This window comes from Galeopterus variegatus, unplaced genomic scaffold (genome assembly GCF_000696425.1).
Source record: "Galeopterus variegatus unplaced genomic scaffold, G_variegatus-3.0.2 Scaffold1341, whole genome shotgun sequence".
Classification (NCBI taxonomy): domain Eukaryota; kingdom Metazoa; phylum Chordata; class Mammalia; order Dermoptera; family Cynocephalidae; genus Galeopterus; species Galeopterus variegatus.
This window is the reverse complement of record NW_007727452.1, coordinates 17,737-141,406: the sequence shown is the minus strand read 5'-3', so window position 1 is coordinate 141,406 and position 123,670 is coordinate 17,737. Positions and strand designations below refer to the sequence as shown.

General features: G+C 36.3%; 1 pseudogene; it reads right to left on the bottom strand.

The window, feature by feature from the left end:
* Positions 1 to 2,172: 2,172 nt before the first annotated feature.
* Positions 2,173 to 109,467, bottom strand: LOC103593406 (annotated as a pseudogene).
* Between the last annotated feature and the right edge of the window lie 14,203 nt (positions 109,468 to 123,670).

Below are 123,670 nucleotides of genomic sequence, written 5' to 3'. Positions count from 1 at the left end.
CGGTGTTGCTCCCACGCCTCGCTCAGCCAGTGAGCGGGAACCGGTCTGTATGTGGGATCCGAACCCTCGGGCGGGAGCGCTGCCGCGCTTCCCAAGCGGCGCACTACCCAGTGCGCCACCGGGCCGGCCCGTTATAGACCTTTTTAAGGCTGTGAGAAAGGGTGTGTGAGTCTCATCTCAGCCTACTCTCACTAGGAGTAAATGCTTTTTTAAGAAATCTTGTGAATTTGACAAATTAAAATTTGTCTCAAATATTTTCCCCATTTGGTTATTTTTTTTAACATACAGAAGTTTTAAAAATTAGGTGGTCGACCTGTAGGTCATCTCTATTATGATTTCTTCTATTGCTTTTATGTTTCAAAAATTTTCTATTCTTAGATAAGTCAATATCAACCTATATTTTCTTTTAGTTAATCTAGGGTTTCAGGATATATGTGTAACTATTTTTTTAAAAAAATACAAAGAGTTTTTTAAAATTAAAAAATTAAAGCAGTTCACAGTGACAAATTCAGAAAATTCAGAAAACATGTAAGAGAGACTAAAAACGAAGCTCATTTCTACCATTACATTTGTTCAACAAATATTAACCATCTTCTATGTGGCAGGCACTAGGTGCTGGAGACACAATGGTGAGCAGGTCCCTGCTCTTGCTGAACATATAATCCAGCAGGCAAGCATGGGGTAAATACAGTGTTGTAGGGTGTGTCCATAGCAAGAACATACAATCTAGGCTTCCATGAGGAAGTTATAGTTAATCTGAGAAATGATGGGGGAGAATTAGTTAGCAATGTGGAGGTTAAGGGAAGAGAGAAGAGGATGCCTGGGGCAAGGGGAAGCTTAGAAATTTCAGAAAATGAAAAAAAAAAAAAAAATAGGAAGGGAAAAGTTTAACAACTGAAGGTGAAACCAGTGAGAGAGAAGAATAAAAATGTAAAAAATGTAGATAGGGCTTGGGTTAAGAAGTCATGTTAAAAATATTGGGCTTGACTTTGTGAGTTATTAAAAATCATTATTAAATTTTCGCATGCCACCTTTGAGACTTTTTATGTGCTTGCAAATTTAAAAACATAAAACAGGACAATGGGATTATGCTATGCATACAGTTTTTTTACTTATTTTTAAACTCATTCATTTATTCAAAACCAATCATTGAACATCTACTGTGTGCCAGGTATCATGGCTGGCACTGGGGATACAGAGGTAAATAAAACAGAACAATACCTACGCTCATGGATGTTATATTCTATAGGGGTGGAGAGAGAACGAACAAACAGATAAATATATAACTTGTCAGGTGGTGATAAATATTAAAAAGGGAAAGCAGGGTAAGTGGATAGAGTTGATGAACAATATAATTCTGATTAGGATGCTATCTTAGTTTGGATTTCCTAGAAAGAGACCCTGAGATGAAACAGACCCTGAGACGAGGATTCTTGGGCAAGTTGTTGTAAGGGGGCGAGAAGCAGGATAGGGCGGTGGAGGAAGCTAGGCAAAGATGCAGTTTCAACTGAAAGCTAGCCTTGGTCTGATCCCAGGGGAAGCTTTGGAGTATGAATGACACCATAGAGTTTTCCATCTCTTTCAAGGAACACGGGCAGCTACTCGATCACTTGTTCTCTCACAGTAGTTCCATTCTAGCATGCCAACTCCCTGAGCTTATGGAGTGCTTCCTCCACATTGTAATTTTTGGCACCTTTACTTTATTTAATGTGAGCCATCACTATTACCAAGTTTCCTAGAGGCACCCCAGCACTGTATAAGAACCACTAGGAAGGGCCCTTGCCATAGAAAAATGTCACATATCAACAAACTTTCCTTCATCCATTTTTGTTTTCTGTTCACTTTGAGACAACACCCTCAGAATCTGTGAAGTCTCATATTCCCAGGTTTGCTTTCCCAGTTTTTTACAGTCCATGTTAGCCAAACCCTTCAGCATTGTTGGCATATAATCCAGCTACACCCTTAGCTGACCCATCACTTCCCCAGGAGGATGAGGCTGAGCTCTGAATCTAGTTGTTGGTTTGGGGTCAAAGAGCAAAGTAGGGGCAGATCCTGAGGAGGGGCAATATTGTCTTGTAAGACACATCTCATTGGAGGCTTGTGCAAAGACTTCAAACAAGAGGTTTCTTTCTTCCAACAATGTAGAATGGAGGCATTTTCAGGTGCAAAGAGTTAAGGAAAATCTGGGGGTTCAAGTTCAAGTGAATCTACCCATATGTTCCCATTCAAAGTTTCAGGGCCCCATTCCTCTATCTGGGCCCCGATTTTGGCATAGGAGACTTGCCTAGGCTGAGAATTCAACTGCCTCTGATGTTCACTCAGTCTCTTATAATCAAGTTCTGTGTCAGTCTGCACTCCACGTTTGGAAGATGAAGGCCTTTTAAAAATGCTTTTAAGGATGCTTTGTGACCCTGACATATTGATTTACATTGGAAATTAAGTGATCTGAACCTATCTTTCTCTTTCCTTAAAGCATCAGTGGTGTTTAGCAATAGTCATCCAAAAAACACAGTCCAGGTGTTCACTAGGATCCCCATATTCTGCAAGCACCAGAGACTTTGCAAAAAGCTGGTGCATCCCTCATTCCAGGGACTGTCAATATTCCACCTACTGCTATTAATGGGGTACTACTGGCCATCCAGCCAATGAGACTCTTTCCTCTTTTATGATATCATCTGTATTTCATTTTTATTTTGTAGAAGCAAGTGTGAGATGGGACTTTTGAAAATTTGATTTATTGATGGAGCACCTTCAGGTGAATCCTTTAATGGAGTGAGAAAAGCAGGTTAAGGCAGAGGAAGACCCAAGGCAAAGATGTGGTTTTAACTGAATTCTGACCTGTTCCAAGTGGGAGGATCTGGTGCACGAATGACACCCACCCTGAGATATCCCACCCTGAGGCAAGGGTCTGGCATTTTGTACCTCTGTATTAGTTATTTGCAGGGTGATGATGTAAACTCCCAGACATTTCCAGGAAAGGTAACTCCTTGCTGCTGAGGCCAACTCCCAAGAGGATGGAACTTTGAGCTGTTGGCATCCAGTACTTACAATAGCTAGGAGAATAGTTGCACTGCCCAGTAAAGGGGATCTAAGCAGGGCACCAACAACTTCTACTATATGGGATCAGGGGCAAAATTTGAGCAGAAACCTGAAGAAAACCTATGTATAGTAGGGTACTTCAAAAAGTTCATGGAAAAAATAGAATTAAAAGGTAGTACAAATCTTTCCATGAACTTCTTGAAGACTCCTTGTATGACTGAGGGAAGAACATTTTAGACAAACTAAAGGGCCCTGAGGTGGAAATATCTAGTAATAATGAGGAGATCTGTGCTGTTGGTAGTGCTGTGAGTCAGGGGCAGAATAGTAGATTAAGTAGGAGCCGTAGCAGGGGCCAGACTGTGAACAGCCAATAAGGCCATGGAATGAACCTTGGATTCTGTTCTGAATGAGATGCGAAGACATGGGAGGGTTCTAAGTAGGGAAGTGACATGATCTGACTTAACATTTTAAAAGGCTCAATCTAACTGCTGTGCTGAGAATAGACTGTAAGGCAGTAAGGGTAGAAGCAGAGAGAAAGGAAGCTTTTGAACTAGTCTAGGCAACAGATATTTGTGGTTTGGATTAAAGTTGTAGTTAGCAGGGGTGATAGAAGTGGTTAGATTCTGGATGTATTTTGAAGGTAGAAAGATTTGTTGATGGATTTGATGCATGGTGTGAGAGAGAGAAAAGTAAGGAAGTTTGGGTCCTAAGCATATGGAAGAATAGGTGAGATAATTAAATTGTGGGAATAAAAGGTTTTTATTTTGAATGGAAGTCAAAAGTTGGTTTTGGCTGTAAATATTGTGCCTCTAGTTGCTAATATTGTATTGTGTACTTACAAATGTGTTCAGAGGGTATATCTCATGTTAACTGTTCTTAACACAACAATTTTTTTTAAATTTAAAATATTTTCTTAATTTTGTTTTTGGAATCTTAATTTAGAAATGCCACTTAGAATCAATTGGAAATTTAGGGTAGGCAGTTGTATATGCAAGTCTGGAATTCACAATTTATTAAAATAATTCCCTACTATTTAACATTTGATTGCTTCCATTTTTTGTTGCTGTTATGAACAACATGGCCATAACTATCTTTTAACATACATTATTGTACATATATTTAGTATTTCAATTTAATTTGCATTTCTCTGATTACTGGTAATACTGAGGATCTTTACCTGTTTCTCTCTCTCTCTTTTTTTTTTTTTGATGAATTGCTTGACTATTGTATTAGTTTGTGAGGGCTGCCATAACAAAGTACCACAGACTTGTTGGCATAAAAAACAGAAATTAATTTTCTTACAGTTCTGGAGGCTGGAAGTCCAAGATCAGGGCACCAGCATGGTTGGGTTCTGGTGATGGCTCTCTTCCTGGCTTGCAGACTGCTGCCTTCTCTCTGTGTTCTCACATGGTAGAGATAGAGGTCTCTCTTCCTCATCTTATAAAGCCACCAATCCTATCAGATAAGGATTCCACCTTATGACTTCGTGTAACTTTTAAAAGCCCTATCTCCAAACGCAGTCGCATTGGGGGTTAGAGCTTCAACATATGAATTTAGTGGTGGGGGGAGAGGGACACAATTCAGTCCATAGAACTAAGCATATTAACTTTTTTCTTAAATATATCAGTTGTATTTTTTCTAGTGTTTGAATTGTGTCTTGACTTTAGTTGAGGAACTTTCCACCATATACGAGTTTAAAATTAACTTCTTAATTCATCTGAATTCAAGTGTGTGATAAGGTACGAGGTAAAGTTCTAATTTGACTCTTTTCCCATGTAGCCTATTATCTTCATACTATTTATTGTAAATTTATCATTTCCACATTAATTTGTAATTACTTATGGTGCATTAAAATCTGTTCCATCAAGTATCTGTTAATGCTTGAGTCATTGCCATGTTGTTTTAACTGTTGTAACTATTTATTTTAATATTTGGTTAGATTTATTATACCTTCTCCCACTTGCTCTTAAGTTTTAGACTTACCTGTTTCATTTGTTCACTTTTATTGAAATGATCTTTAGAATCATTCTGCTAAGTTTTCCTTAAAAAAAAAATCCATTGAAATTTTTATTGTAAAATATTTTATATTTCTTATTAGGGTTGTTCCTAGATAGCTTATAGTTTTGGTTGCTTTAGAAATATCATCTTTTCCTAACCTTTTTTCTCATAAGTTATTTCTAATATCGAGGAAATACACTTATCTGGGTATATTTTTCTATTTTTCTGTTATTTATCATTTTATTAAACTCATGTTATTTCTAATGATTTATAAAATCATGCTTTTGCACTTTTAGGCATATGATAATTTACAAATAGTGATAATTCTGTCTCCTAATAGTTATATTTCTATTTCATATATTATTGAATTAGCCAGATTATCTGTAAAAATAGTCATTTTTAATGGTGGTAGCCAGCATCCACAACTTTAACCTTGCTGTAACATTACTGGCATTTCTGCATCTTTTATCAACATCTGAAACTGGCACTATTGAGGGAATCTGTTCAAATTCTCACATGAAAGTTACGTTTGTTTGTTTTTCATTGAAGTTCCCTGTACAAAGCCTGCATTTCATCAATCCCTTTACTATGTGAAATGTCATGAATAAGTGAAAGGGATCGGTGATACTTTCTATCCCACGCTTTCCAGATGTCTCCAAATGATATTTTTAATAGCATAACTCATTATTTTATTGAAAGTGTTTAATTTAAATCAATAGATATTATTGAGTACCTGTAATATGCCAGGCTCCGTGCCGGGAGCTGAGGATATAGACAAATTAGGCTTTGACCTTAACCTCAACATTTTCTTTCTACTAGGAGAGACAGATACAAACCAATAAACAATAAATTATGGCTTATTCAAGGTGGAGTGGGAACACAAAAGATGTTATAGTCAATTTTACCTTGGTTAGTGAGAGAGTTTTTTTTCTGAGAGGGTATGGAGGAGATAACACTTGAGATGAATCTGGAAAGCTGGGTGGGCGTTTGGCAGAAAAATAAGAAACAAAAGGCTATTGCAGGCAGAAAGAGCAGCATGAGTGTACCTGTAGGTGTGAAATATTCTAGCATATGCAGGACTTAATGGTGACTTAATATTGCTGATCTTGATTATTTAGACATCAAAGAAACAGAACATTGGAATCAAAATAAAATATTAATTATGCTTGTATTGTCTGTCACTTCTGATTATTTGAGATTGTCTTCTCCTCCCAGGTTTTAGTGTAGATCTTTAAGAATTGACTCAAGTGAAGATAAAGTAAGATAACTAAAAGCACTCAGAAAAGTGCTACATAAATGAAAGTAATTATTGACTTCCTATCAATTTTCATTTCCCTGGTTAGTACAGTGGTGGAGACTGCTAATTGTCCCCCAATATTCATTCTCCCTTTCTTATATAGGAATAGATTTTTTTGTTGGGCATATGGCTACCCAGCCAAACACTGCATTTCTCAGGTTCCCCTTGCAGGTATGTAAGGCTAGCCATGTGACTAAATTTTGGCTTATAGCATGTGAACAGAAATGATGTACCCAACCTTTGGCCCATTCATTTAAAAGAAAGAGGCATTTTCTCCCTTGTGTCTTTACATCCTTTCTTCAGATTAGAATGTAGACATGGTGGCAGGAACCGTACAGCTCTGTTGGACAAGGGGGTGGTAGGTAGTGTGTATTGATGACATCAGAGCAATATGTTGGAAGAACCAGGATCCCTACTAATTTTGAAGCTGACTATCCAGATTTTGAGGTGAAAGAAAAAAAAAATTCTCTTTGGTTTATAAGAGACTATTATTTAGGGTCTTTGAGTTACAGCAACCAAACCAGCGTGTAACATAACACAAGCATTATTTCTATTAAAAATTCTGTGAAAAAAAATTCTTAGTGATTAATTGTCAGGAAGTGAACCAACTGATCAAAGTGAATGGCTAATGTTGATGAAGCAGAGAACTCTGCTGTAGTATCTCTCTCCATTTTTAATGGAGACAGTACTTAAAGCAAATTTTACTTTCATAGTTTAGCTCAAAATACACAGAAATATTTTTCATATATTGACAAAATTAAACACTGAAAGAACTGTAATATTCATTATGGGAAAATTTTCTCCATGTGACATAAAAATAATTCCTACAATTAAAAATATATACCAATTAAGCTATTTCTGACCTATTGTTCTTAAGAAAAAGTTAAAAAAAGAAATCAGCTCAACGAATCCAGATGCTCAGGGCCATTCTAAGCCCTCAGAGGGAAGTCTTCTTACCTGCAAGGAGCTGAGTGACTTTCTGCTCAATAATTTTGCTCAGAATGATCAGTAGGAGAGGTTGGCGATTTAACAGATGGCTTGAAAATGCCTTTCCTTTTGACAAGAAAAGCAGAGCAAGCTGAAAATATACTTGGAAATGTTGACATGTAAAGGTAGTACAGCTGGTACACTACTATCCGATGAATCAATAATTAAAGGATGATCTCTATTTTTCTGTGGTACACAAAGCAGTAAATGGCTGCTGAGATTAATTAATAATTGAATTGAAGCTAAGGGCTTTAATCAATCTTAAAAGCTGCTTATTATAAGCATACCACAACCAAACCCACATATCAAAACAGAGAAAAGTCTTTCTATTCAATTAGCAGGTTTGGAAAACATCATACTTACTTTCTGGGAAGCATCCCAGGGAGATGCTGATTAGTCATAATGAAAGACTGATCAAAGGTATAGTTAAAAAAGGAATGTTTTTTAAAATGTCAGTTCAAAAGACTGAATTATGTTTGATAAAGGATTTGAAATGAGTGATTATTTTAGAAATGATGTCATTTAGGTCTTTTTGTCTAATTGGAGATTTAAAATATCTAATGCAGCCAATTGAATCAGATTAGGTTTCTTTGAGACTTTGATGCTGCAAATAAATCAGTAGGCATATGGAGAAGTAGTGTTAGGCAGTTGAGAAAACACCAAAATGGGAATCAAGACACCTGGAACTTGTCCTAGCTCAGTGTTGCCAAAGGTCTCTTCCAGTTCTGAAATTCTGTGATTTCCAAAAGAAATTTCAAACTTGCTAACTATGAAATTTCATTATGTATGCCCCTGAACCTGAAATTTGAAAGGAAAGGGTTTTAGAAAATTTAATTTGCAACCCGTTATGATTCAGATCTTAAAACTCAGACCTCAACCTAATGAATGAAAGAAGACATTTTCTGATTAGGATTGATAAAGAGCCAATTATCAATGTATCTACCTGATTGAGACCATTCATAACTGCAAAACAATGCTATTCTAGGAGTGCAAAAGAGGTTACATCTGCTTTTTATATGCACAAATGACTTGTGTTCTATTAAAAACCACAGCTTGCTCATAAGTGTTACGAATAGCATAAATAGATTTTCTTAGACATTTAAGAGGGAAATGGTACTTATAACACTGGAATGGTGAAAAAGCATTTGATTTAGCAGAAAGGAATTTTTATGTTTCAGGTTTTACAGGCTTTTGGTTTTTAGGAGAACTTCATTAAATGGATTGTAACCATATATTCTCAACTCACAGCCTACATAATAAGCAATTCTATAAAGTCACCTTTCTTTATATGATTGCAAGGCATTACACAGAGTGGTCTAGTGTCATTACTATTCTCTACTTGTGGTTGCAGAAGAATCTTGTGGAGATCTCAATTCTCTAGTTGACTACAGAACACTAAGTGAGGAAGATAGGAGACAGTCCATCATGCTTCTGTTCACATGACCTAATGGTTTATTAAAAATAAGAACTGAAAGATAATAACTCAGAATTTGTCCTGGAAGTAGAGTCACAACTCAGTATATTCCTTCCAGACTCCTTTTTATGATGATACTAACTTTATTTCATTAGTAGAGGAGAATACCCCGAAGATTGCCCTAGTACTTGGCAACATTCAAAATGGTGCCAATCAGAAGCAGCTACTTCTGTCAATCTTTAGAGGCAGTAATTTAATTAAAATGAATTTTCTCCCTCGAATCTCATATTCCATGTCAGTAGTACTATTTATTTGCCAAGATATTTTTTAAACTGAGTTAGACAGATGGTTGTCTCTCTTTGAAAGACAAGGCAAAAAGCCAAAATTTTAAAAATGCCAAAATAGCATGCTTCATTAGAAATAGGAATTTTGGGATTTCCTATATTTATTATATATTATCTGGAGGCTCAAAATACACTTTTTGCAGAAAAATAAGATTATAAGTCCAAGTTTATAACATTCAGACTCATTCCTTACCAAACCTGAAGCTCAAAGGAGTACATGGATAACATCAATGTGAATCACAAGTCACTGTAATGGATCTCAATCAAGGTGTTGTGGGTTCACTTGTGCTCCATCAAAAGAAATACTAAAGCCCTAAGCCCCAGTACCCTATAATGTGGTCTTATTTGGAAATAGGGTCTTTGCAGATGTAATGAGGTCATACTGGATTATAGTGCACCCTAAAGTCAGTGATTGACGTCCTTAGAAAGAGAAAGAAATTTGAAGATGGACATATACATGGGAGGAAGGCCATGTGAAGACAGAGGAAGATACTGGAGTGATACATCTATAAGTCAAGGAATGCCAAATATTGCCATCAACCACTAGATGCTAGGAGAGAAGGATGGGACAGATTCTCCCTCAGGGCTTCCACTGATGCTTTGATTTTGGACTTCTGGCCTCCTGAACTGTGAGAAAATAAATTTCTGTTGTTTTAAGCCACGTAGTTTGTGGTACTTTGTTAGAGCAGCCTTAGGAAACTAGTACACACAGTATTTATGAAAAGAGCACTCAGGGAGAGAATGAAGAAATTTACTTTGAAGATCATGTGCCTACGTAATTCAATTTGTGTAACAATCTTTGATCTGAGGACGTGTAAAGACAATTTTACCAGATTGTGGTGGTAAGAGGAGATGGCTTATTTTATATTTTATTTTATTTTACTTTACTTTGGGAAGGCTCTTTGCCCTATAAGCATCTACTTTACATGAATTAAGAACTTTGGCAAACTTAAATTCTTAGTCATCTACCAAGGATTTCGTACTTCCAAGAATATGAAATCACTTTGAAAGTAGAGGTTATCAGAATGGCGTGGGAAACTCAGGCCACAAAATGTTTTTTTCTGTGTGTACTTAAGTATCTATCTGTCTTTCTATCTGATTTTGGCTTTTTTGCAATGTAGACTGCTCTGTAATTGGAATAACGTTCTTAGTGAAGTTTCCTATTCCACTTGTAGTGACCTCACGTAACCACTCCCATATTCATTCTGTTTTTAATTCTCTAGCTGTAGATGTAAGAGTATCATAGTGGAGTCTGCTAACAAATATTTGTTGGATGCCTATTATGGCACAGATACTTCCTGGGTGCTAAGGATCCAAGAGGGACTTGGTCCCTGTTGTTAAGGAACTTACATTCCAATTGGGAAGACAGACATTAAAAAGCAAGTAAATGATATTATTTCTAGTACTGATAAGCTATAAGAACTATCTTACTCTAGTAGAATGTGAGCAGGCAACCAGGTTAGCTAGGGTGGTTGGGAAAAGGCTTTCTGGGGAAATGGAATTTGAATTGAGACTTGAAAAATGAGAAGGAGGCAGCCATGCAAAGATTTGGGAGAAAAGTCATCCAAGCAGAAGGACTTTATATCAAGTTACTGAAACAGAAGTAAGCTTGCTGTGTAAGGAGAACCAGTCTGACGAGAATATAATGAGGGAGAGGGTGGAAGGAGCTGAGAATAGAGAGAGAGGAAGAAGCTACACCATACAGGTCCTTGTAATCCTTGGTAAAGAGTTTAGATTTTAAGTTTCATGGGGAGTCACTGGAAGGCTTTAAGCTGGGAAGCACTATTAGCAGGCTGATGTTTTCAAAAGATCACCCTAGGTGCTGTGAAGAGGACAGGTCATAGGGGAAAATGAGTAGAAACAGGGACACAAATTAGGGGAATATTGCAGATGAGAGATGATAATGACTTGGATTAGGGTTTTAAAATCCAGTGAAGATGGATTTGAGACATTTTAACAGTGTAAGTAGTTTGGGAAATACAGTCTTGGAGGTAGGACGGGACTTAACTGATGATGAGATCTGAAATTTGAAGGAAAGAGAAGATTCAAGGATGACTTGTACAGTTTGGCCTCAAAGGGTGAGTGTTGATTCAAATGTAGAAGGCTTAGCAGAGAGCAGATTTAGAAGTGAAACTATAGTCTTATTTGGGCTCTAAGGTCAAGAGGTCTATCAGCTGTCCCAAGTGGCAATGTGGAGAGGTGAGTTGGATGCATTATACGATTTCTGAAGTTCGGAAAAGTAGTTCAAACTAGAGCTATAGATATGAGCGGCATCTGAAATAGAAGATATAGGTATAGATGGTATTTGAACACATGGTACTGGATGAAATAACTTAGGGAGAGGGCATACAGAGGAAAAAGGACTAAAGAAAGAGTGCTGGGGCAGTCCAACTTCAAAAATCTTATCTAGGAAAAACCAGCAAAGGAGACTGAGAAAAAGTGCCTAGTGAGATAGAAGGAAAACCAGACAATACCTCAAGGAGAGCATTGTCATCCATTGCAAGTACTGATGATGAGTCAACAAAATTAGATCAGAGATTTCACCATTGGCTTTGGTAAAATGTACCTCTTTGGAGTTTTTGGTAAGAGCTCTTTCAAGACAAAGAAGTTGAGTTAGTGAGTATAGGTAAGTATTTGGAGTAGTGTTTCAATACAGTGGATTAAAAAATAAAATGAAGATAAAGAAGTTGAATTAGTGAGCATAGACAAGTATTTGGAGGAGTGTTACCATTGAAAGAGAATAGATAAATGGAGGTTTTTTGATTTGTTTGTTTATTATGTTTTTAAAATGAGTGAAACTGAGGCATATTTGATTGGTAATTGGGTTGGTTAAGCAGAGAGAAAGAAAGTGATAACTCAGTAGAGAAAGGATGTAATTACAGGAGCAAAGTCCTTGTGAAAGTGAGAAGAGTGAGATTCAAGGCACAAGTGAATACACTTCTTTTCTAGTAGCAGCAATGCAGTAGAGTATGGGGTTTAGAGTCAGTCTCTAGAGACAGACTTCCTGGGTTCAGTCAGACCCTGCATTTGCTGCTTGTTGTTTTGTACCCTTGGACAAATGATTTCATTTCCTCATCTCTAAAATAAGGATGAAATAATAGCATATAGGGTTGTCATGCATATTAAATAAGGTGAAATGTGTGAAGTTTCATAAAGTAGTACCTGGCACACAGTAAGTCCTCAATAAATGCCAGCAGTTGCTATTGCTGCTGTTGTTATTTTATGGGAACATATGCAGATATGTTGGTAAAATTTTTGATGGATTGCTTTTTCTATTTATGTGAAGAATCTCATTGGTATTTTGGTGAAGGCTGTGTTGAATCTGTAGATTGCTTTGGATAGAATGAACATTTTCATGATGTTAATTCTTCCCATCCAAGAGCATGGTATGTTTTTCCACCTTTTTTTGTCCTGTGTAATTTCTTTCAATAGTGTTTTGTAGTTATCATTGTAGAGATCTTTCACCTCCTTGGTTAAACTGATACCTAGATATTTTATTTTTAGGGGGTGACTATTGTAAATGGGCTTGCTTTCTTGATTTGATTTTCTGCTAATTCATTATTGGAGTATAAAAATGCTGTTGATTTTTGGGTGTTGATTTTTTGTACTGCAACATTACTGAAATTGTTAATCAGCTATAAGAGTTTTTTGGTAGAGTCTATAGGTTTTTCTATATATAAGACCATGTTGTCAGCAAACAAGGACTGTTTGACCTCATCCTTTCCAATCTCGACACCCTTAATTTCTTTCTCTTGCCTGATTGTTCTGGCTAGTACTTCCAATACTATGTTAAATGGGAGCAGTGAGAATGGGCATCTTTGTCTTGTTCCTGTTCTTAAGGGAAAAGCTGATGATATTGGCACTTGGTTTGTCATAAATGGCTTTTGTTGTATTGAGATAATTTCCTTCTATATCTAATTTGCTGAGAGTCAAATGCCTTTTCTGCAAAAATAGAGATAATCATATGGTTTTTGTCCTTGGTTTTGTTGATGTGGTGTATCACATTTATTAACTTGCATATGTTGAACCAACCTTGCATCCCTGGGATGGATCTCACTTGCTCATTGTGTATAAGTTTTTTTTTGATGTGTTGCTGTAATCTGATTGTGAGTATTTTGTTAAGGGTTTTTGCTTCCAAGGTTGTTAAGGATATTGGCCTGTAGTTTTCCATAAAATTTCTAAAGGAAAATATAGGGAAAAAACTCCAGGTAATAGGACTGGGCAAAGATTTTATTAATAAGACCCCAAAAGTACAAGCAACAAAAGAAAAAATAAATAAATGGGATTATATCAAACTAAAAAGCTTCTGCAATACAAAGGAAGCAATCAACAGAGCGGAAAGACAACCTATGGAATGGGAGAAAATATTTGCAAACTATACATCCAACAAGGGATTAATATCCAGAATATACAAAGAACTCAAACAACTGTACAGTAAAAAACCAAATAATCCAATTAAAAAATGGGCAAAGAAGATGCATAGACATTTTCCAAAGGAAGACATACAAATGGCCAACAGGTACATGAGAAAGTGCTCACCATCACTAGTCATCAGAAAAACGTAAATCAAAACCACATTGAGATATCATCTTACCCCAGTTAGACTTGCCGTTATATTGAAAAGACCAAAAATAACAAATACTGGCGAGGATGCAGGGAAAGGGGAACTCTTCTATGCTGTTGGTGGGACTGTAAATTAGCACAGCCATTTTGGAAAACAGTGTGAAGGTTTCTCAAACAACTACAGATAGAGCTACCATATATCCAGCAATCCCACTACTGGGTATATGTCCAAGGAATGGAAATCATGTAGAAGGGACACCTGCACTCCCATGTTCATTGCAGCTCTGTTTATAATAGCCAAAATATGGAACCAACCTAAGCGTCCATTGATGGATGACTGGATAAAGAAACTGTGGTATATATACACAATGGAATACTACTCAACCATAAAAAAAGAATGAAATTCCGCCATTTGCAGCAGCATGGATGGGTCTGGAGAAAATTATGTTAAAGTGAAATAAGCCAAACAAAGAAACAGAAATACCACATGTTCTCACTCATAACTGGCTGCTAGAAGGAAGGAAGGGACTAGGGGAGGGAAGGAGGGAAGAAGGAAGGAATGAAGGAAAGAAAGAGAGGAAAGACCACAACAATGTGTTGAACTTTCAGAAGAAGAGAACAAACCTAAATATACTAGGGATGGGGGGAGGGAGGAAGGGTGTTTGGGAAGTGACAGGTCAGGTAAAGGGCATGAAGAAATATCACGATTTGTAAGAATGAACATGCTAATAATAAATTTAAAAATTAGTAAAAAAAATGAATATAAGGATATGATTGAATACAACAAAAAAATTTTGATGGGAAGATGAGGCAGTTAGTTGTCAGCTGATTGTACCTATTATGTCTAAGAAGAATGTAATGAGATTATCAGAGGGATCAGTGAAAACAGGGTAGAAAATTTGAGGAGAGAAGATATTAAGTGGTTATTTTTCTCCTAATCAAATGCATTCTGATATCAGTAGAAAGAATCCAGAGCTGGGGATCCTATATCACTGAATTGTTATGAGGAACAAATGAAATAATGTCTAAGAAGTACTTAGAATAAAAAGCACTGTATGAATCATATTATTATTTTGTTGTCACAGCTAGTTGTAAAGTGAAATGTTTCCTTAAATGATTGGGGGGCATCACGTAACAGGTTTGATATTGCTCCGTGGATCATTGGCTTATTTTTTAATGTTCCATAGACACTGACTATATTAGAGGGTGTCTTTTCTTGTTCGTATACATTATATTTTTAATAAGTTCGAGGCAAAAAATAAAGTCTAGAAATTCAACATGAATTTAGGTAGTGAAGGATTGCAGTCTCAAAATATGGAATATACCTCAGCCTTTGGGCTTCTTTCATACTCCAAACATGATTATTTAGCAGGCTAAGTTTATTTTAAAACAAAGTTTAGGTATTCTTGTTTGTAGCAAATAAATGGCATGCAAAAATCCTGGCAAACTTACCATTTTGACAACATGAAATTTTCTCATCCAGCTGGTCATTAGGCCTTTCCAACTGTCAATGTCTCTTGCAATCTGCTTTAATAGTAGCATATAATTAGCTTTATACAGATCAGAGACATTGGGGGGTAATATTCCAATGCAAATATCAAAATCCCAAGAAAGTTAACTCAAAGAGACATATGTCCCCACCATCCTTCATGACAGTCTTTAGCTCTGAAGGCTTTAGCAATTGATTGGTGTAAGGTACTTTGAATCATAATATCAAAATATTGTAATTAAATACCTACTGGAGTTCTGGTAAATATATTCAGGAGTATGATATAAATAGCAGTATGTCATTAATGTACATTGCTTGTCTTCACATATATAGCTAAGTAACCACCTCAGAGAAATGTGCCCAATAATTGTAGAAAAATAGTTTCTAATGGTATGGAAAATTTTTCAAGATTTGTGTATATGAGGAAGTTCAAATCAACACAATTTTATTTGTAAGGTAGTGCATCGCCTGATTAACCCATGATTAACCTCATTTTAACATATATTAAGTTATGTACACATTTCCTCACCTATATACATAGACACATGCAGATTCTCTAGGACAAAAATATGTCGCTTTTAAAGTGAAGAAGATTGTTATTTTCAAATAGAATTGGAGGCATCCTTATATCTCTTGAGTTAAGGAACTCCATTTGGAACTTTAGGATTTCAACACCTAATGTCTTTACTTTTCTTTTAACAAGAATCCCTTCATCCTTAGTAGTTCCACACCACCATAGCAACGTTTTTGCTTTCATGAAATGTAATCTTTGAGAGTGCCTAGCAAGTAGAAAGATAGTCGCCTATTCCCCAGATCATTTAGAAGTATTTGTAATAGTTCTATGTGAAAGTGCTGTCTAAGCACAGGCCTAATGGAAAAACTGTGAACAAGACAAGGCAGTATACAAGCTATGACTTTTCACTAACAGAAAAAAGAGAGAAAGAACCCTATCACGTGTGTCATTTGTAAGAGTTTCATAGTTTTTTGCACCAAATTAATTTGTGGGTTATCAATAATTAAATATTCCTGTTAAGTGAAAAATAAAATCTACCAGGCTTCATAATCTGCCCACAGGAGACTTGATGTACTTGATGTTTGGCAGAGCAAGTCCGAGATGCCAACTGTGCTTCTTAGATTATAGCTTTGCCAGGCCCATGACGCCAACTCACATGAGAGTGGTGAGTTTACCACCTCTGCTGAAGACTCTAGGCTTGGCTTTATTACAGCTGCTTATGATAAATTGGGCAATAACGAGAATCCATTGGCAGTAAGAAGGAAACTGCAGTCTGGAATTTACATGTGAATATCCTGAGTGAAAAATGTTCACTAATAAAGTCTGAAATGTCAGATGGGATTTTTTTATTCCTTTAGAGTTTTTCATAAGCCCATTGCTTGTGCCTCAGAGAGTTTGCAAGAAATTCCTAACCGGAGTTTCTCATTCTCCATCAGTTTATTTGTGTCCCTTGATGATTATGCTCTTGTCATAAAACCATACTCATTTTCTGGCTGAGGACCATTAAATATTTGTTTGCAAAGTCGTTTCTGTTCCTGTATACACCACATATTCTAGCTCCTGTTAAGTACTGTAGTGGACCAAATTAGAACCTGAAGGACAAGCATTCTCACTCATCTGTAATGCCCAAGTGATTGAGATTTTAGGCAAGTCAGGGCAGGAAAGGGCAGAGCAGGGATGTTATATTAATATCCCCATTTGATGGTTGAAAAATTGGGCACCCAGGAAAGATAAGTGGTTTGGCTGAGGTCATACAACTGGTTCCATTCAGGTAAGCATTATGAAAACACAGGTCCTATTTTCTAGTGTTTTCCATAACTCTTCTTCTTTTCAATATCAGATGGCGACACAAGTATATCTTAATTCCACCTCTGAGTTCAGGTATATATTCTGTGTAGAAAATGCATCTCTTTAGCTTCTGTGACTTATAGAATATGATGATTTTCTTGCTATAAATGAACAGTAACATATATTCCACAAATACCATGCAATGGACTGAATGTTTATGTCCCCTCAAAATTCATATGTTGAAATCCTAATCCTCAAGGTGATGGTATTAGGAGGTGTGGCCTTTCAGAGATGATAAGGTCATGGGAGCAGTACTGTCATGAATGGGATTAGTGCCTTTATAGAAGAGGCCCAAGAGAGACCCCTCATCCCTTTATGCCATGTGAGGTTACAGCAAAAAGATGGCTATCTAGGAAGCAGGCCCTCACCAGGCACCAAGTTTGCCAGCACCTTGATCTTGACTTCCCAGCCTCCACAACTATGAGAATTAAATTTCTGTTTAAAAAGCTACTCAGTCTATGGTATTTTGTTACAGCCTAGATGAAGACATGCCGCAACATGGGAATTTATTAATGAATGATTTAAAATCCTCTACTAAAAAAAGTGATTTTTATGAATATTTCAGTGATTTGGCCATAACATATGGCACTCAACTGATGATTCAGCTGTTATGGCTGATAAGCTGGGTGTCCCTTGCTTCCCTAAGAATTTTTACTAAAGCTGCATACAGTACTCAATGTTGTTTACTTTGGTTTCACATACCTCGAGCAAGTGATAAGCATGTATAAATATTGAGAAGATTACATATCTTCCAATCACATAACACGTATAATCTTCCAGAGATCAGCATAATTTCACTGACTTCACTTCTGTGGGACACTATTATGCAGTGGTTAAGTTCATAGCTTAGAGAATCAAATGGACTTGGATTTGAATCTAAGAGCAGCAACTTGTTAGCTTTGTGTGCTTGGGCAAGTTATTTAACCTCTCTCGATCTTCATTTTCCTCATCTGTAAAATGGGGGAAATACTGGCACCTGCTTCAGTGTTGAGGAGAGAGGTAGCAATTTAATTATTGTAAAGGGCTTGGCAAAATGCTAAGTGTATAGTATATAGTAAATATATAAACAGTAGCTGCTGTTGCTGCCGCCACCTCTGCAGCTGTTACTGTTGTTATTAAAGGATCATTAGAAATCCCAGAGAAGCAAACTGGGAAGGGGAAAGGACAGGCAAATAATAAGGGATATGTGATATATCTCCTCTGTGTGTAGTATAAGAGAATGATGACTTACTAGTCAATTTCTTCAACTTTCTCACATAATTCTGAAGAAACTAAAGTGCCCTTTATGGTTTCTCAACGACTTCTCCAACTCTTTGGGGCAATCAGGGTTATTATATAAAAGGCAAAGCATGGTTTTACAAGCATTTTTGTTTTTCTTGTAAAGTATCACGTGCTTAGGAGAAATTTTATCAAAAGGTGATGATTCACACATTTCTAAATCATCCCAACTGATTTTGGAGAAGCCTTTTGATATTCAAAATCTTTTTATTCTTCTTATAACCATATACTTTGCTATATGTAAAATTTGGTTATTATATTTTTTAAATGTATTTAACATCAAAGATTCGATTTGAAACTCTGAATTTGTGGATTTTTGGGGGTGGGGGGAAGAACGGGGAGAGAAGGGGATGTTTTGGATATTGTAAAATGAATTCCCAACCATAAGAAAGAATTCCAACAGACATGGAATGTCTACGAGTGAGGTGATTATACAATGGAAACTGGTTGCTTGTCTCTTTATTCTCTTGAACACCCACAGAACACTCAGAAACATCCATCTGAAAGGTATTTTAACTAACATATTGGCATGGGATGTCATGGAGTGTCTAAGTGACAAAGTAATTGTAAATTGATCAGACTGGTATAAACATGTAAAATATTATGAATACTGGTGTTTATGGCAAGCACCTGATACTCAGAATTATAGAGGAAATTGAAGCTCAAATATATATATATAATTTGAAGGTCAAAATATGTGGATAGATGTGAATCACCAAGAAACCCATGTCTTGTCATGGACATTATAATAGCTTAAAAATGAACTTTTGACTGCAGAAATACTCTTTGCTTGGTACAAGGAGACTCTTCTATTTATTATTTACCAGAACCTCAAATCCTATTTAGTGGCTAAAAAGTAATAGGTCTGGTCCTCTGATTTCGAGGGTAATCAGGTAGGTACTTTCTGACACACAATGAGAAATAGACTTCTGCAAAGCCTTTACCAAGATTCTGTTCTAAGGTCCTTCCAAGAAGAAGGTCTGGTTATTTCCCCTAGTCTAGCAGCCCATATTTTTCTAAGGGTTCCTAAACATGTTAGGTATTAGTTAAAATAATGAAAGCAAGTCACAGGCAAAAATGCAGATGGTCCAGGGTTTTGCCTTTAGAAGCCTGATGTTAGTAATAAACCTAAAGTAGACCAATCTCTCAAGAGAGCATTTGCTTTTAACTAAATCATAACAACAAAAACATAATGGCTGTTTATTAGGTCTCAGTGATTAAAAAAAAAAAATCACAGTTTTTGAAATACCTGAAGTCTGCATGACCAGCATATTCCCTCTCTGTAGGTACTTATATGGAACCTGAGTTAGAGTCTGAAAGTAGCTTGGTGAGAATGTAATCAAAACAAGGAGCATTAGATAGTTTGAATTTTTCATGTTGCCAGGCTAAGATAGATAAGCACAATAAAATTGACCTTACCAGTGGTAGTAAAATTCTTGACTCTGTTGGCAGCAATAACACTGCCTGCATTTCTGCACTAGACATAACTGTAAATACTAGGTTACTTCACAAAGTTTGTAGAAAAAATAAAATGAAAAGATAAAACGAACTTTTTGAAGTACCCTCTTATTAAAAGGTTGTCATTCAAGGCCATTTATCTCCTGGGCACTGCTTGTATGGACTCTGCCAACCTTTGCCTCTGTGATGCTCTTTTTCCTATTTCAATGTCTCGCCATTCCCCTTCTGATGTTCCTTAGATTTGATAATAAACTGAAATAAATTAGAGTCAAATTCTGTGGGCTCTAGAGTTGCATCAGTCAGGGTCCCAGGAGGAAATAGTACACCTAAGATTATTTAAATGAGAGACAGTAGTGGATTGATGTGAATCACCAAGAAGCTAGCAACAGTTAGAAGTTGTTAACCACCACTAATCCTGGAGGGAGTACAGCAGCTGAGTGAAAGCAAGAACCACGGGGGGGAGACTGGCTGGCAAGAACTGTAATCAACAGAGGGGATTATGTACCACTGGGGACAAAGTGCTGAAGTAAGGAGGGCTTGGTGAAGAAGGACTCTGACATTTTTCTTCTTCTAATCTAAAATTTCCTGCTTGTGCCTCCTGTTTATCTAACCTAATGGAAAGTCAGCTGACACAGGAAGATGGATAATTCAATCCACAGAAATCAGCCTCCCAGGGAACAGAGCAGGAAAGGGAAGGGGTGGAGTTGAGTATTGGTGGTGGTTGTGCAGGGGGGAAAAAGATAACAACCAGCATAGCAGCTATGGTGCATCTTTCCGGAGACGTTTAATATCTATACTCAGGCTCACTGTGTGCTGATCTTATGTACTCTAAAATGAAAGTGTAGTTTATCTCATATCCAATGAGTCTTTACTGTGGTCTTCCAAGCATAGAAATCATAGGCTAGAAAATTAAGGCTGGTTTGTTACTGGGACCGTGAAACTGGTGAACATTGGGAGCAGATGTAAAAGCCAAAGCTAAACTTGCTTATTCCACAATCTGGAGCAAAGTGTAGGTGTAGAAGAGGCAAAGATGATGAGGAGGAAGAAGATGGACATGGTGGTGAAAATATGTGTGTGATGGGGATGCAAGTAATCTGTGAGCCTGAATCATTATTGCATACCAAGACACAGTGTTTTCCTTTAATCTCGAGGGAACTAGTATTACTGCTGCCCTACACACCCAGGAAATTATGAACCAGGAGAGAGAAGAAAGAGAATTGATAGTACTTTATGGAAAGTCAAAGCCACTGCGTGATTTCTAGGGAGAAAAAAGAGAAATGTTGGCTTTGACATAGCTTTCAAATAATCAGTTATCAAAGGAAGTCCACCACTACCTATAGCTGCAACATGCAATGATCAAGGAAGGGAAGATTTACATAAATAAAGAAATTCATGTGGGCAGCCTAGCAGGAAAACAACAAAACAAAACTAGAAACAGAGGGCATGATTGAATTGTGTTGGTCCGATGAGGTTTTCCAAAGCACCTATATTTTTTCTTTTTTTTATCTTCTATCTTAAAATTGTAAAATCACACTTTGCTTTTTACCAAACAAACAAAACTGTAACTTATGTTTCACTATTTAAATAGCTTATCATATGTGCTTTTGACAGTTCTATTACATTTCTGAAAGGAGTTGAAATTCTTTTTGTCTTGTTTTGTTTTTGGACAATTGGGGAAAGGGAATGCATGCCTCCTCATGATTCTTTCCTTTGTATTTTGATAGGATGAAACAGCCAGTAAAATGACAGATGAATAATTATTTCATATCTACCATGTGCTTAGCACAGACCTGGGTTCCAGGTGTTACAAAAGCACTATTAAATGTGGTCTTGCCTGAAGTTGTTTATGATCTGACCTTCAAGAGAAGCATACACATATGACATTAGGGATTATGTAAGATAATGTAGAATTAAGTACCAAAATGTGTGATAAACACTGTGTCCACCTGGCAAAATTATCCTAAGGCACTGGTAAAGCTTGATCCAAATATGAGTGACTGCAGCCCAGGACGACATAGATTCAAGAGGCCTTGAATCATGTTTTCTGACTTGTAGGCCAGGTTTCAGTATTTTTATAATCACAGAGCAAGAGAGAACAAAGGGGAACAGAGTGGACAGCCCCTTAATTACCACATCAGTTTTTCTATTGGTTACAAAGCATTAAATAGGTTAGTGATTGGTCTTTGGTTACATCCTATGTACAGATATATGAGTAAGGGTCACAAGATACATTTCCTGCATTCCTAAGTTAATATATAGCTTTTAGGTATCAGTAAGCCTAGTTTTATATTAAAAATAGTCTTGTGGTAACAGTTCCAGGATGCGATGGTTACCCTATCTCAGACCCCTTGAGGCTTTTAGGAATTTAGCTGACCTCAGAGCAGATTTCTGGTTTATAAACTGTAAGTGCTGGAGCATTAGTAAGGGCTGGAATACTTAGGAAAGATGGCATGGATAAAGTGGAGCTTGGTTTAAACTCTGAAACAAGATTTGCATAGGTGAAGAGGATAGGAAGGAGATTACCAATATGAGGTCTATCTTAGTCATAAATGTTGTAAATCTTTTCCCAAGTCACCCCTTCTCATTTGATTTTGCTTAGGGTATTCCTAATATGCAGACATTTAAGCATTTGTAAATTTAAAGTTGTAAATCCTTTGTTTTGCAATTTATTTTACTGGTTTTATGCTTAGAAAATCCTGCCATATCTAGAGTGTTAGATATCAACTTTAATTTTCTTTTGAAATTTTTAAGTTTATGTTTTTTTTTTTGTTTTTTTTTTTCCTTTTTGTCTTTTTTCGTGTCCGGCAACGGATCGCAACCCTCAGTGTCGTGCCCATACCGGACCAGGACCGGCAACGGGATCGCAACCCTCGGTGCTGTGCCTGCACCTCGCTCAGCCAGTGAGCGGGAACCGGTCTGTATGTGGGATCCGAACCCTCGGCGGAAGCGCCACCACACTCCCAAGCGGCACACTGTAGCAGTGCGCCACCGGGCCGGCCCTAAGTTTATGTTTTAACAATTGACTTTTTAATGTGTCAATTTATTTTCATGTATTTTGTGAGATAAGACTGCAATTTTTTAAATATATTGATTTTCTAGAACATTTTATGCACTGATTCATCACATCTCAATTGTTTGTTACACATACTCTTTTGCATGTTAAATTTCAATGTCTGATATTTCCAAATAGCTAGAGGAGAGGATTTGGAATGTTACCAACACAAAGAAATTATAAATATATGAGGTGATAGATATCCCAATTACCTTGATTTTGATCATTACACATTGTATACGTGTACATATATCAAATTATCACAAGTAACCTGTAAATATGTACAATTATTATGTATCAATAAAAACACTTTTTAAAAAGCTCAGTTTATGTTAGGTTTGTTTCAGAGTTAGATTGCTCTTTATCATTAATCTGTTTTTAGGATCTTGTATGAGTACTACTTTTAGAAATTAGTTTATATTTGTAATATACTTTAGTATCTGATTTTTCAGACATTTATTTGCTATTTCTGTCTGATTATTTCCTAGGAACCCTTGAGATCATTTTGTCAATGAACAAAAAAATTCCCTTATGATCATTTTTTAATTTTTTCATTACTACATTTCACTACTATTTTTCACTTTTTTTCAAGTGTAATCATATCCTCCTACGTATAACCTGTACTCTAGCTAAACTCAATTTTTGTCATGTCCTTGCTTTTCCACTCTGATACATTTACTCACTCTATTTCTTTATCTTTACCTGTTGAAATTCTAGCCATCCCTCAAGGCTCATTTCAACATTATCTCCTGATCTTTGATGAAGACTTTTCCTGATCAGCCTGTATTGCTGTGTTTATTCCTCTCATGTAACAACAATTTTTGCATTGTTTTACATGCAAAACATGTTTTACATGTAAGGTATTTAAGAGCAGAGGCAGTGTCAAGTTAATCTTTGTTTCCCCAGTAACAACTAACATAGTACCTAGGATGCCCGCCTTTGGTGTAAAGAGCCTTGAGACTCCTTAAATACTAGCATAGTGAGTGCAGAATTTTTACTAGTATGATTGACAACTGAGGCATCATTATAATAACTGCTAATAGAAACCACGGAAGCAAGTGCTCCTAGGAATAAGGATTTAAAACATCAGTGGATGTTTGAAACAACATAGATATTGTAGATATAGAAAAATCTAACATCATAGGACTCTGACTTTCCCTTACAGGATGCTAATGATTTTACTACCCTTATGAGTACCTTTTTTTTTTTTGATGAATCACCCATCTTATAAAACTTTTTAAAAAGTTATCCTCAAGTTCTATAAAAAATGAAAAGTGAAGATTCTGTTCTCTTCTAATTTGGTACTATTCACAGCATGACTCCTGGCTCGTTACTTATACCCTAGTAGGTATTCTCTATCACAGGATCTATTTCCAAATTACAAGAGGTAATATACATTTTAATTGGATCCCTGTTATCTATCTAAAAACTGCAAATGAAATAATTACTTAACATTCTGCCTTCAAGATTTTATCCATTTTTAATGACTAAATTCTACTTTCACGTTAAAAAAGTTCAGCACTTATCAGCAATTATGAATATAAAAATAAAGTCTAATTATGTAATGAAATACAGTACATAAAAATGGTGCAGAAATATAACTGGTGGTTAATTAAGAGATAATGCCCACAGTACTGAATAGTGTTATAGTATAATCATCCTTTGGCACACATATTTAGGTGAAGGAAAGTCATTATTTTACTTTAAGAAAGCAATTTATAAACATTATATTTATTTATACTGCAGTTTGATTTACAGGAATGCCACCAGGTGACAAAAAGAAGGAGGGTTTTGTAGAACAATGATGTTCTAGCTCCCATACTTCCCTCAACTGATGCCTTCCTGTCCTTAAGCAAAACACTTTACCTTGTCTTTAGTTTTCTTATTTGTGAAATGGAGAAAACATCTCTGCTTTAATTACTTAATATGGTTTTGATGATTGCAAAATAAATTAAAAGATAAGAAAGAATATTGGTAAGTTAAGCAATGTTATATAAATGTAGGGGAAGGTTTAAATAGCTCGTGTGCACACACACACAAAGAATAGGCATAAGCTGCACTGGCATTGGTCTGAAGAAGTATAATTTTAGTCAATTATCAGACAGTATATGCTCCACCATAATTTTCCCAACTATTCCTCAGGATACCTTCATAGACACATATATGATTAGGAAATAGTGTAAAACAGAGAGCCCTGAAAGTTATCCAGTGCTGAACATAATATGAATTTCTGATGACTTGTACGATACTTTTTTTAGATCACTTGTAAGATGGATTCCCTAGATCATTTCAAAGATTTAAAAATTGTAATTTTAGTAAAAAGAATATTTTTTACTTTCTAACAAAGGATTATAAAGAATATAAAATTGCATGCTATAGAAATATAAAATCAGTCTAATAAGGTGACCAAATCTAGCACAATTAAAACTGTCACTGAATTGAAGTGACTTTCAAAATGTACTTTGTAATGAATCAAAGGCTAGCTCAGAAGGCCTTTCTATGTGTGTGCTAATATTTTGTTTACATATTCATTACTAGTTATTTAAAACAACTAAATATCTGGTATTTATAATAACTCTAGTTTTGATAGATTGGTCAATGATTAATATGTTGTTTGGCAATCAGTTATAACAACAGCAACTGTAAAGAATCAACAGTCATAATGATCAATGAATGAGTATACATATGGTACTAGGAATCTGTAGTGTGTTACAGACCAGATACCACATAATGAGGGTTTAATAGAAGTTTTTTAGGGCAGGCCTGGTGGCGCACTGGAGAGTGCGCCGCTTGGGAGCGTGGCAGCACTCCCGCTGAGGGTTCGGATCCCATGTGGAGACCAGTTCCCGCTCACTGGCTGAGCACGGTGCGGGCGCAACACCGAGGGTTGCGATCCTGTTGCCGGTCAGTAAAAAAGACAAAAAGGAAAAAAAAGTTTTTTAGATGAATAAGTAAATGAATAAATAAATGCTAAAGATTCTTATCATCTCCTTCAGAAGTTTTGTTTCTGTTTTTCATGTATTGTATTTATCCTATCTTGCAAAAAATAGTACACACTTATACTTTCAAATACATATGTATACAGACACACAATCTCATGGAGCCAGATATATTTTGTAATTCAGAAATTTTTTGAATTTCAGAAAAGTAATATGGAGCGTGTACTAATATTGGGTAGCAACTCAAATGGGTCTGAAGCAACACCTGAAAATAATAATAATGATAAATTAATATGTCCTTAGTTAAACATTTAAATATTGGCAGTAAATGAGAAACAGAAAGACAATAAAAAACTTTAGTCAGTTAAGTTCATGTTTTGCTGACTGGATAAATTGGGTACGAAATTTGGAGAAAGTTTTTTTTGCTTTCAGAGTACTCTGAATTTTCCAGTTAGGGATGAAAGTTAGTGGACCTGTAGTAGTTCCTAAGGAGGGTAACTGAAATGACAAGTATGACTATGCTGGCCTCCTTTCAGTCTCTGAGATTTTGTTTTTGTTTTGTTAACCCTTTTTTTGCTAGGGGAAAAAGGAGTTGAGTTAACATGAGGGTCCTTTGGAATATGGAGAGGATGGTTTGGAGTCCTATTGATGAAGAGCATGCAGGCAGAATTAGAAGAAATTCTTTTTTTTTTTTTTGGTGACCAGTAAGGGGATCGGAACTGGCCATCCCTATATAGGATCCGAACCCGCAGCCTCAGCGCTCCCAACACCACACTTTCCCGAGTGAGGCACGGGGTCGGCCCAGAAGAAACTCTTAATGGGTGAATCTCCGACAACTGTGTTAACACCAGCCTGAGAATGCCAGAGAGCTGGAGAAGGGTATTTTCTTCATTTTTGCTTGGAACACACCATGGTTCTATTTGACACCAGAATCATGAGATCTGAATGCAGGACAGTGGTATTTTGGTATCTCAAGATGTTTTATAGCTTTGAAGAACATAGGGAGGCAGCATTGCCAAAGGGAAGATACCATCCTGGAGTGGTTTTAGCCAGTAAAGCACATGAACAAAAGGACCTAAATTAACATGAGAAAAAGATTTGTGAAGTGGATGGAAGGTGAGGGAGATCCTCCCAGGAATCCTCAGATATCACCTACAGGGTGATGGGGCCTGGAGAACTAACATGGGAGGGTGAGTGAAAAACAGGTGAGATTCAAGCATTAATATTGCTATGACTTTTTATACAATGCAAGTTGGAAAGTCCCATGGAAATTCTGGTGACAACTAAACTACAGAGGATTGCATATTTGTACTTAAAATACAACTTTTCTACCATCATAAATTAAAGCCATTATTTATTTAGCTGGTATGTTGGGAGCAGCAGGGGTGGGGGTGTGGGCACCTTGTGGAAACTGTAGTGCTGTCTGAATGAGATTATTCATTTGATTGACAATCATTTTGGGGAAAAAATCTAGGTGACTAAAGAAAATTTTACACTGGGTACACACACACACACACACACACACACACACACACACACACACACGCAACTAAACAAACAGACCAAAAACACTGTCATCCTGAGCTTGGCATGGGGATCAGGAAGGAGGGGTGGACGTATCCTTGTGCAAGGACTAACTGAATGATAGGTGGGTCTTTGAAACTATCATTTGATTTGTTACTTCATCGATAGTCCCCCCACAAAAAATTGAATCATCAGTGACCCATTTTTTGTGTGTCTTTTTACCCTATATTTAAGTATGAGGGTGCTTCAAAAAGTTCACAGAAAAATAGAATTAAAAGATAATGGAATCTTTCCATGAACTTTTTGAAAAGCACTCATACATTTAAGAGAAATGTTTTTCAAAGGAAAGATGGGGGTCATTTCCATGGTATTCTATATAATACAAATGAATGATGAAATACATTGATTAAAGTCTTTTAAGGTAAAAGAATGGAATACTTTGGAATTTTAAATTTAATATTCAAAGAGCTATTGAAGCAGTATAAGATCACTATTTATGTTCATTTGTACTTATCAGTGGAATGTGAATTAATAATGTATATTTTTCTTATTCCCTGTAAAAGGTTTTAATATCAGCAATTATAATATAACAGATATTAAATTCAGTTAGAGAACCAAATGTGCTCATTTTTCTTTTAAGCATTGAAGTCATTGTCAAGTTTTAGGTGTATAAGAAATGTTTTAAACTTAGGTGCAACTTTTTATATTAAGAGAACAAGTTAAACCCAAAAAGTATACAAAGGCATTTATATTTTAATTTGAAAAAAAATGTCAATGGAAACAAGTTTACAAAGATATATCAATTTGCAGCCACAAAAGCCAATTGTAATGTCAAGAAAATAAATGACCACAGTAGGAATTTATTTAGGAAACTGTGGCATCACCTTTAAAAGTTCAATCACATATTCATTGCATGCAATCATTTGTTAAAACTCTAGTCTGTCTCTTCTAATTTGTTTTCGATAAGCTACTAATATTGTCCCTCTCATTCCTCTTCAAAGCTCCTTATATTGGTTTTTCTCTTTGTCCTACAGCATTGCCATTAGTAAGAGATTTCAATTGTGTAAGAGAAAGAATGGCTAAAAATTCTGTTGATTCATTGCGAAGCAGAGAGCACTGTAGAGTCATTTGAAAGGTACGTAGTATGGTAACAGATTGGAGTCGGGAAAGAAAGAAAGGAAGAAAATAAATGTAAATATTAGTGAACTCATTTTCCCTGTAGGAGTATTGATTTCATTCATCTTACTTGATAGATAGGATGACTAAGCAAAACATCCAAATTCAAAGGCATCAATTGAACAGGAAACAGGAGTGTAGTAGGGGAAAGGGGAAATGATGAATGTTACTTTGTTAAAAGAAGAAAAAATTCAATCCTTCTTCATGAGGGATTCATCATTTTTCTTTTTGTTCTTAAGCCATCTTAATAAGCATTTGATAAATGTCCATTTAGCTATAAGAGAAAAATCATGTTTAAAATCTTGGATCAGGGGCCATCTTTCAAATATTTCATCTTAATAGAAAAAAACTTTATCAGATTCCCTGTACAATTCTTTAATGTCTTGGGTTTAACTTTCTAATAGTTGTAGAGAAACACTAAAAAATTTCATCATGAGCGATAGCAAATTTACGACAAAATAGTGTATCATATATATTTCCCCAGCAACATTGAAAACAGTTTATATGAAAATTTTAGTACAGATATTGGTCTCAGTAGATAGCACATTATTCCAACTGCATATATGCAGACTTAAGATGAAGCTATTCTCAGAGGGATTCCATGATATTAAAATGTGGGGGTTTGTGAAAATTGTAAAAACAGTGGAATGAAGGTTGAGAATACAAATATTTACAACTGTTAGTGTGCATGCCAGCTGCCATACATATAAATATGGAAGTTTCAAAACGAATTGGAAGGGATAAAGAACAAGCACTTTTTTCTGTCATATTATGTAGAAGGCTAGTCTTTGCATTTATCTCCATTGAGAAGATTGTCTATTCCAGATAGTTGAGTTAGAAGGCATTTGTCTAGCAAAATCGTGTTATATTCAGAATGAAAATAAGAGGAAAAACAAAGATTTATTGAATTTTTTATTGGCCAGTTTGGGAAGATAGGATCTATTTGAAAAAAAATACATGTAAAAGTATATCATATTATGTGCAGAAACTAATAGTCTTCAACGATATCTTAACATCTGTTGTGGTAATGACTGTGATAGTATACATTTGATGTCTTGGCAAATAAGCAATATTTTGTGTGGCATTATTGAGAAAAAAAATAGTATTTGATCGGACCACATCTCTGCTAGGTAAGAAATATGAGGGGGAGAAAATGAATAATCTACTTGTAAATGCATCTTTATTAGTAGGAAAAGATACGTAATTTGGATGACATTTCAGACTTACTATGAGCAGCTACTCTGTTTTTAGTTCATATTCTGTGACAAGAAGTTTACAATATTAGCTTATATAATGTTAAAGAAAAAATTATTCAGTGGTACTGATTAAAGCACGGTAGGGAAGAGCTTATTTAGGACCATCGTGATAGCTATAGGGACCACTGCAATGGGGTCTTGCAGTGGGGGAGAGAGATTGGGCTCAACTCACAATACAGCTTGGGCAAATGGGAATTTATAGCCAAGAAACTGGCTGGGTGTCAGTGGATGGAAAATTAAGAGGAAACATCAGGGGTAAGGGGGATTCTGGCTAAACCGATCTGACAGGATTCTTGCTAAAGATAGGCCAGGGTAATCAGACATCACTTGGGGGGATAGTGGAGGATGAGGAACCTGATCAGATATTAAGGGCGATTGGATATTCAGGGTTGGGGATTCTTGCTAAACTTACTCAACAGGGTTCTTTGCTAAAACTGGGTTTTATAAGAAAGTACACAGATGGGCCTAGGAGAAAGTTCAGAAGCCTGATTAAAGTTTGTGGCCAAGCAAAGAATCATTGTCTATGACTATCACAATATGCCAGTGAAGTTTTGTTATTATTGTTGCCGTTGTCTCCAATCTACGAATTCTGCTACAGAAGTTCATAGAGGTTAGGTGACATGCCAACTTAGCTTAAAAGAAAGTACTTAAGCTCTTTCCTTAACGATGAAATAGAAATCCTGGAGAGTGGATATAATGCAGGGTTATTTCACTAATAGAACAGGGAGAGAGCAGGAGGACTGCAGTATTTTTAATTTTTCCGCTGTTTAAGGGAAAGAACAAAAGTGTCATTCTTCTCCTCTGGAAATGTTTATCTGAAATGAAGCAAAACCAGCAAAAATTCCTGGATTGGTCTTTGCCATATGAGCAAACACAGATAATAAGGAAAAAACCATCCTGGGATTGCTGATCATCATAAAGTATTTTTAAAGGGTTGACAATAGCAAAAACAATCCATTTTCCAAGACAATTTGAGGTGGTCAGAGATGATTTGTTCATTAAGGTACAGAGCCACCAATTATCTCCAGTGGTTTTTAGCAGCTGGAGATATTTAGTTTGTGCACTAAACATGGCTATTTGTCAATATACTCACAAAGAAATAGGACTATTCTTTACTGCTGTGCATGATCACTAATTATAAAAGGCAATCAGTTAAAGTTCAAAGGGTGTTATATGTATTCCATCGCATTTAATGGAAACACAGTATTGTTTCCTTTGTGTTTCTCATTCAAAATTGCAAATACCAGCTCTGGATATGCATCTGCAGTGTGGCACAGAGAATAATTTGCACCAAATAATGTGGATGTTTGACTACTTTATTTAGTCAAATTGGATCTAGTAAATAGTAGTGTTGTTAAACTCTATTACATGTGTAAAACAATCCATTGGGGGGTAGGGGGTGGGGTAAAACCTGGGGCTGTCCCTTACAGTTGGATCTCTTGCTAATGTTTTTGTTTGAAGAGAGATTTCACTATTTTGGAAAATTCCTTACATGTTTGTTTTAATATAATAAGCACTTTTAAGATTGTAGTGAGAGAATCTTACAAAAGCAGAATTGACCACATGTGGCTATCTCCTTACCAACACATTTTAGATGAATAGGATGTGCTAATTGGTAAATTAGGATGCCCTAGAGTTCCTAGTTTTCACCCAAATAAGTCCATGAGGAAACCTTCACCAAATGGAATAATCCAACTTTAATCATGTGCTTATGCCCAAATCTATCTGTAAAATTTGTAAATGTGCTTATTATCTTATAGCATATTTGAGCTGAGAAGAACCCTTAAGGTGATCTACTTACAGAGGAGGAATCCGAGGTTCAGAGAAAAAGTGATTTAACCATGATAACAGCTAGTTTGGGACAGAACTGGAACTAGAACCATAAATTCTTTTCTGATCCAGAATTTCTTCCACTACATTGAACCTCTTCAAATTCATCTGCAGATATGGGAAGCACATTGTTTTCTCTTTTCTTTGTACTACTTATACATTTAAGAAATACACTCATGAAAAGTATTTTCTGAAAAATAAGATTTAAGAGAGAACTTCTATACAGTTAAATATATAAACTCATTGCTTGTGCTGAGGAAAAGAGTGTGTGATGACAATTTATCATTCAAATTTTATTATGAGCATTTTTTTCTCCAATTGTAATACCCTTTTGTGATCTAGGGGACACTTCTATATGTCTGTGCAATTCAATTTTGTTAATTTATTATTATTATTCATTTTTTTAAAAAGATGACCGGTAAGGGGATCTTAACTCTTGGCTTGGTGTTGTCAGCACCACGCTCAGCCAGTGAGCCAACCGGCCATCCCTATATAGGATCCGAACCCGTGGCCTTGGTGTTATCAGCACCGCACTCTCCTGAGTGAGCCACGGGCCAGCCCCAATTTTGTTAATTTAGTTAAAATTCAAGTAGTGAATTCATAATTTAGAAAGACTAATTAAAAAAGAAATTTTTAAAAAATCTATGGAACAAAGAAAATGATCATCAACAAAAAACCTAAATTATTTACAGAGCATGATGTCCCTTTTTGGAAGGGATTAAGGACTATCAAAAATGGAGAAGAAAACCTTTTGTTTTCTGTTATTCAAGGATAATATTAAATGATAACATCTGTTTTGCTTCACCTTGTGTCATTTTGTGCATATTTCATAATATAACTATACACTGTCATAATAAAATATGCTTCAGGACGCCATTCACATTCAGGTATTTCCTATATAAGTAAAAGCAAATGATAGCTTTATGAATATGGGTCATTGATGTAACAAATGGGTAGCTTAGAATTTGGCTTTTGGGGTTTCATAGCATTCTAAATATACACATTTAAGGCTTTTCTCTTGTTAAAATTTGTCATGCTTAGCTCCATCAACACCTTTCCTTTAAATACTCTTTTCTACCACAAGAATATGTTGATCTTTCAGAAGAAAAGAACAAATCTATGTTTACTAGAGGTGAGAGGTGGGGAGAGAGAGGGTGGTGGGGAGCGATTGGGTATGAGGCATAAAGAAGAATTACAATATGTAGTAATGAACATGCCAATAATACTGATTTGATCAACACATGTTGTACACAGCTGATGGTAGTCAATGTTGTACCCCCAAATTATGTATAATCAATCACGCTTCAATTTAAAAAAAAAAAAACAAAAAAACTCTTTTCTGTCTTCTCTTCCCCTTCTTTCATTTTCCTTTCTTTAGTCTTCTTTGGTATATGCCAGTATTTGTGTTTCCCTCAGTCAGTCCTGTTTCATTCCCTTTACTTCCTGTCTTTGACATTTCCTTATTGAAGATCCTAGATGCTGTGGTGATTAAAGGCTCTGAAGTCACAAGATGGCTAAGATAGATAGGCTTATCACAGATTAGCAGTGAATCCAGCTACACATTCTTAGTGCCTCTGAAGTAGAAATGGCTTCATAGTTTGGTAACCCAGTCTTCCTTTGAAACAGGTGCCCTTAATTTTTCTTCAACTAAATGCAGTATGGTTTTATTGATAGGGCTTAAATTTCTTTGATTCCGGTTTTTGACAGGGAAACCCAGGGGTTTCTGGATTCAAATGGGAAGGGAATAGGGAGATAGAAATGATTGATATCTTTAAAGAAAAATCGACAGATACACAAAAAAGAGCCTCCCTGTCAACCAAAAATAGTCCGTGAATCAGCTGATAGACCAGCAAATAGAGGTGAGAGAAATTTCAGTTAAGACAGGTATCTTTGATGGCCCAAGGAAAAGTAGGCTTAATAACATTACCACTTACTTAGGATCTCTTGGTTTGCTATATAAAGAAACCCAAAATTAAAGATTGATTGACTTCATCATTAATAAAAGGAATGGGCTTAAATAATCCTTCAGTAGACATCTTAATCTGCATCCTCAGTATCTAGAAAAGACTGCAGCACTTTACCAACCCACCACTGGGCATTCTCAGATAGGGAGGGCTCTTCTCTCTTAAAGACAGAGCATTGTACCTTTGTTTCAACCTTCACATAAAGATGAAATTTATTAACATAGGAAATAGCCTAGAAAGGTTTGTGGGTAGCCTTACAAAGCATTCATTTCCTTGCTCCTAGTAAATAAAGTTCATGTTCACAGAAGTCCTTTCTTTTAGACTTGTGTTCTTCAGAAAATTGTACCCCGATCTATTAAGGTAAATCACAGATAAACTTTAGGGTAAAGATTAGCATTTGAAATACTCGTAAATATTGTACTGCATTGTTCTGTTAGAAATGAACCAATAATGGGCTTGTGGAAAATAATAAGACAATGTTTGATTTATCACACATTAATACTCAGATGCAAACATACAGAGAACATAGAGGCTGTGATGTCCTTGTTCCTATATATATAGTATTGACTTGCTATATATTGACCATGCTTTGTGTATCATTTGCTAGGCAATTATATTTCTAATCATATTGTGTTTTATATAGTAGAACTGACCTATTCATAAGCACATTTTCAGGAAAATAAAGACAACTTCCATGATATTTCAGTCTACATAAACTTAATTGAAACTATTCAGACCTAATTTGTCTTCAAATTGTCATAAATTGTATACATCTTTTCACTGTATTGTTATTGACTGGAAATGTAACTCATAAATAGCATTCACATCCCTAAATTGTCATAATCAGCTCTGCTCTTTAACTGCTCATGATAGTTTGTAATTTCTCTTTGATACTGCTTGCCTTCATTACAAAAGGGAAACTGAATGGAAACCATGTAAGTAAATAAATTGAGTGAAATATATCTCTCTAATATTATGTTGTCTATAAGTTCCTAGTACAGATTGCTCATTTAAACATTTTTATTTTTATTTTTTTGTCCTTCAAATAAAGGTCTCTTTTGAACCAACCTTTCTTCTCTCTTTGTGAACGTGTTTTTTTCTCCCTGGTAAAGAGATTGCATTTATCACACAGCATTAGGAATTTTTGCATGCCTGCCTTTCCAAGTGCATTCTGGCATCTAGTTTATTCTTACATCCTGTTCTGTTTATTTATTGCTGCATAAAACATATTCCAAAACTTAGTAGTTTACAGTGGTTTAAAACAACAACAGTGTAATTATTATTAGTAGTAGCAGTAGTCAGGAACTTGCCAAGTACCGGGATGCGTAGTTCAACTCTGACCTACATGGCATAAGCATGGATAGCTGGTGCTGGAGGATCTACTTACAAGGTGGCTTCTTCATACAAATACCAAGTGTCTGGTTGCTTCTTAGCTTCTCTCTCTTTCTTCAAATGGTGTCTCATTTTTCAGGATTTTTCCATGTGTCTTGGGCTTCTCATAGCCTGATAGTAAGCAGACTTCTTATATGGCACCTGGCTTTCTCCAGAGGAAGGGTTCCCAGAGGCTCACACAAAACTACAAGACTTTCTATGACCTAGCCTCTGAACTCCTAGAACATCACTTTCCCCATTTTCAGTTGGCAAAGCGAGTTAAGCCAGACTCCATTCAAGACGAGGGGAGGAATAGACTTCACCTCTCAATGAGAGCATGGTTTATACAAGCAGGGAGGGAAGGAATGAATGATGGCCATCTTGTAGACAAGCTACCACACATCTCCAAGCTTCTGAGGGCAGAATTTTGTGTCATATTCATTTTTCTTTCTTCAGTGCTTTGTAGAATGCTTGGCATACCATCGGGTTCAGTAAATGAATAAGTAACTATAGTTCTCACTTCTAAACAAAAGATTCAATATTCTTCCTAAATAGTTACTAAATTTATAATTGCCTGCTAATCACCTCTATTGGGTATCTCTTCCTGGTATTTCAGGTTCTATATGTTCAAAGTGAAGCTCATAAGCATAGCTTCTCGTAAGCTTCCTTAATCTCACCATTCTCCCAGGCACAATGGCTCAACAGGTAAGAATCCTTGAACCCACTGTCTTTATAGCCTTCTACTTTCATTAACTTCTGTTAATTCTACTCTTCTCTCATCTGTCTCCTCCTTTCCATTCCCAGGTCTACCACAGTAGTAGTTCAGGACCTTCTAGCTTCTCTTTTTAACTGTTCTGGCAGCCTTTCTGTTTCCTTTGTTCCCAGCCCCTTGCTCATCTAATTTATCCTATGAATACTGTCCATTAAATTTTCCTAATGAACAGCTCTGATCACCTTCTATTCAGAAAGGATGCCAAGGCAACATAAAATTCTAAAAATTCACTATGCCCTTCTACAGGACTCACCATGTTGTATAATGCCAGTTTGCTTCTCTCTGTCCCTCTGTCTCTGTCTCTCTCTATTTCTCTATATCTATTTATCTATGTATCTGTAATTTATTCACTGACTGTTAAGGGCAGGGACTGTGTCATGTGTCTTTACATCCTGTGTATCCCTAGAGCTCAATATGGTTCTCACACATATAGGTGTCTAAAAATATGTGATAGAAAGATAAGAAAAATGAATGAGTGACCTGTTATCACTTTTGCCCAGATAAATCTTTTATAAAGGATAGTCATTAGGGAAAATTGTGAATTATGAGAGATATGCTTTTGACAACTTCCATTCTCATTTTTCAGTGCTATACTTTTATGGGCCTTTGGCCCTCGCTTCTCAGGTTCCTCATTAGTCTGTACCAGTCACATTTGCCTTTCTTGGGGATTCTTTACACTCTGGGACAGTAGGCCCATTGATGGGCTTCTGGGAGTAGCCATGAGTTACATTAAACTGTATTTAAAATTGTGCACATGTGTATGTGACCCTGATCAAATTGGTTTAAAGCCACTGCTCTGAGTTTAGGTTTCCTCTCATTAAAATTAACCATAACTATGTTTTATTGCCTAAGTGATTTGCGAGGTCACCAGCTTGCTTATCTCTGACAACTAGTGCCCATTATTGTATTAATATAATAATATATCATCCTTATTATATGGGAAGGGCATAATCTAAAAGGGTACCTCTTTATTGGTGGTGATTTCTAGTATCTGTTAGCGTGTGGTATATGGGTTTTGTATATAGGAATTGAATCCCAGCCCTATAATATATTAGTTATCACTTTTTATCTCTGAATCTCAGTTTCCTCATCTTTAAAAAAAAATGGGTGCAATAATGCCAATCTTAGAATGTTGTTATGAAGAGTACAGTAGATAATGCATATAAACCATTTAGCAGAGTTATGGAACAAGCACATGTCTAGTAAATGTTCGCTCTCTCTCAGACTAGTTGGAGATGTATTTGGAGGTCTGCTTCACCAATTACTAGCTATGCTCTTGGTAAAGTTATTTAACTGTTATGTGCCTCAGGTCTTCATGTGTAAAATGTGAGGATTAAGAAAATAGACACAAAGACCTTGAAACAGTGCCTTACACATAGCAAACACTCAACCAATGTTAGCTACTAAGATAAGTGTTGCAGAAGTTAAGATTAGACTTTGCACATTTTGTCTGCATTCTGTTTTATGTACGCAATCTTTTTAATTTACTGTAAAGATCAAAATCCCTTATATTTGCACCAGTGTTTTATAAAGATTTTATCACTGTGAGGAATGACTACAGATAATAAAGAATGCCACTTCTACAGGCGTATGTTTTTACCTTTTAGCATAAATAGCAAATATAATGTTTTATTTGCCTTTCTCTTTGGTACTTAGATCTGAAATCTTGTAAGCTGCTGTTTAATGTTGACTTCTATTTATTCCTGCTTTTGTGCGAACAGACAGTTAAGAAGAAATGACTGAAAGAAACAGGAAAGGAGAGGTAGAGAAAAGTCAAAGAATTTTCAAGCCTTGTTATAATCCTAGGAAAGACTCTTGAACTTTGAGTTCATTGGTGTCACTTTTAAAATTAGCTATCTTCAGTATCCAGGCTGCTTTGCTAAATCTCAGAGAGAGACATTTTGTTCTTCTTGGTTTTGTTTCAGGTTTTCCATGATGAGAGCAAGGTTTCATTGTGATGGTTACCATCCTTGTTACTATCTATTTCCATTCTCTTAGAAGGTTCATAAAATAATGCTCACTGGTACCAACAAAGTATACCTCTCACTGATTTGCTACAATGAGCTGCATGCATTACCATGGTAATGATACAGAATTCCTTTTTTATGTTTTAAGAAGATGTACTGAAATATCTTTGTTTTTAATTATGAAAATATAAAAATAGAATTTCCTTCCAAACTAAACCAGGTTATAAATTTCTTTCTGATTCCTCTTGCTCACCTACAAGGTCCTGTACGTCTGGCCCATGCCACTCTCTCCACACATACCTTCTTACTCCTTCGTTAGAGCCTCTCTGGCCATCCTTCCGTTCCTTCAGTGCACTGAGCTCCTTCCATCCTCAGGACCTTTGTGAATGCTGTTCCTTCTACCTGCAACATTCTGTTCCTCTTTATCTAGCTAACATCTTGTCTTACTTTTTATTTCAACTTAAATGTCACTTTCTTAGGGAGGCCTTCCTTGACTCCTCAGAATAAAGAAAAATTCCCAGTTATGTGCTCTCCCAGGTGTTTTATTTTCCCTCGTAGACCTACTAACTATTTTGCTCTTTGTGTGAATCATGGTTTAATGTCTTTCTCCCCCATTAGACTCTAAATTTCAGGAAGGGAGAGACTCTCACTGCCTTATTGATGGCTCTATCCTAGGCACCTACCACAGGGCCGGACACTGTGTAGGTTTTCAATAAGTATTCATTAAACGAATGAATGAGGTCTTGGAAGAATTGCAGTTTACTCTGCTGTCCTTGGGTTTATAGTCAGGGCATCTGCTGTTTTCAAAGGCACCAATATAATTTACATTAAGGCTACTGCCTTAATGGGAGATTTTCTGTCATCCTCTGTGCTCATGTGGAATAGTCCTAATTTCACATTCAATGTGATATGGGCATATGTAAGTAAGTAGAAGGGATGAATAATATATTTAATTTATAACAGAACCAATTTTATGAAAGTGTTTAAAACATTTAAGACCTTTGGTTTACATTTAGCTCAAGCTCACTTTTCATCGAATACAATTTATTTCTTCAGTCTGTTAATTTGCAGCAACAGGAAGTGGGAGGACACTTGATATTAAAAAAACAGAAAACAAAAAAACACAGACGACACTAGCCTCATTACCACTTGTCTTCCCAGCATGGCTATGCAGTGCGTAGTAAGACATTAAAAAAACCCTACCAGTCTAAGGTATTAGCAGGTAGAAGGAAAAAAATTAACAAGTGGTAGGGTACAAGAAATAAAAATATAGATTTTGAGTCAGATCTGAGTTCAAACTACAGATCCTCCACTCACTTGTTGTGTGACTTGGGAAAAGGTACTTCTCTAAACCGTAGTTGCTACATTTATAAAATAGGGTTATTAATATTTGCCTTTCCTGTTCATTGTGAAAAGTACAAGAGATTATATGAAAAATTAAAGAGTCTGGAATGTTATATTGTAGCTTGTAGCTCTTATTATTACAAATGAAGGAAGTGAGGAAAAAAGGGAAAAAAATAGGACAGACATTAAACAAAAGGAAAAAATGAAAGAAAGAGGTGGATTGGATGGAAGCAGGGCTTGATGAGTTTAGTAAGTGCTTACTGAAGTGGAAGGGGTCACAACAGATCGAACTATAACAGTAAGTTAAACTATAACAGGTTAAAGTATAGTAAGTTTATAAAAACCAGTGTTATGGGCTGATTTGTTTCCTCTCACCTCAAATTCGTATGTTGAAGCCTTAACACCTAATACCTCAGAACGTGACTATATTTGGAGATAGGTTTTTAAAGAGGTAACAAAGTTAAAATGGGGTTGGGGTCATTAGGGTGGGCCCTAATCCAATCTGACTAGTGACCTTATATGAAGAGGAGATTGGGACACAGACAACATACACAGAGAGACCACCATGTGAGAACACAGTGAGAAGTGGCCGTCTGTAAGCCACAGAGGGGCCTCAGAATGAAACCAATCCTTCTGACATCTTAATTTTGAACTTCCAGACTCCAGAACTGTAAGGAAATAAATTTCTGTTGTTTAAGCCACTGACTCTGTGATATTTATTATGGAAACCTTAGAAAACTAATACAACCAAATGATTGCTTGATTTTTAACAAGAACCCATGAGAGATAACATACGTGAAAATATCTACTATACTGTTTCATAGGAGATGTTCATTACAGAGCCATTGAATCTGTTGACAAACAGTTCTAAAGAAGAGCTCAAAAGGCTGAGCATCAGGAGAGCTGCTCTTATTCCCTGTTGTGTTGCTATCTAGCCTTAGGAACTTCATTTCCCTGCATCACAGAACTTTCACATATGCAAGAAGAGTTTAAAATAAATCAATTTTACTTTTCCACAGAGTCGATAATTGTTGGAAAAGCTCAGTGTCCTAAATGTGTTACCAGCAGAGATGGAACTTGAATTCTGATCTTCAGATTCCCAGAGCAGTGTTTTGCTTTCTTGCTATAAATTTTCTGCAACCGTGAAATGTATTTTTAAGACTTTCTGAATAAGAAATTTATCTTCTGTAATCGCATAGCCAAAAGAAAGAAAAAAGAAGCCACTGCTTTGACCTACTTCTGGTGTAGTCAGAACAAGCTGTTTGTATTTCAAATTGATGTTTTCTTGGTGATAAGGCCTCAAGGGCCAACCCATGTGCTGCTGCAAGATAAATTGGTAGCCATGTGAGTTTATATAATGAAAGGTAATATTTACTTTGGTTCTTCAGTTTCATCATATAAAAATAGCTTGGGCTATACAGTAATGGCAATGATTTTATTTAATACAATTTAGATAGGAATAGTTGTTAACCTCTGATTTGAAACTAACAAAAGAGAAACACTACACATACAACACTGAATTTTGCCAATTAGATCATAAACTGGAAATATAGAATAATCTTGTGTGCTTTATAACTTTTACTCTGCATTGTGTGAGCTTGATTAAATCTGAGCTGGGTTTCTTCAGAATGGCACAAGCCATTGGACTTCTTGCTTTGATCATAATGCTTCTAAAAAGTATAATAATAACTTCTAACATTTGTATAGAGCTGGTTATCATCCAAACACCTCTCTAAATACTTTAGCTATATTAACTCATTAAATCTTCACAACAAATCATTTAATCCTCATATCAACCTGATGGAGTAAAAGCCATTATCATTTCTATTTTGCAGATGAGAAAACTGGAGCACATAGAGGTATGTAACTAGCTCAAAGTCACAAAGCATGTCTGTCAGTGACAGAATTGAGATTTAAATCCAGGCAATCTGATTCCAGAGTCCATACCTCTAATTAGTCTGTGAAGTGTCTCCCCAAGTGCAACACCCCTAAAGTACCAATATCCCATATGCGGTAGCTCAGCCTTTTACTTGCCTCTTTGATTTTATTTCCCCAAGGCTTGATAATCCTCAGATAAGGCATATATTCACATTTATTTTTGAAGAATAAGGTATGAGATAAGAAAGAATGCTTATTACTTACTAATAACTTAAAAGCAATTCTGCAAAGCTGATATTTGGACATGCAAATATGGATTGCCAATACTTCCAATCAGCCTCAGCACCAGCTGGTCTGTTGTAATGCGCAAATGAAGATCTGAGCCCAGATTCCGTGTAAGAGAAAGCAGGAGATTTTAGATGATGTACATTTTTTTTTTCCTTTTTGTCTTTTTTCGTGACCGGCAACGGATCGCAACCCTCAGTGTCGCGCCTGTACTGGACCGTTACCGGCAACGGGATCGCAACCCTCGGTGTTGCGCCCGCACCTCGCTCAGCCAGTGAGCGGGAACCGGTCTGTATGTGGGATCCGAACCCTTGGCGGGAGCGCCGCTGCACTCCCAAGTGGTGCACTGTAGCAGTGCGCCACCGGGCCGGCCCCAGGATGATGTACATTTTAATTGCTATACAGACTGTACATCTGATTAGCAGAGTATGACTATCTTATTACATTTGTTTTTCCTGTTAGAAATGACCTTAACACCCATCTTTGAAAGTCTGAAGGTGAAAAAGTCACACATATCAAAACTTAGATTTCTGGTTTATTAATAGTCCTTTTCTGTTCAATCTCAGAGTTTATTAAATGTTTCAATTTCTTTTTCCCCAAAAGATTTCCATCAGCAGAATGTTATGAAAACTTGCATTAAATATTTTATGAAGCAAATGTATGCTTTTATTAATTTTATTACATACTTGTCATTATTTTCTTACTTTAAATTGTCTCAAAAATAGAAAAATGCAATGAATCTATAAAATATCTCTATATTTTTAAAAAGCTAGATGATTTTTTATATATGTGTGTATATATATACACATGTATGTAGGTGTGCATATATATATATACACATGTATGTGTGCATATATATAAAATCATAGATGTATACACACACATATAATTTGTAAAGGTGATAAATAAATAAATAATTTTCTCCTTTAGGTATCTGAGAAATCACCAAATTTCAGCAGAGGGTATGCTAGTCAATTAGATAACTTTGTGCTTGCTCGGCCCCATCAGGGCAAACATCTGGATTTCTGGAGCAAACAAATGAAGAAACCTGTTATTCCCGATCACTTTCTGGGTAGCTAACTAGCCTCTATGAGCTGTGCCATTGGCATATTCTTCTAACTGGTAGATTCCTGGTGAAAAGCATCCTGTCCAGTCAGTATTTCAATCCCATCTTATTACCATATTCTTGGGAGCCCCAGCCACTTACGTGCTGATACCAGGCCAGCTGTATATATTGATGTTAGGCCATACATCCTAGGACAACTCCAGACCTGGACCTAAACTTGATCAAGACAAAAAATATAGCAACAGCCTTAGCTTGGGGCTTAAAATCTTGTAATCCTAAATCAAATAACAGCGGTGATCTGGGACCCAATGTAGCCTCTTTTCTTTCTGATCTCAAACACTAGCACCAGTCCCATCTTCTCAACTGGTCCAACATATATAGGTGCGATTCAATCTCAATTTTTCTGCCTAGCACTCAAGTTGTCTGTTAGAATTTGAACCTACCCAAAATACGATCCATCTGTCTGGTATCTTAATACTCTGGTGAAATTTTGCTGACCCCTACCATGGAAAATAGTTGTAATTGCCCATATCCTGAACTTTTGGATAGAGTCTTGCTTTGACTTAACCCACCATCCAAAACTATAATGCTTGTTACCTTAAGAGTCCACCGTATATCGCATTAATAATTACTTGAACCGTAATTGATATTCTCCACCCATTGGCCCAAGAAGCTAAACTTTTAGGGTAAGACTTTTCAGCCAGGTTAATTTTGCCTGTCCCCAAACTAACTAGCTTTATGCCATCACCAGATCCAGTATGTCTAAACCTAGAGCCTATCTCTATTATGACAAAGAAGTCTTTTTTTTTTCTAATTCTGGTAAAGTATACATAACATAAAACTTACCGTTTTAACTGTTTCTTGGTGTGCAATTCATTGACATTAAGTACATTTATATTATTGTGCAACCATTACCAGTGTCCATCTCCAAAAATTTTTCATCATCCCAAATCGAAACTGTGTTTCCATTAAACAATCACTTCCCATTCTTCCCTCTTCCCAACCCCTGGTAACCACTATCTTTAGAGCAATAAGAATAAATTATTTACAACTATACTCAACAATGTGGATGCACCTCAGAACTGTGAATGAATCCAGACACAAAGAAGTAAATACTCTGTGATTTTATTTATATTGAATTCAAGAACAAGCAAAACTAACCTCTACTTTAGAGTCAATATAGTGGTTATGCTTAGGGGAGGAAGTGATTGGACAGAGCAGAAAGAGGGGTTTTGGGTTGTTGATAGTGTTTCTTGATTAGATTTGTGAAAAGGCATCAATTTGTACACTTTTGATTTTTCACATTTCTGTAAGTGTATTATATTTCAATACATAGCAATAAAGAATTAAAAAGAATTATTCGGAATGGCCTAAATTTAAATCCCAACTCTACCTCTTGCTAGTTCTATGACTCTGGCCAAATTTCTTAACTCTTATAAAAGTCACAATATTTTTACCTGTAATGTCCTGGGCAGTGGTGGTAGTGGTGATGATGATGATGATGATGATAAGAAGAAGAAAAAACATTGACGTGACACCTTTGCGCCCAGAACATCTAATCATTTTGTTACAATTTCATTCTCAGAATATTTTAGGTAGATTATTAGGTAGATAATAGGTGATATTATCTTCACATAACGGATGAGGAAAGCTGGGCACAGAAATGTTAAATAACTAGCCTAAGTTCATCCAGATCCATAATTCACATCTAAGCAGTGTTTCTTAAGAGTTCATATTCTTACCCACCACATCCCTCTATAAAGAGGGTTAATCCAAAAAAAAAAAAGGTGTATGTAAAAGAGTTTAGAAAAACTGTAATCCATTAAACATGTTAGGTCTCCTTAATTCCCATTAATGATGAAATAGTGCCTCTAGCTCTCCATGCCAACTTCTCAACATCACACTGACTATATCCCACAGATAGCCAGCCAAGCGTTCCTTTGCCCACAGTTCTAGAGTTCTCTATCTTTCTGGTTAGGTATTGTTCTTATATTGCCCTCAAACTCTGGGGAAGCATAATGAAAAGTTACATATTTCTTTCTTGTGCCAGTTACTTTCCACAATTACATATGGGCATTTCTTATCTATTCCATAATCATATATATATGGGAAGGAGACTTAAAATCTCTACTTTTAGTGCCCAGCAGAAGGCTTAGAACATCTTAGGTGCTCAATACATGTTTGTTGAATTAAACATTCAAGTAAAAGACCTTTCACATCCTGGAGACTCATGGTTATTATACCTGTATTTTCTTGATTAAACACCTTTTCTACTGTTATTGAAGCCCAAGAAAAAGATGGTTACTAGAATGCAATGGGGTAGATTCTTTGGAGCACACAGATTTTTTTGAGGTTTTTCAAGACATACTGTTCTGGTAACAACTTATTTGGTCTGTAAGTATGGCAGCAACTTGGCTAGTCACCAAAGCATTTCAATTCAGTCTATTGGAATATCTCTTTCTGGGGACTCATCTCAAATTTTATCATGGAAACCAATAGAAAAATAAGATTTGTTTAACATAAATTAGTTTTACAGCCACATTTTTAGAAACACATCTGTTCCATAAAGAGAAAAATGCCTTTCTTATAATGATAGCTTGCTCTATGCAATATGAATAACATTGTTTCCCTTGTGTTTAATGAACTTTCCGATTATCTGCTTGCCAGTTGGACGTAAACATCAGCAATTTAGAATCATGGCTTCAATTCTGGTCTCATTCCTCTACTGTGATATCCTTGGCCGCATCATATTGCAGTGCAATCCATTGCACTTTCCACAGAGCCATTCCAATCTCTGCTATTGCTAAGTTTTGGTAGGCTGGCTGGGAGCCATCTATAGTGTGTTTTCCTGGCTACCATCAAGTTTTCCATCTTCCAGTACTTAACACTGCCTGGGTATGAACTCATTAGCTAAATAGCTCTCTCAAATCTATGATTATATTTTATTTATAGGGGCAAAAAGATGAAATGACCCAGGTTTTAATTAAATCAAGAAAGAAAATGAATGAAGAAAATAGAAGAATCTCACTATATGCAAGTAAGTAAAGTTGATAGAAATTATTTGCCTGCCTCATCTGAGATTTAGTAGCACTTCAGTAATAACTTGAGGTGTGAGGGAAAGTATCTTTTTCTGGCCTCAGAAATCAAGCTACTTGAGAAATCAGAAATTAGCAAGATAGCTACCATAGCTTAACACATGAATACTCAGCTGTAGTGATTGTTATGTGTGTGTGTGTTGTTTGTTTTGTTTTTTGAGTAGGGTTGTAGTCTTTCCTGGGGAAAAGATAAGAAATCATGGATTATACAATTGGGTGCCCATGGCAGCTATGGCTTTTAGAAACTTCACAACCACTATGATCTTGAGCAGTGATTTTCAAGCTGCAAGTTGCGGACTATTAGTAGGTTTTTAAAAAAATCAATTTAGTAGGTCACAACTACATATTTAAAAAGTAGAATGAGATAGAAAAGAATAAAAAATATCAGTATGCATCACATGTAGTTACTACACTTATGTGTACTAGGTCACAACATGAAACTTGTATCTCCCTATGTGTTACAGTAAAACAGAAAAATTTGAAGTTCTCTGATTTGGAGATAAAGAGCCATTGTCCACTTTTTACAATCTTGTTAGAATCAATATGATGCAGTTTCTCCTCAATTGAGAGGTCCCCCAAACCAGTAGTATTTAGCATGCTAAAATAAATTGTAAATTTTATTTTATGAGTGCTGAAAATATCAAGATGATTTAATATTAAGATTGCTTTAAATTAATTATCTTTAAATTAATTCATACAGAACAGTTATGTATCTGAATATATTGATAAGTCTCAAATTATCTTTCTAGGAAATCTCTCCATTGTGAAAACATATAAATAAAAAAGGATCTAATTAAACCTGAATCTCCGGGAATACTTCAGAACACTTGGGATTTTCCAACTTTAGGAGCCTGCCTGAAGCAGAAACAGAGTCATCCTTCCTCTCCAACACACACACACACACACACACACACACACACACACACACACACACACACACACGCACAATTTGGTGGTTAGGGTCATGCAGTCCAAACCCACAGTTCCAGTAGAGTTTGGGCCCTTCTTAGGATCCCTCAGTATTCCTTTGAAGTCTCTTGAACATAATGCTAGTGCAGCTACTCGTAGCATACTTCAAGCTATTTTGATCTTCAGTTATTTTCATTTCAATGAGAAAATTGAGTAGGCTATTTGATGATTCATTCGTTTTCAACATCCATGGCCTGATACCAATCAGGTTTGTCTCGTCTGCAGAGCCTGTGTTAGTGTCCATCTATCTATGAGCTGTCTTTTCTAAACCTCCATTCGAGTATTTATATTGCCTGGCTTCCAGATACAGACAACTTCTAAACCAACCACTGGTTTTGTCCGAATTAAGAAAAGAGCTTTGATTTTATCTACATGATATCAGATTAGAATCGTGAGTAAAATTTCCATTTTTTTTTTCAGCTAGGCTTTCTGTGTTGTAGAAATAGTCGGAGATATTTGAGTCTGGTTATACTTATGTAGCAACTGATGTCTGGCTTTGACAAAGTAAAATGGCATTTTGAATGGCAAAACCATTTGCTTGCTAGCCTTGCTTATCCAGGGGATCAGAGGGAGTAGGGTGTTGTCAATATGTACAAAATAGATGGTCTATGGAAATAACAATTCATTCATTTTATATTGCTTCAGTGATCAATGACGATGACCACTTGATTGATCCAGCTGTGGTGATCAGAATTAATCAGGAAAATGGCTGAAATTAATGGATTGACAGTGCTAGGTTATGAGTTTGCCGCTACCTAAATGCTTGTCATAATCATTGAAAGAATACCCCATCTATTGTTTGTTTTGCCTTATTGTTATTTTTGGCCAATTTTACTGTTAAAATGGGCATGTATTTAATAAATGACAACAAGCCCATTAGTGTGGTAAATATAATAATGTAAATGTCTCTGATTGCATTTGTAATGACAATCAATTTTCCTCTCTAATTACATTAATTAGAGCATTACATACCTTTGCAATTTGCACAGGATTGTACTCAATTATGTTCATGCTGTATTTCAATAAAGCATTTTTTCCACTGTCATAAATCTTTGGAACACTAAGTCGTGGAGATAGTGGCAACTGAAGATTGATCTGCAGTGTTGGAATTCAGTGGGAAATCATGTCTTGTTATTGATTACTGAAAGAGTCATTAATTTATGGAAGCTGGTTGGAGATTTTGGCAAGTTGAGAACTTATTTCAAAATCATTCTCAATCCTAGCCACAGCTTTTCTCAGAGGGAGAGAGAGAGAGGATGGGAGGGAGGGGGAAGGCACGGGAAATGTGGAAGGACAGAGAGAGAATATAAATTAGATTTTTAAAATTACAAAACGATCCTGTGTTGCATTTTGTTAAACTGAGTAGGGCGAAGAGTGTGTATATGTGGTTATATCCAGGTCAGTAGCAACCTGGCTATTACCAGGCTACAATCAGGTTTCTGACAGTAATCTTTATTCTCTGAGAAATTTAACTGACAGAAAAACCTAGCTATTCAGTCTAAAAGCAGATAGCTCACCATAAGAATTCAAATAGCAGGTGAAAAACAGCCCAGAGTAAGCTCCTTCCTTGCTTTCAAAATGGAAATATCTAAAGGTACAGTCCCGTTTCAGACACTAATTAAAATGATATAAAAAGGAATCTAGAACGAGTTTGTAAAAGGAAGAACGGCGTCATGCCTAGGAATCTCATAATTTCTCATTTAGTTTATGATACAGTATTTGATTTTGGTCATTTATACCATGTAATAGATATTTTATTTATCTCTAGGTTTCAAGTGTATGTTTCGTTTACCTTATCTTTGTTTAGAGCTTTGAAGTACCTGTGACTAATTATGTAAGTTGACAGATTGGATATAAATAACCACATCTTCTGATGTTATTCCCTTCTCTTTAAATTCTGAGAATGTTTGGAATTGTATAGGTTACGTAATGACAGGGAGCTTCTGAGCTGTTACCCGCGGGTGGAAGATTTGAACACCAGCAATGCAGTACGGCTGATAAAGAAAGAAACCTAGCATTATTGTTGCTAGATTTTTATTTCTATGGTAACCATGATGTCACTGGTGTCTGCAATGCTTAAACCTTCCATCTCTAACAACTTGAGCTGATCTGGCAGGACAGAAATGTAAAATGAAAAAAATCTAATTAATAGAATGTAATCACCAGATGCAATGATATAGATAATGTTTGGGAGTGTAAAAGGCTGAATCTTGGCTGGGACTGAAAGAAAAATGTAACACAGTGTTTATTTTATTAAAAGGAAAAGCATGTTTTTTTTTTAATATAATGACTATGACATGAGTGTAAAGGAGATTAAAAAATACAGTAGAAAAGGAGCTATCCATGTGCTGTAGCCTTTATGATTTGTAGCTAGAGAAGAAGAGAGATGGGGGGAAAAATCATGCTTTGGGGATTAACATTTAATTCCTGCTAAGAAATGCAGAGAATGTGACATGGACATAACCTAACAGTAACATTGCCAAAAAGCATATTAATTCGTTTATTATATTACAGGTGCTTGTTTGCTCTTTATGCTCCTTTTTCTAAACTACCTTCATTCTCTTCCCAGTGCTACAGGAAGCTTTCTCTTTGCTATTACTATCTTTGGCAAAGAATAAATGGCTATTTGCCTGCTGAGTTCCAATCTATCCTCTCAGGGAGGAGAGAACTTCTTACCCACATAGAGTCAGAAAGAAGAAAAGCTGTATTATGCCCATATTCTAGGGAAGAAGAAAAATATTGGAGGCACTAATAACAATCAGAAAACTCCCAGAGCATTTACAAAGGGGATTGTTGGATGACTAGGAGTGGGGCTTGAACTCCGTTCTCTTCAGTGACCTTTATTATTACTCAGCAAAGGAGCTTCTTATATTCGAGACAAGGGGTTGGAGAGAAAAAACAGAGGTCTGCTGTGTCTCCACTCTGATCCCTGCCCTGCTTCACCTTCATGGCCAAGAAGCTGAGTTCTCAAGTCCAGAAGGACAGGGATATCACACAGTATTGTTTTACCTATTCATGGTAACTGCGGTTGAGGTGGAGCCCAGCAGGAGTGGTATGTTCACATCATGCCAGGGGACTGTCCCCCGCCTCCCTGACATCACTCTAGCTAGCCTCATAATGGCAGAGGGACAGGAGGGGGTGGTTCTAGTTGGATCAAAGGTTTGCCACTCTGTTTCCTGGGTTGTTTTTGTGAAGCCACTCGGTTGCAGTGCTGGCTCCGTTTCTAAACTAATGAAACTGATTGTTTGGGGTCTAATGTTTTGAATATTTCACAGGGGACAATTCTTCCCCATTAAATAGATATAACTTGCCTAGCTTCATCATATGCCTGCCAGCACTATTACTTTTCTATTGTTATCTGACTACAGCTATCAACTATATAGACACTAGAGTGATAAAAATATGTCTGGTTGACATATAAGCTGAAATCCAGCTGACTATGAGCTCTGTAAATCTCTGCCTTATAAACACTTCTATCCTTGATAACATATTGAGAAAAAAGACAAAATAAGAATAACTCTTTGTACTGCACTGACAGCACAGAGTCATTCAGCTTTCAATGGGCAAAACGCAACATTTCTCTGAAGAAAATATGGACTTACATTTCCAGGATTGATGTAGTATGACTTAAAATGACCTCTTTCTTATCATTTACATATTTATGTATCCTAACAGTAGAGACATCAAGAAACTATTCTACGTATAAAGAGATTGCTAATTGTATAATGAAAAATAACCTAGATTAGTAAAATTGATTATAGCTAACATCCATTTATCATTATAAAATTGTACTTTTCAAATACCAGGTGCCTGAGATTACATGCTTGGCAAAGTACAGAGAAATGATATGGACATAATCCATGTTCACACTGAGAAAGGATATAAAGAATTTCTGGCATTATTTGCATAAAATGTCATTCTAGAAAGGAGAATTAAAGAATCTCTTTCTTTCATCGTGTCCTCTAACGATGTTAACACTAGCCTAAGTACTTTATATGATACAGTATAGGGTAAAGACAAAGAGGATGCCCTTTAGAGACAGACTCTCTGGGCTCCAATCCCATCTCCACCAAGTACCAAGGGCAGTTTGACCTTGGCAACATTCTCAACCTCTTTGTGACCCAGTTCCCTCATCTGTAAAATAAGGACAATAGCAGTACCTACATCAGAGCATAGTTATGGGGGTTAAATAAAATACATGTAAAGTCCTTTAGGGGAGTGCCTGGCCCACAGTTAGTGCTCAATAAATGTTCACTACTTTTATTTCATTTGGTCAAAATTGTCCAAGGTCAAAAACTTGATGGGAGGAGGTGAAGCACTAGTTTATATTTCAAAAGTATAGTACTGCCACATAACTATTTAGTCTATTAGTAGGATTTTAGAGAAGTTTCTGGTCTTTGCCCTGTATGTCTTTACTACTGCCTGTAGTTTCCCAAATTACTATTTTATTTCCCACCCCCCCACCTTAAAATGTCAGCTTGTTTCCATATGTGGCCATTTGTTTCCCACTGCATAGCTCAGGATGGCCCATTCTACACTGTTCCCTTTGCCCAGGGATGGAAATAATGAAAGCCCTTTTTCAAGCATTTCATACTTTGACCCATAATCTGCTCCAAGCAACTTTGTTCATGCCCGACAGATACCTTAACCATGTAACTCTGCTAATTCTTGAGTGATCCTCCAAGAGCGATATTTGCTGTTCATGTTGGTGTTTTATTACTGCCATTTTTTGCTAACTGTGGCTTTCATATAGTATCATACATTTCTAGCTATCTGTCTTATTAGATTACTAACTACTTGATGGAAAAGACCTTTTTCTGTATGTCAAACCCATTTCAGTGTGTCAATAAATGTTTCAAGAGTAAAAGTAAGGGAGCTTTATAGAAGTGACCACCAAATATGACACCATCTGGTCCTAGGGAAGGAAATAAAACCTTAGGGGAATCCTATGCATTGTTATACAAAATAAAGATTAATGCTTAGAGTCCAAATTTGACTCTATCACTTATTAGTTGAGTGACTTTGTATGAATTAGCTAACTTCTCTGAACTTGGATTTTCCATTTCTTTAAAAGGGGTTAGTGATCATATGTGTTTTTTAGAGTTGTTATAGGCATCAAGTGAGATGGTTAAGAAACTACTTTGTAAAATCTACATTTCTGGACAAATATTTGCTGTGGTGGTGACAGTGATATATAGCATAGCTTACAAAGGAAATGATGTGTCTGTCAGATTTTGGCAAATAGTCCCCATGTTGTTTAGATGATGTTCCACTTATCTTTTCGTATATGACAGACCACCCCCAAACTTAGTGACTTAAAACAACAGCAACAACAAAATTTATTTTGCTCTTTAATCTGCGATTTGGACAGGGCTTGGTGAGTACAACTTATTTCTGTTCCACATAGTGTCAATTTGAGAAGTTTGAAGGCTGAAGGCTGGAATCTTCTGAAGCCTCATTTACATGTCTGGCAGTTGGTGTTGGCTGAAGGTTGGGGCCTTAGATGAGGTTGTCTGCTGGAATACTTATATTATGTGGTGACTGCAGGAAAATGACATGCATAACCTCAGAAGTCACACAGTGTCATTGCTCCCATATTCTATTCCATAAAAGCAAGTCACTAAGTATTTTCTGTTGCTTATAATAGAATACCTGAAATTGGGTAATTTGTTACAAAATAAAATGTATTTCTTACGATTTTGGAGGCTGGGTCATCCAAGGTTGAGGGCTGCATCTGGTGAGGGCCTCCTTCTCGGTGGGGTCTCTCAGCAGAGTGGTGCAAAGTATCACATGGCAAGAGCTGAGAAAGAGTGCTCCAACATGCTCACGTGCTGCCTTTACAAAGCCCCCAGTCTACTCCCTGATAACTTATTAAACCATTAATGCATTAATCCATGAATTCTTTCATCCATTCGTGAGGGTATAGTCCTCATGATTCAATCACCTCTTAAAAACCCCACCTTTCAAATACCATATTGGGGATTATGTTCCAACATGAGCTTTGGAGGGGACAAATGTTCAACCCGTAGCACTAAGGCTGACTCATATTCAAGGGAAGGAAGATTAATTTCCACATTGAATGGGAAGAGTATCAGCAAGTAAGTGGACCACCAGAGATATTACTACCACCACCACTACTAGCTGGCAATTTTTGAGTATTTAGTACATGCTGGGTGCTACACTGCATTGTATCATTTAATCCCCACCAAGTGTCTATGAAGTAAACACCATTGTACCCATTTTAAGACATATAGAAGATGACACTCAGAGATGTTAAATAGCTTGCCCAAAGTTACATATGGGAGGAGCTAGAACTAAATTCAAAGTCATGTTGTTAACTACTACAAAATACATTCTTTCTCTTTGTGCCTTTACATTTGTGTGATGATAGGAATAGTTTTTTGCTTTTTGGTTTTTTGTGGAATGGAGTGTGACTGCTAAGTGATGAGTCAATGAGTGAAATTCATTTGGCTTAACTGTTCTGATAGAGGAACAAATTTGGCACGTCTAAATAGGCGTTGCATTAAAATGATAAGAACCTGCCTGTAGTTCTCTCTGAAGTGAGTGCTAACTCTGGTCAATGGATAGCAGTTTAAAACTCTTACCATCAGTACCTTGTGAATAATCAGCTCTCAAGAACTTATAGGATACTTAGTATCAGAGTAGATGCCCTACAACTATGTGTGTGTCACAGTCAGGAACCCTTGGGAGCATGTGGTTCAAAGAAACAGAGAAAATTGAAGTTAGTGGCCCAGCTTCCTGGTCACTCATTTGATGGGTTCTGTGCTTCTGAAACTGTGGCAAGTGGAACCCTTCACTAGATGACGGCTAGAGACACTGGATGCAGTGACTGTGATGGTTTATTTTTATCACCAGTGCTGAGGAATACCTTGGGATTACAGTAATCATTGCCATCACCCTTCAACTTTTGAACTCTGCCCAGCTTTGTTTATATAGCTAACAGGCTGCACACTTATTTGTTGGTTTTGGAAAATGTGGACACTTTGCTGTTGCCCGACTTGCCTTGATTGACAGTGTGATGTCATTAATTTAACTCAATAAATGCACAGCCCTCTGTTTGTCTTGGCTCTGTCAGTGTAGCCTCATGGAGGGTGGTAATTTATGTGGGAGGCAAACAGCTGTATATCATTGTCCTTGAGTGAGAAATGAATTTGGAAAGAAAAAGAGACCCACAAAGGAGAGAAATATGAATTGTTAAAGATATTGTCTGTAATACATAGTATCAAATGAAATGGGTGAAATTAGATTGATAGCATCATTAGTTAGCCATGCCTTTTGGGACATTCAAGTTCAAAAATGCAAAAAATGATGGTTGTACATACTGCATGCAGCCAGGCATCTATATTCATATGCTTGCTTCACTCAGTTAAATTCAACTATATTGCTGCTGCAAGGAATGTTACCTTTTTAAAAATTCATGTATTAAAATAAGTGAAATATGTAAGCTGCAGTGCGGGTTTCAATCTTTTTGGTTTTGTTTTATTTTATATTTTTTGTGAAGTTCAAGCGAAGCAATGTAAAACACTTTCATACATGAGCTAAACATTTTTGGTCCATCAGGTCAACTAGTAAAGATGATTTCTATAAAAGTGTGGTTTGTCTAAGTGGAACGTTTGCCTCAACTTGGGCAGAAAAATTCCCAGAATTAAATCATTGAGGAGAAGAAAGTCAATTTATGCAAAATGAACTTAAGATGCTGTGGTATCTGTCTGTTTGGCACTGTTTCCTCTTGCTCAATCCTTTGTTTTGTGGAAGAGGAAATTTTAAAGTCATTTAAACTGAAAGGTTAAATCCATTGTTTGGAGGCCTATGTAACTTACTGTCCTTTTTTGCCTGCTAAGCATGAAACACTTTGTTTGTATTCTGTTTGTCAAGTGAAGGCTAAAATGGGCAGTTATCCATGAGAATGACACATGTTTTTACTCCACAGAGGCAGATATTTGATGAGCATATGGGCATTTGGTGAACACATAATTATCTTATAAACATTTGTTTTGTGATGTTTTCAATAGAATAGTACTTTTATAAAGAGAGTAAGAAAAGTGCATTTTGTGGTTCATCACTTTAAGTGTGTTATTTCATGCCAAGATTAAAGAGGCAAAAGTTGTTTTTGTACCTATCTCCTGTACCATAACTATTTATTTCAAGATGACTCCTGTTTTGATAGATCTTTCAAAAAACTGCATTCAGTTTTTCACTGTGTCCATATAACTCCAGATATCTAAGTACTTAAGTTTCAGAAGTCAGGGCCGGAGAATCCAGATTATAGGTTTAATATCATGGAAAATTTTAGGTGTTATTAAATAGCAAGCAGATCTTAAATTTTCTCAAGGTTTATGAGGATAATAAATGAAAGATGAGGCACAGATGAGATGTTTACTAGTATAAACTTGCTACGCCAAATCAGCCAAGGTGTGGATGATCATTAAAGGTTTAATCCCACAAAATGGCTATACTCAAAAACCCATATTATTTTGATTGACACTGAACTGTCTGAAGAACTCATGATATTGAGATTGTACTTCTCTCAAATCTGGATAAGATATCTATACAAATATTTTATTAATGACTATATCTGTGTATACTGTAGGTAGAAGAGAAGATCTGCTTTTAGATGCCAGGTCAGTAAATTTGGATGTAGGACTGGGGCAGAGGATGGGTATACGGAATATTCTAAATTATGCATTTATGGCCCAAGTCTAAGCTTTCCATTGGGTGTCTTTACCTGCCCCTAAAGAGTTTTAAAGTAATTTTTGTGTAAAATTTGATGAAAAATAGTCTACTCATAGTCTTTCAGAGCCCCCCTAAATGGTAAGAATTCATATGGTTGTCTGAGTACCTGAGCCCCAAATATATGCTCACCCCCAGTTCTTTTGAAAGTAAAATAATATATACAGCCCACAGATATTTTTGAATGTCTAACATGTGCCACTTTTATATAGCTCATCACATTGAATTGTAATTATTGTTCACCAGTATTTTTCCCTGACTAGACTATGTTCTCTACAAGATAAGAGATGATGCCTTCATCATTTCCATATTTTCCTTACTTAGCACAATGAATGACACATACGTACCCAGTAAACGAATACAGAATACGTGAGTATGTGAATGAATGCATAAGCGCACGAGTGAAAGATCTGGTCAACAGTATATCAATGGGCACGGGAAAGTAGATGAAGGAAAGATTATTTCTGACTGGAGGATGGAGTGGTAGAATTACGGGGAAAGACATTGGGGAGGAGATGACACTTAGTCGGACCTTAAAAGACAGATGAGAGGCTATTAGATCTGGTTACCACTTCATGGTTACTTTACACCGCAGTTTCAATGAAATGTTATGGACAAACAGCAGATTGCAAGAGGCCGATATTAGGATGGGTATGAAGAAATAGGGATAAAATTTTTCCTTTTAAATAACTTTACGGTGAGTATCAGGTGTCTGGAGCCATCCAGACCTAGGTTTCAATCCTGATTTTGCTCCTTACAATCTGTGTGAATGTAAGCAAGCTATTTAATCTCTTTGTGTTCCAATTTTCTTACCTATGAAACAAGGATAATGATAGTAACTATCTCTTGCGAGTGTTAAATGAGAAACTGTATGGAGGCAAGTACCATAGCGTTTGGTGTAAGTGCTCAATAAATGATAGATTAAAATATGAAAAAAAAAAAAAAGACGGAGAGGAGGAGAGGACAGTAGCAGGAGAAAATAGCACGGTAGAATAAGGAGATCTCAATGAGTGACAGCAATTTTCCCAAAGTAAAATCTTATATAATATTTCATAATATTTCCTCAATCGAGAGTTTTAGCAACCAAGCAAATGATTTTATTTGAATTTGGTGTCCTCTACTGTTCTTATCTGTTTACCCTTTTCCAGTGCTTTTATACTGCTGAGCAATCCCTCCTATGAATCTTGTACTTCCAGACTTATGAATATCTGCTTGGCCTGCTTCTAAAATGTACCTGTGATGCAAACTTAGGATCATTTGACAAGAATTAAAAGGTAAAGAAATCGTATTACTGTCACTTTTTCAAGTAATATATTTGAACTTCATAAGGGGACTTCCAAAGGCACAATGACTTAAGTCATCTGCCTATTGATAATTTATGTTCTGCCTACTTCCACAAGAGATTTGTCATGGCACAATATGCCAAGACAGTGACTCTGATTACTGGTGAGAATTTTATGTTCGACTTTACTCATTAACTTTTTTGAAGCTCTTTGGAAAGATTTGCCAGGAAACTGACACAGGCCTGCAAGAGAGCTATTTGTTGGGAAGTAGGTATTTCAGTGCCCCTTAAAGCAGATTCTACTCGGGTCTTCCCAGTAGATTGGCTTCGACTCACCAATCAAAGGTATACATTCCTTGTGGAAAATATGCTGCTTCTAATTTTCATTAGTTTTGTTTGTATCAACATTATTGAGGTGATTTTTATGTATGATGAAATGGATTTATTTAACCTGTGCAATTTGATGGATTATCACAGATGTTTGCATCTGTGAAACCATCACCACAATCAAGACAGGGAACATTTCTAATACCCAAAAGTTTTCTCCTGCCACTTGGCATTCCACGCCTCCCTCTATCGTTGGCTTCGGACAACCAGTGATCTGCTTTCTGTCATTATAGATTAGGTTTCATCTTCTAGAGTTTTATTTTAATGGAATCATACAATATATATTCTTTTGTGTCTGGCTTCTTTCAATCAGCATAATTATTTTTAGATTTATGCATGTTGTTGCATGTTCCAGTAATTCATTATTTACACTGATGAGTAATTACTACTGTGGCTCATCTATTCACTTGTTGATGGGTATTTGGGTTGTTTCCAGTTTTAGGCATTATGAACAAAGCTGCTATGAACGTTTATGTTTAAGTATTTTTGTGAACATATGTTTTGATTTCTCTTGGATAAATATTAAATAACAGAATGGCTAGGTTATATGGTAGATCTATGTTCATTTTTTTCAGCAATTTCCAACCAGTTTTCCACAGTGGTTGTACCATTTTATGTTCCAACCGGAATGTACAATATTTGAGTCACTCCATGTCCTTGTCCATACTTAGTATTTTCTTTTCTTTTTTTAAAATTTAGTCTTCTAAACGGCTTATAGTGGTATCTCATTGTCATTTTAATGTATACTTCCTTCATGTCAAACATCTTTCCATGTGCTTAATGATCACTTATATATTTTCTTTTGTGAAGTGCCTGTGTAGATTTTTTGCTCATGTTTTTATTGTTTTTGTTTTGTAATTGTTTAATCGCAAGAGCTATTTTAATATTTTGTATATAAGTCTTTTGTCAGAAATATTTCATGTAAATATTTTCTCCCATTTTGCATCTAGCATTCCAGCCTTCTTAATGGAGTCTTTTGAAGACCAAATGTTTTAAATTTTGAAAAAGTGGAATATATCATTTCCTTATTTTAGCATTTGTGCTTTTTCTTTCCTATCTAAGAAATCTTTATCTACCCTAATGTCAAAAAGATTTTCCTATGTTTTCTTCTTGAGCAAAACAATTCAACAGAACTTTGTGAATGATGGAAATGTTCTATATCTGCATTGTCCAATATAGGAGTCACCTGTCAATTTTTGGCTGAGAGTTTGAGATATGGCTAGTGAGGCTGAAGAACTGAATTTTTAATTGTATTTCATGTTCACTAATTTAAGTTTAAATATAAATTGCCATATATGATAGTGGCTACTGTATTGGACAGTGTTGTTTTGGAGGTTTTGAGTTTTAGCTTTCATATTTAGATCTATGATCTAGACCAAATTAATTGTTATGTGTGGTATAAGCCAAGGATCTATATTCATTATTTATCATATGAATATCCAGTCTCTCAGCATCATTGCTTTTGTAACAAACTACTACAAAGTTAGCAGTTTAAACAACACAAATTTATTATCTACAGTTCTGTAGATCACAAGTTTGACACAGGTCTCACTTGGCTAAAATCAAGGTGTTGACAAAGATACATTCCTGTCTGGGGTCTCTAGGAGAGAATCTGTTTCCTTACTTGGGTCGTTGGCTGATTATAATTTCTTGCAGTTGTAGGACTGAGTTTCCCCGCTCAAGGTTTTCTTGCTGACTGTCTGCTAAGGGATATTTAGTTTCTAGAGGCCACCCACATTCCTTGGCTTATGGCTCCTTCCAGCATTTTCAAAGCCAGGAAAGATGGGGCAAGTCTCCTACAATTAGAATAGGCCCTCTTTATTCTTCTATTGCTTATCTCTGACTGAACCTTTTGCCTTCCAATTCCACTTTAAAAAACCCATTCGATGACATCAGGCCTACCCAGATACTCCAGGATAATCCCCCCATATCAAAGTCCCTAACCTTAATCACATCCGCAAAGTTCCTTTTGCCATATACGGTAACATATTTACAGGTGCTGAGGATTAGGGTCTGGACACTGTATAGGGTCCATTATTCTGCCTACCATACTGGTCTTTAAAACTTATTTTATTTTGAAATATTTAAGACATACCAAAAATCCTAAAGAAAAATTTCATAAGCAACCATGTTCTCATGAAGAATTCCCAGTGCATCCCCCTCGTATTTGCTCCTTAGATAACTACTACTGTGAATGCAGGGATCAAATTCCCATGCATTTCTCTGTATGCCTAGCAATATATATTTGAGTATTGGGCTTTCCTTTTTTCCTTGTTGAAATCCCAATTAGTGGATCCATTTGGTATTTTGGCCTATTCAGACTTTATCATTCTTACAAGTATTTGTGTTTGTTTTGTCTCTGATAAATATGCAAGAAGCATCCTAAATCCAAGTCAACAAAAATGTTGACATAGGTAGGACTGAGGACTCGGCAGTGGGGAATATCATCAGGGTTCCCCTTTTATATTGACATTCATTCGTTATTAGACAAAAACTAGGTACCATGACTCAACCAGTGATCAATACATCCAATATTATGTGCTCAGTGGTTTGTACAGGTGGCTTCTTTCCATTCTTGTTGTATGACATTATTTAAAATTAACAGATTTTTTTAAAAAAAACAATTTTAGGTTTAGAGAAAATTGAGCAGACAGTGCAGAGAGTTCCCATATACCACTTCTCTCCGCCACTCATAGTTTTCCTCATTATTAGTGTCTTGCATTAGTTATTGTCATGGGCTGAGTTGTATCCCACTGAACTGCATATGTTGAAGTCCTAAACCCCAGTACCTCAGAATAGGGTAGTATTTTTAAATAGGGTCTTTAAAGAGGTAATTAAATTAAATTAGGTCATTAGGGTGGGCCCTAATCCATTATGATTGGTGTCCTTATAAGAAGAGGAAATTTGGACGTAGACAGGTGCAGAGGGAGGATGTAAATACACAGGGAGAAGAGGGCCATCTACAAGGCAAGAAGTAAAGCCTCATAAGAAAACAACTGCTGTGGACTGAACTATGTCTCCCACAAAATTCATATGTTGAAGTCCTAGCCCTCAGTGTAATGGTTTGGAGGTGGAACTTTTGTGAGGTGATAGATTTAGATGAGGTAATGAGAGTGGAGCCTTCATAATGGTATTAGTGCTCTTATAAGAAAAGTCTCCAGAACTCTCTCTCCCCCATGTGAGGACACAGCAGGAAGATGGCAGTCCACGAACCAGGAACAGAGTCCTCAACAGAAGCCAACCCTGCTGGTACGCTGATCTTGGACATCCCAGCCTCCAGAACTATAGGAAATAAATCTCTGTTGTTTAAGCTAACCAGTTTATGGTATTTTGTTATAGCAGCTCTAGCCTACAAACATCTTGATCTCAGACTTTTAGCCTCCAGAACTATGAGAAAATAAATTTCTGTTGTTTATGCTAGCCAGTGTATGATAGAATTTGTTGTGGCAGCCCTAGCAACTAATGCAATTATATTTTTTATAATTGATGAATCAATATTAATATATCATTATTAACTAAAGTCCATAGTTTACATTAGGGTTCTCTCCTTGTGTTGCATATTCTATGGGTTCTGACAAATGTATGTCATGTGTTCACCATTAGGGTATTATGCAGAATATTTTCACTGCCCTAAAAATCCTCTGTGCTCCACCTATTAAACTCTCTCTCCACTCCCACCCCCAAACCCTTGGCAATCACTCATCTTTTTGCTGTCTCTATAGTTTTGCCTATTCTGGAATGTTACATAGTTGGAATAACACAGTAGGTAGGCTTTACAGATTGGCTTCTTTCCATTAACAATATGCATTTAGTGCTTTTCGATGTCTTTTTATGGATTAATGGTTCGTTTCTTTTTATCACTGTACCACAGTTTGTCTGTATATTCACTTTGTAAAGCACATCTTGATTGCTTCTAGTTTTTGGCAAATATGAATAAAGGTTCTATAAACATTTGTGTGTGGGTTTTCATGTGGCCATAAATTTTCAACTCATTTGTCTAAATACCTAAGAGTATGATTACTGGATCATTAGGTAACACTATGTTTAACCTTTTAAGACACCGCAAAACTATTTTCCAAAGAGGTTATATCATTTGTACATTCCCACCAGGAATGATCTGTGTTGCTCCAAAAGCCAGTCAGCATTTGGTATTGTCAGCTTTTCGGATTTTAGTTGTTCTAATAGGTGTATATTTCATTCTTTTAATTTGTAATTCCATAATGTTATAAGATGTTGAGCATTTTTTCATGTTTACTTGCTATCTTATTTGGAAAACTATCTGTTCAAGTTTTTTGCCCACTTTTTGACTGGGTTGTTTGTTTTCTTACTGTTGAGTTTTAAATGTTCTTTCTATATTTAGGATGCAAGTCCTTTATCAGATGTGTTTTGTAATTATTTTCTCCTGTCTGTGGCTTGTTCTTTTATTCTCTTAACATTGTCCTTGCAGAGCCCATGTTCTTAATTTTAATGAGGTTCACTTGTCAATTTTTTTCATGACTTATATTTTTTGGTGTTTTGCCTAAAAAGTGAATGCCAAACACAAAGTCACCTAGATTTTCTCCTATATAGTATTCTAGGAATTTTATAGTTTTATATTTTACATAAGGCTTATGATCCACTGTGAGTTAATTTTCATGAAAGGTTTAAGGTTTGCATCTAGATTCTTTTTTTTTTTTTGCATGCAGATGTCCAAGTGGTTCCAGGACCATTTCTTGAAAAGACTGTTCTTTCTCCAATGAATTGCCTTTTCTCCTTAGTTAAAGATCAGTTGTCTATAGTTATTTGTGTCTATTTCTGGGTTTTCTGTTTTGTTCTCTTGATCTATTTGTCTATTTCTTCACCAATACCACATTCTCTTGATTATTATAAGTCTTGAATTTGCATAGTCTCAATCCTCTGACTTTTTCTTCAGTATCATGTTGGCTATCTGTGTTTTGTGCCTTTCTATATAAACTTTAGAATCACTTGTCGATATTGACAAAATAAACAACTGAGTTTTTGTTTAAGATCACATTGAATCTATAGAACATGTTGGGAAGAATTCACACATTAATGGTATTGAGTCTTCCCATTCATGAACATGAAATTATTGAATTTCTTCAATTATTTGAATCTTCTTTGATTACTTTCAATGGAATTTTTTGTTTTCCTCAGATAGATCTCATACATATTTGATTGGATTTATTCCTAAGTACTTCATTTTTTGGGTGCTAATGTAAATGGCAGCATGTTTTTAATCTCAAATTCCCATTACTCATTACTAGTGTATAGGAAAGCAATTGACTTTTGTATATTAGCCAAGTATCCAGAAACATTGCTATAATCACTTATTAGTTTTGTGGATTTTTAAATTGATTCTTTGGGATTTTCCACACAGACAATCAGGTATTCTGTGAAAAAACACACTTTTATTTCTTCCTTCTTGCTCTATATATCTCTTATTTACTTTTCTTGTCTTATTGCATTAGCTTGGACTTCCAGAGCAATGTTAAATAGGAGTGATGAGAGGGCAATTCCATGCCTTATTCCTGACCTTAATGAGAAACCATGTAGTTTTTCACCATTAAGTACAATGTTAGTTGTAGGTTTTTGGTAGATTTTTTTTTTTTAAATCAAGTTGAGGAAATAATCTCTATTTATACCTTGCTGAAAGTTTTTAATCATAGTGTGTGTTGGGCTTGGTCAAATGCTTTTTTCATCTCTTGATAAAATCATGTGATTTTTCTTTCATGTAGCATGTTGATGTGATGGATTATATTATTTGGAATTTGAGTGTTGAACCAGCCTTGTACATGTGGACTTAACCCGATTTGGTCATAGCATATAATTCTGTTTACATGTTTTTCGATATTATTTGCTAAACTTTGTCAAGAATTTTTACATCTACATGTTTATGAGAGATATTGGTCTGTAACTTTCCTTTCCTGTGATGTTATTATCAGTATGAGCCAGGGTAGTACTGTCCTCATAGAATGATTTAGGAAGTGTTCACTGTGCTTTTATTTTCTGGAAGAGATTTTACAGAATTGGTATCATTTTTTCCCTTACATGTTTGGCAGAATTCACTAGTGAATCTATCTGTGTTGTGTGCTTTCTGTTTGAAGAAATTTTCATTACTGATTCATTTTTTAATAGATATGGGCAAACCAGGTTATCTGTTTTTACTTATGTGTGTTTTGGTAGATTGTATCTTTGAAGGGATTGGACCATTTTATCTAAGATGTCAAATTCATGTGCATAATGTTCCTTAATGACTGTGGGATCAGTAGTGATAATCTCTCTTCATTTCTGACATTAGTAACTGATGAATTCTTTTTTTCTTGGTTAGTCTGGCTAGAGATTCATCAATATTACTGATCTTGTCAAAGAACCACATTTTAGTTTCATTGATTTTCTCTATTCTCCTGTTTTCAACTTTATTTCTTTTTCTTTTATTGAAACATAAACGATTATACATATTCGTGGGGTAAAGAGTTGAATATCAATACCTATGTACAGTGTATGATGATCAAGTCAGGAAATTAGCATATTTATCACTACAAAACATAATCATTTCTTTGTGTTAGGGACATTGATCTCCTCTCTTCTAGTCATTTGATAACATGCAGTAAATTAATGTTAATTACAGATGCCTAGCTCAACTGCATGTTAATAGCACTTATTTTTCCTGACTAGCTGCTTTGTGTCCATTAACCCATTTCTTTTTTTTTTTTTCCTTTTTGTCTTTTTTCGTGTCCGGCAACAGATCGCAACCCTCAGTGTCATGCCCGTACCGGACCAGGACCGGCAACGGGATCGCAACCCTCAGTGTCGCACCCGCACCTCGCTCAGCCAGTGAGCGGGAACCGGTCTGTATGTGGGATCTGAACCCTCGGCAGGAGCGCCGCCACGCTCCCAAGCGGCGCACTGTAGCAGTGCGCCACCGGGCCGGCCCCATTAACCCATTTCTTGCTATCCCTCTTCCCCCTCCTCCTTTTTCTCCTCTGGCAAACACAGTTCTTTTCTCTCCTTCTGGAAATTCAACATATTATTATGGTGTTGTTTGTTTGTTTGTTTGTTTGTTTTCTAACTCCCATCTGTAAGTGAGTACATGTGTTATTTATCTTTCTGTGCCTGGCTTATTTCACTTAACAAAATTATCTCTATGTTCATTTATGTTCCTGCGAGTGGCAGAATTTCATTCATTTCTATGGCAAAGTAGTATTCCGTTGTGTATATATACCAAATTTTCTTTATTCAGTCATCTGACAATGGACATTTAGGTTGGTTCCAATTCTTACCTGTTGTAAATAGAGCTGCGATAAATGTGGGAGTACAGGTATCCCTTCAACATGGTTTCCATTACTTTGGAATATATCCACTAGTAGAATTGCTGGGTCGTATGGTAGTTCTATCTATAGTTGTTTGAGGAAATTCCATACCATTTTCCACAGTGGTTGTAATAATTTACAGTCCCACTAACAGTGTGTAAGGAGTCTCCTTTCTCTGCATCCTTGGCAGCATTTGTTTTTCTCTGTCTTTTGGATAATAGCCAGTCTAACTGGGGTGAGATGATATCTCAATGCATTTTTGATTTGCATTTCCCTGATGATTAGTGATGTTGAGCATTTTTTCATGTACCTGGTGGCCATTTTTTTAAAATCAATTTTATTTATATTTATTTTTGTGGGGTACAGATTGTTATTTCAATACATGCATATCCAGCACAATGATTCACTCAGGGTAGATAGCATAGTTTTGTTCCCATTAGCTCATCCCTAATCTTCCTCTCCACCCCACCCCTTCCAACCTCTGGTAACTATTATTCTACTCTCTACTTTTTTTTTTTAACACCCAATTATTAACACCCTTATAGCAAAAAGAACTCTGAAAAATGTATTAGAAAAATCTAAGCAGAAAATTTGGTGAAAGACATGAGCAGATAAGTCGCACACCCCAAAGAAACACACATGGTTAATAAGTACATTCTAGGATCTGGTTGCAGGTGGGGGCAAAGCTGGCCTGGCCCCTGTCTCAAGATCCCTGGCATCGGCTGGTTCTATTGCTGGCCTAGATGTGCAGCAGGGGTGGGGCTAAGGCCCACAGCCCCCATTTCAGTACCCTCAGGCATTGGGCTGGCTCTATTGCTGGCCTGGATGTGCAGTGACAAGGGCAGGACAGAGTTTCCCAGCCCCCATCTCTCAAGACCCCCTATGGGCATCAGGCTGGCTCCATTGCTGGCTTAGATGTGGTGGCAGAGGACCAGGGCTAAGGCTCTCAGGACCCCCTGGGCAGGTGTCAGGTGTCCGGCTGGCTCCGTTGCTGGCTGGCAGTGGGGGTGGGGCTGAGGTCCACTGCCTGGTGGCCATTTATAAGTCTTCTTTTGAAAATGTCTATTCAGTTAATTTGCCCATTTTTTGATCAGATTATTTGTTTTTTTACTATTAAGTTTTTTGAGTTCCTTGTATATTCTGGATATTAATCCCTTGTTGGATGCATTGTTTGCACATATTTTCTCCCATTCTGTGGGTTGTCTTTTTGCTCTGTTAATTGTTTTGTTTTGTTTTGTTTTTTGCTGTACAGAAGCTTTTTAGTTTGATATAATCCCATTTGTTTTTTTCTTTTGTTTTCTGTGCTATTGAGGTTTTATTCATAAAGCCTTTGTCTAGTCCTACATCCTGAAGTGATTCTCCTGTGGTTTCTACTAAGAGTTTTATAGATTCAGGTCTTATATTTAAATCTTTAAGCCATTTTGAGTTGATTGTGGTGTATGGCAAGAGGCACAATTTAACTATGTCTTTACTGACTTTCTGCCTGCTGAATCTGTCTGTTACTTGTACAAGTGTGTTAATAGTGGATTGTCTATTTTTCCTTACAGTTGTATCAGTTTTTGCCTTGCATATTTTGATGCTCTGTAGTTAGATACATACACATTCATGATTGTTATGTCTTCTTGTTGAATTGACTCCTTTATCATTATGTCATGTCCCCATTTATTTCTTATTATTTTCCTTGCTCTTGAGTCTGCTTTGTCTGAAATTAATACAGCTACTTCATCTTTCTTTTGGTTAGTATTAGCATAGTATATCTTTCTCTATCCCTTTACTTTTAATCTATCTGATTAAAATGCAACATTACAAAACTGGTAAAAAAATGGATGTCAACTATTTTGGCCAGAAAGTAGACTATGATAGGTTGTTTGCAGAATTGACTGCTATAATTTATCCATCACTGTATGCATGTACTTTTGCGGTGTGACTTTGCCATTGATCCCATGGAGAAATAAAATCTATTCCTGTTCCTCTTTGAATCTGGGCTGAACTTTTGACTTGCTTTGATTCATAAAATGTGGTGGAAGTGATTATTTGGAGTTCTAAGTTTAAGCCTCATGAATTTGTGCTCTAACTATAGTGCTGCCCTGAGACTTCCATGTTAATAAATCCTGAGATGGTCTCTTTGAGGATGAGAGGCCATGTGGAAAAAGTGGTCCATTTGACAGCTCATATCAACTACCATATTGAATGATTCATCCCCAGTTGAGCTAAGAGGCAACTGCAGCGAAATGAATGACTGCAGCTGAGATCAGCAGAAGAATTGCCTAACCGAGCCCATCCTAGAGAATCATAAATATATAAAGTAGTTACTTTTAGCTGCTAAACTTTAGGATGCTCTGTTATGTAGCAATGAAAACTGATGCTTTCTATGAGCAGCAAATTCCCTTCTCAGAAAGTTTCTTTCATTTTCTTGTCTTAACTGAAATCCAGATCTTCCCTGCAGTTTTCTCAAATGGAAAGAAATTTCTAATGCTGCATAGACCAAGGACAGAACATAGAGTAAGTATACTCCTTGATGCCCATTGCTGTTTCTAGTCCATTACTTCCCTTTCCTCCTGCTTAATACCTTCTGTATCTTTGACTTTCATCCTATCAGACTGTCACCCAGTGATCCTTTTTGTCATTATCATCTACTGACATCCTTGTCATTCTCCCTAATTCGTGGATACTTGTAGAAACTTGGTCATTTTCTAACTCTCTATACCATAAGTCTTTTTCCATTACTAGTGATTTAAACATTTTTGTGAATAAATGAATAATTCAGTGGCTCAATAACTCAGTTCCTCAATCCCTACTCACCCTCAGTAAGCTTTTGCTACTCAAAATCACAGTCACCCTTTGCAATGACCATATCTTAAATCTTATATTCAGTCTTTTTATGCTGGATTGTACACCTCTATCCAACCTCTAAGTGTTGGAATAACTTAGGGCACTGTCCTGGGTACTTTTTCTATCCATATTCTCCTATAAGTTCATCTTATTAATTCTGATTTATTATTAAATACTGCCTTGGATGTATATACTCTACCCAGACCTCTTCTCTAAGCTCCAGGCATATATTCAACTGCCAACTTGACATTTCCACTTTCATGTTTTGCAGACATCTCAAGTTTACCATGTACAAAATAGAACTCTTATTTTCCCTTTTAAGCTTATCTCCCCACTCAATAAATCTGTCTGCTCAGTTGTACAGGCAGACACAAGACTGTTCTTGATAGCTCCATTCCCGTCACACTTATATTTAATCCTTCCCTAAGTACAATTTAGTCTTTTTTCAGAATATATTTTAAATTCATCTTCATTCAATTATCTGCATTTGCACTTCACCACACCAGTTTAGAATAAGAACATCGCTTACCTGGACTATTCCAAAAGCCATGTAACTGGTCTTTCTGCTTCAACTTTTATACACCTATAGTTAATTATATGCAGAGAAGCCAGAAAATTCTTCTTAAAATTTTTAATGAAATCACACCATGCCTCTGCTTTAAAACCCTCCAGAGTCTTCACATTGAACTTATAATAGATGCTGTGGTCTTTAATGTGGCTTAAAAGATCTTCCATAATCTAGCCCCTGGCTACCACTCTGACCTTACTCACCATGATCCCCCTCACTAAACTGTGTTCTGGTCACAGCAGCCTTCTTTCTGTTCCTGAAACATGTCAAGCTTTTTGCCTATATTAGAACATTTGTACTAATAACTCTTGCTGCATGCCATGATCTGCCTGAATCCTCTACCCAAATCTTCACGTGGCTTCCTAAACCACCCAATTTTAAGTAGCTTTTCCTCCTTCTCCATTTTAGCCCCCTTTTTGAATTTGCTTTGCAACTTTACAACAATTTTAATTATATACTTCAACAATGTTTTCTTGTTTTTGTGTGTTTCCTTCTCTATAATATTAACTCCATAAGGGCAAGCACCATGCCTCTCTTGTTTGATGCTATATCCTTGGCACTTAGCACAGTCATTTACATATAAAAGGTGCTCAATCAGATATTGAATAAATAAATGGAGTGAGTGCATTATCGACTGTATCAGGTGCTTCAGCATTACTTCTTAGCTAAATCTCAGAATTAGGATGTCAGAAAATAATCTAATATTTGTTATCATTAATAATTATCAAATAGCAGCTGTAGGAAGAGTGAAATGATTTAAATCTAAAAAATATTGAATAAGTAATATGTAGTATGTACGAGGGATGCTAAATGTTGTGCATTCAGTTATAAAAGAAGAAACAAGATTTCTGACCTTATGGAAACTATAGTCTAGGAAGCTTTTCAGTGAGCATTTAGCGATCTCTTTTTGTGCAGAGCAGTGCTCAGTACAGGGACATGAGAAGGAGAGTTGATTTATGGGCTACAGGAAATAGAGTTGGTATATAACTTGAGAAACTGAGAGAAAGTAACTAGTAAAAGAGAAGTAGAAGGACAAAACATCATTTATTCATTCCTTGAATACCTCAGGACCTGTTCTCCCAGCCCCCAACCCCTCCTCACACACAGAGTTTGCCTTTCCCTGTACATTCTAGGATGTACAGTGTGAAGAGAGGGAATTTTTATAGCTAAATTAGTTCAGTGAATGCCCTACAGATTTCTAAAGCCCAGATACTGAGAATTATAATTAGAAAGGTAACTGAATTATGTGCTCAGAATATACGATTAGAGGACCATGAAAAGCTGGGAAAATATGAATGATATATGTTGGTAAAGTTTTATTTTGAAGAAAAAAGCAGAACTAAGTCTTTGGGTGGGGAAGTTAAAGGGTCAGGGGAAGTATATGCTCATGGAACTAAAAACGGGTTTTGTGATGAGTGTCTTTCATTTGCTTAAAAAGAGAATCATATCAAGGATTAGAAATATAACTGGTTGCAAGAAGAAAAAGTACCATTATTTTTGGAAAATATAATTATACATCTACAAACCCACTAAAATAAACAGTAAAATTGAGAATAAAAGATTGCAGTAAAATGGCCCATTAAAAGATATATATACAGAAATCAATATCTTTCGTATGTGCTGACAGTAAATATTAATTCTAGTGGGAATAATTTCACATTGACAAAAATATAAAAAATATGTCTGTGAATTGCTCATATATAGCAAATAAATGCAACATATGACAGCAGTCAACTAAGATACATTAAAAAAAATTGAGAGAAAGAAATGTGCCATGTTCTTTGGTAGGAAGATTCACTATAATAAACAAATCACTTTATAAGATTTACAGAATTAGCACAATGCCTAAGAGTTTTCTAAAGTTAATCATGAAGAAGAGACAGGGAAGAATACCTAAAATAATTTTGAAAAATACGTGTATAGGGAGACACTTATCTTACCACATAATACAACCCATTATTAAAATACAATAATTCAAATGGTGGCATGATAGTGCTACAATCTATAGGCAGATAAATGGAATACAATAAATGGACCTCTAACAGACTCCAGAATAGACAAGAATTTAACATAGGGTAAAAGAAACATCATAAATCACTTGGAACGTAAGTCAAGAGTGAAAATTTGAAAATGTATTTGGCCAAAAATGCCTGGTTAGATCTTGGTCTTTACCATAAATTACATTAAAAGAAAGTCCAAAAGAGATAACATTTAAAAAATTAGTTAAATGTAGGTCAGTTTAGAATGGATAAAAACTTTTTAGCATGAAAGCCATGAGAAAAAATCCAAAAAGAAGGATTGATAGAGTGAATTATGTAAAATATTACAAATATCTGAACATCAAAAAACAGCACAAATCAACTCAAGAGGCAGAGGACAAATTAGGATCATAAATGAGGCAGATGAAGGGTTTATATCTATAACACAGACAAACATTATACCATTTAAGGGGGAAAAAATGTAACACTCCCATAGAAAAGTAGCTAAGGAATACAAGTAGATAATTTACAGAAGATAAAATAAAAATGGCCAATAAACATGGGCCACATTGCATCTCACTAGTAGTAGCTGAAAAAATACAAATTGAAACAGTAAGGTATCTTTCTTTTTTTGACCTATCAAATTATATATTTTTTGTTTCAAATCAATGCTCACTGGTGCTGAGGACGGTAGTGGGAGGGCAAATTGATAAGGTTTCTGAAGGACCAATTTGAAAATACGTATCAAGATTTTCAAAAGGGTTTATACTGCTTAATCAATGATTTCACTTCTAAGAATATACTCTAAAGAAATAATAAGAGCTGGGGACGATGATTTATATACAGGGTTGTCCATAACATTATTCAAATTGCAAAAAGAATTAAACGATTTAAATACTTGATAATAAGGATTTGATCCAATAAATTATGGTAGACCATATTTTTCAGTTATGAAAATCATATTTTTGGAGTTTTTAAGGGTCAGGAAAAATGCTCTTAACAAGATATATTCATATATTTTCTAAAAATTTTAAATGGGTCATAAAGCCATAAATAAAAAATGTAAAAAAAAAATACTGTAAAGAGGTGCACAGAAATGTTAACATTAATTGTTTCTTGAAGTTGGGATTTATATTATTTTATTGATTGATTGATCTCTTGACTGAAAACTAAGCAGAAAGCAAAGAATTATTTACTCTTCACGTACATTGCTTCATGTGATTTTCCCAATAACACAGTGAGGTGGGCTGTGTTCAAATTATTGTAGCTATGTTAGATACAGTGAAACAGGGATTGAGAAATCAAATGACTTATGCAAGGTCTCATGGTTGCTAAGTGGAGATCTTTAATCCCTTGTGTAGTACCTGGTACCTAGTAAGCACTCACTATTATATATCAGTTGGGTGAATGACTAAGTGTGCCTTTACTCTAGGTTCTCTGACTCTTAGCTCAAAACTATTTCTTTTGTCCTTTTTTTTGTCTTTTTTCGTGACCAGCAACGGATCGCAACCCTCACTGTCGCGCCCGTACCGGACCGGGACCGGCAACGGGATCGCAACCCTCGGTGTTGCACCCGCACCTCGCTCAGCCAGTGAGCGGCCGGTCTGTATGTGGGATCCGAACCCTTGGCGGGAGCGCCGCTGCGCTCTCAAGCAGCGCACTGTAGCAGTGCGCCACCGGGCCGGCCCTCAAAACTATTTCTACAAGCATGTCTGTAAGGTTTTCTATTGTAGCTCAAACTTCTGAAGCAACTCACTGTGCTTTGGGCCTTCAACACTCGGCCACTTCTGGCCACTCTTTATGAAATAATGAGATACTACAGTACTGTACTTGCATTCACAGAGCATTTAACTAGAGCCAGAAATATTGAGTGCCATTATGCTTCATCAATTTGATTTGGTATTATAACAATGATGTTTTAGTGATTTAGAGAGTAATTGCTTCAAGATCAGAGGCTGTGCCTTCTCTAGGTCCAGGTCTGTACAGAGTTACTCAATTGGCCGTGGCACAGTCAATTTGGTAGTTTAGACTGTCTTAATGATTGCTTGTGTGACAATCCATCAGCCTGAATGTGCTTTGATCCAATTTGATTGTTAAAATGGACAAAAATCCTGGATTGACTGCGCCATGGTACATTATTTTTGAGTCATAGGCAGTGTCCTGTAAAGCACCTAACAGTGCCTTGAACATTAGGACACTTAATAAATAAATGTGATAATAATGACAAAAGCAAACTTAACCACAATTACAACATTTGTTTCTAAATGATCAGGAATTCTACTTTGAAAATACAAGAGCATATATGACTTCTAAAGCGCTCTAATTTACATCTTCAGAAACCTCAGCTGAAAGCGTAATTAAGTTCAATACTTAGTATTTTATTGTTTTGGGTTTTGTTTATTTGTTTGTTTTATTCATTATCATAGAGACGTGCTATATTGGCACACTTTAATTTTATAACCTGGTCCCTATGGAGTTTTATTAAAGTTCTCTTCATAATCTCATATCATGGTAACTTTTATAACATAGTCTCTACAGATTTCTATTCAAATTATAATGACACTTACGTATTATTTATGTCAAAATGTCTACTCCCAAAATGCTTGTGCTTTTGATAAAATGTTACATTATTTTTATACTTTAATATAAAAGCGATTTTTGTAAAACAACAACAAAAATGTATTTTATACCAAAGTTTTGACTTGGATGGCTATTAAAAGGGGAATATCACAGCAAAGCAGTGTGTCAGTATTTTATTATAATGCCAGAAAGCACATATCACAGAAGTAATGATGCTCCCATCCAGGATGTTATAGACTGATTTGTGCTCCACCCCCAAGTTCATCGGCTGAAGCTCTAACTCCCAATGTGACTGTATTTGGAGACAGGGCCTTCAAGGAGGTAATCAAGCTTCCCTGAGTTCATAAGTGTGAGGCACTAATCTGATAGTACTAGTATCCTTGTAAGAAGAGGAAGAGACACCAGAGATCAGAGATCTTTCTCTCCCCACACACGAAAGAAAAGCTACGTGAGGACATAGGGAGAAGATAGCCATCCGCAAGCCAGGAAGAGAGGTCTCACTGGAAACTAACCCTTTGGCACTTTGATCTTGGACTTCCAACCTCCAGAACTATAAGAAAATAAATGTCTGTTGTATAAGCCACACAGTCTGTAGTATCACGTTATGGTGTCCCGAGCTGACTAATATACAGGATTTGTCATGGACAAAATTGCAGTCCTCAACTCCCTGCTAAAAATCAGAGTTTTTAACCAGCCATTTCAAACTTAGAATCACATTTCTTAGAGACGGGTGAAAGCATGCCAGAACAGATCTCCAGAAATTATCTTCAAGAGAGTCATAGAGGCTGGCTGGTTAGCTCAGTTACTTAGAGCAAGGTGCTGAAAACACCAAGATCTAGGGTTTGATCCCTGCACCAGCCAGCAAAAAAAAAAAAAAAAAAAAAAAAAAAAAAAAAAAAAAAAAAAAAAAAAAAAAAAAAAAAAAAAAAAAAAAAAAAAAAAAAAAAAAAAAAAAAAAAAAAAAAAAAAAAAAAAGAAAGAGAGAGAGAGAGAGAGAGAGCCATAAAATACAATATTTTTGTTATTGATCCTAGTAAGGAAGAAAAGGAAGAAGTGATGTAGCTTTGCAGAAAACCTTCCAGTGAGCTCCAATTTAAAAGACTTTTTTAAAAAAATGAGAAGAGATGCTCATATATAAGGACAAATGCAAAAGAGTGGCACCAAAGGTTTAATAATATGAAGTGTGGAAAGTACTGTTCTGTTCTTTGTTTGTTTGTTTAAGTTGTACTTAGAGGCGGGGTTGATATTAAGTCATGCACTAGTACAGCCATTCTGACTTACAGAAGCTATTCTAGGCAATTATTCTGACTATCAGTGCCATACTTGTTAATTTTTAAAAGAATGATTGATGCTTAGAGCAAAAAGAAGGAAAAGATGAAGATTCGCTGAATAGCCATGTGGGTAACAACACAGAAAGCTGACTGGTTGTCTTCTTTGGTTCTGCCTTCTCTGTCAGAAAAGTGATTACAGATACGAAAAAAGCAGAACAAACTTTGATACAAGAGAAATGACGCTCATTCTGGGGAAAGAGGCTCAAGCCTATGGCAACAAGTTGATCTTTAAGAATGTCATTACTCTGTTAATCTAACCTTCAAGTTCAAAGTTATGCTACTGTTGAGAATATCCACGATAATGCTCCAATAGATTGAGAGAGCAGTTCTATCAAAGGAGATTCAAAATGGTTATAAACAGTAGAAGTATTGTTTGTTGTAGTAAGTGTAGAGCTTTCTATGATGATTGCTTTAAAAGAGGGCAACATTTGTTAAAATAAAGTTGTTCTACAACGTTCGTTGAAAAATAAATCAGACTCAGTACCTGAGCTAAAGTTTCTTAAGTCATTTACCCACCATTTACTGAGTGATGCTATGTGTAAGGCATTGGGTTAAGCACCTCTGAAGAATGATGATGATTCACTAGCTACTGGACAAAGTAGCTAGTGAATGCTGGAAATGCACGCCTAGAAGCTGTTTTCTTTTAAGGATACAAATTTAAACTGCTTTTGGCTTAGAGGTGAGGAAAGGAAACTCTAATCCAGCATTGTTCAGTAGAAATATAATAAAAGCCATAAATACAATTACATCTGTGTAATTTCAAATTTTCTTTCTTTTTTAAGTTTCTTGATTTATCAATATAATTATTTTTTACATTCTATGATGTTGTTGCAGGGCAGTTGCGGGGAGGGGGAGAGGGGAAAGGGGGTAGGAAAAAGGGTGGGAGAAGGAGGAGGGGTGGGGTTGAGGCCTGTGGCAACCCCCTCATTCCTGCAGGGGAGACCAGGGGGCTTCCGGCAGCCTGGTCGTCACTGGGCTGGGTTCAGATGTCATGGGGGTGTGGTTGGGAGCCCTCACCCCCCCACACCACAGCTCAGGAGCCTGGGGTGCTCCGCGGTTGTTGCTTGGCTAGTTGCAGGTGTCCGGGGAGCATGGCTGAGGCCCTCAGCACCCCCCACCTTGGCTCAGGAGAGCCTGGGACACTTTCTGTGGCAGCTTGGTGGTCATTAGTGGGCTGGTTGCAGGTGTCAGTGGGGTGTGGCTGATGCCCTCAGGCCCCGCCAGTGCTCCAGCTCGGGAGAGCCTGGGGTGCTTCCTGCAGTTGCTCAGTGGTCATCACTGGGCTAGTTGTGGATGTCAGGGAGGGTGTTGCTGAGGCCATCGGACCAGCACCCTCAGAGGTGGTTGTGGGTGTCGGGGGCCATGGCTGAGGCTCTCAGCCCTCCCCACTCTCTGGCTTGGTAGCCCAGGGGACTTCCAGTCCTTCTAGATTTTATAGGTGTTCTTTGGTGACGTGAGACCTTTACTAGTTAATATCAAACTTTGTCTCTGGTCTGTGGGTACTTTGTTTTTTCTTTCAGTTCTGTGTTGGATTATTTGCTGTTCCCACCATTTAAACTCTGCACTGGAATTAATTTGTTGTCCTTTGCTTACTTCTATAATGGGGGACCTTCCTGTTGGGACCAGTACTTGAGCCCTGTGGTTGAGCTAAATTGCTGCTTTGCTTCTGGTTCTCTGGGGAAGGCTTTTTGTGCAGCTCAGGTTTTAATGGTTGACTTTAAAGATACTTGTAGTTTCGTACACCTGGGTTGTGTGGAAACTCTGGTCTGGGTCTGAGACTTTTGATCAAATTTCAACCCCTGCAGTTCTGCATTCCTGACCAGTCTCCACTGAGTGGACCTGTGCTAATTGGGGGGCAGATCGGCTGTCCTTGCTGTGCCCCAGTGCTCTTCCCAGTGGGCCGGTCTCCCCCACTGCCTGCACTCCAAACACTTCCTATGCAATGACTCACCAGCCTCTGAGTGGCTCTTTTTTTTCAGTTGTTGTGACTCCTTGCTACTGTGCGGGTCCATGGGAATCCTATTAATGGTCTTGCTGGCCTGGGGGCCTCCAAGGCCCTCTTTCCCCTGCTGCCTTGAAGCAACTCCATCTGAAGGGCACAGCTGCAGCTTTTGCCAGCTCCTGCTCCATGTACTCACCAGGGTCAGCCTTGAAGCAGCCAGGGCTCGAAACTGTCGGAGTGGCTCTTTCTTTCTCTCATTGTGGTTTTTCCCACCTTCATTCACTCTGTAGGTCACTCCTCCTCTACCCCCGATCTCTCGCTGCCCCAGCTTGGCTATCGTTACTTTTTAATAGTTGTAAATTGGTTGATTTGTGGGAGAGAGTGATGCTGGGGACCATCTATTCCACTATCTTGTCTGGAAGCCCTGTAATTCTAAATTTTCTAGTAGCCACATTAAATAAAGTAAAAACAAACTGGTTAAATTCATTTAAATAGTATGTTTTATTTATCCTGATGTAGTGGATTGAATTATGTCCCCCCCAAACTCCCTGAAACCTGAATTGTGTACCCCCAAGTTTTATATATTAGAAACTTATCCCCCACTGTGACAGGTGGGAGATCCTATTATGGTAACTGAAAGGTGGAGCCTTGAAGAGGTGATTGTATTGCAGGACCATGCCGTAGTGAATGGATTAAAAATGGTGGTCAGGGGTGTGGTTCTGAGGGCTTTAAAAGAAGAAGGGAGACTTTTACTCTCTCTGCTTCCACCATCTTGCAATGTGAGACCCCTGGGTCACTGTCACCACCACCACATGGACTTTGGACTTCCCAGCCTCAGAAACTGTAAGTGACAAATTTCATTTTCTTTATAAATTACCCAGTTCCATGTATTTTGTTATAAGCAACACAAATGGACTAACACACCTGATATCCAGAATATTATAATTTCAACATATAATCAATATCAACTGTTAATAAAATATTTTGCATTTTTTTGTGTGCTACGTCTTTGAAATCCTCTGTGTGTTTTATACTTAACATCTCTATTTCTACTAGTCACATTTCAAATGCTTAAAAGCCACATATAGCTAGTGGCTACCATATTGGATAGCACAGGTACAGTCCTCACTCATCCTGAACTGCTCTGGGAGTTTGAATCTAGTGTGTTCTTTCTTAAACTTGCCTTTTAGATGACCCCAAAGATGATCTTTTTCCAAGATGCCACTTTGAGCTTGTTTGTTCAATTAGATGTCTACTGATTTGATCCCAATAAGGGCTCCCTACAAGGAAATGCTGTTCCAGTTCTTAAGAATCTCTCTAAGCTGCTGAGAGCTATCTTTTTAAGTGCCCTCTTTTATGCTCTATTGTACATACTTCTACAATAGCATCTGTAAAACTTTAGGGCATTTATTGAGTAGATGTCTTTCTCTATATGATGCATCATAACAAAGCACAAGGTTTTCAGTCAAACCAACCTGGGTTTTGATTCCAAATCTGCCACTAGGCGAGTTTCTTAACCTCTCTAAACCCTCCTCATATTTAAAATAAAGATAGTAATAATACCTATTACAGTGTTTCTATAAGGAATATATGACCTAACATTTATAAATCTATATAAAACACTTAGCACATTGACTCTCACTAGTAAGCATTCCATAAATAGTATCTTCTATTATTGTTACTAATATTATTAATAAAACAATACCAATTTTATTTTTGTATTCCTTATGCCTAGCTTAGTAGGCTTTCAATATATTTTACTGAATTAGACTTACCAGATAAGATAATGTATAAACTTGCTCAAGCTTTTAACTTTCTATAAAATTATTTAGAAACCTTAGAATTATTATTGTTAAGCAATTTAATTGAATAGTCTTGACTTAAATTCTAGAAAATTAGTCATAGATTCTATTATTTTTCTAAAACTTCAGGAAAATTTCAGAACTTACTTCTACAGAGAAAGTAACTAAACCATCCAAAATTCTGTAGGCCTGCCGTGGCCTTAGTGTGTACTCAGGACCATTTGTAGTTTTTGATCTTTTCCTATTGTCTAATGGAAATAAAAAGTTCTTTGGTAACTTTCTACAAGACACCTGGGCAAATGACTCAGAATGGAAAATCAAAAACCAATTGTCCAACTTTACAAAGAATGTTCTCATTTTTTAGAAATAACATCTTGTTGGGAGAATAGAGCTTAGAATCAAAAGAGACTAAGATCTTTTTAGAAACAGACATACATACTCAATACACACTACACGCTCATTCAAACACATGTGTACACAAATACACACACTCACACAAACACACAAGCTGACAGTTCGTTAATATTTTCAGCAGTTAGTAAGCAATCTGGCAGGGGCTTAGAATATTTCAATATTTCAGTGGTTTGAACTTCCAGGTTGAGTCACTGATAAGTTTATTTTACCCTCATTACCTTAGCTGTCTCCCCAACGACTTCCTCTACAGTAGCAAATTCAGAACTGCTATTAGCACAGGAAATGGCATGGTAGTAAATAGGTGTACAGAATCCTCTCTCTCAGAATTGCTCATTCAGAGAAGCCTAGTCTGGGAATAGGCAGTTGAAAACCGAAAAAAGCTCACAATCATACTGGTTATTGTTAGACAGAAAAATGTGAATGTTTCAATTATGCAGATTTAAAAGGATATCACCCTAAATGACAAAACACTGGAATTTTCTTCAGCTACAGCTGCATTCTTTTAAATTGAACTTTTCTTTTTGAAGCAATTGTCAGAGATCATTTTTGCTTTTTAAAATTTTTTAAATTTATTTTTTAATTGAAATGTATTGATTATACATGTTTGTGGGGTACAGAATTACATTTCAGTACCTGTATACAGTGTATAGTGATCAAATCAGGGTAGTTATTAGTAAATTCATCATCCTCCAAATTTATCATTTCTTTATGGCAAGAACATTTGAGCTCCTTTCTTTTAGCCATTTGAGAACATACAATAAATTATTGTTAATTAAAGATGCCTAGCACTACTGTACACCACTAGATTTATTTGCCTTATCTAGCTGTAATTTTGAGAGTTGTTTAAATTTTTTATTTTTTTGGTGGTGGGCCAATATGTAGATCTGAATCTGTGACCTCAGTGTTACAAGGCTGCTGTAATTTTGTGTTAATTAACCAATCTCTCACTATCCCCCCTCTCCCCTCCCCTTCCCAGTCTCTAGTAACCACAATTCTACTCTCAACTTCTCAAAGTTCAATTTATTTATTTATTTATTTATTTTTTAAGCTCCCAACTATGAGTGAGACTATGCAGTATTTATCTTTCTGTGCCTGACTTATTTCACTTACCATAATGTCTTCCAGGCTCATCCACGTTGCCACCAATAACAGGATTTCATTCTTTTTTGTGGCTGAGTAGCATTTCATTGTGTCTGTATACCACATTTTCTTTACCCATTTATCTGTTGATAGACACCTAAGTTGATTCCATATCTTGGCTATTGCAATAGTGCTTGTCAAGCATTTTACCTACCCATAATCCTGCTCTGACTATGGGCCAATTATCGAGCTAGGGCTGGGTCTGGAGCTCACCTCAAGCCCATTGTCCAGATTGGGTCACAAACCCTTCACACGCAAGGCTGGGTCACTAGATCTCTCACGTGCAGGTCTACAAGTTAGGTAACCAACAAAAAGGTCCTTGGAGCTGTAGGTCCGAGAGCATGGCCACGTGTGGCGGACGCCCAAAGCAGTAAACGCCAGCCAGGTCACGTCACTGCATGCGCACTAACTCCAACCACACACACAATTTGTTTAGAATGTTGAACCACCGCCAACTGGCCGCGAGGCAAGGGGGCCTGACCAAACTATTCTATTTTCCCAACAGTGGGGCAATAAACTTGGGGGTGTGGACATCTCTTCAGTATGCTGATTTCCTTTCCTTTAGAGAAATACCCAGCAGTTGGATTGCTGGATCATGTGGTAGTTCTATTTAGTTTTCTGAGGAACTGTCATACTGTTTTCCATAATGGCTGTAATAATTTACATTCCCACAAACAGTGTAGAAGGTTTCCCCTTTCTCTACCTACTTGTCAGCGTTTGTTATTTTCTGTCTTTTTAATAATAGCAGTATAACTGGGGTGAGATGTTATCTCAATGTGGTTTTGATTTGCATTTCCCTGATGATCAGTGATGTTGAGCATTTTTTCATGAGCTCGTTGACTATTTGCATGTTTTCTTTTGAGAAATGTCTATTCAGGTCATTTGCCCATTTTTAAATTGGATTATTTGTATTTTTTGCTGTTGTTTCAATTCCTTGTATATTATGCATATTAATACCTTGTCAGATGAATAGTTTGCAAATATTTTCTCCCATTCTGCTGGTTGTCTCTTTGCTCTGTTGATTGTTTCTTTTGCTGTGGAGAAACTTTTTAGTTTAGTTTAATCCCATTTGTTTATTATTACTTTTGTTACCTGTGCTTTAGAAGTCTTCTGCATAAAAATTTTTCCCAGACTAATGTCTTCGAGTGTTTCCCCTGTGTTTTTTTCTGGCAATTTTATAGTTTCAGGTCTTACATTTAAGTCTTTAACCCATTTTGAGCTGATTTTGGTAATTGTCAGAGCTGCATTTTTGCTTCAGATACTGTTTCCATATTAGGTTGTACAGCCCTTAAGAATATGGATGGAATTTCCAATTGAAGGGTTAACCTAATGGGGATCAGATAGAATGAGGGAAATGAGTCTCCTTGCTACATGTGATAAGGGGTAGTATTCAATAATGTTTGTGAGCACTAGCTTTAGGGTCAGAGAGACCTGAATTTGAATTCTGACTGTGCTGCTTCCTAGCTCTGTGACTGCAGTTTACTCATCTATATCCTGAACATGGTAATACTTACCTTCTAAGGTCCTTGTGATAATTAATCTACAAATTACTATTATTATCATGACTATTTTTGTTCTATATAGATCAGCTCTTTCCCTATTAATTAGGTAACATGTTACAATAAATTATGGCTTTAGGCAATTAGCAAAAGCCTGAAATGCTGTTTCTGAAAGAGCCTAGAATGGTACAACAAATGTTGACAATTGGTGACTCTGGGTGAAGGGTATATGGGAGATTTTTCTACTGTTCTTGCAACTTTTCTGTTTGTTTGAAATTTAATTTAAAAAAAGTTACAAAGATGCCTAAACATACGTCATTGAATTCCCAGTGTGTTTAGCACTAGGCAGTAACTCAGGAACCATAGTGATTCTGAGAGTTTGTGATTCATTTTGTTATAAATAGTCTCCTATGAACATAGCACCTTTATTGGGTTTTACACTTGTTGATAGATGTGTCTTATTGTGATGATTTCCTTAATACTTAAGATGTATTTATTTTAAGCAAGCTTGCAGTCGCACTCAGAATAATACAATGACATCAACTGGGGGCCCTCTCTCTGCTGAGTGGTTTTTCTGAAATCTGGGAATCTTTTCTACCCTGGGAACTCTCTCGATTTTTTTTTTCCTTATCCTCTCTCTTTTTCAAAGCAAGGTTCCCAATAAAATGACTAATCATTGCAGTGCCCTTTTCCCAGCCCTACTGTCAGCTAGAAAAACATTGAAGCTTTTCAAATAAATTGTCTTCCAGCCTGGAACTCTTTACCTAGGAAAGTTTTATAATCTATTATAGAGTTTTAAGAGTAAATCTAAAACAGCCATGAAAGTGCCTTTCCATTGCAAAGAAAGCCTTGGGTAAACTTTTCATGTGCTTCCAAATTCTCTTTCCTCAATAAATCAGGTAAGAACTGTGAAGATTCACAAACATGTCAAGGCAAACTACGTTGGTCTGACTTTATTTCTGAATTTAAAATGGGATCATCCTTGGCAGTGAAGGCCAAATTTCAGACATGAGGTCCTTTGGAATATCTCCAGAAAGACTATTTTGTGGACTTGGTTGCAAGAAAAAGAACTGACTGTTACTTCTGTCAGTTTTTGTGAACAAGTCACTTAGTTGGTTGAATCATTTCCATCTATGAGGGATAATCAGGCTTGTTCTTTCCTGTTTGGAAGAGGTTTGTAATGACAAAGGCTGTAAAAATGTTTGGGTATTTGCTTTGAGAAATACATAATGCAATTTAAAAATCACCAGGGGTTTTTGAAGTCTCTGTGGGAAGCCTATGCAAGGGAAATTGATACAAAATGTATCCAAAGCTTTCACCACCTGGTATGGCTTCTTGATAAGGAAATTTCTTGGGTTTCTATCAGGAGCCTCACAGTTCTGATCATTGTATTATTATATTTTTGTTGTTCATTGAGAGTAGAGAGAAATTCCTTGGTGTTATGTATTTGGGAAAAGGTACTAGTACCTTTGATAAATCCTTGAATTGCCCTGGCCACACACACTGACACCTAGCATATAGTAAGTCTTGCTAAATAAACTGACCCTTTATCAATTACCCATATGAATTAGTTTTGTGAAGGCATAAGATATGTGGGATTTCTTTCCAAGGTCTTTGGTCATCATGTGATATTGACGATAGGGAGGACAACTAGAAGTTTGGTTTTGAGCTTGTGGATTCTGAATACCTTATTTGAGGAGGAAAAATGGCACCTCAATCCTATAGTGTTCTCAGTGAACATAATGTACATTCTGTTTTAATAGCTTTTTATAGTCTCCATTTTTTATTAATGCACCCTGAATATGCTGTGCTTTTTATTGTGAATAACCAATAAAGGATGGCTGTAAAAATAGTCATAACACTATACTATTTTCTTCCATACTTTTATCTCCCACTGTAAACTTAGATGCTGCTCAGAAATGCAATTAAAGTAAAATGAACTCACAAAAAAAACATTTAGGGCTATGACAACAGCCCATTCAGCTCCCCATGGCTTTTTTCACTGGACATATTCATAACAGCACAGTGTTTCCTTGGCTTATTTCTCTGTACCACATAATCTTCCTTATTTATAATTATCTAATATCAATGATTAAAAAAATACATGTAGAATTTGAAGGCATTTCATAGGCATCTTAACTCCTGAGAGCCTGGTTAATATTAGTTACTTGTAGTGAGACTAAAAGGTTACTCTGAAATAAAAATGTTTCTGAAGTATGATTTATTCCCTTGGGATTTAAGAGGAACTTGTACTTTATTTAAATGGTTACTGTCCAGTAAGCTACACTATCATTTAAACATGTTATCAGTAAGTACTAATTAATTATCCGTTATGCACAAGGTATTGTTTACAAGCACAAAGAGGTATAAAACACAGCCCCTATCCTCAGGCAATGTGTAATCTATTTGGAGGAAGAAAGGACATAATTTAATAAACAGTGAATTATTATGCATAGGAAATAATTGTTTAAGACTCACAAAAGAGAACAAGAATCTTGCTAGGCTTATTTCCCAAGGCAGGTTTTACTATAAGAGTGAGATTTGGGCCAAACCTGGAAGGATTCTTAGTGGTGAGCAAGATGGAGAGGATTAAAATGACCTTGCAAGTTCCAAAAATGGGAAGGCAGGACTGTTTTTGGGAGAACAAGAAATAAATTATTTTTATTTTTATTTTGCAGGAATAGAGACGTACACATTATGAAACAGAAGAGAAGGCTAAAAACAAAGGTCAAGCTCGATTTCATATATTCTTGAATGCAAGGCTGACAAATTTGGGCTTAATTCTGTAGTTAATACAAATCCATGGTAGACTTTTGAGCAGAAGAGTAACATGATTTAAGAAAATCACATAGTGATGTGTGTGATCATGAGGAAGGAAGAAACTGAAAGCAGGGAGGCTAGCAAGGGTGGTATCATCATCCTTAGACCAGACAGGAGGGTACCCAGCCCTGAGCCCAGCACTTCAGAGGACAACTGCGTATTAGAAACCCAAAGAATAAATATATTAAAGAATACAGGGCCTCTCTGGCACTTGGGATCCAGTACTCAGTGCTGAACATTTCCTTCCATGATCAACATCCTTCAGTTCCAGGGAAGTGATTTGCTACATCTCGTGCTTTATTCCTTGAAAAAAAAATGATAGCATCTGTGAAGGATTTTTGACTGTGCTACTAAACATATTGGAGATTTGAGCCACAGAACTAATTAGGTAACAGAAAAGACTTTACAAATCATGTTTCTAGATGGCATGAATGACTAGTTTCTTCCCCAATGAAATATTATTTTCCACTAGTGCCTACAAGATACTTCCTTGATTCTTTTCATGTTTCTATTCAATTGCAGCTGAAGAACATTTTGCAATATTTAACAATTCATATTTCTGAAAGTGTATATAGGTATGTCTAGACATATCATGCGTGAATCATTGATACCAGTTCCTTACATTGGTATAATAGACATTGAAGGATAGAATTGTGGACAGTTTTATTTATGTAAACTGTATAATACATTTAATTCAATTTTCAAGAAAAATAAAAATTGTAGCTTTATTTAAATAGCTTTGAATTGTTTTGATGTTCATTAATTATAACCAGTATTTATCAACTTAGTAGATAACTCAGAAGAAAAATAACCTTGAAAACATATTAAAAATAATTTTTTTTTACATTTTACCTTTAATATATATCTGTTGATGAAAATAATTCAAATGCTATATACTTTTAATGCAATTATGTTTATTTTTAATCCTTTGGTTCATTACTATCAGTAGGACTCAATTTATATACAAATCTTGATAATAAAATCATAACTAATGATTTTGCTAAAATGAAGGCAGGAAAAATTAATTTATGGAATAAATAATATATATCAATGTAAAATTTTTATACAACTTCATCTTATCACTCATCCAACATTCCTGGCCCATGAAAGGATCACTCAGACAGGTGCAATAACAATTAAATTCGGTCATTTTTGCTATTTTGTAAATATTCAGTCATATAGAAATCATAGTTTTATACATTTTTTAGTTTTATACTTAGGAAGTTATATTTGTCAATGTAGGAGGATATAACAATATAACATATATATGTATGTATTTTTTGCAGCTTGAACATATTTTATTTAATAGTTTTTTAAGCTTAATTTATAACTTGTAAATACTTAGACATATGATATGTGGGTCTTCCTCTGTACTCTTGCCCTAGGTCCCATGTTAGAAGTATGCCTGAGTGAGGGCTGTTTAGCAATGAAAATTTCCGTGTGTGTGTGTGTGTGTGTGTGTGTGTGTGTGTGTGTGTGTGTGTGTGTGTGTTTTAGTTAGGGATATGTGAGGTTTTTTGAGGTATAATTTACATAAAATAAACAGCACAGATTTTAAATGTACCCTTTGATGAGTTTTGACAAATATGTACACTCAGGTAACCACCACCAAAATTAATATGTAAGACATCTCCATCCCCCTCGAAAGTTCTTTAGATCTCTTCCCTGCCAGTTAATCTCCCAGTTTCCCACCCTTACGAGAAGCAATCGCTGCTCTTATTTTTATCACCATAGATTAGTTTTGCTTCTAGAACATCATATAAATGGAAATGTAAAGAATTACATATTGTGTTTGGCTTCTTAATCAATTACTGAAGTGTTTTTGAGTTGCATCTATGTGGCATACATCAATAAGTTGTTCCTCTTTTGTTACTGAATAGTATTCCATTGCATGAATACACTTTGCTTTCCATTCAGTTGTTGATACACATTTTAGTCGTGCTACTTTGGGGCTATCATGAATAAAGCTGCTATGAACAATTTTGCATTTACCACATTTTGTGTTTTTAAGTTTTCATGTCTGTTGAGTAAATCCTTAAGAGTGGATCATAGAGCAGATATATGTTTAACATTATGAGAAAACTTCAAATAGTTTTCTAAAGTAATTATATCGTTTTTACAATTCCATTAGGAATATATGGGAGTTCCAATTGCTCTACATCTAAGCCAACATTGAGTATTTGCAATGTTTTTAATTTTAGCCATTCTAGTGAGTATGAAGTGGTATCTCTTTGTGGTTTTAATCCACATTTCCCTTATGTATAATGATGTTGACCTTTTTTTCATGTGCTTATTGGCCATTTGTATATCTTTTTGAAAATGCATTTTAAGTCTTTTCCCCATTTTTATTGGGTTGTCTGTATATTGAGTTCTTTATATATTATGGATACATATTATTTGACAAATATATGTATTTCACATATTTTTGCATCATATGTGGCTTGTCTTTTTCAATTTAGTTATGGTGTGTTTTGATAAACAGGTTTTGATTTCAGTTTTAGTTTCGATGATACCAAATTTAATTATTTTTCTTTTAGTTAGTGCCTCATGTGTCCTAACTACTCATATTTTCCTATCCCAATGCTGTGATATTTTCCTATCACAGCAAAAATAAATAAATAAATAAAAATAAGTGCTTTACAGAGGAGGGGATGGAGGATCAGAAAAGCTAAATGATTTTTGTCACGGTCAGCAGCTAACAGGCACCAGGACTCAAACTCAGGCAGGGATTCCCAAATGTGGGCTTTTTCCATCCCCTCCTGTAGCCTCTTAGCCTGACTTTAGTACTCCTTTTGCAGGAGGGCTAGCTGTCAAGCTTAAGGGCATAATCATGCCCTCAATAAATTATATCTTGGTCCCCAAGACAAGGACTGAGGGTTATTATCTCTACTCCAGTCTGAAGATATGAAAATACATGGGTCTGAGTTTTTGCAGCAGTTTCCTAAAAGGCACCAACATGAGAATATTTCTCCAAGAAAGCTTTTATGTGTAACAGCTGCTACGTGTGCCCATCTTTCTCTTTCTGTCTTCTTTTTTTCCCTCCTTTCTTCCTCTACATCTCTATCTTTTTAGCTGGATGTACCACAATTTATTTATACATTCTTCCATTGAAGAATATCTTAGTTGTTTCCAAATTTTGCCAATTATGAATTAAACTTTTACAAGCATTTGTGTGCAGTTATTTGTGTGGACATAGTTTTCAAGTCCTTTGGGTAATACTAAGGAGAGTGATTGCATAATTAGTTTAGTAAGAAACTGTCAGTCTGTCTTCCAAAGTGGCTGTACCATTCTGTATTCCCCACCAGCAATGAATGGAGTTCCTGTTTTTCTATATCCTTTTCAGCATTTAGTATTGTCAGTGTTCTGGATTTTGGCCATTCTAATAGGTATGTAGTGATATCTCACTGTTGTTTTAATTTGCATTTCCTTGCTGACATATGATATGGAGCATCTTTTCATATGTTTATTTGCCATCTTTATATCTTCTTACATGAAGATCTGTTAAGGTCTTTGGCCCATTTTGTTTGCTTTTCCTGGAAGGTGTATATTACTTTTGCATTTATATCTATGTGCTATCAAGAATTAATTTTGGGGTATATTGGGATATAAGGGTCCAAGCTAATATTTTTCCATAAAAATATCTATTTTTCCCAGTACCATTAGTTGAAAAGAATTTCTTGTCCCCATTGGATTACTGATTGGCTTTGTTTTTACTTTTGGGGTGGGTATATATGTATGTATGTATGTATGTATGTATGTATGCAGTCTTGTAGTTTTTGTTATTTAGGAAAGTTTTAATTTTTTTCTGATGATTGCATTTATAATGATAATTTTATATGAAATGTTTAGCTTTCTGTTTATTTAGACTGTATCGAAATGACAGCGAATAGAAAGAATCAATGAAACAAAATTATTTATTTATCCTGTCCTTCCTTTCACTCAATACTCAAAAATATTATCTTTATTAGCATTTACCTTTTTACTGTCATATGCTTATAATCAATTACTGTATGATGTCAACTTGCAACTATTTTAGATAATTCAGTCAATAAAACACTTTCCCATCTTCTTTTCACCTTTGATCACTTGTTTTTTTTTTCCACATCATTATTGATATATATAATTCATTACCATAAAATTCACCAATTTAAAGTGTACAATTCAGTGGTTTTCATTATATTCACAGAGTTCTACAAATATCACTAAAATCTAAATTTAAAATATTTTCATCACCCCAAAAAGAAACCCCATACCTATTAGTTGTCCCTCTCTATCTCCCTCCATCGCAACTTCTGGAAACCTCTAATCTAATTTATGTCTTTGGATATGCTTAGTCTGAACATTAATATAAATAGAATTATACAAAATGTTGCCTTTTGGGCCGGCCCAGTGGCTCACTGCTACAGTGCGCCGCTTGGGAAGCGCAGCGGCGCTTCCGCCGAGGGTTCGGATCCCACATACAGACCGGCCGCTCACTGGCTGAGCGAGGTGCGGGTGCAACACCGAGGGTTGCGATCCCGTTGCTGGTCCCGGTCCGGTACGGGCGCGACACTGAGGGTTGCGATCCGTTGCCGGTCACAAAAAAAAGACAAAACAAAGGAAAAAAACATGTTGCCTCTTGTGCCTTGTTTCTTTTACTTAGCATAATGTTTTTGAGGTCCATCCATGCTGTAGCATGTATCAGCACCTCATAACTTTTTATTATAACATAATATTCCATTGTATGGATATACAACAAAATATTTATCCAGTCATAGTGGATAAACAGTAAATAAGTAAATTGATGGACATAGGGATTGTTTTTACTTTGGGGCTATTATGAATCATTTTGCTATGATTATTTGTGTGCAATTTTTTGTATGAACATGTGTTTCAATTCTTTTGTTAGATACTTAAGTAGTGGAATTACTGAGTCATGTAGCAATTCTCTGTTTAGCATTTTGAGGAATCCTCAATCTGTTTTCCAAAGTGATCGCACTATTTTATATCCCTTCCAGCAGTGTATGAGAGTGGCAATTTTTCCACATCCTCGCCAACACTTGCTATTTTCTGTTTGTTTGTTTTATAAATTATAGCCACCCTAGTGGGTATGAAGTGGTTTTGATTTGTATTTCTATAATGCTTAATGATGTTGAACATCTTTTCATCCACTTATTGGCTATTTGCATATCTTCTTTGGAGAAATGTCTACTCAAATCCTTTGTCTATTTTTTATTGGGTTAGTTGTCTTTTTATTATTGAGCTTTAAGAGTCTTTTTTATATTTTGGATACTAGTCCCTTCTTAAACATATGATTTGCAAGTAATTTCTCCCATTGTTTGGGTTGGTTATATTTTCACTTTGTTGATGATGTCATTTGTAGCACATTTGAAAATCTTTTTGATGTAGTCCACTCCAGCTATTTGTTTCTTTTGTTGTTTGTACTTTTGGTGATATATTTGAAAAATCTTTGCCTAACCCAAGTTTGTGAAAATGTATCTCTATGTCTTTTCTAAGAGTTGTATAGTTTTAGCTCTTGTATTTGGATTTATGATTCATTTTGATTCATGTCCATTGTTTTCCAGTTGTACAATTTTACATTGTCATATATGTATGTCATATATCATATGTATATATCATGTACATATATGTCATATGATATATAGGACATGCATGTGTGTGTAATCATGGAAAATATTTGTTTGGAATTTTCATCTCTTCTATGGCAGCATTTTATGGTGAATGTTCTTTTTCCACTAAGTGTTACTATTCTTTCTCACCTTTTTTCTTACAGGATTTGTACTAATATTGTGCCAGCTTCTTTCTTTTACTTATCTTAGAATGAGCTGAAAGTTTTCAGGTCTACATAATTGGAAAAAGTTCCTTGAAAAATGTATTTTTATTTGGTATTTTCTGAGAGTGACCATCCCTGGATGCTTTCACTCTACTTCCTTTGTTTTTTTTATACTTCACTCTATCTGGTTTCTGTTCCATATCTGACCTCTTGCCACTACCCCTCGTCTCAATCCTATAACAGCTTTTGTAAGCAAGAACTATAGAGTTATGATCTTGGGATGGACATCTTCCCCTTAAGAGATTTTATGTATTATATATATGTATATATTAACTTTTATAGTTTTTGCCAGTGTTTTCAAAGATATGCTGGACCTCTATTCTCCTAGCAATGGCAACTTTTTGCTATATTTTATACCCAGGATCTCTGAACCAATCTAAGCTGTGTTTTGGAGGCATTATGTTTTGATTTGTAGTTTATAGCTATGGCTTAGTTTCAATGAAACAAGATTTGCATGGTTTTATACATTCATCTGTTTGCATTTTTATTATATTCAGGAGGAAAAGAGGAAACTTTCTGTATTACCCTGCCATAAATATACTAAAAATTATCCTCTTCTCTCTTGATTCTTCGCAATCACAACACCAATTCTTTCCCGCCCATGCCTTATTCCTTATTTCTAATATAGAGTTGCTTTTTTTTTTTTTGACAGGAAACAAAGATACCAGGTTCTTACAAACCTTGTAACAGACTTATCAAATATTTTTTCTATGATTTAGCTATAGTTGTGAGCAATAGCTTATAGGCTAAATTGTAGTGTCCAGGAGACAACTAGAAATAATGACCTAGGACTTGGCAAAAGGCCAAGATTAAGGATATGCCCACCATCTGTTATTAATGTGTATAAGAGGAATTATTCCTGAGGCTTTTGTGAAGTAGTACTCATGCTAAGAGTAGTTAGCATGTCTAACCTTATGAATAAGTGAAATAGATGGCCAACTATCTACATGTAATGATTTTCTATCAAAGTGATTTCTCCTTATGATGTGTGATAATATCTTAAACTATAGTATTAAGATTTAATTCATTTGAATAGGTTAAAATGCAAAAGTCTGTGTTTGCAGGTGCTACGATTTGAATGTGTTCCCTCTAAAATTCACGTGTTGGAAACTTAATTCTCAATGCAACAATGTTGGGAGTTCAGGCCTTTTGGGAGGTGTTTAGGTCATGAGGGCTCTGTCCTCATGAGTGGATTAATGCCAGTACAAAAAGGGCTTGCGGGAGTTGGTTCTTTATCTTTCACTATTCTGCCATGTGAGGACACAGTGTTCGTCCTCTCTTGCTCTTCTGCCTTCTACTGCATGAGGACTCAGCAAAAAGGTCCTTGCCAGATGTTGGCACCTTTATCTTGGAATTCCCAGCTTCCAAAACTCTGACAGAATAAATTTCTATTTTTTTAAATTACCCAGTTTCAGGGATTCTGTTATAGCAGCAGAAAACGGATTAATATAGTAGGCGGTATAGCAAGCCCATATTTTTCAATGTATGTTTTTTGGAACACTATATCCATAAACTATAAATTGGTATTCTATGACAAATAACAAATAAGTTTGGGAAACAATTGTTTAAATAAAATTAAACACATTTCTTTTGGGGGGACTTCTCAGACCCGTTAGTAATGTAAAGTGCATCTGATACTTCAAAAAGGTAATGTTTGTAGTATTTCAAAAGTCTGCTTGACTATGATCCCTTTCTAAAATAGATCATCTATTATGCTTCTGTTTTGTTCATTATAGTTTTGGAGACTTCTTACAATACAAGGTAGTTTCTCACTAACAGAATGATCAGAAAAGTTTCATAAAAGGAGCCCCAGAACATTTAAGTTTTTCTTTTAATGTTTTCTTTTTAAAAAATTAATTAATTAATTAATTATTTTAATTTAGCAATATACAACGTAGTTGATTTTTGTGGCCCTTTATCAATTCCTTCCTTTCCCCCATCCCTCTCCCTGCCTCCCACCCTCATCAACATCATATCTATTCACTTAACAAGTTCAAGGAATTATTGTGTTTGTTGTGTCTTTTTTTCTTTTTTTCCCCATTTATTTATTTATTTATTTATTTTTATTAGCTCCCACAAATAAGTGAGAACATGCAGTATTTCTCTTTCTTTGCCTGGCTTATTTCACTTAGCATACTTTTCTCTAAGTTCATCTGTGTTGCTGCTAATGGTAGTATTTCATTTTTCTTTTTTACAGCAGAGTAGTACTCCATTCAGAACATTTAGGTTTTGGGGCCGGCCTGGTGGCGCACTGCTACAGTGTGCCACTTGGGAGTGCGGTGGCGCTCCCGCCGAGGGTTTGGATCCCACATACAGACCGGTTCCCGCTCACTGGCTGAGCGAGGTGTGGGAGCAACGCCGAGGGTTGCGATCCCGTTGCCGGTCCCGGTCCAGTACGGGCGCGACACTGAGGGTTGTGATCCATTGCCGGACACGAAAAAAGACAAAAAGGAAAAAAAAAAAAAAAATTTAGGTTTTGATGGATGGGTCCGAGGATAAGAAAGAGACAGAGACTGGGATCCTTATAATCAGATCATGCAACACTGTCTGACCTGACTTAGGTTTGTAAAATTGATCTGGATTGAGTGTCCCATGGAGAAGGTGGACGCTGAAAGGCACATGGGAATATATCAGTTACACCTTTTGGAACTATTATTTTCATGGATTAGATGACTAGTATATATGAGGGAGAAGTAGACTTTGGAATTATGTAAATCTTCTACAGCTCTTCAACTTGGAAGTTGTTTAGAAATATTCCTGATGCATTGACATTCACCACGCATGTTCTTTCTAATTGGTAAAATTGTCATGGAAATAATTCGTATAAGGGAACAAAAATTCTACTTTTATCAATGAAACCATCATTCTCCCAGTAACTCAGCCTTATAAGTTTGAAATCATCAGTGGCATTTATGTCTCCCTTGCCCCCATATTAAATTTATCACTGAGTCCTGCTCCATTAATTTCCTTGCATTCTAGCTCAGAACTCTCAAGCCCCCATTCAAAACCATTCTTCATATTATGATTGACTTCATCTTCATGAAAAACCAGTTTTTTTTCATCTATAGCTATCCCTTGCCCAGGCACCTTCATGGATACAACATCTGAACTCTTTCAAGTGGCATTCAAGGACGTTCATTTCCTAGCCCATGCATACTTTTCCAGTCCTGTGCTCTCCTGTCACCTAATAGGATCCCTTTGCTCTAGTCAGAGAGATCTACTGTCAACTGCCTATATGCACTCTCCTCCTATTTATTCTCTCCTCTCCCTATACCTCTTCACCTATGTGAAATCAACCCATTCTTCAACACTCAGAACAAGCGCTATTGCTAGGAAGCCTTTATTCTGGACTGACTATTTACCATTTGTACCACTGATTTGAGACTAAGCCTCATTATGTCCTGTGGTGTTGTACCTTATCTCCTTAAGTAGATGTTAAGCTCCTCGAAGGTAACAATTATGTCTTATACTTATTTAAATCCTCTAAAACACAGACCAAGCTTTTGAAGAATCCTAGTAAAACAAATACATTTTCTGTTAAATGAAAATGCTTCAAGTGACCATTTCATGATCTCTGAACAACTACTTAAGCATAATAAAAATAACTCCACTCTTTCTTTCCTCAAAAATTAAACTCTTATCTGTATTCTGATAATAGTACTTGAAATTTCATCTATTTTCCCCCTGAAATAGTATCTGTATGTGTGATGTTGTATTCATGCAAGAGCCTCTGATTTGTAACTAGTAAAATTCCCATTTTTATCACTGATTTTTTTGTGGGCTATAAAAGAATAGTGAAATATCATTATTTCTGTGGAATTTTGAAAGAGATTCTGTGATGCTTTCATACTATGCAGTCTCCCAAACTTAGCAGTTCTCTATCTCAGAGAACTTCATATTTCTCTAACTGCCAAATGAATAATTCATATTTGTAATAAGCAGAGATGTTATTCTTTTTTGAGAGAGAGAGGAATTCATTTTCGATGAACCTAAATTGTTTATCAAAACCACCTTGAAAGTGTTGCCTTGATTTCCTTATTGACTAATTATAATTTGAACATGTTTTGGCACAGGCTTATGGTACAGGATCTGATTGCAGATGGCTAGTAGAGCAAACTCATCCTTTCTTTATCAGTTTCTTTAAAATAAAGCCTTTTGAAAAACGGCAGCATTCGAAGTGCTTATGTGAAGTATGTGTCTCTCAGCAAAATTTCAAGGAAAAGTAGCAAGCAAGTAGTGTGTTTGTGTGTGTGTGAGTGTGTGTAGGTGGGTGGTGGGTGGGAGGAAAGATGTCTTCAGGGCAATATAGAAGGCTAGAGTGCATTAGAGCTTCCTCTAAATGGCAGAGGAACAGTTCATCCTTACTATGCATATGTGACAACATCATGGTAGTTGCCTGGAAACAGGTAAGAAGGAATCAAATAATGAAAAGGATCCTGATGCTCCAGTGAACCAAACTGAACTTTAAAACTACCAGAGAAAAGGGTGGTCACCAAATTAGCTTACACAATTCAGTGCTTGAAAATGTAGTTTTAAAAAAGTCCTTGCATTTAATTTTCCTGTCACCTTATCATATTTTTAAATGGGACACTTGGAGACTATTAATGAACCACTCCAAAGAGGGGAAATATAATGGTAAAGGCTGAAATAAATGTTTTACAGGGCTATTTGTTTTTTTTTTTTTTTTTTTTTTTAAAAAATGACCGGTAAGGGGATCTTAACCCTTGACTTGGTGTTGTCAGCACCACGCTCAGCCAGCGAGCAAACCGGCCATCCCTATACGGGATCCGAACCCGAGGCCTTGGTGTTATCAGCACCGCACTCTCCCGAGTGAGCCACGGGCCGGCCCTTACAGGGCTATTTGAAATCATGAAAATGATAAGGTATCTCTTAGGACAACCCCTTTCATTACACATTTATAACCCCACCCTGAACTATTCTCTCCTATTGAAGAGGTACCTGTTACCTTGACAGTTTAAGGCAATGCTTAAAAAATCCCTGTAATGGCAATATGAAGCAGAATTGACTTCAGAAAGTTTGGGGTGTGATGTGATTCTACTCTAGTTTTCAATAGAGGGTACAAGAATATCACACAGTGAGATGAGAGGGTCCCTCTGACTAAATGCCCTGCCTGGTAAGCACAAAGGATACTCCATGTATCAAACATGACAGGGGTAAGAAAGACAGATGCATATGCTTTTGTAGAACCATCAGATCATTTAAGTGTGAGAGAAAACATAATAGAAGAAACTAGCACAGAGTTCTAACATTTCATTGTTCAAAACTGAAATTCATGAATGCTATTTTTTTTTAATGCTATTAAATAGCTCATTTTAGGGTACTAGAAACTTCTATATTGATACTACTCCAATTTTTCTTAGTATCATATGATATGGTAGAGTATTAATTTATTTATTCAACAAGCATTTATGAGTTGTGTACTGAGAATCTATTGTGTCCAGGATCCTGGGCAGGGAGAGATATGAAGATCATAAAGCTCCAGTGCCTAAAAGTTGGAACTCATAGCCCAATGGAGGTAAAGATATGTGAGTAAATGACTATAACAGTGCAATTAGATGCTATAATAGAATGTTGCCCAAAATTTTCCAGAAACTCAGAGGAAAAAATAAGTTATTCTCTCTGGGAGAATTAGGAAAAGTGTCACAAAAAAGGTATCTGAACTGGGATTTAAATGGTGAATAAGAGATTTTGCCTTGTGAGAAAAGGAGAAAGGATCTTCCAGGCAAAATAATTTCATGTAACAAGGTACAGAAGCCTGACAAAAAATGAGGCAAAAAAGGAAGGGTAAAATGTGTAACTTAAATGTTGGAAATCTACCCTTACATCTATTGAAAAGTTTTAGTAACCAGTGGACCCCAAACCTTGTTGATCATCAAAAATATCCTGGAAGCCTTGTAAAAATAAAGATTACCTGATCCCACTCCTGGAAATTCATATGCAACAGATCTGAGATAGAATGAATCTTTTTTTATAAATGGTCCCTAGGTTATCATAGTGATTAGCTGGGGTTTAGGAAACTATGCTGTAAAGTGCTACTCAAATTTTGATTTGCATAGAAATTACCTGGAGACCTTATGAAAATGCAGGTTCTGATTTGTTGGTCTAAATTGGAATCTGATATTCTGCGTTTCTAGCAAGCTCCCAGATGACGTCATTGCTGCTGGTTCATGGACTACACTTAGAGTAGCACTGTTCTAAGCCACACTAAGGAGATAAAGGAGATACTAAGCCATAGAAATTTTTAGGTGGGGAAATAACATGGCCAGATTTGTGTTTTAGGAAAATCTCACTCTGGCAGTATTGTAGAGAATGGATTTTTTGTGGTGGACAAGAGTAGATACAGGGGGACAAAAAAGAGTAGAAGGCTATTGCCATAGTTTGGGTGAGAGGTAATGAAGGATAATCTGCTTTACTCAGTCCATTGATTTAAAAGTTAATCTCATTAAAAAAAAATCTTCACAGAAACATCCAGAAAAATGTTTGACCAAGTATGTGGACACTGTGGCCCAGCCAAGTTGATACACAAAGTTAATCATCACAACATTTGACTAAAAGATGATCATATGGAAATTTCTGGACAGCAATTCTAACTATGGATCTACAGCTCAGGAGAGAGGTCTGTGTCAATGAATACAGTTTGGGAATCAACAACATGTAGGTATCATGTGAAACCATAGAAGTGATGAGATCAGTCTGGTAGAACATGCACAGAAAGAGAAGGACTAAGTCCAGGAACCCAGGGAAAAATAATATTTAAGAGGCAGAGGAGGAAGAGCAATCCATAGAAGACTCTGAAAAAAATTGACTACAGTTGAGTAACAGAAAATAAGAAAGGAAAGAAACTTTCAAGTCATCCTTAACACCTCTCTTGTCTTCACCTCTAGCACCACCCCTATCTGCAACTATAATTGAGTCCTTTCAATTTAACTTTTTAAATACTCTGTATTACTCCGTTTGTGTTGCTATAACAGAAATACCTGAAACTGGGTAATTTATAAAGAACAGAGGTTTATTTGGCTTACGATACTGGGACAGCTGCATCTGGCACAGGCCTCCGGCTGCTTCTACTCATGTCAGAAAGCAGCGGGCAGCTGGGGAGTACAAGCAGATCACATGGCAAGAGGGGAAGCAAGAGAGAGAGAGAGGAGGTGCCAGAGTCTTTTAAACAATCAGCTCTTGCAGGAACTAATAGAGCGAGAACTCACTCATTACTCCCCCTACCTAGGGAGAGCATTAATCCATTCATGAAGGTTCTGCCCCCATGACTCAATCAATTTCCAACACTGCCACAATGGGGATCAAATTTCTGCATGAGTTATGGGGAGACAATACGTCCAAACTCCATCACTCTCACACCTTTCAACCAGTCTCCATCCTACAGCCACCATTCTGCTTCAAGCTCACCCATACCTGATATAGATGATTAGAATATGACATTTGGGATTTTTTGAGTTGATTATATTTAGATAAGATTTTGGATTTAGAGTCGATGCTGGAATGGGTTAAGACTTTGGGATGTTGAGATGAGGTGGATGCATTTTGCAATGGAAAGGATGTGAATTTTGGAGGACTAGAGAGCAGACTGTTGTGGGTTGATTTGTGTGTCTCAAAAGATATGTTGAAGTCCTAACCCCTAGTACCTGTGAATGTGACTTTATTTGGAATTGGATTCTATGCAGATGCAATCAAATTAAGATAACTGGATTAGGATGGGCCCTAAATCAAAGACTAGTGCACTTAGAAAGAGAACTTGGATACAGGCACAGAAGGAAAATGTCCATGTGAACATAAAGGCAGAGATTGGAGTCATGTGGTCACAGACCACGGAATGCCAAGGATTAGCAGCAACCACCAGAATCTAGGAAGAGGAATGATCCTCTCCTAGAGCCTGCAGAGAGAATGTAGCTCTGCCAGCACCTTGGTTTTAGATTTCTAACCTCTCAGTGAGGGAATCAATTTCTGTTCTTTTAAGCCATCCAGTTTGTGGTACTTTTTTTTTCTTTTCTTTCTTTTCTTTTCTTTTCTTTTTTTTTCTTTTTTTTGACAGCCCTAGGAAACTAATACAGTTCACATCCCTCCACCTTCTTGAACACATAGCAATGATTTCCCATTATTCTCAAGATAAAGGCAAAACCTTTAACAATTTCCGTCAGAATCTGCAGTCCAAGCATTGCCTACCTCTTCAGCCTCATCTCGCACAATTCGCTCCTTCCCTTCCCACCTTCCAGTTGCATATGCCTTCTTTCATATGGCAAGAGGAACCATGTCTTCCTCAGTGACTATGTCACAGCTTCACGTTATCTATTCTCATAGCACTCCGCACAGGTGTGAATTTGCATTTATTTGTGTAATCTTGTGATTAGCATTTATCTTTTTCAATAGAGAGTAAGCCATATAAAGCTAGAGACCATGTCTGTCTTTGTTCCTGATTGATGCTCCAGTGCCTAACATAGTGCCTGGCTTGGAGCAGACTTTCAACACATGTTTATTAAATAAATAATTTAATGAATAAAAGAATGTTACCTGAATAGAATTTTCTAGCAGGGAGTTTTTAATAGTCTATCAGTTTTAGAAAGGGGAAGAGATGTCACTATAGCTGTCAAATATGATACCACTGGTGACCTCAGCAATAGTAGTTTAATAGCATTGATTGCATTGGATTGGAAGAGGACAGAGGTTAGGATGTGTGCATCATTCTTTGAATTTTGAGAACAATGTGGAGAGAGACTTGTAATTTGAAGAGAAGGTTGGATCTATTTAGGAACGAAGGATTAGGGTCTTAGGATAAGCAGGAGGATCCAGTGAAGAGGGAGATGAATGATACAAAAAAGGAAGACTCCAGAAGCAGTAAGAAAAAATAAATGAGTAAACCACACCAACAAAAGTGACACATAGTTGAAGAAGGGAACCTCTTCCTCTAGCAGGCAAGCTGGAGATAAAGACATATGCATAAACAAATACATTTAAAGGTGGAGAGAGACATTGAGAAAGTTGATCACCAGTAGTCTCTTTTCCTTCTGCAAAATAGAGTGCTAGGTCACAAGAAGTGAAGAGTAGTTGTGCAGTTTTCCTTACCAGCTCTTTAACAGTCCTGTAGCAAGAAATAGGAAAGTAAATGTCAGTGTTAATTTGAGATTCGAGAGTGACAGGACAGGTGGTATAGAAGGACAAGATAGTAAAGAGATGAATGTGCAAGTAATATTCATGAGAATAACATAGCATAGCATAGCATAGAATAGAATAGAATTGCTAAAGTGATTGACCAAGGACTCTTACATGGGATCTTTTAAATTCTAAACTGATTATGTACAATTGATTTCAAAAATACTCTGAATCCTGGGTAACCCTAGGAAAATTGCTGTCATCAAAGTCTACATTGTTCTACATATCCGCCAATAAAATATACAGATCAACTAAATGAGAAAATAAAAGTACATGGAAACCACGCCTTCAATGTAATTTGAAGCTAGAAAAATACTGCAAACTTCGCATTACTTGAAAGTAGAAAAATAACTTCGTAGTCAGCAAATGTTATCTCTCAATCTTCTACTGAAAGTATTTTCAGAGAGAGAGACAAGTCTGGAAAAATAATGTGGAAAAAGAGAAGAGAAAGCTAAGTTCATCCCAAGAATACGAATGTCCACCAAAAGTGTGAAAATATTGAAAAGATATTTTCAGGCGGGCCAAAACATTGACTTTGGAATTGTGCAGGACTCATGTTTCAGAAAGGCCTTACTTCTGGGTATGAAGAGGTTAAAAGGAAAGGGGAGATGCTCCTAGGGGATGGGACATTGAAGGGGCAAAAGTAGGAGGAGAAAATTTCAAATTCTGGAGACAAAATCTAAATAATTGGAGGAGACAACTTCTGCACTCATCACCACCACCACCACCAACAACAAATCAAAGCTATTCAAAAAGAATTTTCACTTACCACATTGAAAAAGGAGGTCCCTATTGAACTAGGAATCTTATAAGCCACCCCAAATATCCATCCCTGTCCATAAAATTAATATGTGGAACCAATTTATATTCATAAAAAAGTTACTATAATGACAAACCAGAAATTGAGTTGAAGCATTCCAGGTGCTGACCCTAACCCCTCCCCTCAAAATAAGCAACCACGGAGTGAACAAAAATTATATCAAAATACTTCAAAGTGAATTAAATACCCTCAGTCACTTGGAGAAATGAAAATGCACTTTGAATCATAAATTCAAAAACCACAAATAGATATGGAAAATGACAGGAAGAAATAAAATGAAAGTTGATTGAACTCATGAAAGAAATCAAAGATAAAGACGAAATCATCTCAGAAATTAAGACTATATTTCAAGATGTTATGCTAGAAGCAATCTAAATGCCCAATAATATGGTATTAAAAGTAAATAAATAATGGCCATCTAGTTAATAGAAAACATGTGGCCATTAAATATGATATGGAAGAATAAAAGTTTTCAGTTTGCTCTATGAAGACTTACAGGTTCCTCAATATGATTTAAAAGGTTTTCAACGAAAGGGCTAAAGGCAAGTGGTCAGGTTCCCTAGATAACTATGCAATAGTTCAAACACACCACTTCTGTTTTTACCTGTCTTACAGATTGGTCCATTCTGATACTTTATTCTAAATAAAGAAATAATTCCAAGGACTGCCCCTCCCGCTATTTTAAGAACCAAGGACAAAGAGGAATATTTAATGTAATGGAAAGATTTTCACGACATATTGATAAAAAGTATGATGTACAGCAGTATGTACTTGCCATTTGTCTGACTTTGGTCAGGTATTTAAACTCTCTGTTCCTTGTTCTCATTACTTAAAAATGGGGTTAATAATAGTTTTTATCTCATAGTAGTATTTTGAAGATTAAATTATCTAATTAGTTTCTGGAACTTAATAAGTGCTCTATAATAGAAAAGATACTCAGATGAGAGGAATGTACCAAATGCTTACAGGGTTTAATCAAATTATGAGATTTCAAGTAATTATTTCTTCCATTGGCTTATCTCAATTTTATCATTTTTTTCTACAATGGACACAACTATTTTTAAATCACAGTAGCATAATAGATATTGTTGGAAAGAATAAAGACACCTCCATGAACAGGCAGCGCTAATTTACATTGCACACTGACAGTGGCTGTGTCTCCATGGCTTTAGTTACCATCAATAGAACCTATTACTAATTGAAGCCATTTCCTTTCCTTGTAAGCTCGGAAATAGCAACTTCCCCTGTGATTGAAATAAACAAAAAGGCCTGTCTGCTGCAGTTGATGACCATGACTTTGCAGTTGTGCTTCAGAGTTTGTCTGGACTCCTTCCTTACCCCACATTCAATCAGCAACTCTGTGGCATTCAGTTTCTATGTGAAGTATTGTGGCAGCATTGTTTTTAGCTGGCTTGGTTGAAGGATCTCATTATTCTTCCTGAAATAGGTCACATGGTTATGGAAAAAAGTTCCCCCCTTTCCAATGATGTCAAATATTTTCATGTCTATTTTTCATTTTTATGACTTTTTAAACTCCCATTCTCTATCTTTCCCACCTGTACATTAACCTGTCTGGGTTTTATACTCTACATTTTCTTGAACAAAGTTGCTCGCAAAAACAAACAAATAAACAAAAAGCCATATTTATTTCATGCATACATTTACCACATAATTCTAGGTAAGGAGTAGGTAAATGAAAATGCAACCTAGACTAATTTATAAACATATGAAATATCACCACAGTTTCATATGAAATTTTTGTGTAATTAGATTCCATGTTTTTGCTCTCTTCTCACTTCAGGTCTGTGGGACCTTGAAACTGGTGACACTAGATGTCTCATCTACTTTTTAATGATTTCTAACTTAATTTCATTGTGGCCCGAAAAGATACTTAGTGTGATTTGAATCCATTCAAGTTTTGTGAGCTTTTTCTGTGGCTCAGAATATGATCCATCTGCTAAGTGTTCTATGTGCATTTGAAAAGAATGTGTATTCTGCTGCTGTTGAGTGGAATGTTCTACAAATATCAATTAGGTCAAATTAGTTGATAGTGTTGTTTAAATCTACTATATCCTTGCTGATCATCTAACTATTTAGTTATGTAGAGAGGGGTATTTAAATCTCTGACTATATTTTGGATTTGTTCATTTCTCCTTGCATTTATTTCAGTTTTTGTTTCCTATGGCATGAAGCTCTGTTATAAGGTGTATAAACAATTAGGATTGTTCTTTCTTGGTGATATCCTCTTGATCCCTTTGTCATTATGAAATTATCTTCTTTAACTCCTGTAATATTTTTGGCTTGAAATCCACTTTGTTTATTATTAATATAGCTACTTCAGCTTTCTTTCGATTAGGATTAGCATAGTATATCTTTTTCCATCCTTTTCCTTTTAACTTACTTGTATGTTTATATTTATATTGTGTTTCTTGTAGGCATCATATAGTTGGGTATTACTTTTTTTATTCTATCTGACAAATTCTAACTTTTAATTTAAGTGTTAGAGCTTTGTATTTAATATGATTACTGATGTGATTAGATTTAAGTCTAACATCTTGATAGGTGTTTTCTCTTTGTCCCATCTATTCTTTGTCCCCTTTTTAATCCTCCTTTCTGCCATCTTTCAGATTGAGTGGTTTTTTATGTGACTCTCTTTTATCACTCTTGTTGTCTTATTAGAAATACCCTTTGTTTTGTTTTTGTTTTTTAGTGGTTGTTTTAGCATTCAGACTATGCATCTTTGGCTTTTCATAGTCTACCTTCAAGTTACACAAGTATTACAGCTTTTCACATACAGTATAAGAGCCCTACAATAGTATAAATTGATTCCTTCCCTCCTTTCATTATGTGATTCTTGTTATATATTTTAATCGCCATGATAAATTCTTGTTATTTTTGTTTAGACAGTTATCTTTTAAATGGGCTTAAATAATTAAAGAAACATTTTATATCTGCACATGTAGTTACCATTTCTGATGCTCTTCATTCATTTGCATAGATCCTTTTTTCCACCTGGTACTATTTAACTTTTGCATGAAAGATTCTTCTAATGTTTCGTGTAGTGCAGATGTGCTGGTGCTTAATTCCTACAGTTGTTGCATGTGTGAAGATATTTTGTTTCACGTTCATTTTTTAAAGTTATTTTTACTGGGTATAGAATTTGAGGCTGACAGATGTTTGTTTTCTTTCATTACTTTAAACATGTTGCTCCACTGTCTTCTCACTTACATTGTGGATAACAAGAAATTACGCTGTAATATTTTTTTCCCCTCTGTACATAATGTTTTTCCACCTCCCTCTGGCTGCTTTAAAACTTTTTTTTTTTTGTCACTGACTTAGAGCCATTTGACTATAATGTGCCTTGGTATAGTTTTCATCATATTTATTGTGCCTGGGCTTCACTGAGATTCTTGGATCTATAGGTTTATACTTTTCAACAAATTTGGGAAATTTGGGCTATTATTTTATCAAATATTTTCTCTTCTCCCCACCCTTCTTTCAATGAGTCCAATTACATGTATAATAGAATACTTGAAGTTGTTCTGCAGGTCACTGATACTCTTCATTTTGAAAAAATATTTCTTTTCTTTGTGTTTTATTTGGATAGTTTCTATTGTTAGGTCTTCAAATAGACTTCTGCATTTCCTAATCTGATGCTAATCTCATTCACTGTATTTTTTCATCTTACACATTTTAATTTTCATCTTTAAAAATCTTACTTGGTTTTTTTAAAAAATATTTCTTTGTTTCTAACTTTTTGAATTTAGGGAGTAAATTCATATGTCTTTTAATGTCCTCCTAAGCTAATTCGAGCATCTTTGTAAGTTCTAGTTCAGTTTCAATTGATTATGTTTTCTTCTCATTACTTGTGTTTTCCTTCCACTTTGCCTGCTTTTGTTATCTTTGATTGGATGCCAGATGTTGTGAATTTTCATCTTGTTATGAACTGAATTTTTTTGTATTACTATAAATATTTCTGAGCTTAGTTTTTGGATGCAGTTATGTTCATTGGAAACAGTTTGATCCTTTCAGATTGTACTGGATTGAATAGTGTTTTCCCCAAATTTGTGTCCACCTGGAACCTCAGAATGTGACTGTATTTAGAAATAGGGTCTTTGCAAATGTAATTAGTTAAGCTAAGATGGGGTCATATTGGATTAGGATGGGCCCTAAATTCAATCACTGCTGTCCTTATAAGAAGGCCATATGAAGATATTCAGGGAAGAAGGTGATGTGACAATGAAGGTAGAGAATGGAGTGATACAAGTACAAGCCAAGGAATGCCAAGGAGTTTTAGCAACCACCAGAAGCTAAAAGAGAGGGATAGGATAGATGTTCCCTCAGAGTCTTCAGAAGGAACCAACCCTGCTGATACCTTAATTTCATATTTTTGGCTTCCTGAACTATAAGAAAATAAATTTCTATAGTTTTAAGCCATGCTGTTTGTGGCAATTTGTTATGGCATCTGTAGAAAAGTAATATGCAGATCTTGCTTTTAAGATTTGCTAGGTGGGACTGGAACAGTAATTAGTAGAGGGCTAATTTTTCCCTTTAATGAGGCAAGATCGTTCTGAATACTCTACTCAGTGTCCCAAGAATTGTGAGGTCTTACATTCTGGCTTATGGAAAGACACTATTTCTTCCCCTGTAGAAAGATTTTTTTCTACATCTTCAAGTAGTTTCTTCACACTCATGTGCTGATTAGTACTCTGCTGAAAGCTCAAGGAGGACCCTCTGAAGATTTCTGGGGTTCTATTTCTGAGCAGTTCTCTACTCTTTGGTACTCTGTCCCATGAACTCCAGCTGCTTGGTCTACCTGGACTGTCAGCTGGGGGTCCTCAACTCAGGGAGCCCCACAGGCTCCACCTCTGCTTCTACTTCCTGGGTCACACCCTGCAAACTCTCTCCAGGCATTTAGCTGGGACAATTGCTTAGCTCCCCTTGTTTGTTTCCTATTTTCAGGAGTTACTGTCCTTTGTTGTTTGATGTCCAGCATCTTTAAAACTATTGTTTCGTGCATTTTGCCTTTTCTTTATTATTGTCTCCAATGTCTGTTATTGTGTCTTGTTTGGAAGTGGGAATCTTCATCAGCCAAAATTATAAGAAGATTGTGAAAACATTTTTAAGTATTTCTCTGTGATTGAAAAGAAAAGGAACAAGCTATCTAGCTGTGACCAAGCACTTAGGTAGTGTTGGTTTCTCTGTCATCCACATGTTTGTGAGGTGCTGCTTCTCAGGGAGTGGTAAGAAGGCCTGGAGGCAGGCAGCACTGCTGCCAGACCGGAAGTCCAGCTTTTCTACCGATGACGCTTGACCCTTGACTGTTGACCCAGTAGTAACATTGTACCAGGTGTTCATATGTTTGTTGTGAGAATTAAATGGATCAATGCATGTAAAGTACCTGAAAGGCCCTCCCTCTGTTTTTATATCTCCAAACTTATTTTCTATATGGAATAGACATTGTCTGGGATGACAGCTTATTCATTTTCCCTCAATAGTATGCAGATAAAAGATCTCCATCATTTTGCTCTTACATAGTTTCTGCCAAATTCATTGTTTTCCTTCTCAGATACCTGGGCAAAAATCATGGCAGGCCAAACAATACTAAATGCAGACACCCTGAAGCAAGAGAATGCTTGGTGTTCCAGCAATGCTGAGGAGGCTAGTGTGGATGGCGTGCAGTAAGTTTTTAAAGCACTATAGAAGGAAATTAGCCCACAGACGTAGTTTTTGGGGGTATGGACATCATGGTTCTCTCATAGAGCATTGTAAAGCCATGTTAAAAATTTTAGTTTTTACTCTGAGAGGAAATCTTTGAGAAATCTTTTTTCAAATCTTTGAAAAAGTAAAGTGACATTATCTGACTTATAATACAGTTACTCTGACTGCTATGTGAAGAAAAAAATATATGTGTAGCAAGAATGAAAGCAGGAAACCTGTTAGGAGGCTATTGAAGAAATTCAACTGTTAGGTCTTAATTTTCTGGCCCATGGTGTTGGTATTGTGAGTAATGAGAACTAGTCAGATTGTGAATATGTCTTGAAGGTAGAACCAATAGGATTTGCTAATGCATTAAATAGGTGTGAGAGAAAGAGAGGAATCAGGGATGACTATGAACTTTTTTTTTTTTTTTTATCTCAGTAGCTGGACAAATGGAACACAACTTACTCTGATAGAGAAGAGGGAGAGGCAGCTTGGAAATGGGATGTTATATTAAGATGCATATAAGACATCCAAGTGAAAATACCTAATAAGCATTTGATTATACAAGTCTGAACATCAGGAGAACACGGAAGTAAAATAGAAGGAAAACCAAGAGGGGAGTCTTGAATCCAAGTGAGAAAAACTATTCAAGAAGGAGGGAGTGTCAAATTTATACTGCCAGGCTGATAGTTTAAATGTGATAAGAACCAGAAAGCAATCATTGTATTTGTCAAGATACAGCTTATTGGTAACTCTAAAAAGACAGAATAGAGTGGTGAAGGCCTGTTTGGAGCAGGGTCAAGAGAAAATGAGACTTCATAGTTGGCTGCATAAATCCAAATGTGTCCATATATTCTGAGATTCTGAGGAAAAAAACTCTATGGATCAACAGAAGAGAAAGTTAAGCCACATATAAACCATTTTTTTTTTATCACAATGAGAAGACAAAATACTGCAAAAACATCAAATTACAAAGGAAAAAGGAATGACATTACATGTATCAGAAGTGTGTCAGACACCACCGAGAGTGGTACACCTACAAAAATGCATAACCTGGATCCTGAAACAGAAAAAAGAAATATCTATGAAAGACATTTATGAGCCAATTGGTGAAATTTGAATATGGACTGTGTATTAGAAAAGAATATTTTATAATGCTTAAATTTCCTTATTTTGACAATTGTGTTATAGTTATATAAGAGAATAACTTTGTTCTTAGGAAGTGCACACTTAAGTATTTGGGGATAAAAAGACATAACATAAGCAACTTACTCTTTAACAGTGGTTTGTAACAAAACTCATGTTTGTGTTTATGTGTGTGTGTATTTATATATACATATAATGAATGATAAAGTAAATGTGGCAAAATGTTAAAATTGGTGAATCTGCGTGAAGAAGAGAAGGGATAAGGGACTTCTTTGTACTATTCTTGCAACTTCTTAGAAAGTTTTAAATTATATCAACATGAAAGTTAAAATGGGAGGACAGGAAGTTAAGATATCAAGTGTAGGCAGATCATGTGAGAAGTTTGCTATGAAGAGGAGCAGAAAAAAAGGAACAACTACTGAAAGGGAATGTGAGATCAAGGAAGATTTTAAAAATAGCAACAACAACAACAAAAATAATACTTATGCAGCACTTAATAAACTCCAATTATAGTTCTAAGTGTTTTACTTGTGCTATACTAACTCATTTAATACACACACACATACACACACACACACAAAATGATACAGATATTAAAGTTCTTCTCATTAACAAATGAGGAAATTGAGGCACAGAGCAGTGAAATAAGGTGCTGAAGGCCACACTGCAGTAGGTGGCAGAAAGGGAGATATTGCAGAATGCTTGTGTCTTAGTCCATTTGTGCTGCTGTAATAGAATACCAAAGACTGGGTAATTTATAAAGAAGAGAAGTTTATTTGGCATGATTCTGGAGGCTGGGAAGTCCAAGAGCATGGCACTGGCACTGGGTGAGGTCATCCCATGGCAGGAGGCATCATATGGCAAGCAAGCACTCAAGACAGAGAGGAAAAAGGGGGACAAATTCCTATGACAACTAACCCCCTCTAGCAATAATCCATTAATCCATTCTGCCCTCATGATCCAAAAGCTTCTCAAAGGTCCCACCCCCTAACACCGCCACAATGGCAACCAAGTTTCCAACACATGAACTTTTGGGGGACACATTCAAACTATAGCAGTTTGTACACTCATGGGAATGAGCCAAAGAGAGGGAAATAAGAAACAAGGCCATCAGCTGAGAGTAAGAATGGGAAAAGAAGTATTTAAGATTTGAAAAAGAAAGTTGATGGTGTGATTTAATCTTCAGGGAGAGTGGAAGAGTGCTGATCAGGAAAGTATAGTACCATTGTAAAGCAGTAGTAATGGACCCCTTGAGGCTTTATATCATGAATTGAAGTGAGATGAGCTGTCATGAGTCTAATTTTCTCCAGGTATGTCCTGCTGCCCAGTGTGGCACAGAAGAAGTGCAAAATTATGGGTTTTCTCATTGTTATAACAAAGGGAGAAAAGATCAAGAGATTTGAGAGTGTGTGCAACGGAGTTGGAATGCAATGGACCATGGAATTTAAATTAGATAAAGAGGGAAATGAGGACATGATAGTGAAAGACTGAGAAAAGGTGGTAGATAAATTGTATGCCCCAGTGGGATAAAATGAGGTACTAGTGGGAGTAAGCTAGAAATATAGGGGGTTGTGGTTAGAGATGTGTACATGTGAAACTCAGATTACGGAGGCATTGTAGTTAGTGGTAATGACAAGATAAAGGGTTATATCCATAGGACTGTACGGCTGAGGTAGGTTGGAAAGCAACATCATTGGAGGAAAGGATATTAAGGAACAGAGAAGCCATGATAGTAGAAGGATCATTCAAGTGTATATTAAAATTACTGAGAATTTTGCCAAGGCTAGTACCCATATTCTTTGGTTAATTCATTCACTCTTTTAGTTGATAAATGCTCATTGAATGCTTTTTAATGTGCTAGGCACTTTTTCAGGTGCTAGCAATACAGCGAAGAAAGGACAACGGAGTTTATATTTTAGTTGGATAGATAGATAATAAATATATATGTAATGTAAGATGAGGTAATGCTAATACTGTGAGGAAAAATAAAACAAAACATGTGGATATTTTAACAAGTGTAAGCATGAGTTTGTGCATTATTTTAGACAGGGTTTATGTCAAAGTAAAGACTATGCAAACACAGAGAGAAATGCTTTCAGGCAGAAGAAAGAACAAGGGCAACGATCCTGAGCTGAGAACGAGCTTCAACTGTTTGAGGCCAATGTAGCTAGGGTAAGCTGAGCCCAGGTTGGGGGGCAGGGGTGGGATTGGTAGGTAATGGTGTTTGAAAATAGATAGGACACAGCTATTGGGCAGTTTTGAGCAAGGCAATCATATAATCTGACTAATGCTTCGTAAAAGATTTATTCTGGTTGCTGTGTGAAAAATAGACTAATGGAAGGCACAGGTATAAACAGGGAGACGGTTTATTTAGGAGGCCATTTTTATTGTCTGGGCAAGGTATGATGATGGTAAATGATGATGATGATGATGATGAAGATGATGGTGTATTGCCTCGATCTTTCTCCATTCCGCTCTTTACTACAGTTATTTAAATTAGTTCAAAAATGTTTAGTGGTCTCTAGAGTGGAAAAATAAAAGAGCAAGCCTTTTCAGTAGAGAGTTGGCTTAGCTTGTAAAATGTTGTCAAAAGTGCTAGGGTTACCAGTTTCAGTGTTGAATTTCACATCCCTATAAATTAAATTGTTCATGCAAAAAGTGTGGGGCAGTGAAAAATTGCAAGCAGAAGGAGAAATGTAAAATAAAGAATAAAACTGGCTAACATAGTAACGTAATCACCTAGGTAATCTTTGCCATACCGAGAGGAAAATGCCAGCAGAGTTGAATGTTCTTATTCAGACTATCCTGAAGGAGACATTGCATGACACTGTCTAAATTGTGAAGTGCTATTTACATGTGAATACTTATCGTCCTCATTGTTTTAAATTTCTGATTTGCCAGAAGGAAAGTTCCTTTCTGGTAAGGACATACTGTAATATGATTTTTTCCATTGGCTTTGCTCGTATTAAAAAAAGGCAACGTTGGTGAAAAGAGACTAGTTGTTCCAGAGAGGAAAGGCTGAAATGAAAAGGGAGAAACTGGAAGTAACAGTACTGTCTCTAGGAGAAAAAATGGCTGTTATAGGCTATTACTGGATGTAGAAACTTATAACACCAGAGCCGTAGAAGTGGCAAACAAGGGTTTATCATTCTGAAAGGGGAGTTTTCAACTGAAATGTTGTAGCAACAGGAAAGGGTCAATTTATTTCCAGGTTTTATATTTCTTCCTTCTTGCTTTCAATTATCCTTAGTTGTTGTATCTCTTTAATGGCATATGTGTCTAATATCATGGTGATAGATGTGTGTGTATGTATGTGTGTAAATTTGTTTTTATTGTGGTACAGGACTTGGCATGGGCTGGGAAATGTGACTGGGGTGTGCCCTCATTCCAGGAAATGTCCATTCTAATCTTCCTGGGATGGATTTTGGAGCTTTTTTGTTTCTTGGAGCTGCTCTTGCTGCCAACAGCCTCTTCGGGACCACTGCTGACTGGCTCCTCCTTGGAAGAGAACTTCCTCTTTTTCTCGGGGACATTTCTGTTGCCTGCCTCTTTGAGATCACTGTTTCCGCCTTGGATGAAGGTTCCTTCCTCTTGGGAACATCTGTGCTGCCAGCTCTCTCTTCACGGATCACTGCTAACCAGCTCCTCCTTGGAAAAACATTTCTTTTTCTTGGATTTGGAGAAAGAGATGGGTGGGTCTTCATTCCTTTCTCCTGAGGAGCCTCCTGGGGCTTTTGTGTTTTCCTCTTCTGGGGTTTTTAACGTGTCTTGTCACACTCTTCCAGAGTACCGCTGCTGTTTTCTGAAGATGCGAGGGCATGTGCAGCCAGCCCTTTCTTTTCCTCTGTCCAGCATTTCTTTTCCTGTTTCTCCAGCTTCCCAGAAATCTCCGCAGCTGCTTCCTCTGCCTGAACCATTGCTTCCTTCATGACGTCAATTCTTTTGTGGAATCTCTCCAGTCTCACAGAAGGATAGCCGCTTCTCAACTTGCTCTCGAAGCTTCTCCCCAAAAGCATTCATGGGCACCTCAGAGAGGCCATTGATTTGTGAGGCAACACTGCATTTGTTTGCCAAGTATCAGGAGATGCGGCCTCTGTTTTTGGCAGCTGCTTGGCCAATGAAGGTGGAATGGGATACGAGTCCATATTTTGGTGTGCTACCCCTTGTCTTCAGGGCTCTGGAAACTTGGTCCCTTTGCTGGGCCCTGGGAATCACTCAGACAGCAGGACTAGCCATCATGGTGATGTCTTAGTAGACAATTTGGCCCATAAAAAGCAATATTTTTTTTTTCCTTTTTGTCTTTTTTTACTGACCGGTAACGGGATCACAACCCTCGGTGTCGTGCCCGTACTGGGGACCGGCAACGGGATCGCAACCCTCAGTGTTGCTCAGTGTTGCGCCCGCACCACGCTCAGCCAGTGAGCAGGAACTGGTCTCCACATGGGATCCGAACCCTTGGCGGGAGCGCCACCGTGCTCCCAAGTGGCACACTCTCCAGTGCGCCACCGGGCCGGCCCAAAAAGCAATATTGAGTGTACTACATACTCTGGTAGAGAAGGATTTTAAAATTACAGAAATTAAAGTCAGGTCCCCGTCCTGTAGGAACCTTAAAATTTTGAATATTGTAGTTGTCTTTAGAGATATCAATGAACTGGAAACCTTTACTTATAAGGACTAAGAGACCTGGTAATGCCATCTAGAGATAACTACCCTAAACTATGCAGTCAAAAGCCCAGAGGTCCTAAGGCCATGCCTGACTGATTTAGTCATATATAGTGACTCAGACTTTAAGACCTCAGAATGTTTGTGTATTTCAGTTGTTTGGCAAAAAGCAAGCACCAATTTTTCTATCATATTCACTCCTTTACTTCTTTTGAGTGCCTCAGAAAATTAACTCCTTAAAAGAGGTACCCATTTTATTTATTGCTGCCAGCTGGTTCAATAAACAGGGGTACACTAGATAAAAATCTGTGGAGCAAATAAAAAAGAAAATCTATGGAATGCCTATGGGTAATGATCTAGATTGCAGCTTTTACATTTATTTACATCATATTTCAAGGTTTATTTGCATATATTATGCCATCAGTTTTAAAAAGTCAGTTAAAAAAGAGTAAAAGAACTTTTAAATTCCTGGCATATTTCCCACCTAACAGTGGTCATTGACAAAACTCATCTAAAAATGTCATTTATACTTTGTTCTCAATTTTGTCTAACAAATTGTTGGGGGAAAAAAAAGATTTAACTGGAACTTAGGAGATATAGTACCAGCTGTTCCAATAATATGCTGGATGACTTTAAGAAAGTCACCTATGGACCGGCCCGGTGGCGCACTGGAGAGTGTGCCGCTTGGGAGGGTGGCAGCGCTCCCGCCGAGGGTTCGGATCCCACGTGGAGACCGGTTCCCACTCACTGGATGAGCGTGGTGCGAGCACAACACCGAGGGTTGCGATCCCGTTACCGGTCAGTAAAAAAGACAAAAAAAAGGAAAAAAAAAGAAAGTCACCTATTATGTTAAATCTCATTTTGCCCATCTGTAAAATAAAAGGGTCTAACTATATGATCTTTTTTTTTTTTTTTTCCTTTTTGTCTTTTTTTGTGTCCGGCAACGGATTGCAACCCTCAGTGTCGTGCCCGTACCGGACCGGGACTGGCAACGGGATCGCAACCCTCGGTGTTGCGCCCGCACCTCGCTCAGCCAGTGAGCGGGAACCAGTCTGTATGTGGGATCCGAACCCTCGGCGGGAGCGCCACCGCACTCCCTAGCGGCGCACTGTAGCAGTGCGCCACCGGGCCGGCCCTAACTATATGATCTTTAAGGAACATTGCAATATTTCTGCTTCCCGAGTTACCTGCAACAATTCTGCATTGTAACCCATTGTACCTATACAACTTGACAGGGCATAACCGTACTAGTTATCCATTTTACAGAAAGAAGAAATGGAAACCAGGGTAAAAAATAAAAGATTTAAGGGCAACCATTACAGCCTAAAATGCAGTAGGAATTAAAAATTAATACATTAGTAAATGAAAGTGTAGAGCAATATTTAGTGATTTGAAAAGATTCAATTCGGGGCTGTCTTTCCTTTTTATCTTCATTCATGGGGTGATTTGCTATATCCTGACACACTGAATTATGGATTTACCATTTTCCCCTTAAATAAATTTTATTAAATTACTTTTGACAAGCACACACTAATGAAGAAAAACATGGGGAACTATCATCTTCCCTATATTTATGGAAAAAAAAATAATGATATAACCCATGCACTGCTGCTTAATTTCTTAATTGTCAGACATCACCCAAGCTGAAACAGAATAAACAGAGAAAAATCCCTGTTGACTTGTCACCGGGTTGACCAAATCCCATCTCTTTCTCCAGCCTGGGTTTCTGAGTTAAGACACTGAAAATGGAATTTGGCTAATCCATTGAAAATAGCTATGGAATGTAAAAAAACAGATGCAGCTCATCTTCTTGATGTGAACAGGAAATGTCTAGGGTGCAGAAACAGTCTGTCTTGCAACATTGTATAATGCCTTCCCATATGCTGTTTTATTTATTTTTTCCTGCTCCTACTTGTTTTTCGTTTCTTGTCTTAATTTTCAGATAAGGGTGAAGTACTTTCTGGTTTTTAAGAAACTGACAGAGGAGGGAATATGTTATATGCAAATGATTAATTTTAATGATTTTAGTGTTTATTTATATAATTGGACACAAAGATTACATTACTGACTGAAGTTTGAAGGTACCTTTAAATTCTCCATCTCCAAAAGCCTTATCCAGGGCTTTCCTGGTTACACAAAATATCTAATCACTCTCCCATGAGGGCTCCTCTTCACCATATCCTTTAAAAATAAGTGTCATGTGCATTGTTCTGTGTCTCTCACTCTCCTTCCTTCCTCCCTCCCTCCCTCCCTCCCTTCCTTCCTCCCTTCCTTCTTTCCTTCCTTCATTCCTTCCTTCCTTCCTTCCTTCCTTCACCTTGAGTTAGCAGATATTTAAAGTCTTATTTTTCTTTATTCATTTTCTTTATTTCCTACATTCTCTCCCCAAGCTTGTATACCTCAGTTAGTTTCAATTAGTATTTCAGGTCACAAGAAAAGTACATTTCAGCCTCATTTCCTTTTTTTTTTATCTTTAGTCAAGTGCTTCTTTATATGGGCCATATGCTTCTAAAGCTATTTTTTCTAACTTGAAACTTGTTCAAGGTATGGTGACTGTGTATGATGGAGCGGGCAGGATGGGCAGGGGGTGGGGATCACTGCACATATCAGGGTTAGCTGTAAGCTCCCTGAGGATAGTCATTTCGAATTAGGTATATCCTTGTCAAGGTTTAAAGCACAAACATTCATTGAACGCCAAGTAACATCTTACTATTCAGAGTTCTCCAGAGAAACAGAACCAATAGGATATATGTGTATATAAATACAGTTGTTTCTTGGTATTGGGGGGGATTGGTCCCAGGGCCCCCAAACCCATGAAACAAAAATCCATGAATGCTCAAGTCCCTTGTATAAAATGGTGTAGTATTTGCACATAACCTATGTACATCCTCCTGTATAAGTTAAATCATCTCTAGATTACTTATAATACCTAATACAATGTAAATGCTATGTATATAGTTGTTATAATGTATGGTTTAGGAAATAATGGCAAGAAAAAAAGTCTGTACATGTTCAATACATGTACATGTCGCAACCAACGTAGGCCTACCTACATTTTAGATCTGTAGTTGGTTGAATCACAGATGGGGAACCCAAGGATATATATATGTAAAGAGATTCATTATAAGAAATTGGCTCATGCTATAATGGAGGCTGAGAAGTTCCAAGATCTGCAGGATGAGTCAGCAATTTGGAGAAATAGGAGTGTCAAAACTTTAGCTTCAGTCTGAGTCCAACAGGCTCAAAACACAAGAAAAGCCCGTATTTCAGTTTGAATCCAAAGGCAGGGAAAAAGCCCATGTCCCAGTTTGAAGGCAGCCGGCTGAAATAATTCTCTCTTGCTCAGGGGAGGGCCACCTAGCAGTATAACACCACCAAAAATAATAACAATAAATTCCTTGCAAACCATATGGAGCTGCCTGCTTCATTCAGGATACCTTTCAATTTGGTGGCCATTATATTGTTAGCTCACACTTGGACAGCATGAAAAGGGGGTTAAAAGAAAAGGGTACCTTTACAGTGTACAATCCCGATAAGCACTACCTCACTAGGTAATCAAGGTTAACATCATCAGTGAAAAGTCATATTGATAATATGCACTCTTGCTATGATGTGATGGGAATGACACTTTACCTCTGTGATCTTCCCCCCAACCCATAACCCTAATCTAATAATGAGAAAAACATCAGATAAATCCCAGTTGAGGAATATTCTACAAAATATCTTATCACTATTCCACAAAACTATCAAGCCCATCCGAGATAAGGACCATCTGAGAATCCATCACAGCCAAGAGGAGCCCAAGGAGACATGACAACTAAATGCAGTGTGGTGTCCCGGATGGGATCCCGGAACAGAAAAATATATTAGGTAAAAAGTAAGGAATTATGAATAAAGTATGGACTTCAGTTAATAATATTGTGTCAATATTGGTTCATTAATTGTAACCAATTGTAAGATATTAATAATAGGGGAAACTGGCTGCAGGGAATATGATAACTCTTTGTACCATCTTCACAATTTTTCTGTAAATTTAAAACTATTCTAAAATAAAAGGCTCATTGAAAAATCAATTGGCCATAAAAAATATTTAGAAAATGTGACTAAGGTTACTCATACCAGCTCAATTGTATGCCACAGTTTTATTTACAATGAAGAGAATGGTTTGCCTAGGACTTTTGTATACATCTCCTAGTTTGAGCGCCGATCAAGAAATTGGAGAAACACAGTCCTGTATGTCCAAACTTTTGGCAACTCTAATTCAAGTAAAAAAGAACTTTTGATAATAATTATACAACCTGACTTTCCTGTCAATGTTCCATTTATCTTCATTATGAGCAGTCCCAAGTGCATGTAAAATCCAGACCATATGCATTACCAGTAATTTCTTCCATTAGACACAAACCAGTGAATGCAGTCTCTGAGTATGCTACATCCAGTGACCTTGTGTATGTTGTAGCAATCTCACTCTGGCCATCCTGTAAGAGAGCATTTCTGTTAAAAGAAAAAAAGCCTGCTTAATTTATTTTTGTGATATAATTCTTCAGAATGTTGTAGGAAAACATCATCTCTTTGACACTTCATTGTGCGGGACTACTGGATTTGGAGCAGACCAAATATTACTTTTTGTGAAAAGTCTTGGCCCTACCTTCATATATTCCTTCCTACTTCTAAGATGAGAAGATGTAGTCCTAAAAATAGGCCACCAGGCAAGTCAGGTTCTTCTCTTTTCAGAACAAAGCATTAATTAATCCAGAAAATAACTCTACTTAAACGACACTTACCCAAATTGTGTACCAGCAGAAGTTGTAGTAAATTTCAGCAGACCACACCCAGCTTCCCAGAGATTGATTGTACCTCCATTTATTGCTATGGGGCATTAAATGAATTAAGATAGGTCAAGTTCTTAGAAGAGGATCTGTTATATTGTAAATGCTATATGAGGGTTCGCCAATAGTGTTATTGTTGCTATGAAGGTAACTTAGATATACTGGTTGTGCACACACACGTAAAACGAACAAATAATTGTCATTAGGTACATACAGTTGTCCACACTGGGAAAGTCTGAAGATGGTGAGCCTTACTCACAGTGATCTTGAAGGCTCAGAGGGAGCTGACTAATGGCAGGAACCTCAAGATGAGATTTCCCAAAATGAATGCCAGGTGATCAATTTCCTTAGTTAAGAATCTCTGATTAGTATTTTAAATATAATCAGCCCCAAATTGCAGGAATATTAGTTTCCTTTTGAGCATGAGTCATAACATTCAGCTTTCTTCTCAAGACACTTTACAATTTACAAAATAGTGTCTTATAAGTTTTCTCATTTGATCATCACAACAAACCTAGGTGGTAGGCTGGTAACTAAAATACAGCAAAATGCTAGTGCAGCTTTTAGGAACATGTTACCTGTGTTATGATTTCTGCCTTCACAGTTTAGTAAAAATTTAAGGCTACAATTGAATTTTTCCTTTAGATTTTATGTTAGCATTTTATGACAATTCACTACATGAAAAGAATTTACTGGTTCTGAATTTAATACAATTAAAGTCCTGAGATTTGAGAAAATATTTCTGGAAGCTTAGTAATATTGCTCTGCTATTTATAGGAGCATTCTCTATAGTTGTGGAGAAAAGGGGCCATCCTATAATAAAAATGTCATACTTTATGACATCCTGCAATTATACATAGATCTACCATATGACCCAGCTATTCCACTGCCAGGATATACCCAGAGGAATGGAAATCATCACACTGAAGGGATACCTGTTTATTGCATGTTTATTGCATGTGTATTGCAGCACTATTTACAATAGCCACAAGCTGGAACCAGCCCAAATATCCATCATCCAATGAGTGGATAAGGAAACTGTCATGTATCTATAAAATGGAATACTACTCTGCTATAAAAAAGAATGAAATACTACCATTCAAAACAACATGGACAGACTTAGAGAAAATTGTACTAAGTGAAACAAGTCAGGCACAGAAAGAGAAATACCACATGTTCTCAGTTATTTGTGAGCACTAAAAATAAATAAATACATATACAAACAAGGGGTGGGGGGAAAGAAGACAGAACAATCACAAAAATTCCTTGAACTTGTTAAGACAAGTGAACAGATATGATATTGTGGGGCAGGAGGAGAGAGGGAGGGGGGAAAGAGGAAGGGATAAAGGGAAATGAAAATCAACTACAATGTATATTAAGAAATTAAAACAAACAAACATTAAAAAAGCACAGGAAGAGGCTTTTTTTAAAAAAAACGTCATACTTTGTGACATCCTGGATCAAAAACCAAAGCCCAGGCCCTCAAAGCCATAGTGAAGTGAACATTTATCAGATAATTCAGAATCCCTCATTCTTTTCACACTCATACTCTTCTGCTAGAATGGTATGGATGATTGTTTTAATTTTCTGCTATACTTTACCTGAAGAGACAGGTTGCCAAATACCTTTTTTGTCCCAAATATGTAGTATCAAGCAGATTCTCTGGCTAAATCTAAGTGATCAGTATTTATTAAATGTGTTTGAATGTATCATCCCATGAGGACTTTAAGCATAAATCATGAAGAAGAGGTTCTAAATCATTAAGGAACATGTTCACAGTTCTCTCTGAAATTGTATGCAAAATTGTGCATATCTGCAGTGCCTGGAGAAGGTCTGTAGCTTTTATAACATCCTTCAAAGAGTCCTTCTATTTTAAAAAATTGTTAATTTGAAGAACAAACTAAAGGACAATAGATCTAATCCCAAATCATCTTCATTTTGCATTGATGTACACCAGACAGAAGGAAACCAGTGGTATTTTGGTAACATCTTCCACAGTTAAATTAGTTGATTTAAAAAAAAAAAAAATTCAAGTCTATGCTCAAATCTTACTGTATGAAAGAATTCTCTCCTAACAACCCTTTATAAAACAATAATTGCCTTCACTCTCTTACTATCAGCCCACTTAATATTTTTATAGACTATATCACCAACTGACAAATATTTTCATCTGTTTCTCCAACCTCCCCCCTTTGCTAGAATACATGAGCCATGAGAATAGTGACTTCGCACTGGTCATTTTTTGAACCTCAGAGCCTAAAACTGTGCCTGGTTAAACAGAATATGATCAGTGAATAAATAAACAAATCAATGTGAAAAAAATGCAGTCAACTCTTGAGCAACCAAATGTGTATGAAGATTAGCTAAAAATCATGAAGTAACCAGAAAGTACCATAATCCATCAAAAACAATGTCACAAAGAACTATTATGTGTTTCAAAATGGGCATAAAATGGTTTGACAACAACACTAGGTTCTCCTGTCACAAAGAACTATTACGTGTTTCAAAATGGGCATAAAATGGTTTGACAACAACACTAGGTTCTCCTGTGGCTGTAGAGTTTGGTGGTGTGGCTCCCTGGGGGGAACAATTTTCAATTCTTTCAAAGCTAAAAATTCTTTTAAAAATTAAAAGAAAATGACTTCCACAGAAATTTTTGTACTAATTTAGTGGAGTCAAAGATAAATGCAGGATTGAACAGAGAAACATAGAGAATACATGACTCAAAGAGAACTCTAACTTAAAGGGGTACATTACTGCCTGAATAATGATGTGATTTCTGGCATGAAAAGTACCTGTAGCAAGAATTTTTAAACCACATTGAAGGAGAGTAAAAATTCAGAAGGGATGTAGGCAGTAGCTATGGCTAGAAACATAGTAAGTGAAGAGTGTACTAAAAATCTAAATTGTGAACTATATCAAGACATTATAAGAAAATGTGAAATTTGGAAGTATAACCTTAACAGCACATGTACAGATTATACGTGTTGAGAACTACATGTTTTCAGAAAATCATGATAACAATTGAATAATAGAGGAACCATACTCTGGTTGTAGTATTATTAGTTTTTGCTTTATGTATTTTAGAACTCTGTTATTAAGTGCATAAACATTTAGGATTGTTTTGTGCTCTTGTTGCATAAAATGCCTTTATCATTATGTAATGAACTTCATCATCCTTGGTAATATTCTTTGCTCTGAAATTGACTTAGTCTGATAATAATATGGTCACTCCAACTTTGTTTTGGTTAGTGTTAGCATGGCATATCGTCTCCCATTCTTTTATGCTTAACTTAATTGTATGTTTGGATTTATAATATATTTTTTTGTAGGAAGAATATAGCTGGATCTTGCCTTTTTATCTGATCTAAAAATCTGCCTTTTAATTGAGATAAATTTAGACAATTTACATTTAATGTAATTATTGACATAGTTAGGTTTAGAATTACCTTCTTGCCATTTTCTTCTATTTGTTTAATCACTTTCTGCTTTCTTGTGGGTTAATTGGATATCTTTTATTATTTATTTTATCTCCTTGTTAGCACATTAGCTAAAAATCTTTGTTTTCTTGTTTTAGTGTTTGCTTCAGATTTATGGTATATACATCTGCATTGGGTCAAGTGTGTCCCTCAAAAGTTCATGTGTTGAAAACTTAGTCCCTATTGTGACAGTGTTAAGAGGGTGGAAAATCATATTATGGTAATTGAAAGGTGGGGCCTTTAGGAAGTGATTAGATCATGAGGACTGTGCCCATGCAAATGGATTGATTCATTTATGGAGTAGTAGGCATGGTTCTGAAGGCTTTATAAGGTGAGCAAGTAAGAAAATTAGTTTGCTCAGGCCGGCCCGGTGGCGCACTGGAGAGTGCGCTGCTTGAGAGCGCGGTGGCACTCCCTCCGAGGGTTCGGATCCCTTGTGGAGACCGGTTCCCGCTCACTGGCTGAGCGCGGTGCGGGCGCGACACCGAGGGTTGCGATCCCGTTACCAGTCAGTAAAAAAGACAAAAAGGAAAAAAAAAAAAGAAAATTAGTTTGCTCTTGCTCAGCCCATTCTCACCATGTGATACCGTGTTGCTGAGGAGAGTCACCATCAAGAACAAGATCCTCACCAGATGGGCCCCCTGGGTTATAGACATCCCAGCCTCCAAAATTGTAAAAAATAAATTTCATTTCTTTATAAATTACCGAATTTCAGGTTTTCTGTTATAAGCAACAGACAAACTGGTACAACATCTTTAACTTATCATAGTCAAACCTCAAGTAATATAACACTTAATGGTATAAGAATCTTACTTTTACAAATGTTATAAATACCACCCTATATTGTTATTATTTTTATTTATAGTCAATTATCTTAGCAAGAAATTTAAATAATAAGGATAAAAGCACCCTTAATATTTATTCAAGTAGTCATCATCCTAGCATTCTTCTTTACTTTGTGTAGACCCAGATTGTCATCTGGTATATATTTTCTTTTTTGCCTGAAGGACTTCCTTTAATATTTCTTGTAGTGTAGGTCTGATGTTGTTGAATTCCTTCAGTTTTTATATGTCTAAAATAGACTCTTTTTTATCTACTTTTTCAAGATAGATTCATGGGATATAGAATTCTAGACTGACTTTTCTACCTTTAGTACTCTAAAGATGTTGTTCCACTCTCTTTTCACTTGCATTGTTTTTAACAAGAAATTGGCTGTCACCCTTATCTTTGTTTTGTATGCAGCAGGTTTTTTTCTCTGGCTGCTTTTAAGATTTTATCACTGATTTGGAGAAATGTTTATTTTGTGCCTTGTAATGGTTTTCTTAATGTTTTTGTGCTTGTAGTATTATATTGATCTTTTTGCATTTATGCGATCATAGTTTTTATCAAATATGAAAATTTGTGGCCATTATTTTTTCAAATATTTATTTTGCCTCCCCTTCAACAGCTCCAGTTACACATATGTTAGGCTGCTTTAACTTGTCCCACAGCTCAATGATAGTTGTTTATTATTATCATTTTAAATTATATCCCTGTGATTCATTTTGGATAGTTTTTATTCCTATGTCTTCAGGTTTACTAATCTTTTCTTTTGTAATATGTAATCAGTAATGAATTGACCCAGTGTATTTTTTATATCAAATATTCCAATTTTCATCTCTAGAAATTTAATTTGGTCCTTTTAAAATATCTTCTATGTTTCTACTTAACTTTTTGATCATACGGAATACAGTTATAATAACTATTTTAATGTATTTATTTACTAATTCTATCATATATGTCACTTCCAGTTTTCTTTTCATGGACTGATATTTTCTTTTTATTATCAGTTGTATTTTACTGCTTCTTTTCATGCCTGATAATATTTAAATGTATGTCAGATGTTATGAATTTTACCTTTTTGGATGCTGGGTCTTTTTGCATTCCTATAAATATTATTGACCTTTGTTCTGGATTGTAGTTAAGGTACTGGGAAACAGTTTGATCTTTGGGGGACTTGTTTTTAAGATTTATCATTCAAGACAAGAGTAATGTTCAGTCTGGTGCTAATTATTCTGACCTGATGACAGAAGACCCTTCTGATTACACTCCCCAATACCCCATGAATCATGAGGTTTTCATCTCTGGCTGGTGGGTATGGGCAGCATTCCCAGCCCTGTGTGAGCACCATACACCATTACCTATAATTCTTTATGATGGTACTTTCCCTAGTCTTGTGTTTGTTTGTTTTTTAGCACACATGCACTGATCAATATCAGCTGAGTAATTGAGGTGGACTGCCTGTGCATTTCTGGAATTTTCTCTCTGTGCAGCTCTTTCATTTCCAGTACCCTGTTTTGCAAACTCAAGCTGTCTAGGTCTCTTTAGATTCTCAGCTCTATCTCCACAACTTTTTGAGTTGGCCAGGCTTCACCTGTATTTTCCCTCCCCATGCTGTAGTTCGGAACTCTCTCAACACAGTAAGCTGGGGAAATAGTAGGCCTCAACTAGTTTTATCTTCATCTCTCAAGGATCATTGTTTTTTGCTACCTGATATACAGTGTCTTGACAATCATTTTTTAATGCATTTTGTATATTTTTCTTACAGTTGTTTTGAGTGGGAGGGTAAATTTAGTCCTTGTTACTCCGTGTTGGTTGTAAGCAGAAGCCTGATTCTGTTAGTCTCATTTTTTAAATTACATTGAATTAAATGCTATTTGTTTAATTGTTTTTCTTCCAATAATTAACATCACTAAGGCTATGTATTTGCTTCTGTGTATAGCTTTCACTGAATCACATATATATTATTTTTGCATTTTTATTATTATTTCCTTTAAGAGATAGGTTTTCAAATATTGAGGCTCAATATTTGAAAATATTTTAGTAATATTTTAATATTCTAGTTTTATTGATTCCTGATCAAATAATGTGACTTAGAATTTTACAGTTTTTGACTTTTTAAGGATGTTCTTTTTAATTAATATAATAAGGTGAAGTCTTACAACCATTTCTTGAATCTTTACACTGAGTATAAACTTTAGTTTTTGTTAACGTATTCAAGTCAAGGTTAACTTTTCAGAGTACTGTATATATTTCTTACTAATAGTTTATTTTAAGAACCTCTGTACACATTGTCATAAAAAAGTTTCTGAACCTCACACTGGAAAACTTTTGGTTGCTTTTCCATTTCTTTTATTTTTTTTACATAAATAATACCTCCATCCATAATAAGACACGTGATTTGTGTATGGTTACCTCACTGATTGGCTTAAGCCAGTCAGCACATGCAGTCCCCCAGGATGTAGTGATTGGTTCAAGGAAAGGTGATTCAGGTCAATTTTAAGTAGTGCAATACCTTCCAGAAAGGATTCTTGCTCTTCCCTCGATAGCATGGATCAAGGTTACGAGGCTTGCAGTTGGTACAATTTTTTTTGGCTATAAGGCAAGAGTCTGGATTGATAGATACAGAAGTTTCAGTATAGCATTTGAGTACCAAAAACCGCTATGGAATATAGAATAGAAAGATGAAGAGAAACATGTGTAAGTGATATCATTGTCGCCAGTTGATCAACTTTTGCCTGAAGCCATTCTGCCTCCAAGCTTTTTATAATTAGAGGCAATAGATTCCTTTCCTTTTCTTTATTATTTTTTTTTCTTAAGTGCATTTGAATCAGTCTTTTTGTCACTCACAACTAAAAGTGTCTGGATATAGACTCTGACTGATGATTTCAATCACGATTATCATTTTGGAGTGGGCAAAAAAGGTGAACACTACTCATTACAGAAAGATCATGGCTGCCTGGGGTTTGCAATACATTACATGTGGTCTAATACTATGCATTTTATAAATATACAATTTCTTCTGATACTTGTTTAGAGTCTTTTGCATTTTAAAATGACAAAAAGCCTTCATCATGTAGTTTCTTAAACCATTAGCAGAAGAGAAACTGCAAATGTGGAAACGGAAGAGATACCATTATAGGAAGGCTCTCTGATGACAGAGGGAAGTCAGAGTGAATTTTCTTACTGCCACGAGGAGACAGAAAGAACTCATAAAGCACAGTAGTGGCAAACATTTTGATTTTGTTAAACATATTTTGAATTCATCAGGGTGACTTTGAATTATCAGGAACAGTAAAATTATATTTAATATCTTTTAAACATTGTCTATATTTAGCATATTAATTTGAAATATGTATTTAGTAATAATACTCTTAAGAGTTGAAAACCCAATTAGAGTTCTGAATAATCAATATATTACTATGAATTTTTATACACCATATGAATATTCATAACCAACAAAAAAATGTTTATACTTATTAGCTTTTTCCTCAGGTTCTTTGGAGGGTAAGAATAAATAAGAAATCTTCTCAGTCATATGACTATGAGTAGGCAAATTTCTCTAAATAATTTTTGTATCACTGCCATTCTGCCTATTTGCTTAGAACTTTGCCTTTGTTTTATTTTCTATTTAGATTTGCAAGGAATATCACAGGCTTCCTTTCCTTGGTGAAAAGGAAAAAAACAAAAACATAAAATAGTCCTGATTAAACCATTTCTGAAAGAAAATAGAAGGGGTATATTTTGCCTGGAAAAATACTTAAGAAAGGAAGTGCTTCACAGTTGTATTTGAGAGACACTTTTTAAAGTGATACAGTGATAGCAGGTTGTATTATTTTTATTTTATTTTATGTTATTTTATTTATTTTTGGGTGAATCCCACTTTGAACACTGTAGCAGCAGAATAATCTATTGAATATTCATTACTTCACAAGTAGTCTGGCTTGTGAAGATCCTAGGAGAAATCCTAGGAGAAAATTATCTAGATAAAGGAAACCATTTCTATTTTTCTTTTATCCTCCTAGTTGCCTTATGTTTGTTTGTTCCTTCTATGGAGAAGCTTATATTCTTTCCCAAAGAGCCGACCTTAGTTCTTGAGAACTATCACTAAGAGAAGAGATGCTGTATATCAGTCATAATTTCAAGTGTCATTCAGGTACTTGCATTTCTAACACAAGAGGAGGTGAGATGCAATGGTAGAGAAACATTTCAAATCTAAGTTATAGAAAGCATGTGCACATTTTGAAAAGGTTAAATGAGAAAAAGCATTTCAGTGATAAAACCGTCTTGGAACGCCCATCAAATGTTTTAAGCAAAGGGGAAATAGTCGAATTGCATCTGCA